Source organism: Amblyomma mixtum, chromosome 6 (genome assembly GCF_055824585.1).
Source record: "Amblyomma mixtum isolate Tamu chromosome 6, ASM5582458v1, whole genome shotgun sequence".
Taxonomy (NCBI): Eukaryota; Metazoa; Arthropoda; class Arachnida; order Ixodida; family Ixodidae; genus Amblyomma; species Amblyomma mixtum.
In genome coordinates, this window is record NC_143017.1 from 75,941,665 (window position 1) to 76,085,843 (window position 144,179).

General features: G+C 47.0%; 3 protein-coding genes across 11 annotated transcripts in view; 2 read left to right on the forward strand and 1 right to left on the reverse strand.

The window, feature by feature from the left end:
- The first annotated feature begins 25,253 nt into the window (after positions 1-25,253).
- On the forward strand, positions 25,254-97,412 carry LOC149339419 (serine protease 30-like). Of its 2 annotated transcripts, none has more exons than XM_089550474.1 (8): positions 25,254-25,361; positions 91,326-91,474; positions 92,249-92,533; positions 93,179-93,258; positions 93,365-93,450; positions 94,177-94,463; positions 95,384-95,541; positions 97,172-97,412. In XM_089550474.1, exons 2-8 carry the CDS (start codon positions 91,375-91,377, stop codon positions 97,325-97,327), a joined length of 1,152 nt encoding a protein of 383 aa, XP_089406600.1. In that variant the 5' UTR covers positions 25,254-25,361; positions 91,326-91,374; the 3' UTR covers positions 97,328-97,412. The 2 variants fall into 2 exon arrangements, with proteins under 2 accessions (XP_089406600.1, XP_089406599.1); XM_089550473.1 differs by lacking the exon at positions 25,254-25,361 and adding an exon at positions 68,621-68,748.
- A 14,193-nt stretch (positions 97,413-111,605) lies between these two features.
- On the forward strand, positions 111,606-123,521 carry Nacalpha (nascent polypeptide associated complex protein alpha subunit). The gene is made up of 7 exons (XM_089548213.1): positions 111,606-111,686; positions 112,165-112,252; positions 112,724-112,803; positions 114,042-114,266; positions 118,419-118,556; positions 121,652-121,774; positions 123,313-123,521. The coding sequence occupies exons 2-7, from the start codon at positions 112,180-112,182 to the stop codon at positions 123,325-123,327; spliced, it is 654 nt and encodes a 217-aa protein (XP_089404339.1). The 5' UTR covers positions 111,606-111,686; positions 112,165-112,179; the 3' UTR covers positions 123,328-123,521.
- Positions 123,522-127,936: 4,415 nt separating this feature from the next.
- The window catches only part of da (transcription factor daughterless), a 146,132-nt gene continuing 129,889 nt past the window's right edge, over positions 127,937-144,179 (reverse strand). For 6 of the 8 annotated variants that reach the window (XM_089548206.1, XM_089548211.1, XM_089548210.1 and 3 more), the window contains 9 exons: positions 144,047-144,179; positions 143,440-143,524; positions 141,043-141,202; positions 140,855-140,917; positions 140,298-140,378; positions 139,779-139,924; positions 138,288-138,445; positions 135,338-135,410; positions 127,937-133,798 (listed from right to left, as the gene is read on the reverse strand). The exon at positions 144,047-144,179 is cut by the window's right edge. In XM_089548206.1, coding sequence (XP_089404332.1) covers positions 135,357-135,410; positions 138,288-138,445; positions 139,779-139,924; positions 140,298-140,378; positions 140,855-140,917; positions 141,043-141,202; positions 143,440-143,524; positions 144,047-144,179 — 880 coding nt within the window. In that variant the 3' untranslated portion in view covers positions 127,937-133,798; positions 135,338-135,356. The remainder of the gene's footprint in view (positions 133,799-135,337; positions 135,411-138,287; positions 138,446-139,778; positions 139,925-140,297; positions 140,379-140,854; positions 140,918-141,042; positions 141,203-143,439; positions 143,525-144,046) is intronic. The other 2 variants (XM_089548209.1, XM_089548208.1) reach the window with 1 other exon arrangement.

Genomic DNA, 144,179 nt, shown 5'->3' on the forward strand with positions numbered 1-144,179 from the left:
GAGGTCGTCATCGTCCTTCAACCTGTTTGGCTAGGTTAGGGCCAAGTAGGCCGGAGTAGAGAGCAGGCAGTGTGCGCAGTCGGCCGCAATTTGCAACGCACAGCAGAACGAAAGTGTGTTCTACTGAGGACAAAACAAGCGGGTAGATCAAATTACGTCTTGTCCATACGAAAACACTGCACTTCCGTGACAACGAGGTTCTCGAACGTTATGCAGCAGGCTCATTGACTCCGAGAACGGTGGCCTAGTACTGTACACCTAGTCGCTGCACGGATTGTGAAAGGGACCAACCTTGCACGGGGATTACAAACTTTCGAGCACGGAAACTTTGCTTTTATATGACCCTAATGCGTAACGCAAGCGGAAAATCCTTTAGGTAGGTTGCGGGCCCGGTGGGTACCGAAAATTCAATGTGATAATTATGCTCATACAGAAAGCTGCGGTCGTGAAAGATGCCGCAGGAAACTGTTAAGAGTATCTAAATCGGTTCCCTGAACGATAATATAGCCCCGCCGCGGTGGCTCAGTGGTTATGGCGCTCGGCTGCTGGCCCGAATGACGCGGGTTCGATCCCGGCCGCGGCGGCTGAATTTCGGTGGAGGCGAAATTCTAGAGGCCCGTGTACTGTGCGATATCAGTGCACGTTAAAGAACCCCAGGTGGTCGATATTTCCGGAGCCCTTCACTACGGCGTCCCTCATAGCCTGAGTAGCTTTGGGATATTACATTCCCATAAACCTTAAACTAAACTAATCGATAATATAGCGTAATGATGGGAGGCGGGGAGGGGGAATAGTCCTCGTCACACCTCTCCTACATTCATCAGTGCAATGCAGATTGTTTTTTACTCAGTTCATGAAGAGAACGATTCACTTCTGCAGCCGGAGTGCTATTGGAAGGTTGTGAGTACTCACTGTGCTCCTCTGAAGTCACTATTCAATAAATGTGTAACAACGGGGGCGCTCTAAGCAGCCTTCCAATTCCTTCCAAGATTTGCCTTAATCAGATTTCTGCTTCGGAAGCCGAATAGCTATGAAGCTTCTCGAGCTTTAAATACCATTACATTCCTTTAATGTTTGATGTAAGTACGCATTCTGCTGTGCTCGTACTTAATCAAACATACGCCATAAGATTCTGTTGCATGTTTCTGTGTAGGCACAGAAGCCCGTAACAGAGAGCACGGAGAGAATTTATAGAGTAATTGTTGGCGCTACGGCTACAAAATTATTTGTTTGCATTGATGAAAACACCCAGATTTGAGAAATGAATCTGGATAAATTTTGTCCATCCGAATCTTTGCTCGGGTCTGACGAGATAATAGCGTCTTGGGAGGTGTCAATCCAAGGTTCCACACAGATTTTTTTTCTTCTTGAAAACTTGGGAGTAGCACACAGTAACAGAAAACAGGCTGGATAAAAGTGGTGATGGCGCAACAAGTTAAACGCACCAGTTCGACCAATTCTGACTGGCACGATGAGGTTGGAATTCTCTTAGATACATCAGTAGTTCTAATCTTTGGAATCATTGTCGCACTGAGTCGCGTTCCTTTTGCGCTTCAGAATATCTGTACATAGACTCTCTGGAATACATGTTTTGTGCGTCAACGTTAGCATGCATCGCTATCAGCACCACATGTATCGGACTACACTTCGGCATCATAAGCCCGTATAGTCCACGAACACGAGCTCAGTCATCTGTGCTTCCCCACTTCAACCTCAACGAAATCTTCAGGGTGCATAAAGGCGATTTTCATGTAACTGGCGGGGGAGAAACAGAATTTCTTTTTTCTTTGACTACCTTGCGAGACCTAATCCATGACGCGATGCGCGCAATGGGCATGCATTCTATAGCCACGCAAACAAGGCGCATGAGCTACAGTTGCTCGTAGGGCCGTTAGGCTGCGCTTATAGCAAGCCCAGTCAACGCTCCCGCGTTCCCGCTAAGCGTCACTGCGATAGCACAAATGCTATGCCTGCACTCTGCCATTTGCTCCCGTACGTGTCACTCACAGTTGGTACCTAATAAGCTACGCTAACCATTTCTGAACAGAACAACTTATTGTTCTGGCTGAACCCGGAACGTCGTTCTAAAGCAACACCCCTCCATCTCCTCCCATCTTTATTTAATTTTCTTTCATGCTTTGCCAGTTAAATTGGGACGTGCCCACAAGCCCACCGAAAAAAACAATGAAGGTTCAGACGCACTGAATGCGTGAATTCACCGCATTAGGTACGATGATCAGCGGTTTGGGAGACGACATAATGAATGATGATACGGGTATCAATCACTCCTTGCACTGCTCGCATGCATGCGCACGCTCGCACTCACGCATTAATTGTTTCGCCTCCCTCCCCCTACTCCGACAGCGAAGCACAAAAGCGAAGACTTTTAAAAGAGGTTGACAGGAAGCCGCCCGGTACCTCCCATGCGTCGACCATCGTCCCCGGCTGCGGTCACTGACACCCGGCCGCCTTCATGGCGAGTCGCACGCGCGGGACGACAATTTGATTGACGCGCCTGACGGAAATGTGCCTACCCCTTCGTACACGCGCGCATGACCGGTGAAGAGTGGAGCGTGACAGCGCTCCTTATAATGAGCTCGGCGATCGGCGCGCTTCTTCTTCCCGAGAGATGGCCGCACTCTCGGCACCTTCTTGCTGACCCAGATCCCTTCGGCCACCTCGCATCACCTCGGCCACGGTCCGCTGTCGGCGGGCGCGTCTCGCCGGCCTTGCCGGCGGGGGTCAAAGCCAATTAGAAGGCCGTTTTTAGAAAACGAGGGGGAGCGGGGCTCGCTCAGACTTGAGATTTTTTTCCTTGGTTGCTGGATCGCTGGAAGACAATGTCTGTAATAAGGTTGGGCCTGGCTGTTTAAAGCTGAGTGGCGCTGCGAAGGATGTGAGTCAGGCGAGAATGGGTTTTGCCTCGCGCTTTGTGCGGCGCTGGTACACACTCTCGAGCATGCGCAATCGGGTTTTGGTGGCGGAACGTTGGTTTGTAGAGCGTGTCGTTTATATACCATTTGGTAGCCCGTCTTTGCGTAGGGAGCGTTTGCATTTCACGGCATTTCCTAGTTGGCTTTGGTCGTTATTTAACAATACAGTGTTTTCAGCAGTGGACAACCTTGAGGTGGCCAAAGCGCCCTTTTCTTATTTTGGTCTTCGCCTGGAGCTACGGATCAATTAGCACAGTGCGTGAGCCCCTATGAGGGAAGCGCTAGCTTAAGGTTTCCAAATAAAAATAAAACAAAAAAGCACATGAAGCAGCTGCTTGGTTCGCCCGCCGGCTCTACAAAATAGCTCATGTGTGACCGAAGAATTTGTGTCAGATCATACTTTGGTTTGTTCCATACGACTGGAGGAGGCCCGCGTACTCGTTTGGCCGGACACGCGGGAATTCCAAAAGGCGCTTTTTGAGTGCCTGCATGAAGAGAGAGGCTCTAAAACCCCTTGAGGAAAACGCACGTGTCACGAATTGTTTGGAATTCCCCGCAGCATGGACCTCCCTTGAACACGGATGCACTCGCATCCGCCTTCAGCTTGCGTATTAAATAAAGGGCTGAACTCGATTTTGGTGGTGTGCGAAAAATATACCCCCTGAGATCGAAAGTAGAAGGGTATCTGCATGCACAAATGGGTCAGTCCCTTCATTTTTGGAAGAGCATCCGGTTTCCAACTACTCGTTACTTTTATGACGCACGACAAAGTATACAGCGACCAGACGTTTCCTTCAGCGATAACACGGTTATCTATTGCGGTGACTTTTAAAGGATGACCTTGCTTTCGTGTAGAAGGGCAGACATTTCCGAACAATGAGCACGTGCCTGCGAATGTTTTCAAACAACTGAAATACAGGTTTAAATGCAGGTACTTCGAGCGGACACATTAATTCGCTACGACCTCAAAGGATGCCTCAAAAGTTCACACATTCACGTGAACGCATGCGCACAGACAAAGGCCTTATCCCTCGGTTGGCCTCAGCGCAAGAGTAGAGCGGCCTTTACAGCGTAGTAACACTGCATTTCACATCGACGAGTGCAGGGAAGCAGAGCAGTGCACCCTGGCAAGTAGTAACGGCTCACCGAGGCACGAAGATAACAAATGCGAAAGAAGTCGCCGAGTTCGTCAGCCGCCCGAAGGGCCCCAAGAAAGGGTTCATTGCCACGCGGCCAAAGGTGATGGGACTTTGACGTCTTGACGTTCGCGCGCCAATCAGTCAAGACGCGCCCTCGGCGTACGAGGCCTCTGCGCCCGCCACCGATGCAAGACGGAGTGGCCGATCCAGTAGTTCGGGGCGGGTTGTTCGGATGAGTTAAAAATAACGGCCCGCAGTGGAGACGGGCGACCCAGATGGCATGCAAAACGGAAGCCGTGCCGAAGACATCCCGGAAAACGGAGCGCCCGCATCGACGGTTGAGGGTCGTTTGTCGTACGCCGCACGAGGCCGTGCCTGGGTGCGACGACGCGCCGCCAAAGAGCACCCGCGGAGAAGGAAGGTGGCTGCACCCGCAGCGTGCGTATCGCACAGCCTCACGAACGGTATACAGGGTGTACCACATCTAGCGGGAACATTTGAGCGCGTGGTTCGGCGCCTCGGGCAACTGGAGCAAGTTTACATTATCTGAACCCTGTCACACTTTATGATTACGCTGTCTATGCGAAGCGCAGAACCAGGCAGCTTTTGAATGAAGGGGGTGAACAGAGAATGTCTACACAGAGAATGTCTATGGCTGCCTGGCAGAGCTAGCGTGTCTGTCAGTTGGCCTCTGCTGTATGCCTCCCTACGCTCAGTGACCGTGGACTACCATCTAATTAATATTAATTTAAATGATGTCTTGTTTAAAGCAGTTACCACAGTCCTAAAACAACTTCGTTTCTTTTTTAAACTATGAAACGAAATCGGCTTGTAACAAAGTAGTGGCGGCCAGAAATATTCTCTGTGGTTGGAACAAAGCTATCCACGAGCGCTACAAGTGACCTGTGTGTCCAGATAGTAACATCGCGTGTGGCTATCTTTCAAGGCTTTTAAATCGCACGTGTCAGTGCAAGGAGTATGATAAAAAAGGCTGAAATATGAGAAGGATAGTCTTGGGACCGGATTATCGAACGCTCTCAATCTGAAGACATTTTCAAAACTGAGGGCGTTCAGTAATTCGGCACCGCAGGTATGTCACACGGACATTATAGTTTTTGCAACAGTGTGCCTACTGGCGTAGGGTATTATCTACAAATATAGATACACACTGGACTGGACTCGTTGAGCACGACTTTTTTGTGGCGCAAGAGCACCTGTGGCCAATGAGCGCCCTGACACAAGGTGTTTTCGTCTACTCAAGATGGGGTCAATGAACAGTTTCCCAAGCATTTCACCGTATAGAAGCGAGCACCGGAACAGGGGAAAGCTTGTATTCATTGTATTACCGGTGGGTGCCCGGCGGCACTGGGGATCGAACCCCGAACCTCCCGCATGCGAGGCGGATGCTCAAACCACGAAGTCACCGCTGCGGTCGGACATTGTAGTTGTCCCTAAAACCTTGCTGCCCCAAAATGAAGCAGACGTTAACGTTACGCCTCTAGTTTATACCAAAATTAGTAGAGAAAAAAGTACAGCAGAGAGAGAGAGAGATAGGGAGGGAGGGGGGGGGGGGGGGGGTCGCTGCTCATTTGTGTTGACATACCGTTCACGTCCCTGACACTCCGAGTGATTCTAAAGGTTGTGGAATGATTATGCAGTCTACACTGACAGCTATTTGAGGCTTCTCAATTGATTCTTCGGCGGCTATACTTGCAAGCTATACTAGATTAATAGATTCATAATTATCGATTTACATTCACCGCATGACTAGTGATCCCAGCGTCACATGCGAAATCTTAGAAACAGTTTCTACTGTCACTCTCCGTAATTTTTTTTGTTTGTTTTTTGAGGAGGAGCCTGGCAATCTTTAGAGGGACGTTCTTGCTGGCTACTTGGTTCATATTTCCAGAAAGGTTAGAACTGCACAAAAGACGAGGACATAGGCAACGAGACAACTTGCCGCCCGAGTTGTTTTGTGTGTTCATCGTTGCCTATGTACAAGCAATGACTTCCCTTCGCAGAAATATACTGCCACCTGTGGATAGACCTTTGGTCACGGCTGTAGAATTACAAAGAAGGTGTATATAATCTTCTAATAACCATCAACATAAACAAAACCTCTCCAGTTGATGAACGTCATGCTGATTTCAGCACCGATACAATGAGTAGGGTATGCAATATCTTTCATTTCTATTCATGAACTAGTAGTGCCTCTTTTCTTCCTTAGAATCGTGTGGAAGTTGCATTTAAAAGTGGAATTGCAGCGTACATCCCTCATTATCACCCAGTCTCGCTTGTAAGTACTTGCTCTAAACTATAAGCGTACAGTGTCTAAACGCTTCCAGCCTTATCTTTGCAAATAACTAGCTTTTCGGAAATGAATATCTACAACTTTTCAATACACGATCTCTTAGTACACGACCTCTCTGCAACACGTACAAAGAAATTCTGGACAAAGGCATTTTTCTAATTAACGGCAAGTTGTTCATGGACGCAAATTTCGCATATGGTACTTAGCACGTAAAGCTTTGGCTCTTGCCTTCCTGCGGTCCTCGTGATGTATTGGATACAACGGGGCAGTCTATGTAGATGTCGCCGAGTATAAGGACAAGGACGCATTTGTAATTGGGGTGGTGGACGGGCGGGGATGCTTGATCGCCTCTGGATCAATTAAAACCCGCTCCCCAGAAACTGCAGAGGAAGCGGCGATAGCACTAGCTATAACAAGTAGTAATGCTGACCTGATCTTCAGCGATTCAAAAACAGCCATCCGAAATTTGTCGAGGGGCCGAATATCTGTCACAGCGGCGCGACTGCTGAATCGGGCCACGGGGCGAGGGACTACGGGGGCGGAAATTGTCTGGGTACCTGCACACTCTGGGAACCCTGGGAACGAGACAGCTCACATGAATGCTCGAGGTTTCGTCAGCCGAGTAGGTGAGCCGGACCTCCCGGGAAGGTCCACGAGAGATGGGCTGGTATCCTTTCATGACATTACTAACCATTTCAGACTTGAGCGGAGGATTTACCCACCCCCGGACAAGCAATTGGTGAAGGCGCAGGAATGCGTCTGGCGACGATTGCAGACTAGATGTTTCTTCAACCCATACGTGTTGAGCAAAATCTACCCGCACATTCTGCCGGAGTGCAAATGGTGTCAGGAAATGGCAACCTATGACCTCATGCAGCATAGCATCGCCACCGGCGGATATTATGCGTGATCCTTCCCTCGAGCAGTGGGAGGCCGTGTTGGCCAGCTCAGACCCGGTCGTCCAGACCAGGGCCGTAGAGTGGGCCACCCAGGTCGCCGTCAGCCGTGGGTTGATGGCCATCTAACATGGAATCGTCCACACATGCTCTCTGACGAAAATAAAGTTCTTCCATCCATCCATCGCATATCGTAACATCGCACCATAACAATCAATACATCTGCACATCCCTTCTTCGTAAGCTTGTAGTTTTCTACTATTTATTTTCAAAAACGGACCTCCATTGGTCTCTTACGGCAGTCTTAACTACTCGGAACGGGCGCAGGACAAGCTTTAAAAGCAATATTTAAAAGGAAGACAGCATCTTCCGATATTTCGCAGCTGCCTAATTAAAAGTAGTGTCCGAGAAAGCTCGACTTGAATTGCCTGATACGGCCAAATTTATATGCAGCCTATCGACCAAAACTAAGAGTCTGAAGTTACGCAAGAGAACGAAGGGATCATAAAGTGGCTTTTCTTTATTTTCAGTGTTATGAGCAGTACACGCAATTACAGGAAAAGTGAATCTGTACGATTTCACGCGAAGCTACTGCAGTAAAGCAAGGCAGTGTTTTGGTTCTTCTTTTATTTATTTTTTTTATCAGTGATCTCCCCAGTGACCCAGGCAGTCTAGCAAAAAATTTTGCTGATGTTTGCGCAACGTACCACGATATCAAAACATGTAGGGACCAGGAAAAGCTTCTAATCGGGTGCTGCGATTGGAAGACGGTCTTAAACGCGGCTCAAAACTAGTTATAGTTTTTAAAGATAAAACGTTTTTCGAATGTCCATGCCGTATTGCAATTTATAAACTTCAAAAGGCACAACTTCAAAGGAGATAACAGTTAATACTTTTTAGCAGCTTATCAATGATTCCAAGCCGGCAAGGCACTCAGACGAAATTTTTATTTTGCAAACACAGAGATAAACTGACACGATTGCAAATCTCTAATTGGACAAGTTACGAAACACGCCTATCTAGACTGGGATCGGTGCACAACTAACTACTCTAACGTGAAAAAGGTGCGGTCACTTGACCCACTATTTATAAATACTACTGGTGTAATTCTTCTAAACTCTGAGCCTCCTTAGATCCATGTACTACATATAAGCCCCCAAGAAAGCGGGAAGGGATAAACTTTCGTTACCTAATTGTATGCAATCAGTATAATATAAGAAAATCCGATTAACTTGAAATTGGCTCCGGCAAAATATCTCGGCATGGAAATGGTACATTCGCTCGAGCTCATTTTGTGAGTACTGATTTTTCTAATTGATTGATTTTTTTTTCTAGGGAGATTACTCAACGGATTATTTTTCTACGCTGCTTCACAGCTCATGTCGCTTAAAGTGTTTATAAGCAGCATTAATGAAGCTTTGTTTTTCAAAGATACTACGCGTTTGTTGCTTTAATTTTTGCTACGTATTCATGGCTGTGCTTCCGATGTACGACTATTTTTCCACTTATTTAAATAACGATTCATAGCGTTATTGCTGTTGCTTTCTTATTTATAAAAGAAATTTGCGTGAGATCATGTATTATTTTGGGTGTTTGCATTCCCATGTACTTCTTGTGTAAAACCTCCTGCGAAGGCGCTGCAAAGGGACGGCAATAGTAATAAAATGAGAAAAATAAAAAAACTGTACAGTGGCATAGGTCCATCACCTGCTTGCCTCATGGTCATTAATTAATGCTGGTCTAGGTCCGGGCAGAACTGCTTCAGTTAATCAAGTAATTGTTAGAAAACTCACACTTTTGCTCACGAATGTGAGTAAAGATGTGACAAGAGCACACAAAGTAAAAATGCACTCAAGCTATCAACATGCAATAACGGCACATCAAAACCACGGAATTTCTCGAAACTAAATTAAAACTTGGGATCCAGTACTTCGGTAGTATAAGAGCCATTGCAAAATGGTTGTAATTAAGCTGCAGGACCAGGCTAAAACTTTGAACTGGTTTCGAAGAAGCGCCCATATTGTAAGATGGCGTATCGATTATCAGGAATTGATTAACTCTACACATTGTACTTTATACATCAAGAGAAACCAACTTGATCGTACTCCCGGAGTTTAATCGATGCTGAAATAGTGAAGGCTCCTGATTTGCTTTGTGTGATTTTGACACGCGCTGAGATGATACCAGCAAAACCTGAGTTAAAAGGTTCAATCCCGGCAGCGGTGACAGCATTTCCATGGAGGCGAAATGCGAAACCACTGGTGTGCTTAGGTTTGGATGCATGGAAAAGAATTTCAGGTGGTCGCAATTAGCCCATCCCGGCCCAGTATATAAGGCATCCCTCATGGCCTACATTGCACCTGTGACATGTGAAAACCCATGTCACCCAGCACGGGAAAACCCGTACTGTGTGAAAACCCAGTACGGGGCAGTATGCTGAACACTTCTTTCAGCTAAACAGCAACTTTCTTGGTCTACGCATTGGTCATCATGCATGACTGATCAGTCCTGATGCGCTGTAGAATAGGATAGCGCTCTGATATAAACGAAGTTCGTGAATACGATCCCTGCTGCACTAACAACAATTGATATTGTGAAAAAGGCCCATGTCATACTAACAACTGGTTGATTTTGTGAACAAGACCCCTGCTATACTAGCAACTTATTGATTTTGCGAATAACGCCTCTGCTATACTAACAACTAGTTAATTTTGTGAACAAGGTGTCTGCTATACTAACAACTTAATGATTTCTGGGAATAGGACCTGTGCTATACTAACGACAACTGGCTGATTTTGAAAGCAAGGCCCCTGCTACACTAACATCAATTGACTGATTTTGCGAATAAGGCCTATGCTGCACTAACGAGTAACTGATTTGAATGGAAATGTGGAAATGACGTTATTGGAAGCTAAGGGTAGTATCCCGATAAATTGCGACCTTGATCTGTCTGGCGCGAACGAACTGGGCTAAGGAGCATTTGGTAAGTTGTTTGACGTTTTTTAGGTGTTATTTTGCTTTTGTATTTTTATGACAAGAGGGAGACCCCGGACGAACAGGTAGGTGCATATGCGAGCATATGCGAAACAGAGTATGCGGATAATCAGTGAAGGGTGCTGCAACCTGAGTATCAGTCCCCGAAAACAAAGGCACCGAAACGACTTAGTGCTAAGTTCCATTTATTTGTTAGAATCTTGTATTAAAGCTGATAAATTTTGCAAGACAGCACAGGCATTTTTCGGGCGATAAGACCCGGTTTATTGCGGATCTGGGTTACGTATGTCTGTCCATCACGGGCTTCGGATTCCCGGTGTCTCGCTTTTTTTTCTGGCCTCCTCAGTGCATAGTTGCCAGACCATTTGCCTGTGGCTCCTGCCGCGTCATGAGCCGTCAGAGGTACGATAACACGTCAAGCAGCCTACATACAGTGAAACTCAGTACGATCCGGTCAATATCCGTTCTCTTCGGACAGGCAGTCTTTGAAGGAGACGACAGAGAGAGAAAAAAAAAAACTCTGACCCTAGTAAAGAGGTTGACACGCTGACAGATGCAACGAGTTCGCTGGTCCACTTTTCCGGCGCGGAAGAACCGTGTTGTATGCAGAACGCTGCCGCTCTCCTGGCCCCAACTTGAAAAGGGACAGAAAAAAAGATTGCTTTCCGGAAGCACTCGAGTGAACCATGGTACTAGCTAGCTGTCTTCAGACCTGTACGCGTTGTATGATCTGTCCATATGACTTGAAAAGAGAAGAAAGGCTCCGGCTCAGAAATACAAAGCAAAGCAAAGCTACCGTGCTAAGATATCGGGAACACGAGGATCAACGAAAGACGGCTGAACTCTGACGTCGCCTTGAGCAGACAGGCAAACGAAATGCGTACTGCGATTCCGACGCAGTCATAAAATGCACAGTTTAAAGGAACAGAGCAGGAAGTCGAAGTCAGCCCGGAGTATTCTGCTGTAACTTTGTCTCATGTCCAGTAGTGTTGGTTTGGGACGACGGTCCCAAGATGGCGAGTTTGGTTCTGACTGCCCACTTTCAAGAACTGCGTGAGGAGTTTTCATGTGCAGTACATTGCAACTTGACAACACACTAGTGAGACATCCAGGATCTCACCTCTACAACCGCATATCACTCAAAGATGAAGAAAACCGCTGAAAATTTTCGCCCCTCTCACCACGAAGCGACCACGTGGCTCGGGAAACGTAAAGTTACTTGATCAGCTTTCATCGCGATAGCGTTAGGAGGTGATGTCGCTGAAAATCCGGCGTTGTCATCGGCGTCGTCAGTGTCGTTGACCGTGAGCGAAAAATCCCCCAAAAATACCCTAATAAGCAACCTGGGAGGCAGGTGGGCCACCATGGTCATGTGACCTCATCGCAACCTGGCCACCGGATATACTAATACGGTGGTGCCGGGAACATATACTCCGGAGAGATTCTGTAATGTATCTATCCCAGCAAAGACCTGAATAGCAAGGCAGGAAAAAAAACATAAAAACACAGGCACACCAAATTCCAATATGTGTTCGAAATGCGATAGCATTCGAAGCTGTTGGTGCCTTTGTCGGCAGTGACTGGTGGTGCTTGCGAAACCCAGCTCCTCCCGTCCATCACCTGCGACCTGCCACAGCTGGCAAGTGGAGGCTTCATACAGACGAACCTAGTTTTATGACGTCACTTCCTCGCTGATGACCTCACTTCCGACCAGGCTATGGGCATTGACCGGTCTGGTGACGTCACGTTTTTCCAGCCAATGTGATTTCTCCGCTCTAGTGGCGTCAGTGATGAAGACACTGCTCGCCAGCCAATCAGGATTCCTATGGGCAACGCTGGACGGTCGCCACATTGTTCCGGTGACGCTTCTATACGCTATCGCATACTATCACGTGTAAGTGCTCCCTCTGTCCAAGCAAAAAAAAAAAAAGTTTCGAAACATGCTGCACTAACAGATTAAGAAGGGAAGGGCGTGCGAGCAGACATTCAAGTCGAAACCTACATAAGCAAGTCGGGTCACGAAGGATTAACGCAATAATAACAGGGGGGCGAAATGCCGCGCGCAACGACACCGCAACCCAACCGAACTAACCAAGGTGGGGCGATTCGCTGCCAGCCCCGACCCGTTTCGCAAGCGCTCGGTGTAATGTACACAGGCGGGCATGAGAGGCTGCGACGGTCGTCGCGTGAGAGGCTCTCCCCCCCCTTCGCGCGCCGCGTCCATGTGTCGGAGTCCGCGGCCCCTCGCTAGTTTGAGCGCGCACTTCCGGAGTAGCGAAATCGAGGTAGCGGCTACGGCAGCGCCGGTGGCACGAGCAATCGGTGCCCCGGTCCGCTGCCCCCCATCACACTGAGTGGCGCCGCTGGCGTAGCCACTCAGTGCGTTCATATACGAGCGAGGGGCTTCGCTCTTGGCTCGTTCTCTATGTAGTACACCGCGCGAATTCTCCGTTACGACCGCTGCTGCTGCTACCTGACCGTCGTCGTGACACACATGAAGCTCCGCCGCCGAGAGACAGACAAGGCTGCCTCGGATGCGTGCCCGATGGTCACGACTCCCCCAGAGCGCGCGCCGGGCTCGTTTCCGTCGTCACCGGCCGACAAATTTTTCTTACCGCTGTAGACCTGCTTTTTTTCTCTTTCGTGTTCTTTCTTGCGTTCCCTCGTTCCTGTGCCTGACTTAAATTTCCGCGTCCCAAAAACCGGCCCTTCGACGTAATGACGTCCCACGCGGTGGCTTATTGGTTCGAGCAACGACACACTATATACACACAGCGCTTCTACTGCGTCCGCATATCCGTGACTCTGTGCTGTCCTGTCACCAGCGGAAGCTCTGAGGGCTCCGAAGATATGAGTGTATGAAAGCCAAGCCGGATAAAACGGAGGGGAGGGGGGGCTTGGGGGAGGATGCCCTGACTGGAGGACGTCTGTCATTTCCCCTGCAGACGGTAGGCGCATACGCGGAAGTGTAGTTCTTCCTGGCCCCTTTGTTTTACCGGCGTCGTGAGAACAAAAAGGCAAATTTGTGTCTCCTTCTTCGTTGCTTTGCATTTCCTTCCCGCTGTTCTTAATTGCGCCCCTTCTTACCCGCCCAGTAGGAGGCGCTGTTTACAGGGATGGTGACGTCACGCTTGCAGGCGGCCACGGCTTGGGTGGAGCTGAGGAACAAAAGGATAGCCATAGAGATGAATCTGTGCTATCCTTAACAATAGCTGGTGAAGTGAGCGTTTCTTTAACCGCTCAGTGTTTTTAGAACATCCTCGCTGCAACGTTTAAGGGTTCAACTGTGCCAAATGGAGCTACAAAAATATTTCTTTCTTTCCTTGGGAGTCACGGTTCCGTGCAACCGTTTCCTCCTCCATGTGTTGCCGCGGAAGACGAATTCTCTAGTTTTTGCCACCTACTTATAGTTGAGCTAGCGTCTCTGTTACAAAACAGGGAAACATGACGAACCGTGCAAAATTTCTAAGCCCGCATACTCCGTTCTGGGGGCCACATAACACAACGACAACCAAACGAAGAACCAATCAGGCATACGATGGTATGGACGCCGGGACACGCGCGATTAACAGGGAACCAAGAGGCGGACAGGATAGCTCGAGGGTACACTTATTACCGAGCATCCAAAGTAGCCGACCTCGAGGGGAACGAACCTGTACCCCAAGATTATTCGGCGACACTAAACTATTACAAGGGCTGCAGAAAGCGGTATCCATCACCACACAACTCCCTTAGCAGTGAAGACTCTGTCGCGTGGAGGCAGCTACAAACGGGCTCGTACCCGAACCTACACGTACTCAACAAAATGTATCCCACACATACACTGGCAAATGCCCTTGGTGCCAAGAACCACCCACGCTGTACCACATAACGTGGGCATGCCAGAGGATAAGCGTGGTACCAGTTATAACAAACTCGAGTGCGGAGCAATGGGAGGGAGTGCTCTCCAGCGATCGCCGAGTCGACCAAGAAGTTCTGATTCGGCGAGCACAACTGGCAGCAGCTTCCAGCGGAGCCCTGGACTAAGGGCAGCCGACCTTTGTACAAGCAGATGGACGAGGCCATCTGACAGCCGCAGAAGAAAAGCAAACCTAGAGCTAAATAAAGTTGTTCATTCATTCATTCATTCTAAGCACAATTTCACAGTCTCGTCAAACTACGGCGAACATTATCCGGAAACCACAGCGAAGGTGACGCCGCAAATGAAAACTGAACTCGAATCTTCAAGAAACAGCCTGAAATTATCCGTCCGAATGGTACCCGGAACAAAAAAACGCTTTCTCATTCCAGCGTCCCAAGCGTACATCGAACGAACGGTGCAACAAATACAGCAGCTGCGTTTCCCGATGCCTGAGACCATTCGGCCATTGCCGTAGCTGTTTTTTTTTTCACCTGCACGGTATATTTAATGCGAGAGCATTATATGCCGCTGTCGCGTCAGCAAAAGGTGTCTGCAATTTTGACCGCACGATTACGCCTTTCTCTGAAGATAAATGTGTGAAAGTGTGATTGGGACAGATAGTGGGCGATAAAATGTTGCTAAGGGAAAAATATGGTTGATGAGGTGCAATTAGTTAATTAATTAAAAGCGAAAAAACATGAAAGAAATACACTTAGACCTCAAAATAGCCGTGGACGTCGATATAGTACATAGACGTCAGAAAAGCTACGGACGTCGATATAGTATGTGGACGTTTTGCTTTCGCATTGCTCCGGTGCGGGTCGCCAGCCGCAGAGATCTCAAAGTTTTACACGTGTTTATATGTAGCAAGGGGCTATGTACGGGGTCGGTCAAAAGCTCCAAGGCCACAGGGTCTACTTTTGAGCAGCATAATCAGGCAGTTACGAAGCCTGCGAAGCTCCAAATATCTGTATAGGGTAATAAAAGTAATGTTCTAACCTCTGACACCCTTGATAGCTCTATCGGCATCTTAAGGGTGAGGATATACAGAAATAAAACAGACCCTGTGGCCTGGGAACTTTTGACCACCCCTGTACACGTTATTTACAGAGCAGCCAGGTAATGGCTACGCTGCACTAGCTTAAAAAAAAAACATACACAACTAACATAACTAATAGGCTGGCGACAAGGACAGGCAACACAACAACAATAGAAAGCCACAAATTCCTACAATGCATTCCATGCATACAGGTCTACACTGGAGGACAAGGTGACAAGGTTGACCGCATTTTTTTTTTTCCGAGTTGTGCTCAACTCCGCGCTATAATGACCGTTCGGCAGAAAACAAACAAGTTCTTAGAGGCCTGCTGATGGCTGTCACGTAGGCATTACGTGCGCCGTAAAACGTTCACTCCCAATTATGGCACCTTACCGGCTTAGCTTTCTAAGGTTTCCCACTTTATTCAACCTCCAATAGACTTCGTTCACAATAATACGCGACCAGGAAATGCACCAAATGGCTGAAGTTTCTTGAGCCGCCGGAAATACGTCCGTATTGCGCGCAGCGCTAACGACTACCTCAGCGTCCAAACAAGAAACGTATATAGCTACACTTATACGATAGGCACGTGTATACTCCTGCCGGCAGGAGAAGAACATAGAACCGGCTCAATACTCGGCACACGAGAGTCCGAAACGACTCGCCTTTCGAGCTGACAACAAAAGCTCTGCTTTTTCCAGTACAGACATGCCATTCGCCGCCCCTTCTTTTGTATAGCGCCGTGGGAGGTGAGCTGTAGAGAACCGTTCGGTGAGGCGCAGACAACGCTTACTGCCGAACGTATAGAGACAAGTGTGCGCACAGTGCTGAGCTTTACGGAGCCTTTCAGCGGAGAGGCGCTATTTTTACCGACTCAGTTTACGCAACGTTGGTCCATTCTGGGACGAACGGTTCGGAGCCCGCGATCGCTGCCGTGAAGGCGTGAAAAGGGCACGCGGATTGTGAACTCGTTACGGGTTCGGCAACAAAGAGATCACCGTTGACAGCCAGACGGCCGCGCTCGCCTGCAACTGCCCGAGGACCACTTCGTAGAAAAAAGCAAACAAAAATTTTAGGGCGTCTTGTAGTTTCTTCTTTTTCTACTGCTACAAGAGTACACAATTATAATAAAGCCAGCGTGAACATGTAGTACATAGACTGTTTATTAACCGTACACCGTGCAGGTTTAGCATTTGCGCTTTCGACTCCTATGCGCATGATGGCTCGTAAAAAAAAAATAACGACGTTTCAAATCCATTTTAGCCCAGACGTCGAGATTGGACCTACCGCCGGTTTTTCTGCTGCATTGCGTTCGGAACACACAAATTCTCAAAATTCTCGAAAGAAAGCTGCTCAGGATATAATTACTGATGGAAATACAATATGATTGCTCTCTCAAGCGAGATATAAGAGTTCTATTTCGTTTTTGTAGCACACCGCCGGAAACAGGAAAATTTGCACTTCTTTCAAAACTTCTCTTCACGCTTTTCTACCTCTGAAAGTTAAACAACTATTAAAGATCGGCTAACTACAAGTTACAGCATCTGAAGCGGCCCAGATCACTACTCAGGCTTACAATATGGGTTGAATTCCTACGCTGCTTATACGATAAATTAGGAAATACCTTGCATACAAAACAACAGCCCAACGCAAAGTGATTTTCTGGGGCAATTTCGCCCTCGAAAAAATTGCTTTAACGGCTTTTCGAGGTCGATTGCACCACATTCCCAAATTTCAGGTTTTCCTGTGCTGCTAGCACTACCTTAGGTTCTAATCTTGGTGGTCAAAGGAGTACAGACACCAAAGTTTTGGTTGCGCCTTTTTTTCTTTAGAATGGTGCACAAAGTGGTAGTACGCTTGGGTCACACCGTAGATTTCGCCTATGCGCTGTAAATAATTTGGGCTTAAAGTTCCTCTCACTCACTTTTTCGGTTTTGGTTTTATTATCCGAACATGCACTATGTCATCAGACATGCCGCCAGATTTGACTTGATGTCACCTCATGCACAAAAAGTGAGACATAATCGCTGCTTGGTCGTTTAACTCTAACGCCAGCCCAGCCCAACAGCCGGAATGACAAATAACTGAAAAGCAGCGATTTAAATTGTAGTTCTTTTTAATATCTCAAACGACCTGAAGTCTACCTGACGTCACAGAAATTGTTAAGTCGATGAAAGTTAAACCATAACATTAATAGAGAAGAAATCCAAAATTCAATTGTAATTTGTCCAGCTGGTGCAGGCGATTTCCACGTGGCTATTTATGTTTATGTATGTGTTGAGCTTCATTATAAAGAACACACAATCAAAATTTGGTATCTGTGCCTATTTAAATCTCACGGCGGCCAAAAGTTGAACTTCACGCGACCTCCTCCGCCTCCGTTAAAGAACCCCAGGTGGTCGAAATTTCCGGAGCCCTTCACTACGGCGTCTCTCATAGCCTTAGTCGCTTTGGGACGTTAAACCCCATAAACTAAAACCAAACCATCCTCCCCCTCCCCCCCCCCCCCTTTTTTTTTTAATTGACAGTGAGTTGATCACTTTCTCTGCCTCTCAACCAACTCAATAATCCTTTTTCACGAGGAGTTTCAACTGCTGTTCAGTTGAACTGCACTCAAACATGCCAACTCACGCTGAAGTGAACGGTAGGCAGCTGCAGTTACACCGCAAGTCCCGTGAAACATGTTTCACCACCAGAATCACATGATCAGGCCCCGCGCTGGTGATTTCTAAAGTAAAAATGTTTTTTTATATATATATTTGTAACTTAAAACTTTTGAATCCATACTTCATCGCACTGAACTAGTTTTCACGCAACTGTTGTGCTCTGAGTGCGCAACTGAACACCAGGCCAAGACAATCCTGCAGAGTCACGTCTGGATTCATTGCTTAGCCGTTGTTTTCACTGCGCCTTCTGCGGCGAAGTCGCTAACTTATATCACTTGGTATGCCACAGAAATCCAGACATCGTGAGAATCAATGACTCAAGTCTAGGAGGCGGCGCTGTCCAGCTCACAACCAGAAGACCAGCTTTGTCCGGTGAACCGGGCAAGGGCGGTGGAAAAAGCCATGGCCCCCTGGAATGAGGGCGCACTCAACTAACTTCGATTTATACTGTTCATTAAATGTTTTTCACGCGCACGCGCTACTGCCGCGTCGCATTATGGCCGCCGCAGTGGCACAGTGGTTACGGTGCTCGGCTGCTGACCCGAAAGACGCGTGTTCGATCACGGCCGCGGCGGTCGAATTTCGATGGAGGCGAAATGCTGGAGGCCCGTGTGCTGTGCAACCCCAGGTGGACTAGGCGGGACAACAACCTTTCGCGTCGTTTGAGAACATGTGGCAGTTGAAAACGCCGCCGACTCGATCGATGCGGAGGATTCGCTGACGGCCATCTTGTTGAGCGGTTTCAATGCGTCCCCCGACCACAGTCGAACTTAACTGCTGTTGAATTCAACGGCAGTTAGGACACCATTAACTGCTGCCGTTCAGTTCAACTGAGAACGCCTCTTGCCACAGTGCTACAAGAAAGATTTCACTTGTTACTGCCGCTCCCAGTTAGCAAAGTTCCGCGTTACATGCTTATATGCTTTTCAAAAAAGAGCTCTTCGAATTGTCGCGCAAAACATTCAGCATACTCATCCGGATGAATGATTTGCCGTTCTTGGTATACTAAATGTATATGACCTAGTAACTTATAATACCGCTTCCTTAATTTATCAGATAATTCACAACACACTCAATTTAACTACAGTATGTCTTCGTCACTCACTACGCACGAACACGTCGACTACAAGACATCGGCTCTTGCTTCCTACAATACATACAAATTATGGTCGACAAACGTTGCAATTTACGGGTCCTTATCTGTGGAATAGTCTTGAATATAACGTTCAAATTTCACCTACACTTCATGCCTTTCAGAAACAATTAAAACATTTTCTGCTAAAATCAACGTAGTCTACATTCTTTAGTGCTGTGGTTTGTGTTTTTCTTTTCTAATTATAACATGTTTATTTGATATTGTCACTAGTATCCAGTGCCTACTGCTGTAACATGCTTATTGTCATATAGTTGCGTTATTTGTTGCTGTCGTCTACGTCATATGTAATAGCTTATAGTGGTCGGGACCCTTAAACAAATTTTGTTGGGTCCCTGAAATTGTCTGTTTGTATTTCATGTTTTATGCTAAATAAATACTTTCTTCAAATACTTTCTTCTTTCAAAGGGAGAACGCACTTCTTGCGACCGCGTGAGCCAGGAGGGCATTGGAGTTGGTTGCAGTGGAGAGAGAGACAGAGATAACTTATTTTTCAGCGCAAGTCCAGTGGACGTGTCCGTGACAGCTTACTCTCAGGTGGCTACGTACACAGCAGTATAGACTACTAACTCGCAAGATTTTTTTTTTTTTCTGTGAGTGTTCGACACCTGTCAATGGTCTTTATATTTCAGTCATATTTCGTACTTTTCACGTTCGGTAGCGAACGCTGAAAAGAAGGTATATCTCAAAACAGTGATCTCGGACGCTCGTCTTTCGATATACGCAAGCAAACATATTCTTTCATCTGTAACATTACTTGAATGCGTTTATTAGGGCCGTTTGTATCATAGAACAAAAAGTACGTTATCCCCTGATCCCTCCAGTGTGCATCTGACAAATCATGGTGTTTCGGCGCTACAACTTGCAACTACTGTGACATTTTTCACGAAAATTTTGTACGTGTCTGCAGAAATAGCCATCGGTGTTTTGCACCGCAAATATAACTAATTGGCTTTCTTGAGCTCAGCATAGATGATTTGGACAAGAAAACCGATCGCCAAATGCAAATTAAGTGCGCTAGTAGTTCGGCTTTAACTTCGGCTCCGGTGACATAACAGGATTTAATTCACGCCGCTTCGACTGGAGGACCAGCCTTTCTCAAGGGTACTACAGCATTCGAAACACACAGCTTTTAAAGCACGCGCGAGGTGCATGAATAGCGTAAAGCACCAGTGCAAACGATGGGGGGGGGGGATGAAAAAGACGAGGAAAAAGAGAATTGGTGACAACTTGAAAAAGCGATCCCGTAACGTGGATGCAGGTGTTCGGAAGGAGCGAATGACAGAAAATAACAAATAAAAAGGTGGGAAGGAAAATTCCGTTGCTCACCACCTCATGGCTTTCTTAGAAAGACAGGGAAGTGACCCTCGAGATGTCGCTCATTACCGCATATTGGTTACAAGCGTGAAGCGCTTGACCCCTGCGCACCGGGGAGGCAACATTTCAAGAGAAACTAGTAGGGATGGAGGTGAGCAGGAATGCTAACGAGAAACCTCAGAAAAAAAAGAAGAAAAAAACTGCTGCGGGCAATGGGAATGGAAAAGAACTCCGGGGAATGGCCACTATAAGTGCTAGGGCACTAAAAAGAAATCTCTGAACACAAATGGCTAGAGGCGCCTGAAAGGAGTTACTTCAATTTCCTTGCTCCCTCAATTTGTTTCGTTCCTTGGCTCCTTCAGAATCAGAATCAGAATATATTTATTTAACATCATGGCGATGTTGGGTGCACCGGCAAAAAGCCAGTGGCAAGGCTTGACGAGGCCGGCTCACCCTACAGAAGCTTGGCAGTGATACACTTGTTCACGTTAACAAAAGAAACGAAAGAAACAATACGAGGGCACTTTCAGAGAAAAAAAAAACGTACAAACACACAAGACATATAACAGTTGTTGACATTATTTAGCTATACATTTATAAGGATTTCTTATTTAATAAATGTGGGAGAGTGAAGTTCAGCATTTGATACCCGTAATTTGTGCGGGTCTTAGGTACAAACCAATTCAAAACTGTTCGAGTAGAGTATTTAGACTCTTTGTATTTCAGTCCAGACAGCTGTAACATAAAGCAATTGTTTTTAACAACACTTGTTTCATACCGTCTTAAGAGCAACGTTTCATACAACTGGGGAAGGGGGGTGATGCCGAGTTCCTGAAATATCGGGCCATTATGCTCTAGTCGCGAAGCATTCACAATGCTACGAACAGCTTTTTTTTGAAGAAGGTGCAAACGATTAATGTTGGTAAAAGACGTAGTGCCCCAGACCAAAAAGCAATAGTTAAGAACAGAAGAAAAAAGTGCGTTATACAGCATTTGCTTAATGCGCTTCGGCATAAAGTACCTTAGTCGACATAAAATACCGACAACCTTGGACTGTTTGTTTATTACCATTTCGACATGATCATTCCATAATAAGTTCTCATGAAAAATCACACCTAAACTTTTGATGACTGGAACAATCTGGATGAGTGACGATAAGATTCGCAATAAGATTCGCTTCAAGGAAATAAGCCTCGGACTTCATATTGTCAACATATTTTCGACGTTGTTTTCCGCTTATACTGGCAAGTAAGACGGCAACTTACCGCTGTCATCGAACAAGTCGAGCCCAATTACATTTTGTGAGTGCGTGCGATGAGCGCCAGGCTCAGTTGTGGTGACGAATGGTCGCGGCAACGACTGATATCGGCCCCGATGAGAGAAGGTCGGCAGTGAAGAAGCGCGGGGAATGCTGCACGTTGGAAGCAATTTCAGCATGGAGCAAAACTGTACCTCGCGTAATTGTACACGTAAGCGCATCATGCTTAATACTACGCTCAAACATTGAACTATAGCCCCGATTTTCTATTTATCTTTTTTTCTTTAGCTAATTGAAAAGATGTTATGCTCCGGTGTCCTCCTTTCGGTTCGCAATTCTCTAGTCGACTGACGTTAGCGCTGCCAGATAGTGGTAAACGAACAGACAAAAAGTAAATTATTTGGAATACGACACATGCTCAAGTGCATGTAATAAAAGTTAGGCTTAGCTTCCGTTCAACCCCGGACGCTAGGTTATTACGACAGTTCCAGTCGTTCTTCAGAGTGCAGCGATGGCGTTGCGGCTACCATTGATGGCCGGCTGAGACGACAAGCGGACTCCTACAACCTCTGGAGTTCTCGGTGTGGAAGACATTACGTTCTCGAAAACCGCACTGCCAGAATAAATGGACCGAAATAAGTGACCACCCCTCAGGTTTCGGCGGATGTGCACGGGGGAAGGGACAGAGAACGCACTCCACGTACGTGCGACCCGAGAAAGAAATTGCACGACCGAGAGGATGAAATTACGGCGGGACATACGCACAACAACGATAACGTTAACGCCACCAACGACAACAACAACAAAAAACGAGGCAGAGCCGTCGAACGGCGCAGTGTATACGCGCGCTGGACGCGCCACGGTTTTCCCGCGTTTGCTCGTAGCGCAGTGCACGAGAACCAGTCATTTTCAGGCGTAATACTTTTCGCTCGACGACCAGCCTCGCTTCTGGTGCGAGGCAATTTTTTCGCCGTCGCACCCTGTGGTTTTGCGCAGATCCATAGCCCGCGACAGCGATAACCCTCTTTGCTTGTCCCTTTGCAGTGCCATTTTTTAAATATTTTTTTTGTATGTTTATATTTTCAAGTGGCACAACGCAGGGAGACGGTGTCGGTTTCACGCAGCCCCGCTCATGAAGGTCGCCGAGATGTCTATCTTCCTCCCATGAGGACTACCTGCCTGTGGTGCTTCGTTGTCCAAACCTAGCGGGTGTGAGCGTGTGTTGGGTGTTTGTGCTTCCATACAAGCCGCTTTGTTCCGCGAGTCCCTCAGCCAGCGGTGCAGAACGACTGATAAATCAACGAGCTGCTCCCACGAGAGGGCAGCAGGGAGGCGGGCAGCACGCGGAGACACCGTTTGCAGGCTCTTCTGCGCTTACCACTGTGTACCGTGTATGTGAGGTGCTGAGTGGCGTGAACAGATCTCAACTCTTTTCCGCCATAAAATCTACTTCCAAGGGTAGACACGGAGAGTGCTCGATAACAACACATTCGGCAGATGCCAAGTAAGCATATATACACCTCATTGTTAGCGCTTCCGCTTATTTTAGACATAGCGCAGAACCACGTGGTACACCTTTGAATAACGATCGAATATCGCTCACTACGAAACATCCACGCCGAATGATGTGTTATATACCGGACGGTGAGCGAAGATGTCAACAGCTGACTAATATGTACACAATGGAGGGGGGCACAAGAACAAAGTTCTTCCGGACTGCCTGGAGAGACGCCTTCCGCAGAATCGTTAGCACGTGAAGCAACTTCGCCATCCCAGGTGATGCACGGAACTGCCGTGGTGGAGGAGCTATAGCGAGTTTTTTCGCAAGCGCGTGGATCGCGCAGAATGCGTGCCGTTCCGTGGTCTGCACATCGAGGAACACGGATGGACGAAGGTGGCGAAGGCTTCGCCCGGGCCAAGGCTGGGCCGCTCGGTTATGTGGACGACGGCACAGCCGCTGACTGCAGCCGCGCCACTCGGCATCTCGACGCTCGCGCGGGCGCGTGGGCGCCGTACCGTGTCGGCCGACTCGGCGACGACGAGGGATTTGGTGCAACGCTCGAAACTTCACTGTCGTTTCGCTGTATTTGCTACGCCCGCGCGCGCTACTCCTTTTTATTGTTGTTTTCATGGCTTGTTTTTCTTAAATTTTGGCGCGCTAGTACAGGATCCCGGTTATCAATGTTTTCTTTTTGTGTGTGATTTCCTGGTTCTCTTTGTTTTGCGGTGGAAGCAGCAGAGTTGTTTCAGAACAAGCGTTAAGAGAGGGAATGGCGGCCATACCGCACGCAGCTATATTTACACCGTGATAATGTTGACGGTGCATACACATGCCCGTCGTTTTGTGGACAGCGCCTGGTCTTTGTTCGGCACGATGCTCCGCGCTGAAAATTACCCCAAGGTAAAACCGCTTTGGTCGACTTTCCCTGCGGGTGCATTGCCCTGCTGCCAGGGGGCGGCAATTTTGCGCCCTCGGTTTATTCAGCGCCGATTGGAAAAGAACGTATTAAGTTACGCGACACTCGTGCCAAATGCTGAGCGATTATCTCACCCGCCAGGATGGTTCGGACAAAACCGAAGAGGCCCATCTTGGGTGCTCATAACTAATCTCCGGTCGTAAAAGGTCGCACTTAAGAGCCGTCAATACAGGACTGGTCAGGAGAGGTGGAGGCCGGGGCCATTTTCGCGTCGCCGCGGGTGCGAACGTGTGCGGCCTTCCTTCCGCAGCGGCGGCCGTTGGGAGACGTCGCCGCGGGGTCCGTCGTCGACAAATCGGAGGAAGAAGGTCCTGGTACGACCCAACCCGAACTGCCCTCCGTTCACGCAACGCGGGGTCACTAACGAAGAAAAACAAAAGGAGAACAGCAAGAGCAAAAAAGAGGTGACCAGTGAAGGAATGCGTTCTCGGCCGCTGGCAACCGCAGCAGGAAGACAATCGGGCGCCGTGGGACGAACCGATGCGGCGGCCGCGCCGTGGCCCGGTCGCTGCCGCCGCCGGCAAGTCGGCGAGAGTTGATCGGCGACGGATCAGCGAGAGAGAAATGCACAGACCCCGGCTGGGGCGGCGCGCGGACCTTTCTTGAGCAGCGGCGGTGGTCGGGCGGGCGGGCGACCAGAGGCGGCGTCTGGATGGCTGGATGCAGCAGCAGCACTCGCTCTCGCTCTCGCCCCCTTGGGCTGTAGGTTGCTCTGTCCTGGTTTCCAGGCGCTCCGCTGCTCTGCTCCCGCCGCCGCCGTAGTCTCGCGAGTCGTCGTCGGCTCCATTCCAGCGAGCGCTCAGCGGCGCTCAGCCGTGCGGGACTCGTTTGCACCCAGAGCAAGCGCCCCCGCCGAGGCGGCAGCGCGGAGCGAAGAGGACGACCCCGGACCGACCGACGAGGACCACGCTTCAAGGACGTCTCCCTCGGGTCCCCCCCTCCTTCGGACTCGTCGTCGATCGCCGTCCGCTGACAGTGAGTGAAGCCTGGTAGGGAAGTCGTCCACCGCCACCTGCTGCTGCTGCATCTGCGAGGATTCCTGTCCGGTCTTCCGTGGCTTTTCGTTTCATCGCGTGTGTTGGTTGTGGACCGATCGGAGAGAAAGCAAGAGAGGTGTCGTTCCCTCGTCGTCGACGGTCGCTTGCGAAGCGCTGCGCGTTGTTGATGCCGGCGCCGGGGAGGACGCCTTTCTTCCGAGCCCTTTCGCCGCTGACCGGCTCGGAGTTGTGTCCGCGTGTGGGACCGGAGTACTTTGCGAGATCTGGATAACTGTCACGGTGAGTCTGAGCGGCGCGCCACTCTTTATGCGCGTCTGCGGGGTCGGAAAGACACGGCGATACTTCGGTTCGCCTCTGCTTCTTGCGAGGGCTCATAGTTGTTTCGAGTGCAGATAACGCATGATCGGTCAAAGCTACAACAACGTAAAATGAAAATTCTTTCTGAATAGAGCAGGAAGCAGAAATGCGCCTCGTATCGGGATGGTGCACGGAAACACCCAATGTTAGAAGCGACCGTGTCAGATTCCCCGCAGCAAATGTCCGTTGATTCTGTCCTGTATTCAAGAGCACCGAGCTCAAAAGCCCCTGCCACGATAACCGTGTGCCCCGGCGCGCCATATTCTGAGCGAGTTGTCAAAGAGGGTTGTGATGCCCCGGTCGCCTGCACAAAATACGCATCTATCGCTTATAAACACTTTGGGACACCAAACTATCAGCTAATTTAGTACTGCCTCTTGTCGTTTTAAATACTTTCAGTCTCGCCTCGAGCTCTCAATGGTTGTTCACTTCGACGTTCTCGGTGGCATTTTAATAATTTTTTTCTTTCCAATAGGGTTTCTGTGGTAGCGGCAAAAACGATGATAAAGCGGTTTTATTTTTAGAAGTGCGTTTTGCCAGACAGGCGTTCAGCACGCGAGTTTACCGGAACGCGCCTTGTTTTCCATCCTATCCTGTTTCCTATATACAGTTTATATCTTTTGATTGCGAGTTCCTCAGGTGTTGAGACGGGGAAAGTTCTCGTGAAGGGCTGAATGATTGTCGGTATAACATGCTACCAACGGGAGGGAGGTTTTAGGCCGGTGTTTCTGGTACGGTGCTTTTTGCTCGCGAAAATCATGGCATGGGGAAATGCAAGTGGGGCTTTTGCGACGGGAAGATGCCATCACTTCACCAAAGTCTTAGCTTTGAAAAATGGTCTTGTTTTGTGTTTCTAAACATCCGCATACTTTTGCGCACTTCTATGACCCATTCATTCTTGCCTAATCACAAACACGCCGTGCTTTCTACGCTTTCAAATGTATTCGTTTGCTCTTGTCACGTGATAGACATGGATGATAAGCCTTACAGCACCGTTTCTTCCATTGTTCTCTGTTTCACTTGAGCTCGAAGCTTTTAACCTAAACGCGATCAGCACTGAATAGTTAAAAGGTGCCCTAATCCTTTCCTCAACGGTGGCAATAACATTATGCTGGACGAAAAGAAAGAACTAAGCGCTTAAACAACGCCCTTTTAGCAACGAAAGTTAATTTTTCTTCTATATAGTGCCTTTGCCTTAAGTGCCTTAATTGTGCGTTATAAAGATAATTTATAGATAATTATGCAGTTAATAGAAACAAGCGCTGTTAATCTTTTAAATAACCATTTTTTTTTCTATTCTCTACTATTTTGGAGAGCATTATCTGTTTTCTGAACTGCTCAAATATATACCGCATACGCGAGCCTCGGGCACGGCGCTTGGTGCAGCGCTTGACGCTGAAGACGTGGATGTTCTAACCTGTATCTTTTTCATTGATAGCAAAGAGGAAGTAAACGCTAATTTTATCTGTGTTCTAATCATACGGCTGGGCACCTCCATAGAAGTGTTCCGCTAAAGAGTAAAATTATAGTTCTAGCCAGATTTTCATTTTCTTTAGCACTCACTTTCTCTGTCATTTTCTTTTCGCCTGCCGCCATATGGTTTTGCGAGTCAAACCCCCTTGACATGATGCATCTGGGCCCTTCATGGCTTGATATTTCAAGCTGTGACAGCTTACTGCGAGACGCAGCTTTGTTACTGTATACAATAGTACACATCTTAACGGCTGGTAACAAGGTGCATTTAATGCCGATAATCGTGCACAGTGATAGGGGTTACGTCTGCGAAAAGAGATGAGCAGAACTCACCGCCAAGTTAGCAGTATCTGAAAGCACAAAAAGCGAAAGAAGGCCAAAAACAAAAAGCTTCAAGTGAGGAAATGTTTCAGGAGCGGCCAATAAGTAAAGCAAGGAAATAAGAATACGCAGACCAGGAAAGGTCGCGACGAGGATATCACTTTCTTACCGAAAAGCAATCTCAGTGTGCGAAAATAAACAGTGCTTGAATGGCACGGCATGCTCTCATGTGGGAATATGAGGATTAGATACGACACTGCTAATTGTTGAGCAGGAAGCATTTAAGAAGCCTTGTGTACGTACATCAGCACATCTTAACGAGCAAAAGGGAATTCTTACATCCCCTTCTCAACACTTCGACATCACCATCATTGGCAACCTATATTGTAAACGAAATGGCCGATAAAAGCTGCTCTCGAGGGTGAGGCAGGACTAATTGCGCGTGTTCGTCAAGGATGCTCATTTCGAAGACGCGGGCAAGATGAAAGGACGGGGCTTGAATCCTAATGACGGGACACAGCCTGAATCACTGAACGGCAATCCGAAACTACAAACATAAACAAAAAGCAAAGCTTATCCGGTTTATTTCGTCTCGTCGACCCCTTCCCGTGCATTACAAATCCTTCTAATGACATTCCACTTCTTGAGCAGGCGCTTTTCCTTTGGTTCGCGAAATATTCGATATTCCGCGATTAAAAACACTTCCCTTCCCGCGCTACGCGTCGGTAACATTCCGCGCGTTCTCGGTCGTCGCGGCTCCAAGCAACTGGCGAGGCAAAAGTTCAAGAGAGCAGGTCTCTGTCGGCAGGAGAACCAGCTCACGGAGTCGTTGACATTGGGGCTATCCGATGCGAGCAGCTGTAGGCGTCGCGCGACGCGTTGTGCAAGCGTATACAAAGGCGCGACGGAGAATGCTCCGAAGGCCATTGCGCGTTGCGGGGAACGTGTCAAGTTGAAGGACCGCGGAGACTGCGGCAAGCACCGTCCTTGGCCCATAGCGACTGCCCGCGGTTAAACGGTCTTTCGCAGCCCGCCCTTCGATTCCTGCTGGCTGCACGAAGGTTGCCTGGGTGTCTTGCGTCGGAAAATCCGCCTTTGTAGGAGGCGCTTTTGCGTCTAGAGTGTGGCCTTTGAATGCACTTCTAAGCGCTGACTTAACCCGTTCACTCACACTGTCTCCAATGCTCAATTTTATGGGCGTCCGGAAGGGGGGGAAAGGGGGGGCGGTTGCCCTCCCCTGGAATTACGGATATTATTTATTACCTAGTAGAAAACAACTACAAACCTACCGCCTCCCCCATCCCCGGACATCGGGTGCCACCCCCCCCCCCCCCCCCCCCCCCCCCCGAAAAAAGTTCTGCGGACGCCCTTGCTCAATTTGTTTGGTTTCGGTTCCGGTTAAAGCTGGGCCGTAACGCACCGCGAATGAGTGCTGCTTTCATTTACAATCTTTTGCGATGAACCGAGCCAGGCCATTGGATTTCAGGCATTCGAAATGAACGCGGAAAACCGTTTCAAGAATGAAGCAATCCTGTTTAGGGGTAGCTCTGGTAGTCACACGATGAGTGGTGTATGTTTCCGCTTGTTTTGCAGGTATGTCTGCGTTAAAAAGGCCTGAAACATGCTTATTTTTAATACACCGGCTTCTTGTGACATGATTGGTCAGAACAAATGTTAAGGAGATCATGAAAGCAGCTTTGAGTTCAGCGTTACATATGAGAATGCAATAGTAATTTGTGAATGAAGGAGTAAGAAAAATTCCAAAGACCCTTATCATGTGAGCCTGGATTGGTAAAATACATTTTGAGGGTGTGAAGCATGGAAATTTCCGTCAGAAATCTGCATATTTACGAGACAATAGCGCAAACATCGAGTTCACATGGCGAATGGCCACAACTTTCCCGCACTACAGGGGATCACAGCTCGCACTAAGGAATCTTCTTGACAATGTGTTTAATGCTCTAACAATGCAAGAAATAACGTTGTGAGAATGACTATGTAAACGGCAAGAAATAGCAACGCGAACAGTGTGATGAAAGAGAGTTCTTTGTGGTTTCCACTGGTGTTATTTTTTTCTTTTTCAAAGCAGTGCATGAAAAATAGAGCAAAAATCACAAAGAAAACTTGAGAAACCACACTATTCTTTAAGAAATGCAGTATATAGGAGTAATGTTACTTTCTTTAAATACGAAATTTGGAGCCGCGCATTTTCTGTTTCAGAAACCAAAGAAATTCAAAACCGAGGTGCGGTGAGATGAGGGAAGCAAAGAAATAAACAGTCAGAAAATCAAACTCAGAAAAGAAACGAAAGCTCATAGGGCGTAAAGTTCTCCCACAAGTTACGTGTTCTGCATGAGCAGCTTTCATGTGCCCAATTTAAATTTTCCTCGCATTCACAAACTATTAGCAACAGGGTCGATCGATGGTGCCATTACAGTTAACCTCGTGACTCGTATATACTCAGTCTCTCGAACGAGCCTGAGACTCAATTAAATGGGGAGTATCCTAAATTAAGCCGAGAGTTGCAAAAGAAAAAAAAATCTTATATGCAATATATCGAAAATAAAACCAACTTCCAATGGTCACCTGAGCAATTGTGGGTTCTATGTTTTAGTTCGCACTAATCTTGACTGATAGTTAAGTTTGCTTAACTTTAGGCCATTGATAAAAAATTTCGATTGCATAGTCAAAGAGGGCCGCAAGAAATTTACAAACTTCGATAACCTTATAAATTTGAGCTTTTCTTTAGAGCTTTTTTTTCTTTTCAAGGTTTGACGGCCGGGCGCAGAATCACACAAGCGAACATTTTGGTTTCTCGCCCATGCCGATAGTAAATACGTACAACTGCACGGACTTATATTCACCATTGGCTAGCGGCGGAGCGCGCTGCTAAGCTCGGAATCTTGAAAATGCACTCTTGCAATGGACATTTAAATTTATCTTGTTGTGTTCAGAGAGAGAAAAACACTTTCGCAGTCAAGCTATTTGCGAAAATAACTTCTCGTTGCAGTTTCTTCCTAGTGTAGTGGAAAGATTCTGCGTAAGTGCGGTGATTTCCATTTATGTTTTATTCTGCAAAATGAAACACATTATTTGTTGTAAATTGGAAGTTACAGCTAACAAATTAGGTTATCATTAAATAAATGTTTATCCTGCCTGACATGCAAACCCACAAACAATGCCACTTCAGTTTCATTCCGGTAACAGGCGCCACTTCTTTTCTTTTTTTTTTTGTTACTTCACCTTTGGTTCACATAACGTTGAGAGAGCCTTTAAACTTGTCAGTTTCGCGTTCAACTTTCTGCTTTACAGTTTGCTCAAGTTAAGTTGCTTTCGTTGCGGAGCACAATTCTTCAGTGCTATAGAAGACACGCCTTCTTCATCGGAGATACGCGCTCCCACCACTTTCCGCTGGTCTGGTGAGGATGGAATCACTGCTCATTACGGTCATTCACACTGTACGTATCTCATCTCGAAATACCACCGTGTCTAGCGGCTCAACCGGTACGGCGCAGCAGCAACATCAATACCGACACCACACACTTCTATACCCGTTTGCGGGACGTCTACTTATTTCAATCTCCGTGTTAGGGCACATCGCACTTCGCGGGGGACCGGTACAGCTATCCTCGATCGGCTGCAGGCGCATTCATTCCATCTATTTTTTTTTTTCTACCTTCGAGAACAGGATCGAACCTCATCGTCCCCTTGACGGTGAGCGAGCCGTTTATATCTCAACCCGCTCCTCGCCTCCCGCATCTCACGCGCAAAGTGAATACGCAGAATCAGCGCGTATACGCGAATACGGACTAGCGGGGAGACAACAGCAAGTAAAAAATAAAAGGTCAGATAGCGGCAAGCAAAACGAATCGCAAGCAACGTTCTCGGAGCGGGTATAACGGAGCTGGGAGCCGAACGTTGCTTTTAGTGGACTCTGTGCTTGTGCCGTGCGGCGGTCCACTTTATCCGCCAGTGCTGCTGAATCCTGGCGGGAAGAAGGAGTCGTCGCTGAAGTGTGTTTCTTTCTTTGCGTTGCTGTTTTTGTTTGCGCTCCGCGGTTCTCTTGCCGGACGAGTTTTAGCGGAATCGGAATGCCGTTGCCGCCGCGGCGCCGGCCGCAACGCGCTATGCACGCTCGTGGCGAGGATTGTCTCGCACGCGTGCATGGCGGCGCGAGCGCCATGTGGGTCAGTATCCCGGCGCGCTTGTGTGGGTCAGTATACCGATCCGCTCGCTCCTTCTCCTGGTCGGAGCCGGCCTGTCCGGCGGGTCAACGCGTGGCGACGGGAATTTGCCTAGCGCCCCAGCGCTGCCGCTTAGCATACGCGGGCTGGTCAGCCGCCCGTCTGGAGGGGTTGTTTCAGCGAAGTTCAGAGGTGATATCCCTGTGCTCAGGTTAGTTAGGGGGTAGAAGAAAGTTTGTCTGGTCACGCGTTAATAGAAGCTAATAAGTGATGTCAAAGACCAAATCTAGACGGGACGGTAATCAGTGCATCTAGACTTGATAAGTGACGAGTCGACGACATTCAATCGTCAGATTTGGTTGTCAGACATTTTTAATGTTCAGGAAAGTTTAAAACATTATTATGAAATTTATTGCTGACCGCGCTGTTATTGTAGCTGTTCCCTTTCTTTTTAACTGTGCTTGTGAATATTGGCCAGTCAGATACCTCGAGCGCAGCCGTTCATATGAAATCATTGCAAACAAAAAAAAAGCAAATACTACAGAAAAGGGTCTACTATAATAGCCGCTATGATTCGCAGCTCATGAAACCGTGAGTTAAACCTTGCAAAGCTGTTGGTCAACCCTATTCTCTGGGAGAAACACTGCAAGAACGTTTTATCCGGACGCATAAGCTGTGCGTGCGTTACGAGGTTGTCTGCACAGTTACCAGAGTAATGCAAAACTTCATTAAAAGCCCAACTCTACGAGCACACCCCCTCCCCGTCCCCTTGACGAGTCCTGTATGAGAAGTGGGAGAACTACACCTTCCTTTTTATGCAGCTACACGTACACCTAAGCTACCGCCATCAGTGCAGTCTCCGGTTCGGCCCGACTCTCACCATCACGACCCCCATTACTTGGTGGTAGTTTCCACCTAGTGAAGCGGACGTGGTTCCCTTTGCGCCTATCACAACGCGATAAGGTCTCTATTTCTCCTGGTAATATGGGTCGCTCAAGCAGAACGTGAGAAACACTTCGGCTCTCGGTACCATAGGAGAGCTAAGGAATAGTAACATGGTACAGGTGGGGCGCACGCTAAACACACGTCGCTATTCTATTCATAGAAAGGTACATATAGTATATCACAGCATGCAGTCATTGTAACTGTAGAGGAAATGTGTATTATATCATACAGTGGTGGTGGTGGTGAAAACTTTTATTTCGTGAAAAAGAGTTTGGGAGCCACAGATGGCCCCGCTACATGGTCGGCGTACGGCATTATAATAATAAATATTCCGCTAGCTCTCTCTGGAAAGTCAGTTGTAGCCATAGATTGCATCGACAGCTCCCGTGCATTGATTTTGCAAAGCTAGCCAATCCTCCACTCTTGAGGGTAGTTTCTGCTCTTTACGGAACAGTGAAGCAAAAATGAAAGCGCTTTCCCTAAAGGCAGTTTTTGAAATCAGCAGCTGCAAGTACTCTCAGGAGTTCCACGCCTGTAACCAGAGCTAAATCATCGTCTGCTATTTATTAATTAGAAAGCATGAGAATTGTCGTCACACTAAAACCCCGCTGATGTCCGAGGCGAAATTCGCTGATTGGTTGAGAGGGATCACGTGAACTCGTGACGTCATGACAACCTGCCCACCGGGTTGTGAAAAACCTAGCTCCTAGACAGCAACCCAGATAGAGAATCGAAAGCAAAGATCAGAAAAAAAAATTGCATAAGCAAATGTCGACATCGTCACAGCATAGCGCATACGTGCTACTGCAGCTAGCAGCCAAAATATGGTGGTACCGGCAATTGCAAAGAAACTGACACAAACACACACAGAAGTTGGAACAGAAGCTGCGAGAAATTTGAAATCCAATGTTATCGCATTCAACTCTAAAGGCAGCCTAAGCATCCTTATAGTCATAGAGTTTCTTACTATTACCTAGAGGGAAATCTGGCGACCCCTCTATGGGAGTTTGCATGGAGACCCCTCGAGGCCACTTCAGCCACCATGGGCGCTCAAAGCATCATGGGGCGGTGAGCTACCGACTGCAGAACTACAACTTTTGGCCAAAAAATAATAGAAAAATAAAGCTGTTAGATAACTACGAATGTCCTAACATTCAATATCTTGTCTAATGATTGCAACAAACGAGCAGAAAAGCATTTAAGTGCAAAGTTTGCCCAAAATAAGAGATGACTAGCTTTCCTATTGGCCAAGTGATCAACACTAAAAAAACTACTGCAGTAGCATGCCAGGCCTATAACCAGGCAGACCTCTCCATTATCCATTAAAGTCTCTTTCCTCCTCCCTTCCTAAAAAAACTAATATTGCGTAATTAACAGGCGCACTTTAAAAAGTAAATATGTTTTCAAAAAAATGTTGTTGTTTAAATACCTCAAGAGGTTTTTTAATGGCATTTCGGAAGAGTAAAACCTTTTATTGGCGCCGTGTGTCGTCGCGTTTTCACTACTATGGCTTTTGCACACTGCGTTCGCGCGAAAGTCGTCTGCGCACACACGGACAGCGTTTTTGGAATGAAACATCTTAGTAATGACACTCCGTGTTCCTGAAAAACTATGACTGTTCCGCAACAAGTAGCTCACCGCCCCATGATGCTTTGAGCGTCCATGGTGGCTGAAGTGCAGCGCCGCCAGCTTTCCCTCTAGGTAATAGTAAGAAACTCTATGCTTATAGTCTCTTTTTTTTTTTACAGCACTAGCTGTTATTGCGAAGGTTTCCGGGAAACGCATTCTAGTCGTATAATTGAGCAGCAGAAAGTGAACATGCTTCCCTATGCTGACAGTATTGCGCATCCCTGTCCATGACCGCGTTTGTATCCGCTATGCACCCTGGCCAATCCCCCGCCGTGGGTATGTGCCATTAAGCCTGAGGACATCATCATCATCTACTTGTTTTTGCATTGAGCATATGTGGAATGTGCGGTTCCTCCCTTCAGTAAGGGCTTGCTCAGAAAAAAAAAAAAGAGCAGCATCGTCGTCGTCTATATGTTTCTTCAACGTCCTAGTTCGCTTTCTGCTGCTCAGTTACACGATCATGAACCAACTAGCTCACCAATCCACCTTATTAGCATTGTAGTCGTCACCAAAAAGCGTCCAAGCAGCCCAGCGTGACCGCGGGGAGAATGGAGTGAGGGGTGAGGAACACAGGCGAAAGGGAATGGATGTGGAAGGAACCCTGCACGGACTGCATCTTTCAATGCGTAATCGTCTCATTCAAGCGAGCCCTGATTTTCCGATTACGAGCCGTATAATCGCCCCTCATTTTTTTGCCTCGGCTGCAGGTATGACCTTTTTTTCCGCAATATGTACGGTATATCTTATTCCAGGGGATATTTATGAGCACCTTTTTGGGGAGTTGTTAGGGACGGAAGGTGTGGCGGCTTCATTCGCACAATGCTTTAAAAAAAAACTGTTTCGCTGAAAAAACAAAAGCCGGCTATTGTATATTTCTCAAAGAAAACATCTCGCTCAAGGAGGGAAACGATGGGAAATGCGTTGCCTTCTTAAATCTGCCCCTACATTAGTGTTTTTTTTTTTCGAAATGAGTCAAGTCCACCTGGAAAGGAAATGAAAAAATCTTGAAATTTTCTTGTCTGCATAAACCTCAGTGCTGTCTAAACTGCGGTATGATATGCATTACATGTTGAAGTATGGAGAGTTGAGCTAGTTGGTGCAAGGCAGGACTGAACAGCGCACACAGGACGAGGACAGAGAGAAGAAGCGACAAGACACGAGCGCTGACTATCAACTGAATGGTTTATTGGAGTAACATGCATATGTACAAAATAACAATCCGACAACCAAGTGCGCATGGTTCGCAGAGAGGATCACGGTCATCAGGCAGCTTTGTCCAGATTTGCTACTTCGCGGGGATGAATGATGACCGAAGAGGTGCTTACGCACGTATCAGAATTCTTGTGAATGAGGTAGGCTTCTTTTAATTCTCTAGTTAATTTTTCTCTGTGCTTGTAAAAAGCTGAAGCATTATTGAACAAAGGCATGCAAGGAGAGTGTAAAGGAGGCTTGTGGCTGCATTCCTTATGGTGTAGCGCTAGGTTCGAGGAGGACACTTCTCCTAAGGAGTTTTCGTGTTCACGTAGCCTAATGTTGAGACACCTTCCTTTTTCACCGATATAATTCTTGCCACATGTGAATGGAACTCTGTACGCAACCCCTTTTGCGCACGGAAGAAAAGGTACTTCACGTTTTACCTGGCATTGTCCATTGTCTGCCCGGCTTTTCTTGCCATCTATTTTTCTGTTTATGTAGCGCAAATGCTGCCTAGCTTAATGGGCGCAGAAAACATAACTTCTACTCCATAGCTATGTCCAACTTGTCGTAGGCGATGCGACATACCAATGACATACGGTATGACCGCAGTATTTTTCTTTTCCTTCTAACGGGTTGTTTCAGAAACCTGTCGTTTGGTAGAAGCCTTAACTTTCTTCAGGACCTTACTGCACGCGAGCAAGATCACCTCGTCAGGGAAGCCTGCTGACCTCAGTTTTTGCACCTGCTCATTAAAGCTACTCATAATGGCATGCTCGCAGGATTTGAAGATTGTCGAACCTATGCATGAAACGTCTATGCCATACTTAACTAACTTGGAATGGCGGGATTTGGAACTGGCCGGATTTGAAAATTAACTAGAGAATTAAAAGAAGCCTACCTCATTCACAAGAATTCTGATACGTGCGTAAGCACCCCGTCGGCCATCATTCATCCCCGCGGAGTAGCATATCTGGACAAAGCTGCCTGATGACAGTGATCTTATCTGCGAAACATGCGCACTTGGTTGTCAGATTGTTATTTTGTACATATACCTGTTACTCCAATAAACCATTCAGTTGATAGTCAGCGCTCGTGTCTTGTCGCTTCTTCTATGTGTCCTCGTCCTGTGTTGGCTGCTCAATCCTGCATTACATGTTCGTTAGAGGCACTCTATACCACCACGTAATAGAAATATGCAAATAATTTTGTCAATGCAATAATTTTGTCAATATGAGCATGGCTCTTCTCGATGTGATATTCTTGATTTGAACCAGCTTCGTTTTGAACGATTTATTCCACAGTATTAATTCAACTATTTTTGTGAATATGATTATTAACAATGTATATGCGCTCAATTCAGAAGTTAAACAATTATAACATTCAATTTTGTGCAATAAGAGGCACTGCTGTGCTTCAGCAACACAAGCAAGTAAGCTTGAATAGCAGGCTTGTGTCACAAGCGCTGACGTAACAGCATTCCTTTCTTGCGTTCACACTTCGGAGGCGGAAAAGTGAACTAGCTCGACTGTATGTGAGCTACAAAATATTCTATTATGCGAAGCATATTACTAGAGCTACACTACAGCCCGTCGAGCGCGGCGGTGGAGCTACCATTGACCTTTAGCGTGACCACGTGACAACATGAAGTCACAGCAGAGGAGAGATGGTCTGCCGGCTCGCGCGGTCGGCCGCGGCGGTGGAGGCTCCACATCAGAGGCGCGGCGGCTGACCACGTGACAACATGACGTCACAGCAGAGGAGAGATGGGCTGCCGGCTCGCGCGGTCGGCTGCGGCTGTGGAGGCTCCACATCAGAGGCGCTGCAGCTGACCACGTGACGCTACAGAAGCGGTATAAAGCTGAGCTTGCCTGGCACTTACGAGGCGGCCAGGTGTTGGGATGCCGCCTAGAAGCAGGGCTTATTTGAACGAGAAGCGAAAGCTTCAGCGTGCCACAGAGACCGATGAAGAGCGGGATGAACGTCAACCAAGGAAAGCCATGTATTACCAAGCCTAGCCATCAATATGCTTCGCATCTGACTAGGCTTAACCTTTTAGAGCGCAGCTCTTTGGCGTCCGTTCCTGGGTTTCGCGTCGTCGTCGGCGTTGTCGTCGGCCTCGTAACCAGCTCCGCCCCCCTTTCATCCCCCCAGCGCTAGCAGCGACCGACTGATACCGCTGGATGCCGCTGACGCCGCTAGAGAGTCAAGATAACGTGACTGCATAGAACACCGTCGCCGCCATGCAGAAAGAGGAGGAAAGGGTTCCCCCCCCCCCCCCCCCCCCTGTTCTTGTGTGGCGGATAGGGTGCTCTTCAGTTGCCGACGCGCCGGTTATTTCACGTAGGCCCCGGCACGTCGACGAATACGTGACCACCTTCCCACGGCTAGACCTGGTTCTTAGCGCTGCGGAAGCGAGGGTATCATATTGTTTGTGTCGGCATCGGCGGCGTTGTCCCTGAAACCAACTCCGCAGCTGGGGTTGACTCACTATCGAAAAGGTGAAACAGCTTATTTGCTGCGCTCAAATTTCGCATTAGGAAGTAACGTAATCGTCGGTAATTTTTTCACTGAGGAATCCTGTATTCTTGATCAGTAGCGAAATAGTAGACGCAGAGAGGACACAAAACAACAGGACAACCGCTAGTCAATTCGTTTCCTGTCTGCGTCGGCCATTTCACTAGTAATTGATTTAGGAAGCCAGTGCCAACTAGCCGAATTTAACGAATGTACCAGGGGCGCATCCTTGCTTCCTCGGTGGCGGCCCTAATGATCCTTTTGTTTTCATCGTCTTATGGTTTCAGATATTTAGCTGATCTCTTCATATCACACGTAGTCGATCGCAAAATAGCGCTGGCGAATGAAGCAATAAAACCGCGCTTGAAACACTCCAAGTTAGAGGCTCAGACAAAAGCTCTCACGACTGGATATGTCTCGGGTTGATCCGTGCATCAGCAGGATCTGGATCATTTTTATTTGCATTTAGATCTGCGCGCCGGATTTCTAGATGTCGTAAGCATTAAAGATGTAAGGATTTGCTAGCCTTTATAGTGCAATTTGACATAGTTTCGGTTTCTGGATTTGTCTCATTTCGGGAAAAAACTCCTCACATCTTCTCGCTATTTTATTTTTCGCGGCGTGCGAACGTTGTCGGTAACCCTTCCGCGAAGCAGATATACTGAATGAAAACTTATTTCCTGCTCGGGTGCATTGAGTAATAGGGACATTTAGCGAAGCGTTTACTGCCAGCTCTCCTGCTTACCGTCTACTTCTAGCCGCTGATACGCATGCAAAGGTTGTCCCAGAACTCCAGGTGAAGGCCAGCTGTGGGTCAACCTGCCGTGTCGAGGTCATCTGCGCATGCGCACTGATGGCTGGCGGTACGCGATAACGCTAGACAGTACATCGTATACACGCTGTGCTAGATACTCATATAGCCTATTAGTCATGTCGGTCGCGCCTGCAGCGCCAGTTCGTTGCTTCGATTAGATATGTTTGATTGTTGACACACTGGGGCCAATAAGCCAGAGTTTGATTGTTTCTACTAAGTGAAATGTAGTGATAAAACCATGAAACCGTGGCGCTTAAATTATGAACAGACTGACAAAAACCCCTTAACTGTTTTACTTTGCACGCTAATGCACCAACGTCAGTAACTTAAGAGCATAAATTGGCTAACGCTGCAGAGATTAAGAAAATTGTTATTGTTGTAAATTTGCAAACTGCGGCTTGCTACAGTTAATACAGCAGAATGAGCAAATTCCAGATATGTGGCAACAACCATTTTACTTATCCGAGCAACTTCGATCCGTGAACAATGGACTCGAACAGCGGAACTTAAGTGATAACCAAAGTGCTAGCGAACATAATTCTCATTTTACCCAACTACGCAAATCGTCCGTCATTTTTTTTTTAAGCACCACTTCACGAAGCTGCCGGCAAACACCGAGTTCATGTGAAGCCTTACCTTGAGGGTGGCCTTGGCCAAACCGTAAATAATTAAAATAAATATTGCCGCGAATGGGATTCTAGCCCGTGGCGGTGCGAACATATCAGTTTTGCTGTTCACTGCACGAAAGCACTATTCTATCACCGCAGCCGATCGCGCCTAACGCACTCTCGCGCTGTGCATTGCACATCGTCACAGTCTTCAACTAATACCAGAGATACACACTCTCGCGTTGTGAACTGCAACTAACCATCAACTGTACTGCACCATCAGATAATACTACTATCGAACTAATATCTTGGCCAGAGGTGCCGACGACCCAGCAAACCAAAAGCACGAGCCAACGAGGCTAAACACATGCTTCCGCAAGTCTACTCGGTTTAACTACGTTAAAACCCTACCACTTTTTTTCTTTTCGCGATGGAGGCACTAACTAGCCCACCACATCAAGGCACTACTGAGTGAAAGCAGCATCTTTCGCGTGTAAAACGATATATAGTTGGCTGATGCAAACGTCAGATTGTCTTGTGGTACGGTATGCCTCGTCTGACCTCCTCTACTGAATTGTTTTTGTATGCGGTGAAAACGAATTTCGTATCATTAAATATAGGTGCCCACGGACTTTCACGACAGCGTGTCGCGAGATGTGTAGTTGGCGAACCTTTCCACGCCATAATAATGTTCCCGTATGCATCTTCCCGCCTGGCAATAGTACACTTTCCCGCACAACAAAGTAAGTGCGCACACCACACTTACACTGCAATGCATATATATATTTTTGCACATGCACGATTGCGGAGTATAAAAATAAGGATGTATGTGCTTTCTTCGATTCAATAAACTACTAGTTGCGAGTCGCTTTTCCTGTCGTAGTCTCTTTTCCTCTGTCTTTGTTTTAAAGGACGAGGTGAAAAAAAAAACTATAGCAGAGCCAAACAAATGTTACTTATGTTTACTGCAGTTTCGCAAGAATCACAGCAAAAAAAAAAGTGGTCGTATCCGAATAAATTTAAATTGCCGGGCCTCTAGTACCATGCTTACTTGCAATCCCATCGAAATGGATAAGAATGGTTTGGTTGGTTTATGGGGTTTAACTTCCCAAAGCGACTAAGGCTATGAGAGACGCCGTAGTGGAGGGCTCCGGAAATTTCGACCACCTGGGGTTCTTTAACGTGCACTGACATCGCACAGTACACGGGCCTCTAGAATTTCTCCTCCAAAGAAGTTCCAGCCGCCGCGGCCGGGATCGAACCCGCGTCTTTCGGGTCAGCAGCCGAGCGCCATAACCGCTGAGCCACCGCGGCGGCAAATGGATAAGAATAATCCATGGGTGCTTGCATACCCCGTACGCTGTGCAAATTGCAGTTACACAGCCCCTCCCTCACTAGACCTGCTTGTTTGAGCGACGTGACGGAATCAGTGAAGAAATCCCTACGCACGTGGTTTTCTGTAGCAGCTGCTAGAATACGGGCTACCGACCCTGCCAGAGATAACGTTGATTAGATGCAGGTACATGGACAGTTATTCATTACCACTAAGCGCACCTACGTGTTCGTGATCATAGACTTCATCATTTCCACTGCGATGATGAACATTTTCCTTCAGCTGGACATGCAGCACGCGCTATAGTGTAAAACTGTTTGTGACTCGACCTCGATAAACTACCGGAGAACGTACAGCCTTTGTCAAAAATTTATAGCCCAGGAGGTTTGTTTCCGGCCGCGCAATATAGCTTGTTATGCATCCCCAGCGTTCCAACCCTCGTTAAGGCAAGGGGAACTCTGGTACTCACCCCTCTGAAGGTTAGGACCTCAACGGATGCTCCAAGGGCCCCACTTCACGGCTTAAAAGGGAACCCCTTGGATTCCAAACTTTTCACAAAGGCTGTATGTACTAAGACGTAGTAAACGCGGTGTTTCCTTCCCCTCTCTGCCGTCAGCCATACGCGTCAAGCACCCTGGTAAAAGTTTGGCAAAGCAGACAGCGCGAAACGCAATACGCATCACCAAAGGGGGCGCTGGCACAAGTTTTAACACGACAGCATTAGAGCTGGCGTTTGGAGAAAAAGCCGTGCGCGTTGTCACACTAATTCAGGATTGGTAAGTCGTGACGTCACACCACAGTGAACCAATGATAGCTAGGTATGACGTCAGACACGGAGAGCCGAAGTGTTGGCGGGGTGCCAGCTGCGCAGCAGTCAGAGCGTGTGGAAGGTGTCCAGTCCTCTGTGCTTGTCGCGTATAGTCATGTAACAGGATGCATAACGTGGCTGTGCGGGTAGACGAGTGGCGAAGGAGCGCTTCTCAAAGAGGAAGAGACTCCAAGACTGATGTGTACGTTGCCGTAATGGAACTTGTGGAGCTGCGAAGGAGAGCAGAGTGACTTCTAATACTAATACTCTCGCGTTCGGCTTCCTAAGGGTTAGTTAGGAGTTTGCAGTTTCATTGTGTTCTGGCTTTTGTTTGCGCTTCATTTGTTTTTCGCGATGTCTGTTTCAGAAATTGAAATACCAATCGCCTAAGTAAATCTATGCAAAATATATATGCAGAACAAGAAAGTAGCTCAACTTCTGTACGCTGTTCCGTTCAGCGATGTCGCTCTCGGGTTGGGGTTATTGAACTCCCGCTTAGGCACGCCCTTTTGATCCTTACAGCTGAGGGAAGCGTAAAGTACGGTTTAGCAGGCATTACGGACGTCAACGTTGCACAAGCCCGTAAACGCTGCTCACTCGGGTCACACGGTGCTTGCCAGCATGACAGGACTCGCTCGGGTCCCCGCACGGCGCTCACCCGCACCCACCGCCCCAGGCGCGATTACGCAGAACAAAATCACTTCCTCGTTCCGAAACGCGCGGGCTCTCTGCCCTCCCTACACATCGGGGGAACGCGAGCGGCCCCGTACGAAAGCGGCGTTCGTTCCTGGAAATAGGTGAAGCGCTCCACCACGTCCGAATTCTCCGCCCTTCGAAGCCGTTTTCACCGAAACCGGGCGATATTTTACCTCGTGTTACCCCGAATCTCGTCTTCAAGGGGCGGAGCCGATTTCATTCGGTTCTTCTCTCTCTTTGTGCGTGTGCGTGCGTGCGTGTGTGCGTGTGCGTGTGTGTGTGTGTGTGCGTGTGTGTGTGTGTGTGTGTGTGTGTGTGTGTGTGTGTGTGTGTGTGTGTGTGTGTGTGTTTGGTTTGGTTTGGTTTGGTTTATGGGGTTTAACGTCCCAAAGCAACTAAGGCTATGAGAGACGCCGTAGTGGAGGGCTCCGGAAATTTCGACCACCTGGGGTTCTTTAACGTGCACTGACATCGCACAGTACACGGGCCTCTAGAATTTCTCCTCCAAAGAAATTCTAGCCGCCGCGGCCGGGATCGAACCCGCGTCTTTTGGGTCAGCAGCCGAGCACCATAACCGCTGAGCCACCGCGGCGGCTGTGTGTGTGTGTGTGTGTGTGTGTGTGTGTGTGTGTGTGTGTGTGTGTGTGTGTGTGTGTGTGTGTGTGTGTGTGTGTGTGTGTGTGTGTGTGTGTGTGTGTGTGTGTGTGTGTGTGTGTGTGTGTGTGTGTGTGTGTGTGTGTGTGTGTGTGTGTGTGTGTGTGTGTGTGTGTGTGTGTGTGTGTGTGTGTGTGTGTGTCGGAGGAACATTGTCTAGCAGGTTGATCTCTTTTGTTCGTGTACACTTAAATATCACTATGGATGACTGACTGCGCCGTTTTGCTGGCATATTTTTTTGTTTTTATACATTCCTTTCAGAGCCTGTACTGCCTTCTTCACGACGCAGGTCCGCGTGCGTGCACCCCTCTGTACTACTACGCGCGTGCAGCTCTGCAGCCAGGCCACGCGGTTCATACGGGGCTTTCCTAGGAACGGCGCGGCGGTGCCGACGACCCCCGTTCAACCCGCGCAAGCTGTTGCTCGCGTGTTTCCCTCTCGTTATACTCGACGGCAACCGCGACGCGACAAGCGGCTGGAGGAAAAGAGGGCCCCGCGTTGACGCGGCGTCGGCGGCGGCGACGTCACGCCGAGCTGACGCTGCTCCGCCGAGGACGATGCCTCCTCCCGCTCCGAGACGGATGCGGCACGCGAGACGGCTGACTCGCAAGCGCTTTTCTCCGGGAGCGATGCGTCGATTGTTCGCCGTCAGATACGGAGTTGAAAGATGGGGGAGGGTGCGGAGGGGTATTTACACGGAAGACGGACTCGGAGAGGGTGCTGCGAGGAGTGAGTGGAATGCGATTCGTACGCCGCTTCCTTCTGGCGTGCTGAGGTGACGCTATGGGTGTATGGACTTTCACTGAGGTCGTCGCCACTGTTGTGCTGGTGAATCACGTGTATGGCAGTGACCTATCTCCGTATTCGATGAGCTCGTCTCGAACAGTGCATTCGATGCTTAAGGCGTTCCTCACAAGTGGCATATAGAAAAAGAAATAGAATTCCGTATTGTAAAAGAATATGCATACCTTTGAATGGGTCAGCAAAAAATCTCTGCCTCTCCCGTAACCGAGAGTAGAGTAAGCATGAAATGTTTACGGGCCTAATGTCATCTCGGTGGACACCCGAACCGCACCGTACAGGAAGGGAGGAACGCCACCACCCGTTCAGCGCGATGCCTTGCCATTTGGTTTTTTGAGGAAAGGAAATGGCGCAGTAATTCTCTGCCATCTCGGTGGACACCCGAACCGCACCGTAAAGGAAGGGAGGAACGCCACCACCCGTTCGGCGCGATGCCTTGCCCTTTGAACGCAGCGCTTCTCCCCCGGGCCCCTGTGCGCCTGCGCGGCTTTGCTTCGATGCGCGAAGCCCCTAAGAGATCACGTGTGACAACGAAGTGTATCGTGGCATTTATGTGCTTTTTGCACGCGTTATGAGAAATCGGAAATTATAATTCCGTGCATTATCAAACGCACAGCGACTGATATCTTGATAAACATTGAGAAGGCACTGGCAGCAGTTATTTTTTGTGACTCCTTTGGAGACCAACCGGCGCTTGCATGCCGGTCGCGTAGGAGGGCTTACAGAGTCTCGTTAAGTCTCGTACGGTGCCCGGATGACTGGAATTCAGTGCCCGGATGATGGCTCTCGGTCTCGGCGTGACGTCACCACACTGCCGACAACGGGGGCTAAAAGCATTTCATGCTTAATAGGATTATGGCACATTTGACTTGGTTCCGTAGGTTTAATGTCTCAAATCGACTGAGGCTGTGAGGAACGCCGTAGTAGAGGGCTCCGGATTACTTAGGCCCGCTGAGGTTCTCTACCGTGCATGCACTAGCCTTTCATCACACAGTACACGAAAGCTGCGGGTTCGGTCTCGCCCGCGGCGGTCGCATTTCGATGGCGGCGATATGCTAGAGTCCCGCTTACTGAGTCAGCGCACGTTAAAGAACACCAGGCGATCGGAATTATCCGGAGCCCTCAACTGCGGTGTCCCCATAGCCTGATTTTCTTTGGGACGTTAAAGCTATAAAACCAAGCCAAATGTGCCATAACCCTATTTGCTGGTCCCATTCAAATCTATACACATTTCCAATATGGTAAAAAAGAAAGGGCAGTGGTGCCCGATTGTTTACTTGACACGTGGCCAAGCATAAGGACACACTTTGCTATGTGGTCGAGCAGAATAGCTGAAAATGCAGTTGCCGCAATTCCTCGAGCGCGAAAAAGAGGTTCAGCGTTTGTCACTTCTTTCTCGGGGCCGTGGGAATCCCGCGCGGAACCGCTTTGAGAAGTTTCCGGTGGGATCCGCGCGCGCGAATTCCAGCTGGGGAAGTCACGCCGCAGGGATGCGCGGAGCTACGTGCATAGATAAGCAGCGAATGTTGAATGCTTAGTTCGTCCAGTGTTACAGTACCCTCTTCACCATTTTCAGTTCGGCCTCGGAAATAGTGCACTGCAGGCAGTCACAGTGGAAATGAAGTGGCATAAAGCAGCAGTGCACGTCCGTGTAGGCTATACCCACGATCGATGCGAATGCCTTCACTAGAGTGGTATACGCCTTTCTTCAATTTTAATTTCACGGACTGACACACTCGACTGAATTCGCTTATTTCTGTTACCCGAAACTGCAAACGGGCATCACAAAGCTGCCATTTTAGGCGTTCAGAGTGTAAAAGCAACTAAGTGGGATATTGAACTGGCGCCGAAAAGAAACGAGAACAAGTGCTCAACACGTTAACTATAGCGTATGTGTTACTGCACTGCGTCTGAGTATTTGTTTGTTTTGCGCATGTAACATTAACTTTGAATCGCTAACATGCATGTTTAGTGGAGAAGTGAAGAAGGTAGCCAAGATGGAGCATGGTTGCTCGTTTGCCTCTTCCACCAAGTAATGAACAAAACGTCAGATAATTTAAAAGTGAAAGCTCAAGTTAGAAGTATTATGTAAAACTGTTGACCTGCGAAGGAAACTATTCCAGAGTTCAAGCAAAAACTTCAACGTAGTCCTTTACGTCGCCAACATGCTGTACTAGCATGACTTGTGTGGCGTTATACAACTTAATAACGTCAAATTAATGCATTCCGACAAAGTCGCCCCGTCTATTTTGTTGTGCAGTGAAACATCGCTTGAACGAATGTCACTTGAACAAACTTTCAGAAGGACGAACGTTTGCGAAATCCTTCGCCGAAAAGCAGTTGCATCCAATGAAAATAAGTTTGAGTTTAACTAACTTCGCCATGCTACAACTTTAAGGTCAGGGAACGTTTCGGAAAGCACTGAACTATTCTTTCAAGTAAGAATGCATCAAAGTTACTGCCGGCGTTGCAACTTCGAAAGTGTGTCACTTGCTAAACTTCTCAGCGCTGTACTGCCTTTCGAAGCTGAGGAATGCTTTATTTTACCTGCTTTACGGTGGTACGTTTACTCATTTTTCTTGCAGCCTGAACAGCAGCCGTACATACAGGGTGTTTCACCTAAGACTTTCTGCAATTTTAAAAAATAAGCTATTTGAATTAGATGCACGCTTTTTCTCCCATAGCATTGTCAGTGGTGTAGTACATCATAATGCAGCTAAGATGTGCTAACTAGCAGGCTTGTTAAACAATATTTAATAGTTAACTTTTAAACTATTACCGTTGGGCTCCTTAATTATTGAGAGGCATGTAGCCCACCGTAAGTAATGTCCATATCCGTTTTTAGAATTTCGAAAACGCGATTATCCTCGGCGCTGTGGCCCAACAAATTTCCCCTACATCGCGCCAAAATACATGCGGTTTGAGAAGCTTGCAGTCAAAGCAACCTCTCCAGTGAACCTAACTCGTCGAGATAGCCAAAATTTGTACTGTATACTGTATACTGGCTTGCCTTAGCCGTAGTCATATGCTCGCAAGAGGTTCAGAAAGCCAGGCACTAATATCATACCAAACAATTGCGCACAAGAGCATTCTTGAGAGGGAAGCCTTTTATAAATGCGATTTTTTCACATAATTTAAGATTTCACTATAACAATCAATAGAACCGCAGATACCCGATGACAGCCTTGAATTTTTTTTTGTTTTCTATTAATGTTTTTTCTACCGCCAAAAGCGTTCCCCATCGGCTTTCTATGGCAGTCTGAACTGTTCAATGCGATCGATGGAAGCATTTTAAAAGAAATGTTTTGCTACATATCCGATGAATGGACCATCAGCTTCAATATTTTCATAACGGTATCTTAATATTTTCTAATTTTCAAAGTTTTTGTCCCAGAATGTTGCACATGGTCTATAGAAGTTAAACGCCTTAGGCACTCATCTGGGATTTGTACTAGAGAAGGTACGAAAAGCACAAAAGAACTCGCATAGTTTACGACGGTGATAACACGCCATCAAGTGTACTAGCGTACACATTGCGTGTGTGGAGTTTTAAGTATTTAAAAGTACAATTAAGTACAAAGCTTTAAGTACAATCAATCTCACAATCAATCTAATTCCATTCAGCGAACTTTCAGTTGAGTAATAGTCCGTTCAAGTTTTCACTGTATCTTGCCGGGCTGGATTTGATAATTCCTGAATTCATGTGGCGTGTTTACTGCGTCAAGACAAAACAGAAAGTTCGCGCCACTCCCCAGAGCATGTCGTCTGTCTCATAGCGGATTTGGAGGGTGATGTTTCACAGGGTGTGTTTCCCTACACGAGCGCGAACGACTGCTACTCTAGAACTGCAGATTTTTTCAGAAGGCTAGGCTCCACGGAGCCTTTAGTCGCAGAATAATGACACCCCTCCTCCACTTTCGTACTTTCATCCCTCTAGCCTTTATTTCTTTCGCGGCCATGAAAGAGTCTAAGTGGGACGGCGAACCCACCGTGCGCTGACCTTGATAGACTCAAAGTGAAAAGTAAAATTTCCTTTTCGTCTCTCAAACCTCAGTTCCCTTTTGAGCACAGTCGCCCTCACTACAAACTGTATACTCTTGGAGGCAGCGCGCGTCATGTCCGGATTAGATGTTTGCTTGTCATCGCCTCCCATCTTTTCTCGGCGCTCTCGAGCGGACAACAACGGAGACGAGGAAAAACACACTGAGCATTCAGCGCGGGCGTTTTGTGTAGCGCTGCCCCCTGGGCTTGATCACGAGAGCGGACCATTAGCGGGGCCTCCGCGAACAGGGCGGCGATGATGGCGAGGCCTGAACAAAATGCGAACGATGTTTAGAGAGAAAAAAAAATGTGTGGGCGGTACTTGCCTCTGCAGAGTGGGCGGATGAGCCGAAAAAGGAGCTGCGCATGTAGAACACGCACGTGTGTGTAGCGACCGAAGAGAGTGCGCGTGTGGGCTGTGTGCGGTGAACCTGGTGTGGCTGAAATACGTGCACAGGATTCACGGTTTTGTTTAAGAATTCAAAGAACAATGTTACCGACACCTGCTCTACACTTTACATGGAAGAGAGTGTTTCACTAGCTCATACAGATCTCACATTCATTCGCTGCTGGACGCTGCAGGAAAAAAAAAAAAACTTACAAGGAGATTTCAGTGTGCGAAGCATATTGGCTCGTTTTGAATGAGCTGAGTCGCGTGAGAATGTCGTTCAGAAGACAGCCGCGCGATAAATCGCATAAATCTAACCCAGGCATCAGGTACGACATTCTCTACGGGCTATACTGGCCGACGTCGAGAACGTTCTAGCTGCTTCATCAAAAATGGTTCCAAGTCACAGAATGTAAAAGCAGCAACAACGCATCGCTCTGAAAAGCGCCGCTTCGAATGCTCTTCACAGTTAAAAACGGGAACATTCCCGTGCCTAAACATCCTAAGTAAAATCTACCCCACACAGCACAAGAGCGAGTGCCCGTGGTGTGGAGACAAACCAACATTATACCATACCACATGGGCATGCCAGAAAATAGACAAGCTACCCATAATAGAAAACCCGAGTGCGGAACAGTGGGAGAGGATGCTATCCAGCGACCTCCTGAAAGTCCAACAAGGACTAGTAAGGCGTGCACGCAGGGCAGCTACCCTCAGCGGAGCCCTGGACTAGGGGAACCGACCCTGATGATAAGATGGAAGACTCCATCTGAAGCCGCAAAAAATAATATTGTAAAATAGAGCAAATAAACGTTTTCCACCACCACCACCACCAAATACTCACCCAAACTTTCTAAAATTATCTAATATAATTCTCCAAGAATTAAACAATCGAATGATTGTTCAGCAAAAGTCTCCTCCCTTCATTTGGTACATACTGTCAGTCATCGACTCGCAGAAGGTTCTTGAAGGGCTGTCTGGAGCTGCACAGCACGCAAGAAACTCTTTACAGCATTTGATTAACGGTTTCCTTGGTCCTTCACAGCTGTTTGAGCAGCATCAGATGACTACATTGATAAGAGGACTACTCTGATAACGTAGTAAAAGGGAGTGCTCGAAATAAAAGATTAATTTCCCAACCTACGAGCTTCCGCCCACCCGCCCTCCACATTCAACTTACCGCGGCCGCCAGCCGCCAATGCGCACGTGCAGACGACTCCATCTGCGCATGCGCACTAGCTGCCACGGTAAGCGACACACAGTATACGCTATGCGAAAGCTATCATTTAAATTGCACATTTTATTTTACACTTTCAATATTATTGGTTTCTATTTTACATTGTCTTACAGTCACAGTTTATTAGTTTTACTTCACATTAGTTATATTATCTTGCAGTTATATTATTATTGTTTTTTTGCATTAGTTCTATTATCTTACAGTTACAGTTTTGTTTTATATCAGTTTACAGTGGTGTTACGAAGTGTTCTGTTTTCCGCAGTGGAGTCCTACGGAATCCTTCGCTTTATGTACGTGTACCCGTATAGCACACGGGCGTTTTCGCACCCATTCTCCAACCTGGGCGCAGTCTTCGAGGCCGGGTTACTAGCCCGTGCACCTGCCCAACGCAGTCGCGTAACGCCTTAGCCACTGCGCTACCTCGAAGAGTGATTACCTGTGGTGTAAGGGAGCCTTATATGCCTGTAAGGTGCGGCGATAAGCTCCTTTACGCCAGTTGGCGGGCATGGCAGGCAGGCGTGGCACTATGTAGCGGGGGCGGGGGGGAAGGGGGGGGGGGGAAGGGCGTAAACTTGGGGGCCTTCCTAATCACATTCTTGAAGAAGAAAATTGGAGGAGCCCTTATGATTGACCTTATGGACCTTAAGATGCCTTATGATTGGCCCACTCGTGGTCACGTGGTGTTGATGACGGCGCGACCCTCTCAACTGAATTCGCAGATCGCGGGGAGTCCTCATACCACTACAGGTGCAATGGCGCAGCGGTTAAACGACAGTTGGCTGCTTCAAACACTGCGAGACCCAGGTTGTTGTTCCCTAGCTCCCGTAAAGGAGGCAGCTCCACGGTGGGCAAGTGTCAACTGCACTGAACTCGGCAAAAGTGGCCAGTTCGCTCACAGACCGGAGGTAACGTTGCCACCTTCCACGGGGGTATAGGTTCTGATGACGTCACCGGGTCACGTGACCTCTCTCGACTGATCAGGTAATATCGTGACAGATGATCCTAGCCGCCATCTTTTGTAAGACGACAACCTAAATGCCATCGCCCTTGATACGTGCCCCTCCCGAAGCCTGCATACGCTATACAAGACGCAGTGTAGCAACGCTATCTGCTAAACGGTACATGCGCCGAGTGAGGACACGTCTTGTAATACTCCCCAATTAGCATGCGGGGCCGCTATTTACCGGCCAGCAACAACGTATGTAGCTATAGATATAACCATACGTTGTTCGTCCTGCAATGATACCGCGAGCTCTGGACCATGCTCGCATCCTTTTAGCACAGAGTCGCGCCAGTGGAAAGCGCTCACTGTGAGGCGGCCGTGCCTCAGAGGCTATGAAAAGATCCAGGTCACTCATTAATTGGCTGCGAGCGGCGGATCCAGTGACGATGTGAGTCAAGTTGTGTATGCGGTCAGCCGACCGCTAAGTCTGCGCTGCCCGCACAATGCGGGCCGCTCCCCTTTCTTCGCCGCGCTCTTTTCTGGGGAAAGAAAGCGCCCTCGGACCTTCAACGCGCCTGTCTGAGTTCCGTGTTGGCGAAGACGACAACCACATTCGCTTTCGCGTCTTGCCCTATATTTTTACATTATCGCTCGCCCGGTTAGCCCCACTTTTTCCTCTTTGGTCACGATGCTTTACTTTGTCCGGGTGGAACTCAAAAGCACTAGAGGAATCCAGAAGCCTTACGTGGACGGTGGATGTAACCCGCGATCATTCTGAAACTAAGCGCCTTCGCTGAGCTTTTAACGAAACGTTAAAATCTTAGTTAATTAAAAGACTAGCGCATAAAACTAGGACATAGACAGAGATAGAGTGATGTTCAGCGCTCGTCCTGTCTCCTTCTCTGTCTTTGTCCTAGTTTTATGCGCTAGTCTTTTAATTAACTATGACAAACCAACTAGCCCAGCTTTCCGCCTTGATTGTTAAAATCTTACCGGGCAGAAACAGCTGTTCAACAGCGCTTTGTGACCACTTTAGGGATATGAAGTGCCTACTTTAACTAAATAAAGGGGTTACTTATAGTAGGGCATTAAGCCACTCATTCAGTAACCTCTGAGCCTCAAAAATATCAAATAAAGAGAGTGAGCAGGCCCTTTATTATCGTGCCGTAAATTATTCCGCTCAACGGCCGCATCCAGCCGCATTTTTGTGCAGAAGTATAGAAAACCTATTTGATGAAGCCTAGAGCACCTATACGGAAATTTTTGTTTGCGTCTTCAAATATCTTTTTATCGCGAACAGCAATGGGATGAGACAGATCCGAAGGATTTTATATAGGCAAATGTCAAGTGACTTAATAATCGTATGCCGGTTTTCGTTCTCTATATTCATCTTCATATCTGACTTTTGTCCTTAGTCGTCCTTTATGCAATTTTGTTTAGGCTTTCAACGGCTTAATTTTTTTATGCTGATGAGTGCTGTGCTTCATAACGGTCCCCGTGTGACTGTCTGCTTTCCTCATCTTGTTGCGTGCCTCATCGTGGTACTTTGTCATTGTTCGCCCGTTCTGCTGTGTTTCTGATGCAAGTCAGCAGTGTCACGAAGTTTTTTCCTAGCATATCTACTATCGATCATAGGCGCACGACGGAGCGAGTGCCCAAGACGTCACGATTTCTCGTGTCCGACCTATCTCAATCGGAATAATGCCAAGCAGTGACGAGACCGCAAATGAACAGCCCGGCGTTTCTGACCGAGCACGCGTGGCAGAGTTGGGGTCAGCTGTGCGGGTCGCACTTTGGGCCATATATCTCCTCTATGCGCGCACACGTAGGTCAGAGAGGCGCACCGACCTCCGTTAACCCGTCTCGCAAGTTCCGTACATCGTTCGGAAAGCAAGCCAGAATCGCTGACGGCTTTGAAGAAATAGCACCTTGGACTGCAGTATATAACTGAACAACCCCACCTGAAACGAGCTCTCTTTCTTTGAGTCGTGCGTTTCTCTCGAGGAGGAGACTTGAGGTGCTAATACATTTTTTTTTGTACTTGTTTTGCGTGCTCAGATTTTCCCGTGTTGTTCTAGCCCCGAGTGAATAAACATCAGAACACGGCACAACAAAAAGAGCAGACCAGGAGGATGAAGAGTGGTTTTCGGGTTAACCCCCTAACAACTCACGCGCATTAACCCTTGCCAAATGTGTCGCCGCGGTGGCTCAGTGGTTATGACGCTCGGCTGCTGACCCGAAAGACGCGGGTTCGATCCCGGCCGCGGCGGTTTAATTTCTTTGGAGGAGAAATTCTGGAGGCCCGTGTGCTGTGCGATGTCAGTGCACGTTAAAGAACCCCAGGTGGTCGAAATTTCCGGAGCCCTCCACTACGGCGTCTCTCATAGCCTGAGTCCCTTTGGGACGTTAAACACCATAAACCAACCAAGCCTTGCCAAATGTATACTAGAACCGATTTCCTTCTCCGCAACAACTCTCTCCGGCTTCCTCGCACTGCACGAAAGTTCGTGCTGATGTAGGTCTCTTGTGCAGTGTGCATACTGGGGCGCCCTTCATCGGTGCACTCACCAGGCCCGCTTGCAGGCTCGGACTACTTCCCCGCCCTCTGGAAACCCCCAGTGTGGCCCTCTCCCGCCGCGGATTCTTCGTTAGTAGGACGCCGAAGTGGGCCAATTTCTCGAGCGCGCCCAATACCCAGCTCTGTGTGCGCCGCTCGCCAAAGCTCACGGGGGTCGCGGCGTAGGGGCGAGTCACGGGGGAAACGCCGACACGCACCCCCATCAGATAGCGACAGCCGGCGCATGTCTGCGCTCGCACCAAACGCCAGTCTGGCGGCGTATAGAGAGGGAAACCGGCCGCACAACAGAGTGAGAGGGACAGGGGGCCGCACTACAGGTAGAGTAGAACGGACCTGCGTCTCTCTCGCTGGAGTCAGCTACACGCATTAGGCGTTCCGTTTATTGTTGTCGTTTTTCCGCGCCCCTGTTGCGAGGGTGAAATCGAGATGCTGGCTACGGGACGTCCGAAAACGGTGTGACCGTGCTTTGGGGAGAAACTACATTTAAGCAAAAAATTCAGGGGGCACTTTGGCTGTCTAAAGTGCGTAGAGGCGAAAGCGTTTTCCGCACCACTTTGCCTATGTGACACTGGGGACGTCACCACTGCACGAAGCCACACATAATGACAAATCACTAATCAATGGCTAATTACTGGTTAATCACTAATTACTGATTAACTACTAATTAATGACGCTTAAGTTTCGCCTTTAAGAGTGGAACGCGACAGTGTCTTGCAACGCTGCCAGGGAATCCACAGAACGCCATCGTCCGTTCGGCTCTACGCCTTGCTCGGCGGTAAATTGGTTTTTGAGGGAAGGAAATGTATCTGTCTCGCATATCTCGGTGGACACCTGAACCTCGCCGTAACGGGAAGGGAGGAAGATGGGAGTGAACGAAGATGGCGTATTAGTTAGACGCGCCTTTGTTCATTCCACACCATCGAGCTGGCATGGCGGAGTGGTTAGCGTGCTCGTCTCGCACTCCGGAGACCCTGGTTCGATTCTCCAACTCGACCAATTTCCTACTCAGTTTCATTTATTTATCTGGTCCTACTAGAAAGGTTAATTAGGCTAATTGGTTAATTAACTAAACTCAGTCCCACTTACTTGGAGCATCACTGTACCATCCTTTTAATTGGTCGCATGGTTATTAGCCAAAGTACAATTGGCCCCGTTTGAAATTCGCGCGCAGTGACGTCACGACCATTTCGACCAATCTGAAACGCGGACACATTTGCCCCACCTTCCTCCCTTCCTCACGGCGCGGTTCAGGTGTCCGCCGAGATATGTGAGACAGATGCTGCGCCATTTCCTTTGCTCAAAAACCAATTTACCATTTATTTTATTTGCGATCACGTCTTGGTCACGACAGTATGAGGCATTAAAGGCTTTCGCCTTAATGAACAAAGAAAAAAAAATTGCAGCACATTTCTGTTTGTTCAAAATGTGAAGTGCTGACAACGGCAGTACTATTGTACGAGGGGGTACCCAAAAGAAACCGGACTTATTTTTGTTTGAACTTATTTGTTCACATTTTAAGCCCAGACCTTCAATCTCCTTCAAAGTATTCCCCACTTGCAATGATACGCTAGTCAAATCTTTCATTCCATTTTTCAAAACATTGTTTAAATTCATCTTTTGTGATGCTTGACAGTGCCTCCGTCGTTTTTTTCTTCACCTCAGCAACATCAGCGAAACGCTTTCCATTCACCTATTTTTTCATTCTAGGAAACAAAGAAAGTAGGACGGGGCAAGGTCGGGAGAGTATAAGGGTTGAGAAATAGGGGTCATGCCATTTTTGGTCCAAAATTGTCGTAGAGACAGGGCTGTCTGAGCAGGGGCATTGCCATGATGGAAAAACCAGTCACCCGACCGCCACAAATCAGGCCGCTTCCACCACACACTGTTGTCCAATCTTTCCAAAACATCCTAGTAGAAAGCTTCGTTAACTGTCTGACCCTGCGGAGCAAATTCTCAATGGACGACTCCTCCCACGCCGAAAAAACAAATCAGCATTGTTTTGAGGTTTGGTTTCACCTGACGAGCTTTCTTGAGGCGAGGTGAATTTGAAGTTTTCCATTGGCATGATTGTTGCTTTGATTCATGATTCGATTCAGGAACACTTGAGTTGTCCCCATAGCATCGTCCTTGTACGTCTTTCTTAATATTTCAAGAGTTTCCTTTCAACTTTCTCCGAGCAAAAATCAGAATTTCACCGGCGCACGCTGTTCACGAAAATCAGCCATTGCAAAAACGACATTCACACAAAACAGTCGTCACTCTAAAACTCTGCCTAAACTAGTCTGACCTCCTTCAACGACGGCACTCGGTTTACTGACTCTGGAATGTTCGTTCTATGCGCTCCTAGTGGCAAAACGCGGTACCACAGAAGCTTTGCCGACCAAAAAATTTAGTCCGGTTTCTTTTGGGTACCCCCTCGTATTTGGTACGCATGGCGCCGCGACTAAACATACACACCCAATTTGACACTGTCTCTATGAGGATGTTTATTTACACACATGCATTCGGACAGACGTGTTTCATGACCGCCAGATTAGGCAGGTAATCACGGAATGGCATTGCGGCACAAGGGGAGGACAATGATAATCTGGAGAGAACCACTATAAATGGTCACAAGTTGATTACTTGATGTTCTGCAACGCTGATTGGCTGCAGAGAAATCACTTTTCTGAAGCCAGAAGGTAGTCGCATCACACAATGACGTCACCAAGCAATACCAGTTAGTGGCAACAACGACGACGTTGCGAACTCTGAAAAAGCCTCCTAATACATCGCTCGATCGTATTAGGAAACAAGAAGGGAGAGGAAGCAGTTCCGACATTCACCGCCGTATGAAGTACATGACACTCTCACCTCAGTAGGCGGCTTCTTTATCTCACTCCAGTCTACGATTTCTCTTGAGCAGTTGCGCATGCGCAGTGAAGCCTGGAAAACAGTCGTTTACATTCACAAAAATCATTCAGCGCCCAATACGAAGGTCCGTGTACAGAATATACACCCTGCAAAAAATCGCAACATGCAGGGACGTCATGCATGACGTCACTGCATGCTGGCTAATCAAAGTGGCGCAGTGTTTCGCCCACACCAAGGCTACAGAACCGGGAAACGTGCCTTTAACAGGTGTCGCGGTAAATAGTCATTGCGTTTGAAGCTTGCTGTAATGTTCATTAGCGCCCATTATTTTGTTCTAAAGAGAAGTTGGAAATGATTTGGGTGGATATTTCTTTCTAAAAGCCGTGACTCTAGCATTGAAAGGGAAATGTCATTTTATTTTGAAGGACATAGAACTGTTTCATATACCACAAAGAGTGATCCCATTATAAGTCCGACAAACCGAAAAGAAAGCACCTTGATTGATTTGAGACTGATATGGCAGTAGCGCTACAGAGAGAAGTACACAAGAAAGACTGACGCTATTGCCATTTCAGTATCAAATAATGTACCATCTAGCCCAAATTGACGTTCTTAATTCTTCTACTCCATGATTGAGATGTATTGCAAAGTTTTCAGTTGGGTAGAATCATGACCCCTAATATTTGCTGGTGTCCAGGCGTATAGAAGCGTATCATTTGACCCACGTGTCTTTAGGGGAATTGTCATTCGTAGTCTATGCGGAAAACAGGCGTGGTGGTCATCTGTGGACGGGCTCACAACCACGTTGTTCGTGCGTAAAGTATGGTTCCTGTGGGACATCATGCACTTTATAGTTCTGCAGGAAACCTGCACGGTATACAATATAACCCCAGGAGCGTTCACTACTTAATGACATCACTCCTGAACAAGAGACGTGCGCTTTGACAGTCGGGTCTAAGCCGGTCGATCACGATCTGCGCTTATTTTCATGCAACGAGTTGTAATGCGTTTTTTTTTTGCTTATTTTGTTGACAACGTGAGTGCTCAACAGTTCAAGTGTTGTTACTAGCGCTTGTGTGGTCTGTACATTCATATTGAGTGTTTTTTTAGTCAAAGCATGGAAATGTCTTAGAGTTTTAATTAGCCAGCAGTGAACATGGAATCAGGAATGCATCAGGCATTATGCACAATTAAATCGCTGCAAGAAAATAACATTTAATCAACAGAAGCCAGAATGTACTCAGTTGCTGCCGCAGCTAATCACATGCAGGGCGGCGTACCAATAATTTAATGGCTTCACAGTACGGCGCTCGAAAGGTTGTCAATAAAACATTATCACGCAGAAAGGGTTCAAACGCAAAGGAAACACAAGATGGAAGCTGGCTATCTTATCGCTACATAACGAAAGTTGAACAACGGAGCTTTCCACTGAGGCTTAGGGTCACCGCAATGCACACCCCTTCGTGAACCGTGTGCTCGTGCCCATTCTGAACCAGTCTCCCCGCCGACGTCGGCATGGAATATGAACCGCAGGTCAGAGCTGAATCACATTAGGTCACCGGCAACAATTGCGTAACGCGGTCAATAGACCACGAGTGGTTGGGGGGACACCTCAGGGCCAAAACAAACAACGAATAAACACTTCCGGTCCACCCCGATACACAGCACGCACTCGTTTCCGGCCATTCAGTACATGCACGCACGCGAAAGCGTTCAGTCCAGATCTGTGCTGCGCGCAGTGCCCGGGGAGAGATTCGAAAATCGCGCGTCCAATCCCTCGATACTGGGGAAAGGCCCAGAGGAAGTGCACGGATGTCGGGCGAACATGGAGGAGGGCGGAGGGGGGGGGGGGGGGGGGGGGGGCGTTGCGCTGTCACTGAAAATGACGAATGGACGAACGTGCGATTCGCACACTGAAGCAGACGACGTCTCGTAAATAATGCACCGACCGGCCTCAGAGAGCCGTGCCCACCGAACGGCCTCAGAGAGCTGTGTCAAACCAACCGTGCGCCGTGCAGAATGACCCCCGCAATCACCACGGCGTGGTCGCTCGCCCGCCGCTCGCGTTTTACGGGCGTCGAGGCACGCGATGTCGGAAGACCGAGAAATGTCCCGCTGCTGGTTCGGGGAAGAAGACTCCGCCTCCGTTGGCGGAAGAGCACCCGACACGCGGAACTGAATTCGGATAAGTACATACTGCGGACAGCACGGAAGGAATGCAGGAGTTATGTCGCGCCTATACAGCTGAGTCGTCTGGCGTTGGACGTTTATTAGCGCTGATATACGACGAACTCGATGCGGAGTTAGCCGTTGGAGGGTATCCATTAAAGGTAGTGACGCAAACAGCCTGACGGCTTGAGGAAGATACCGCGGGAGAAGTGGCTTGTTTGTGGTTGCGTGGTGGCCTGCTAGTGACCTTTCATGCCACTGTTTACGTCCTTTGAGGTGGTGTTTTTACGAGCAGATATACAGGCAGGGTCCTGAAAATAAACAGAAAGATAGCCCATGCCCACATCAGCAGCAATATCTGTAGTGTGTGCATCTTCTTTGCATCTTGCGTCTGGTTGAGTTTTACCTGAGAAACCTTTCGGCTGTAGAGTCGTTTGAGGCGTATAACGGCGATTTGTTATGGGGGATTTTTAAAGTGTCTGTGTCTCACATCATGTAGACAGTGTGACCTTAGCTAGTAGATCAAATGTGCATTTTCACTGGGATGCATACTTCTACTTAATACAATCTTGCAGTGAATGAGGCAACTACGAACAAATTGTTCAAACGTTAATGAACGTAAGATGTTATGGGTAACATAGCAAAACTGTCCCCACTCTTGCTACACCAATCAGACATGTTCTCTGCGTGGAGCGGTGTTGTACTCAGAAAAAAAAGAACTTTGCCCTTACTAAACAGCTAATTAAACTGTTTCCACCTTTTCCCGACAAGTCTATTATTGTGTGATTGCGTGCGTTGCCGCGTGCATGCGCGTGCGCGCGCGCGCGCGTGTGTGTGCGTGTGTGTGCGTGCGTGTGCGTGCGTGCGTGCGTGTGCGTGTGTGTGTGTGTGTGTGTGTGTGTGTGTGTGTGTGTGTGTGTGTGTGTGTGTGTGTGTGTGTGTGTGTGTGTGTGTGTGTGTGTGTGTGTGTGTGCGTGTGCGTGTGCGTGCGTGCGTGCGTGCACGCGTGTGTGTATGGGCGGGGGGGGGGGGGGGGTGCGGTAGCGTTGCCTGCGAGGCTTGGGACTCATTGGCTGTCACTCACCTAGTCACTGAGAAACAACTTTACCCTTATGGGCTAGACATTTCAGCGGCTAAAATACTTATTATACGCTTACAGGGTGCTAGAACATTCCAGCATGAACTCCGGCCGCTGTAATTGCGACCCGGAAACGTAAAGTAGTATTCCGTCTGCGAAAGGTCTTTGGCAACGCGTTTCGTCTTCGGCAGTTTTAAGTGACCTGAGAGTTTCAGCACATAGTTTCAGCACATAGTAGAGTTGCAGCGCTCTCATATCTGGTGCCATAATTTCACACACGATGCGCGTACATCTTCGATACCCTCGTTACAAGTGACATGAAGTTGATCGCACGAAATAACGTTGCACTCTACGTGCGAATTGGTTGTGTTCTGGCACACTGCTGCTAGTTTCGTCACAAGTGACAAATCATTTGTCATACGGCGCGAACTGCAGCCACAATCTGCTTGTTAATGACCGTAGACTGGAGCCGCGGAACTAGCATGTACCTTTTCATCGTTTCATCTACAAATACGGGTTGCTCCACAGGAAACCGCTCAGAAAACTGAAACATAACAAATTACGACTTTTAAGAGAAAAATTAAGGACGGAACCTTGTCCCCTATACGCACTGTATTTCACGCCATTGTTACTCGCCTTTTCGACTTATTACCATACTTTCTTCATTATGGTCAAGGTCTGCGCTAAAGCGCGAACTGCGCTACGGCCGTCCGCTTGTCCACAGACCGTAGAAAGCTCCACGTAAGTTGCTTCTGTCCCGTGGACAGCGAGTACGAAGGACGAAAGATAATACACTCTGGGGAAATTGCGATACCAGCCAGCTTTCTTCGCAAGCATTCGCGACGCTTGGCATTGCGTCACGGTGAAGCCGAGGTGATGCAAACGGCGACCCCGCCGCGGTCGGTGAGCATTTCGGCCGGAAACTCAGATTCACTGGAAAACTGGCGAAGGCAGTGCGTGCTCGGAGCCGTGCGTGTGCCGAGGCCATAGCGTGTCAACCGGCACACACACACGCACACAGAGCCACGCGAAGTCGCGCTCGGTGCATTACACACGCGCGGCGGACGCATGATCGCGCGGATCCCTCCTCCGCTGAAGCTCACACGAGGCGGCGGAGGTCGTCTACATAATCCGCGCGAACGCGCGCATCGTCCCTTCCCTGTCGTCGCGGAAGCGAGGCCCTCCGCCGCCATACTCACCCACTGTTCTACTGTCGCTATTTTCAATCGTGCCGGCAACTCTGCCGGCAGAGGCCGAGGAGTTGCGTGGCTTCCGCGTTCTCGATCCGAAATGTACAAAAGAAGAAACGCACCTTCCCAGGCGGAACGGAGTGAGCTTTTCGTTGCTTTTCTTTACCTCCTCACGTTTTTTTTTTTTTCACGCTGCCGTCTTTCTAACTTTTTGTTGCTTCTTCTCTCAGTAGGTTTCCGCTGAAGAGACCTCGTCGTTGCTGTCTCTTGCTTTTTATTTTTGTTTGTTTTTTTTTCCTTAGAGAACGCAATCTTTGGGAAGAAAAAGAACCAGTGCGTCGTTGCCCGAAATCTTTGGCGCACGCGTAGCCGGGAGCGCAGTGTATACCTGGCCGACGAGAGCAAGGCTCGAGCAGGAAAACAAGGCGAGGCTCCACCCCCCCCCCCCCCCCCCGCTTCACCCGGCAGAGAGAAACCGGGCGTACTTGCAAGGCCGCGAGCGGCAACTGGCACATTACCATCGGGGCCTGGCGCTATAGGAAAAGAAAAGAACACCACGAATAGAAGTAGCGAGGCTGGCTGGACGGCGCTGTGAGAAGCACGTACAATCAGGGGGGGGGGGGGGGGGGGGGTATGCGCGAGGAGACTGGGTTGACTCGGTCGGCATCGCTTGTTACGAGTGCCTTGAAACCTTAGTAGTAGCAGGTAAAACGTGTTATGCGCTCTACTTAACTGTCTTAATTAAAAAACTACGTGATTACGGTTCTTCACTCGCATGGCTGCGTTAGATTATCGCATTCTCACCATGATGTCTTTCTTTTCGTGCTCCAGTGATTTCCGGCAACACCGGCAACTGAATGTCATAGGAATGAATCAGTGCTTATATTGCGAAGTTTAGAAGTTGTAATGAACGCATAAATGTAAAATGCTTCCTTTCCTTTCCCTTGTTGTTATGTTAGGTATTTGCTACATCTGTTTTTCATTTTTTCGGCGTCTATTGTGTGGTTTTATCGCAAAGCTCGCGCCAAGCGTCGGGCCATTTTCATCTTATTTTATTTTCTGCTAATGTCCTTTTAAGGACAAGGTCTGGCTATCCGCACAGCAAGACACACAAACCGAAATTAGGGCAAGTTTTTATCTGCTATCCAGCTGACAGCGCAGCCACTACTGCACAGATGAAAGCTTTCGACAGCCCTGTGTTACTAGTAGCACGCCGTCTAATGTGCGTAGGTATTGTCTTCAGCCCCACGCTTGAGGGTCGAGAGCTCGTCACGCATAGAGTCCATTTCGATCGCAATAAAAAAAAATGGGGGGGGGGGGGGGGGAGACTTAAGGAGATCTCCGTAATAAATTCACTTTTTTCTTTTCTTGGCTCGTATACACGGCAGTTCCCCGTGCATTTTTTTTATCGGCGTTCAGCGTCCAACGAATAGCCCCCCGCGCACATACCGCCCGTGTAGGTCAACAGAATGTGCGTTTCTTTTTCTGGACTGCGTGACCTATTGCATCGAACTCTATCGGGCAGAGGCAAGACTGTACTGTCGGCTGACCCGAAAGGCCGCTTTGTGCAGGAGTAGGTCGCCATCTCAGATGGAGATGAGCCTTTGTACGACAGCAGTTTCTGTCCATGCCGCGCAGGTAACATGCTGCTTAGTGTCGTTGCCACCTAATGTCATGGCCGCCTAATGATTTGCGTAGTGTCGTGGACATCTAATGATTCGACGAAGAGACAATGAAAGCTATAAGCATTTTGCAGTTCTGACTGGGTAAAATGAATCGCATCTCAGTTCGACTACAAGATTAAAGGGAACATGTCCTCACCTCTGGCATCATTTGCGCAACGTATACTGCAAAGTATAGTTGATAACATCAACTAAAGCACCAACCGCGATAAAAACTGCGTTATTGGCTTCTGAAGCGAGTCGTCATAAGCGTGGAGTCGCAAGTCAGTTCCCGAGATGTCCTGAGAGTTTTCACCGTTCGTGCTCCATACTTTGTTCCTAATGCCGCATCTGCTATTGCGTGTCATAAGCGCAAGGCCGACACTGAGCGTGCAGTCGGCAGCAAATGTTTATGGGACGCTTGTGCTTGGGAACAAATCTATTGTAGCTCCGCCTTACAGCCCAACTAGCCGGCTGGTATTGGTGCCAGCAGATGGTATGCTGCATACATGTCCTCTCGTAGCTGTTGCCATTTCTGGCGGTAAAACTGCATGGATGCGTCGAATGAATGATGAAACTTTTATTTAGAACAGCCAGGAACGGTGGGTGGTCTCCTATTCCAAGAAGCCACTGGACTCCACCATCGCCAAGTCCCTCGCCACCAACCCTCGTTGGTGCATCATAGGTCAGGGTTGCTGAGCGGGCACTCCCACTGCTCATGCGTCGGGTTCTTGATTGTGCCTATTCTTGGATTGTGTTGGCCGACCCTACCATGTGGTAAAGGTCAGCCTTTCCATTTAAAAAATTGGCATTCTAAAAATAACTTTCTTTTTCCGTGCACCCACATCCCGTAAACTTTCGCTGCCGACTGCACCCGATGTTATAAGTTTAAGAAGATGAGTGTGGCGAAGAAATTTATTTGCATTGCAACCAGCGTGTACTACTGGGAGATTTAAGGGTACACATTACGCACACTCAAAATTAGGCTTCGTGTGTACATACATATACCAGGTGTTTCATCTAAGAATGTTAGCAGTTTCTAAAAATAGGCTTTTTAATTAGAAGAAGAGCGCTTTCTGCGGCATAACTTTGTGCGCGGTAGTACGCATCAGATTGCAGTTAATGATGATGATGAATTTTATATAGCGCAAGGGCATCTGTGGCCAAAGAGCGCCTTGGCACAAGGTATTTTTCTTCTACCCAAGATGGGGTCAAGGACCCATTTCCCAAGCATTTCGCCCTGAATTAGCTGAGCACCAGACCAGGGGGAAGCTTGTACTCATTGTATCACCGGTAGGTACCCGGTGGCACTGGGGTTCGAACCCCGCACCTCCCGCATGTGAGGCGGATGCTCAAACCACTAGGGCCACCCGTGCGGTAGATTGCAGCTAAAACAGTTTGACTATAATATAGCAGGCTGTTTAACTGGTATAAAATAGTTGGCTTTTTATTTATTACAGTTAGGCTCCTCATTTATTCACAGGTCTGAAGACCACTTAAGTAATGTCCATATCGGCTTTTAGATTTTCAAAACAAATTCCAATCTTATCTCCGCTGCAGCACATAGAATTCTGGAGCCGCAAACGGGCCAAAAACCTCAAATAATTTTGCTAGTGCAAAGTTAAAAGTTTTTAACAATGCACAGAAAGTTACAGAAGTCGGTATACACACAAATAATGCAAGTAGTGGTAGGTCGCGCCTCGTTAATACGACCCCGTTTAATATGAACGACTCGAATCATGGACAATTTTTCTGGGGACCAAACTTTTCCAACGTATTTACGCATCGTTAATACGGAAACTCGCTGTCTGGACAATGGACAAAGGGAAAATGCACAGTGCCCATTAGGGCCATTGTATTTTTGCCTCATTAATATGAACGGTAATGTGTTGTTACGGACGGCTCGATTTGTGGAAAGTTTTGCTCTGGGACCAAAGTGTCCACATTAATGAGGAACGACAGTTTACGTGCAAAAAGGTACTACAGAACTGCCAAGAACACATTTTTTAAATCATATCAGAAGGCTATAGTTTTTTTTTTCATAATTATGCAGATAATTGTGCAGAATTAACGACAAAACTTTTCAGGACTGAAGGTGCGTGAAGAAGTACACAAAAAACGGTCCCGAAGATAGTAAGAAAACATACAGGCACCTCAGCCTTTAAATAGAGAATGAAGATGAACAGGAATCTTGGCGCGCTCTTCCGCGCTCCGAACCTGATGCATTTATTTACTCGGGGAGTATATATTACCTTATAGAAGAGAGGTGAAAAGATCACCATCACTTATGACGTATTACACAGGAAAGAACAGTACACCGTGCTCAATTTCACCAAGCAAGCATCTCAGATCCAATTAAGCGCCTTTGAGCCTGCAGAGTCCTCGGCAGTGATTCTATCTTCCTATGAAATTAAGGGTGCGCGCTTGGCTGCAATGTGCCAGCCTTATCTGCAACCGACCCGTAATCGAGCCAGAAAAAGAATCGGGCTCGGAGGCTTCATTGCCCTTCGCCACCCAAGGACTCGGAAAATTTGTTTCCTTCTTGGTGCTCCCCCGCTATGCTGCCCCGCTACGGATCGCAATCCGAAAAAGGAAAAGTGCCGCTCGTGTCGAACGGTGTTTCTCTGCACTTATAGAAACACCGCGACGCCTTCAGCTTACCGGCCGCAGTGAATGGTTGTGTGCTCGGGGAATCCAGCTGCTGGGCATCGCACCTTCCGGTTAATTCGATCCCTTATTGCACGCTGGGCCGCACGGCGATAAGGACGAAGTTTTAAAACCTATACGAGCGAAACTCTCAAAGCTTGGAACTCGTTGGAGATACAAAGGCAGAAAGGCGGCGAGGAAAATTTCGGCCGTAGATTTACCGGGCAGCTCTTGGCATACACATTTTGCCCTGAAGACCATACTCTTATTTATTGTTAGACAGACATATACTCACATAGAAGGCCGCCGCGGAGGCTCAGTGGTTGTGGTGCTCGGCTGCTGACAAAAGACGCGGGGTCGATCCCGGCCGCGGCGGTCGAATTTCGATGGAGGCGAAATTCTAGAGGCCCGTGTACGAGGCCCGTGTCCCTCATGGCCTGAGTAGAGATGTAAAATTTCAAGAAATTTTGAATGGCATGAAAAAAAAACCGTTTTTTTTTTCAAGGTTTTTTTCATGAAAAATTGGAAATTTTGCAAAACGTGACAAAAACAGATTTATTTGCAACAGCGCAACGATCAATAATAATGCTCCGAAGTTCAGTCGCATATGCAGTTATAGATGTCATATTGTGAAACGAGCTTCTTGTTCTATTGCACCGAAAAGATAAATAATGATTTGCACTTCAGGCAAATATGGAGATATAAATATCATATTTGTGGAACGAACTTCTTGTTCTATTGCACTGAGAATGGGAACATGAAAACTGATCTATAAGTCACTCTATAAGTCACTCCACGTTTCTCCACATAAGTCACTCCACATTTTGTTAGATGGCAGTGCGAGTCCATCACGCTTGATCTCGTTTAGTATTACCAGAGTTTCAAGTGTTATTGTGTAGCCGTCCTACCCAGTCTCTGTCGCCAAGAAGTTGGGCGTATTTGGCTAAAACCGCTTAGTGCACAGCAGCATATGTTATTCATGCCGTGTGTGTAGCGCTGTAGAATTTGCAGTCATTTTGTTTTACTTCAGCCATGAGTTCAAGTACTTTTTTAAGTCATGTCCGGGTCTTATATGTGACCTGGCCTTCAACCCGCTTGCTCGCAGCCCGAACATTTTAAAAGCACTACCTGGCACTGGCGATGACAACTGCTCTCCAATCATTCAACGATGCATGCTATATTGGTTTTCAAAGCAAAAACAAAAACCCAAACTGAAAGCAAGCAATCCTAAAACCTTGAAATTGCATTGTGAAATTTTCGATGTTTTTTTCCATTTTTTCTCGTCTGAAAAAAAAAAAACGAAAAAAAAAAACGTTTTTTTTTCTTCAAAATTTCAGTGTTTTTTTCAGGCCTTCACATCTCTAGGCCTGAGCCGCTTCGAGACGTTAAACCCGCATAAACCATAAACCATTTACTCACATAGGAACTACGATGAATTGATAGTAGTTTGACTCTCTCACACCTTGCACGTGGTGACCTGAAGCAAGGAAACCGCATACCCCAAACGTGAATTAGGCCATCTCGTAGTTGTCAGCTCCAGTATTGAGTAATGATACTGCACGTCGTCTCAAAGGCGAAAGGAAAAACTGTCAGTGGTCGTTCCGTATGACAAACATGGGGGCACATCACGTGCTGCGTGGTGCGTGTCATTAGCTTCAGGGAATGCTCTCAGCGCGTTAGCATAGTGCCTAAAATAATACTGTATATTCTAGGCACTATAGCGTGAGCATGAGCTAGGTTCTTGGCCTCGACGGCTGCTTTCCAGCGAAGCCGAAATTTCAAAAACGCCCTTGTAAGGAAATTAAAGCGCAAGATAAAGTATTTTCGACGATCCACATTAATCCGGAGCTTAGAGGGAAGCTCACCCGTTTTGTGAGAATTCGAACACATTGAGAAACACGAATGAATAAAGCTAGCCTTCAAAATGATGACGTAATCACCTATTGAAGCTACGACGGCTCCTCACATCGTCAGAGAGAGCGGAGAAGCTCGATGATAACGTCATCGACTGGGAGACTTCAGAATCCCGCTGCCTTCGCCCACACCTATACCGTGCGCCGTCGGATGCCGCCAAAGAACGCGTCAAGAGCTTTACCTTCGGTGGCTTTGGTTTGCTTCCTTCAGCCAGCGTTCTGCTTTGAAAATGTACCGCCGCCTTTAATGATGTCATCATGCGACCGTTTACTCGGTGCTGTGCGCTGCGAAGAAACCTTGACGGCGTCGCGGCATTTTTTCGACGATTACGCCATCATTTCAAATGCTAACGCAAAGGGACTTTGCATTTTTTACTTGCAAGCTTGACACATTCGATTCCTTTAATCTCGTCGCACCTCTGCAGTAAGTATCCCTTTTACGCTCAAAGTCTACATCGACAGGTATCGCGGCTGTATCTCTGATTCAACGCACGATGTCGCTTTTCGTTGGTCTCATAGAGAGGGAAAACTGCCGGCGCTGCACTTCGTCCAGCGAGGGCATGCCGGGAAGACGAGGCTTTGTATTTGGCTTTGCTGTTGTTGGGCATAAAACGTGGATCCAGCCGTGACAGTACGACTCTTCTCGAGACAAGCATCGAAGAAATGCTGTGAAAGCTTCCATGCCAGCCTAACATGGAATTTTCACTTACATGAAATTTATTGCAGAAGGGAAAAATGTAGAATTAAAATGATTTAACCTGCGCACAAAGGGTAGCATAACAGCGCGGCTACCGATTTCCAGGCAGAGTCCCCATTTTCAATGCAATACTAGCAAAGCTAAGTACGAAACCTCATCTTGCTGGCATGGCCTTGAATGAAGCGCTCTATAAGAAACATGCCATAGACGGTGGCGCCTCTCTTCCCTCCAGGCAATTTCGAGAAACTCAATGGCCGGTCTGCCCTCCGTTATCCTCGGCCAATGTGATGCAATTATATATATTTTTTTCATTCTGTTACGTACCTATCATCTGTGCGCTCACTGGCCTATCTGGGCGGTAGGCCAATCTCGCTTAATTTGTGTATTCGAAGTACCATCGCTTGCGTGCAGCGAACTCGTTGTGCAAATGAGTTTCATGTTCACTGCTGCCGTTTCGAGCCTCGTTCCACTGATTTAGCTATTCTTAATTTTCAAAGTTTACCACGCTACATAATTCCCGTGCACCTGAGGAGGAAGGGATTGAGGTCGTGACGCTCAAGGTTTGAATAAAGGAATCGATTTTCTTCTTAATGCGCGAGCAACGGGATGGGCCGTGCGATTACTGCGATCATATGGTTCCATGCATGCAATATTCTCGTGCCTTTTGTCTTCCTGTTAACCACTATACCAACTTTAACTTGTTTCAGAAAGGAAGACATAGTATATCTTTGTTCATTTCTTCTTTCTTTAATTGTTTTATGAGCAAAACTTCCGGCTCAGCCTTTCAGTCTTTTGTCCCGCAAGAGCTCTTTGAACTTTCAACTCTGCGACTTCCGCAACAGTGAACGCGTGTCATCTTTCCATTATCGCCAACGCCGCATCACACAGCATTCGTGACGTTCTAAACTGATTGAGGGGGAGGCACGCGCACGCAAAAATGGCCACGCGTGATCTATATGGCAAAAGACATGCCGGCACACTTCCTCGTGCGTCTTCATAAACGACGCATTCTCATCGAGCGCAAAGCCATTGTTATTTCATTAACACCGGCACTGCTTCGACCTCCCCTCCCTCTCCTCCTCTCTTATTTTCTTTGTCTCCCGACGTACCGTGCTATAAGTCTTTGTGAAAATGGTGGTATTCGTAGACACTAACGTCTCTTCCCCTATAAGACGCTATCGAGCAGAAAGCTCGTTTTCACGTGGGCCCCCATCGTTCGCCCGATGGAGGCGTCCCTCTCTCTCTCTTCGAGGACAACGTAATGCACGTAACACGAGCGCTCGTCCCAGAAAGGACGTTCGACGAGAGTTCCTCGGGACAAGGAGATAGAACAAAGTTGCCGGGAGGAGACATCGGAGGGGGCCCGCGACCGGAGGCCCCTCGGGAAACTCCGAAAGCTATTTTACGGGTCAGCGGCGCGGCGAGGCGGACAAAAGAGAAGCGATAGGCCGCTCAGCGAACTCCGGGGCTGTGAGACGATTAATAAACTAAAAAAGAAGCAAGGCATTGGAGAGAAGGGGAAAGGGAGAGAGAGAGAGACGAAACCGAAGGAAGCACCGGCAGCCGAGAGCTAGTTTTTTTTCAGAGGCCCCGAGGAAAGTGAAAGGAAAAGTAGGACGACTCTTCAACTCGGCGGAAGAAAGGAAAGAGAACCAGAATTCCGTTAAAAAAGTAAATAAAAGGAAAACAGAAGTAGCCCCCCTAAGCCCGATAAAGCAGCAGCGGAGTGCTGGACCAGCGAAAGCTTTCGCTTGTTCAGCTTTCGCTTACTCATGACAACGTGTCCGTCGCTTTCTTCTTTGCCGGATTACGATAAGCGATGAGATGCGCAGTGCGCCTCGAAGTTGCGTTCGTGAGAGCTCGGTGGCTGCTCAGCATGCAGGTCGCGCCTTGATCACACCAGGGTGCACGCGCAACGCACGGTGTTGCATACGTAACGTGAGTATGGCATGCGACTTGTGAATGCAATCATGCGCGTGCGTGAGTGCGTGGCATGAGTAATCGGGTATTACTGCTGCGTAAATTTTGTGAGTGAAGTTGCTTGTAAAAGCAGGAAGTAACAGGCCCATCTGTTGCGAGACACCTCTCAGCTCGTGGCTGGTTGCAGCGCGCCACTTATAAAAATGGTCTACAGACAGCCTAGACATTTTGTAGACTTTATTGCCTTCCTATAGACTTTATTACCTTCCTATAGTCTATGAACTGTCTATAGACAAAAGTCTACTGGAAGTCTATGGCCATAAATCTATAGATTGTCTATAGACTGTTTATAGAATTTTCATTGACTGTAGACTATTTAGGATTTGTCTATAGAGAGTCTATAGACTTTGTCTATGGACATTCTATAGGCTGTGTAAAGAAATGTTTGTAAGGGCGTGCGTCCGCTAGTAAGAGTAACGCTGGTTGAACTGCATTCCTGGGCTGCCTGACATCGCTGTGTTTGTTTGTGTGTACAGGCGAGGAGGCTTGTGTAGAGCGCAAAGTGGTGGGGTGCGGGACAAATAACGTGAATTCTTACCACAGCGGTCGTGCTTTTGTCGTTATATGCGACAGCCCTTGAGCGCAAGGATTACTTGTAAAAACTATTGCTTGCTTTAACATCTTGCGACTTCGGTCCAGGCTTGTCCAGTCTTGCCCAGGCTTGTGCAGGCTTCGACCGCTGTTGACAAGCCTGCTGACGTCTGTACAAGTTTGCAGTCGGCGAAAGTAGCCTAAACTGTTGTGCAGCGCGTTCTGGCGGTATGATGAGGGAAAAAAATATTCAGAATGAATTTAGACAACAGTTGATAGGTTTTAAGTAAGGTTCACATTCACTGGACTGTGTTTGCCTACTTGGCTGCATGTAACGAAAATGTTAACTTCAGAACTTGGATGCTACGGCTACAGCCCAGCTCTCACCTTGCTTGCTGCCCAGAGCTCAGGTGGAGTGTTTCATGCAGCATTGACGGTGACTCTACTGTCTTGTCGGGCCATGATAGGGACTTCCAGTGCATCGGTTACTCGTTTATTTGGCGAAGCACTTAAAACGAAACCTTAGCGCAGGTTAATGCACGCACCGAAATGAGTTTACTGCTGAGAATACCATGAGAACGTATACTAATAATGAGAATAGCCGGGAGTGGTGGCAGGTCACACCCCTAGCAGAGATGAATTCGATGAAATTACACAATAACGATAGCATTGAGCCCGGTCCGTCGTTAATAATATTCTCTCTCTGCTTTCTTTCCTCCTTTTTTTCTGGTTTCGTTATAATTTTGTTTTAAAGACCCCTCAGAGTACCTACGTATCGGGTACCCCCTTCTCGTAGATCCCCCGACCGAAGAGAAGAGTGTGTTTCCCGGTTGTTATACGCTCTCTTCCTGAAAAAAGAAAAAATAAAAATCCTTGATAAGTCGCATTTTTTGTGTACGTCGCACCAGACACAACCACACTGTAGAGTTGGCGCAATGAAGCTGCGCAAAGTCCGCACAGGTGTACAGCAGAGCCCCATTATTTCTGCCATTTTCGCCCTGATATCAAAAAACCCATAACTTTCGTATGCTTCACGCATTATCCGAATCGTAGTGTTGAAAGCGACGTATCACCAATTTCATGGTTAGTGCAAAGCTGTAAACATCCCTAAGCACAGTCGCGGCGGAGGTCAGCATAGGGGCAGGCACGTCTGTCCAACGCGCATGTACAGAAAGGGCCTCCAACTGCGTGGTCATCTCGGGCAGCTAGTGCCTGTGTCTGAAATAAAAAAAATACAAGTTGCATACAGTCAGCACCGTGTATATACTGCACCGACGAAAGTTTTAAAAACAGCCAGCATATATGCACTTGCTCGAAAGTGACGAGGAGAAACGAGGTTCATATACACAGCATGTAAGTGCTCAACTTCCAAATCCCTGAGTGGCAAACTTCGTTTATCCTCGTCTTATTCGCGCGAGTACGAAGGCATTCAAGTTGTAAGGCCTTGTTTTTCTTCTTTTTTTTTTCCGGACTAGAAGTAGGTTCTATAGTGCGGTTTGTTTCGAAAGATACGATAGCTGATTGCCCTTCGGTTTCTCCACTTGCATGGTACAATACCTATTAAAATTCAGTAGCGTGGCTTTTTGGGCTTGTTGGTACATAGTTCCAATACACTGTAGCGTATTGTGTCCTCTTGTTTCTTGTGTCCTCGTCTTTTGCGGCGCTACAGTGTATTGGATCGATTAAAATTCACCGACGCTTGGAAGAGACGCCCGGCGCGTGGGTAACGGACGTGAAAGATGTGCGCTCTTGGGTGCGATTTTCTAATGAAGGCCGAACTCTGGAAAAAAAAATTAATTTCCCGCATTTTGTGGCTTTCATGAGTAATACTTTTTGGGGAGCTAGTTGGTGCATGCTTCCAGAAAAGGGTTGTAGCGCCGAAACAGACAACACACAGAAAGCTAGACGGGACAGGCGCAACTTCCAACTGATTTATTCACCGCGAATGCGGTGTGCACATGCCCCCTTGGAGGCGCTGACGTCTGCTGTGTACGGCCAGTCGGCGGTCCCCCACAGCTGCTTATCTCTCCCACTTGAGATATTATGGCGCGTGACCCGCTGTTTCGCGCCCGATCCTTCTTCGGGTTGGCTCTCAGACAAAGTTCGGCCTTCTTTGAGCTCTCGCTCCTACGAACGCACGTTCATCACTTTCGTAACACACTCCAGTAGCGATGAATGTCAGCTGAACAACAGATTAGCACACGAAGTTTTTCGTGCAAAAACGTTGACATTTTGCGGTATCTAAAAACACTTCCGATACAAAACAGGGTCGTGTGATTTCCTCAAACCGAGCGGTGCTCTCATTTTGTTAGCCCCAGCCTACCAAGCGGCCACATCTTTTAAAACCGAGCGCACGATGGCACCTACTTTCATTTCGAAAAAGAAAAGAAGCAGACGTTACAATTTGAATGCACCTCGTACGGTGTATACATACGGAGAGAATGAGGTACCCCACGGGGCACTGAATCGCCCCTGAAGTTGTCCCCTCCCACATTAAAAACAAACAAGAAAGCAGACATGAGAGGAAGCCCGCCCCAGAAGACGCCCGAGCTGTCCAAACACTGCGCTACTTTCCAAGTCAGGTTTCGGAGGGTCCCTTGCGCGAGAAGGGGCCGTTCCAGAAACAGGGTCACGCCGATGTCTGCCGGACAACATGCCAAGCGCGCGAACCATGCCGAGGCGGTTGATAAACTCCGCCCGTACGCACCCGCGAAAGCAATCTACATAAGCGAAGTTCCCCGCTTCCCTGCGCGGACCAGACGGCGCTCATTCGCCCAGTAGACAGCGGGTGGGACCTTGGCACTTGACTTTCTTCGATGGCCACCGTGCAAGGCTTCCAGCCTTGAGGCCAAAGAAAAAATAACAAAGATAAACGATAGCTGCGCGGTCGACTTCGAGGCAGCCTCACCCGTGCCCCGTACTGTGTACGATCCGCGCATATGCGCGCTGACCGTCCGCGGCAACTATTTTAAAACCACTCCGCGGCTGTCTGTCCATCACCGAAAGCGGCCGAGAGATACATACAGGCAGCGACGAAACAAGCCTCGCGGGCCTCGGCTGACTCGGCCTTTGTAGGACAGCGAGACGGGCATCTTTTTTTCTTGTTATTTGCCCTTCTCTGCCTATATTTCTGCGACGGGAAACAAGCAAAAAGAAAATGCGAAAAATCATCCGCGTTCTGACTTTCTTCCCATTTCGTTTTCAGGCACGCTTATCCGACGTGCGCTGACAACGTCGTATTCGTTTTTATATACCCAAGGTAGGGCAGGACTAAACGAGCGTGGCGGCGAGAAACTAAAGGAGATCAGTGTGGCTTTCCTTACATGGGCTGCGACCACGCGGAGAAGTTAAAAATAATCTACTCAAGACGCGCAGACGCGTTTGTGGGTGACCGCGGATAGCTACGTCATATTTTTCTTTTTCGCCTTTCTCTTTCTTACCTCATGACAACTTGCGCATTTTATAAATTTTATGAACCGGAGAGAGCGTCTCTTGATATAGCAGTGCAATCCACTCTAAACTCTCTATATTATGTATGTATATCGTGTCCTTCGGACAAAACGAACAATCGTCGAAGCAGTAACTATTTTCACAGTGTTACCAGTTAGATATGTTTTAAGTCAACCATTGCTGCAACGTAATTTTCGCATAGTTTCGTAGTTCTTATGGTGCCTTACTCAGAAAAAAAAATAAGTATTTCCCCCGTTCCAAGCAAAAAAAATAAAATAAAGAAAAGTAGTGCTGTTCGAGCTGGTTACAGGAGTCTGACCACTCAATATGAAGCACAGTACATGTCTGGACCGTATACCTATTAGGTCAAAGCCAGGCAACAGCGTACGAAGGGTACAGTCACAGTGCATACGCAAACGGCTAGTCGCGGGCTGCCGTTTGTCCGCTATTGTTCGGCTGTCACGGATATATCTAGGAAGTTCACTTTTCGGCTTTTTTTTTTTTTGAAAATCCGGGGATATTTTTTCGCTGTTTATTTCAGAACGCAGCTTACGTTCTGAAATAAGCACTAAATTATTTTCTACAGTTGAAGGACCATTTTTCTTTCGGTAATGAAATGTGATATTCCTGTGCATTCGAAAGTTACTTAGAGTACACCCTGACCATTTTGCCAGCATGAGCAGTCGATTCACCCATATTTAACGCACAAATTGTCGTATATACATCTGTGCTTGTAGAAGGAAATGATGATCGAACCGACAGAAAAAAACACTAAATAAGTACAGTCTAGCCCGTTTATAACGAAGCCACTTATAGCGAAATAGCGGTTATAACGAAGGGATTTCAATTTCCCATTCCCATTTTTGCATTTTCAATACATTTTGGGTCCGGTTTTAACGAAGTACATAAGAGCGCGTCAGCGGATATAACGAAGAGATTTAATACCAACCGAAAAATAATCTGCCAATCAACACATTTTTGCGTCCTTGAGGCGATTTTTTCCGCAAAATTAAGAGCAAATTTAGGCTGACGGCGTCACGGCGTAGAGCGGTAGAGCACGCCGCGCAGGGGAAAAACGTAAAAAGAACAGAGACGATTTTTTTTTTCGATGACGTCGCCGAGAGCGGCCGTCTTGGCCAATCGCGGTTCTCTATTTCTCCCAGGTATGCCGGTATGCCGATGTTTGCCGATGTTTGCATAGGTATGCCGATGTTTGCATTTTTTTTTCGTAGTCCGCATATTATGAAATAGCGGATATAGCGAAGTGATTTCCGATTCCCGCCGACTTCGTTATAACCGGGCTAGACTGTATACTTAAATGTTCGGTTGAGCGAGACGGCGGGGACATCATGTGTTCTGCATGCTGACCGCAGCGATAGAAGTGCCGCAGCAGATTGCGGTGGGTTCAATGTAGCTATTCCTCAAAAGGCTGCTGGATCAATACCTCCCCCCCCCCCCCCCCCTCCCCTTTCTTTTCCCACTTTACTTTCACTCATAGGCCAGGTGTTATTCGCGAGGCGCTCGGAGCGTATGTCGAAGGCAGAAGACAATTCCCGAACCTCACAGTGAACAGGATAACGGTTATGGCAATGCGCGCTGAGCATAGATGAGGACCATAAGGTCTCATGAATGCATTAGGCCCATCTCTTGCTCCATGCATTCATTGTTCATTATACGCTGCGCTTCGTCTGCGCGGTACGTTGCACGTTTTTTCTCGGGCATTCGAAGATGCGAATATAAGAGCTTTAAATTCGGCTTCGTTGGTGGTGTTAAAGTTATTTACTGACGGGAACGTTGTGGTTGAATTTGGGCAAGGTACAGGGTCAATCAAACTTAGAGGGAACACGGCTCCGCGTGGCCACGTACCTGCTGAGTGCCATTGAATCTAACCCGTTCATGAATCAATGCAGAGTGACGCACGAGAAGAGGGGCCTCACCGTGGTGCTTCGTGTCATCTGCCCCTTTGCACGAGTTTGCTGCCGGCTTGGTCGCAATGGTGCTCCGCGTGTGCGCAGCCACGCGGAGCCGTGTTCCCTCTAAGTGTGATTGACCCTGTACAACGAACACTCGCCTTTGAATTCTTTACCGGATCCTTCGTCTGAAGGATTGCAGAGGTGGACGCTATTGCAGTTATGTCGTTTTCACACTCGATGCGTTGCTTTGACCAGTGGTCGGAAGTGTCGTACGCTTCGCCAAGAGAAGCCAGCATTGAGAGGTCACAATTTTGGCTTGGAATAAAGCGAAACAGACCTCGCGGTATGCACAAACCGTTACCAGTTCCCTGCAAAAGTGGTTACTTATAACTTACCGGTGTTGCAGCCGTTTCCTCAGACCGCTCACCAGAGAATGCTTTCTTTCTTGCGTCATGCACGGGCGTTCCACCTGCTCAAGGCAGGAGTACATTATGCGGTGTATCCATGTGTACGGCCTATAAGGACACTAAAGGTGACACTTGTAGCCTTCAGTGCGTTCACTCATAACGCACTGATAAGAGCATTTACCTCTTTCTTTGCCGTTCTCCATCACACTAATCTCGCACCTGTTTAGAGCATACCGTACCCACTCATCTAAGGGCAACGCTCGTGCATGGACCGCTCCCCCAACTTGAGAGCTGATAATTTGGGAAGCCATCCGCAAACAACAATTGCGTTTCATTGTGATTAAATTTCCTTACAGGGTGCACTGCCATGAAAGCTGCCACGTGACATATGGTTACTGCTATCATTTTTTGTGATCTTCCAACATGCACTGCTGTGCAACTTTGTGCCATTTAAAAGAGAATTAAGAAGCACATGGCAACGGCCAACCCCAAAGAGACGCCAACAGCATGGCTAAGAGGAACATTACTTCCTCAAAGTTCTTTTAGCGCACAAAAAGACGACACGTGAAGACAAGAAAGAAAGGACAGAGCGCTGTCCTGCCTTTGTTGTCTTCACGTGTCGTCTTTTTGTGCGCTAAAAGAACTTTGAGAATGCAATGAACCAACTAGCCCCACAACACATTTTACTAGCATTAATTTTGTTTGCTCGCAGAATTTAATCGAAACGTCCTCAGACATTGTTGCCTCGGACATTGTTCTTAAAAGTTTTAAGGTTACATAAATATCGAATGCAATAGGTGGAACCGAATATGATTTCATTTTTGAAGATGACGGTTAAGAGCCAGGCCTGAACAACGCCGACAGCGATAGCGACGAAGAAAATTGAAAGCAATACGGTCCAGGAACAGTGCCGGGCTGCATGTAGCAGGAAAGTATTTTTACTCTGAAATATGCGGAAAATTAAACTGAAAATGCCGCTGTCGTGTTAAGGCTTAAGCCCTTCCAAAATCATAAAATAAAAGAGATGCGGGCTTAAGCCCAGTGTATGCGATACGTCATCATCTGCGCTTGAATATGTTCCTCTGTAAACTAAAGTTGTCAACGGTTTATGTTCCATTGCAGTGCGCTTCGGTGTAAGCACAACCAGAGTCCTTCAATACTTTTACTGGTCATAAAGCTTCGCCGCCATGCTAAGGCAGATCTTAGTACGCTGCCACAGGCGACCGCACCGCGACGCTAGGTGTCGTGTGAGGGCACCGAGCAAACGGCAAAGAGCATATTCGCATCTAGTTTTTGCCGTTAATTCTGCATGTTGTGGCTATTATGTTGTATGTGAGCGCCTTGAAGGATGCCGAACGCCTGCTGTTTACATGGCTGTCATTCCGGCTACGAAGAAAAGCAGGAAAAAAGTTTTTTTATTGCGCAGGGACACCAAACGGCGAGAAATGTTGAAGCAGGCCATACCGCGGCAGGAAACTGGGTGTTTTTGCACTTTCGATTTCCCGCATGCTCGTTTCTGTGATAAAACACATCGACGTTAGTCATAATCATTCGTGTCGATAAGTGGTTTGTCTAGTGTGCTGCTGTCACGACGCAGTGTGAGATACTGATGCTCAAGCAGGACGCGCGACGCCCGGGGTTATTGACTTGCCTTCCGACGTACAGTCTTTGTCAAAAGTAACCAGGCTGCATGGTTTGCTTCTAGCTTCTGTAGTGGAGCCCTTGTGACTTTCCTACAGATCAAAAGTTGTCGGAAAGCAAGAATACCCCCCGTCCTTACCTTTAACGACCATTTCAGCTTCAGGGAAGCTGTAAGGGCTCCACTGTACGAGCTAGAAGCAAACCACGCAGCCTGGTTACTTTTGACAAAGACTGTACTTGTCGAACTCGGAATCGAGACCTCGACACATGGAAAACGTCGCCAAGCGCTATCAGTTGGCCACGAGTATACGTAGATACTGCGCCGATCTTGTGCATGAACCTCTCCGATAGCAGCAGCTGTTGCAAATGGTGTTGCGATAAAGGTATGCATAGCGGGGCTGCGTACTACATTCCTAAACGGAAGCATGGACGGAAACGCATTTTGTGACAGGGCGCATGGCTGCACTTCATGAAAAAGACCGACCATTAGTGAACGCGTGACCCGTACGAGCAGCGCACAATCCCGCGTCCATCGTCAGTAAGAATTAAATCAACAGAGTTGATAATAAAGCTCCAGCTTCATGACGAAAATGGGTTCTTGTTATGAACTCACCAGGCATCATTTTATTGCCTCTTTAACTCTTTGACACGCCATGGTTTGTTTGCATCGAGAAGAAACTTTTTTCGCCTAAATACTGTAGTCAGGCATTAGAACGACAATTTGCTTGTTTTCCAGCGCAAAAAAATTGCAGTTGATTTTTTGCAACCATGTGCAAAATTTTGTACAGAATGCCATAGCCGATGAAAATAGCAACATTGAAAAGCCGCGACTTATCAGATAAACCACTGAAAGAATGCTAAAATAATTTATATTTCTAATGCTAGCATTGATCTTCAGAGGGCGGGAAAAAAAATGACGTTACTACCGATGGCAAAATATGTTCGCACAAAAATGGAGGACACCTAGCTACATCGTTCACTGTTTCGCGAAATATTATCTACTGCATTCGCTATATGGAATAAAAAAAAACTAGTTCATTTGCTACGTGAAAGATGTGGCATTCACCCAAACTAATAAATCACTGCTAGGTGCACCTTATTCTGAGAAGCTACGAGTTCGCTTTATGCACTACAGTTTACATGGTGTGTCGGATTCGGAAACACGAAACGAGCGGTATGGGGAAGCGGGGGGCGGGGAGGGGGGGGGGGGGGGCGGGGAAGGGGGGGGGGGGGGGTGTTCACAAACGTAATGCAGTGAAGTGCCCGACGTGAGCGTCATCATCAAGGAAAAAGGATGCGGTGCTGTACCCCTATATTCACATCATGCCAGGGTAAAGAAAGGCCGTATGGGCCCTAATTTTTTGTTTTATAACTTTCATATACGTCCGACCGTTTACTCTGCTTACTCCTGTGCACTGAAATTAAACCTGAGTGAAATGGGATTTGACAGGTACGCGGCTTCGTTTTGTTGCTCGCATATACAGGGTGTTCCACCCAAGAGTTTAGACAATTTTTAAAGATAAGGTTTTTGAGTTAGAAGAGAGATTTTTTCGGCATAGCATTGTCAGTGGTGTAGTACATCGGTAAACAGCTAAGGAATGCTAACTAGCAGTCTGATTTACTAATATTGAATAGTTAACTTTTTAACTATTACTGTTAGGCTCCTTAATTATTGTGAGGCCTGTAGCCCATCGTAAGTAATATCCATATCACATTTTAGAATTTCGAAAACGCGGCTACCGTCGGCGCTGTGGCCCAACAAATTCTGACTACATCGCGCTTTCGAGAAGTTTGCAGGCAAATAAAACCTCTCCAGTGCACATGACTCGTCGAAATAGCTGAAATTTGTTGGTCCACAGCGCCTAAGGTAACTGCGTTTTCGAAATTCTAAAAACTGATATGGCTATTACTTACCGTGGGCTACACGCCTCTCAATAACTGAGGAGCCTAACAGTAATGGTTAGAAAGTTAACTATCCAATATTAGATAAACATCCTGCTAGTCAGCACGTCTAAGCTGTATTCTGATGTGTTTCATCGCTGACAATGCTATGGCGAAAAAAGCGCTCTTCTAAATCCAAAAGCCAGTTTTTAAAAATTGTGTAAAGCATTAGACGAAACACCCCGTGTACTCGGAGAAAATGAACCTGTAGAGAAATTCCTTGGAGCGAATAGTTAATTACACTTACACACGTGACCACCTACGTGACCAAACTAAACAAAGAAAGCCGCTGCATATCCGGTTAGCTGGAAACTTGGTCTTGAAGTGCTCGCGAAATAGCACATGAAGGCACAATCGACCACGCGATGGACAGAGCGCTAAGTGTCGTCGTAAAAGCTTGCGATACTCAAGACTGGGCTCGCACCTATCAATGAGATTCAACCAAACACATCCCTTCGCGTTTATGAGTGGTGACCGCTGCGCTTCCGTGGCGCATACACTGTAAAAGGAAAGGAGTAAAGAAGTCGTAAGTTGTCCTCTAGTGAACTGATTTTTATAAAGGAGTACGCTATATGACCAGCTTACTCAGTTCTCACTCCCATATAGTGTTTAGAGAGCAGAGTTACGTCAGACTTTGGCGTACCGGTCACGTGCATAGTCTTTCGCTGGACCGCCAAGGCTGGGACGAAATTTTCGCCCGCAGCTTTTTGACAGCAACCTCCCTCATCTACTATTTTTCCAGAACGCTTATTCTTTCCACTTCGCAAAAGAACGCGCAGGTGAAGAGCGGCAATAGAGCTGTCGGACCCGGTATTTCAGCGCGACCCCTGCCGCTTCGAGTTAAACTCGTATGCATGATAGTTTTGTGGGGAAGTATTGAAAATGTGCGGCTAAAGAAAACTTAAGGGAGCATCTTTCTACGGAGCCGCTATATCGCACAGCAGAAATAACATCCGTTTGTTGTCGCCAAACTTTTCTCTCCAAGTTTTGGGTTTGTCTCCAAGTCGCGTTAAAATGCGTGCTCCACACAAATTCCCTGCACTCGGGAGACACTGTCAACAGTCACAACGGGTGAGCTTCGTGGCCAGTAAAAGCATTGAAGGACTCTGGTACAAACAACCATGTGTATTGGTATAATTGGTGCCCCACTGTGGTGAGGCACCATTAATGTCCCGGTACTTCTTCGTTGTACCACATGAGAAAGCGAGCCCACTTCAACAGACGATAAAGACTGCCGCGAAGTCCTCTGTACCTCAGCGTGTATCTATAAGAACCAGGCTGCATGCCTACTCCTTGTTAGTAAGCATTGAACCATGCCACTTTTCACTTCTCCTGTTTTCCCTCTCCTTTCATTCTGTCAACAAGGAGCGAGGCGTGCTCATCGGCCGACCTCTGCACCAATCGTTTTACACCGACACCTATTATGTGCGCGTTCCCTGGGTTTCGCGCCGTAGTAGTGCGTAACCGGAAATTGGTTGCCATGGGAACCACTCGGAGAAACCATTGGAATGCTTAATCACGTGGGTGGCAACCCTGCGAGGGGTAGGTTATGGCGAGATCACATGAGACTGATATGAATGCGTAACCCTCCCACTGGCTCGTAACCGTGTGAGGAGGAGAGTATGGCGAGCAGGACAGGCCGCTTCAATGCCCCTGAGGCGTATTGTGTCATGAGCAGTAAATCTGCCTACTTTGCGGCTCATATTAACGTAAGCGCTTGTGCCCACGCACGCATGCACTGTTCCAGCTAAGTACGTGCTCAGACACACCCACACGAACGTTGAAACAAGAAGTCAAGCGCGTCACATGGCATTACCCACAGCCGGCGCCCTTTCGCCCAGCGATCCGCGAAAGCAGCTCCGAAACGAGTGAAACTTCCCCGACGCCCGGTCGCGACCGGCGCGCGATGCTGCCACGGCTGGTCAGCACTCAGGCGCCTCACGCCCCAGTGGGTCCGCCTTCCCATCGTCCTCTTCGATATATGGGGTGCACCCCGTGGGGCGTCCGCGAAAGGAAGCCCAGTGGAACGCCTTCGCGCGACGATTCGGGCCCGCGCCTTCAACACCGTGCGGTTCAGGTCGCAAACGCCCCTTCGCGGCACGCTAGACTTTTTTTGCGCGCTTTCTTTTTTTCTTCGCTGCTGGCAGCGCGGCATTGCTATAGAAAACGCGCGCACACCGCCCAGCGTAGTACGTAGTACGCGCTTCACTGCTCCCTCAGTTTCGGCCGAGCGGACGAGTGGCGCGCCGGGAAGGGAGATGCCCATACTATATCTGTTCGGAGGAGCACAATTCGAGCCGCGCGAGCGGGAAGCTTTCCTTATTGCGCTTGCGGTCGGCCGCGTCGCGCACGATGAGCTATCCTCGGCTGCGTGTGGACGGCTGTAGAGCGCGAGGCCGTTTCTAAGTGAATAACGCCGCATGCACTTCGGATTGGACGCCACCGCCGATTCTTGCATGCCGGATTCGCGGAGGAAGATGCGGCGGAGAGAAATCTCGGGCGCTTTGCATTTGCGCCAGGCTTGCCAGTTTTTGAGCGCAGCTGGCGGATGAAGGTCGACTGGCGAGGGAAACATTCCGAGGGGCTTCTGGGCGCAAAAACTAACAAAAGCTCGCACATTTGTCACCCACTCCCGCCCGTGGCGAAAAAGCGCAGCAGTAGCTATAGAAATACTGTAAAGATGATAACCGTAGGCTTAACCTGCCCTGAATAAAAAGGTTTATATTTATGTTACCTGGGTCGCGCAAGACTCACCGGTGGCAGCACCAGCCATCGCAGGGCAGTGGCGCATCGCTTAACTGCTGCACCACTGCGCCATGAGTAGCATGAGGACTGCCTTGGGATCTATGAATGCAAAGGAGGGAATGACCAATTCCGCATATATAGCCCTTACCTTTTTAACGTTATCGCGTCATACCCTTAGGGTAGAACTTAGGTGTCCCCTCCAATTTTTATGGACTGAGGTTGCTTGTCGAAATCAAAAAGGTAAAATTACTTCATCGACTTTTCCTTTGCCTGATCCTCTCGATATATAAATTTCTGCGGTTGATATGAGGAACCTTTCCGAGATTTTTCTTTCGAGTTTGTCCTTCGCGCGGCCAACAATATATCAATTATTTCGAACCAAGGCGTGCATTTGTACTTTAAACGATACAACTATAAGTGTATGGGGTTGATGACCCTCTGGCCGCTATTATAATGTCAACTAATGTTGAAACACCTTCATAACTGCCCAACAGAGTACCGTTCATGCCGCCGGTATGTTCCTGCGCGGAGCTCTTAGGCTGGCAGAGTTGCCCGCAAGAGAAGACAAAGGATTGCCCTCCTCGAGTTGATGTTTGTTTCCCAACTGCTAGCGCGCTTTTATCAAACAAGAAATGCTGAAACAAGAAACTCTAAATCTAGGAAATGACACAACGAAAACCGATTGGCGTCACCACAGGTGGTCATTTTAATAGATTTGGTTTTAGCGTCTGTAGAGGACGGATAACCAGATGTAAATTGCGCAGGTAGACCACGGACACAAGAACTGGACAAACCACGAGGACGCGTGCAAACTTTCAACTGAGGTTTTTAATTTCTTGCTTCACAGGGATCTTAGGGATTGATTCGCTGAACCAATTGAATAGGCCACGTTCAAAATTATTCGAAACAAATCGAATATGCCCCCATGGTCATGAATGACGCGAAGTTCGAATAAAGCACGCCGTAGCTTTCTTTGATGACTGTTTCAAAAGCAGGGTCCACTCCCACGCCGCACTGTTTGCTGCCGTGATCGGTCTGCGCGAGATAAAGGGTTAAGCTCTGCGACGCAGTTCATTCATGTGACTGCGTTCATAAGGCCAATACATGGCCTCCAAGATAGGAGGACGCAGCAGTGCTCAGGCAAGTTCAACAAACCGTGCTTTGATGCCCGATCTCAGAGGAGCTCATACGTAGCTATCACCTCTCTCATCTACTCAGACATAGCGCTGTATTTTATTCGCTGTCGTCAACTAGAGCCAATGACATCTTTTCCGACACGTACGACATTGTTTTGTATGCTCTGTGTGTTGTCCGGTCTCTACGCGCGCTTATATCATATATCAGTACCAGCTTGCCCAAGTCGCATCCTTAACGTATAACCTTACTCTCACAGACTTAATATACTAACCTCTATAGTGTCGTGTAACCCTAGTGGAGATTAGTGTTGCGTCTTTCGACAACTACAGCTAAACAGCTCCATAAGTACATAAGTTATAGCTCATTAACGCTGTTCCACCGCTAGCCCTTCGCTGTTCAGCACGATTACTCGTTTCGTGCGAATATTCATACAAAAAGCGAATATTCATACAAATTCGTATTTGATTCAGTACTTTCACTAGTCGATTCGTGTTCGATACGGCTTTTAGTAACACTGTTGTTCGATTCGGCTTTCATCTCCACTCACCGAATTTTATTCAGTAGTAAAGCTAAAGTATTCGTATTAGATTTGGTTTTCAGAATGTAGTATTCGCTCACCCCTTTATCACAGCAGGTCATGGGAGTTTCATTAAACCTCAACTGAAAGTTTACGATCATCTTTGTCGTTTATGCTCTTGTGTCGTCGTTCCAACCGACCAATCATCGTCTAACGGTCAGTTAGGTTTCGGTTCCCCTAAACGCCATTCCACGCTCTGTAGGACTTAGGTCATTGAGATGCAGTTCGCATTTCCCTAGCAGGGGTTTTATTGTCGAGATCAGAAACGGAATCCCAAGTTGTAACGGTGTGATGCGAGAGAGAGAAAAAAAAAATTATTATGCGTCCCAGATCCCGGTCGCTGATTCAAGTGTGTTGCATTGAGGCTGTAGCATAAGCGCGCCTGCAGCGCCCGGCCAGCATCCGTTTCGATTACTGATAGACCACACGGCTCGCCTCTTCCCGTCCTGCAATGCACTCTCATTCACTCTCACCGTCATTACCAATCAAAGTTTGCACGTTGAATCAGAGTGGCGTGAAAAATATTTCAGCTTTAACTCAAAATTTTTCCCCAGTAAATGGGCATTAAACTTATTTCCAAGAAAAATAAAAAGGGGGGTGGGGATTGCCACGCCACCTTTTGACACGCCACCTTCCACCGCTGGCAGACGGTAGCCGCTCTCCGGGATCTTCCCGTGGCAGCCGTCTTCCGGTTGTCCATTCCTCCTCTCTCGCCGTGGCAGGTGGCGATTCGCTCTCCTGCTACCTGCCATCACGCCACCTGTCATGTCAGGTGGCGTGTTACGCCGATGACGACACTCACTACGACGCGGAACGCATGAGAGGGCGCCTAAAAGCTGCGCTCTAAAAAAGGTCTTTTTGCGGCCTTTGGGGCAAAGATGCAGTCGTGATATTTCCACAGCTGCACCCCTTCCTTTTTCCGTATATTCTACTCCATACAAAAATGCGAGTACCTGGCGTTCTTGGGAGTCACAATAAATCATCCTTCCTTCCCCATCTCTCTTATCAAGGAGGCTATTATTCAGCGCCAGGCAGTTGCGAAGTCTGCTACTCAATTATTTCGAGCATCGTTCGGCCGCCCATAGAACGTTTCCGTCTATGTGATGAGAGCATGCGCAGAGACATTTTCTTTTCCAGTCTCTCTTCTTCTTTCTTTTTTCTTTTTCTTCCAAGCCCCTCGGGGAGGCATTCCTATGGCTTGCAGGAAGGTGTCTATATATGAAAGACACGTTGCGCTGGCACCGGCACCTTCCAGGGGCGATGCAAGTGCCTCAGCAACGGGATACTTCTGGCGACCAAAGCAGAAACGCATAGTGGGCGAAACACAAAGCAACAAAAAAAGCTGGAAGCCGCTGACCCTGTTCTCGCAATTAGATGCGCCGTTTCCTCGCGCACATTGACTCCTCTTTAATGTTTGTTTTTGGCTCCGACACACGTGTTACTGCGAGCGCATGCGTGCGTATAATACAGACGCATGACTGCAAACGCTTAGGGAAGGCTAAAAGTAGCCCCCGTTTCCCGCATCTGCATCCGAACACCTGCGATCGCGCGCGTTCGAATCGTGAGTGTCCGCGTTGTGCCGCGGTCATTTCGCCACTGAGATAATCTGGGAGAAACCTCTGGGTCGCCCGGGCCTTTCTTTTGCGCAACATCGCAAAGCAGCTTTCCAAATACGTGTTTTCTTCGCCGGCATTCACGGTGAGCGTCGATTTGAGGTCACCGTGAGCGCACGTTCGCAGCACTCGGTTTATTGGTCACGTGACCCGAAGCCCGCCTTACGTAGAAATGGGTCTTTGAATTGGAAAACCTTAACACGCGGCGCTGGCCTCGAAATTCATGACGCGAGGCTCTTGCCGAAAGAGCGTTTCATTGCGAGCTGTGTTCTTTTTTTTCCCATTTTGTTATGTACAGAACAAACTCAGGCACGCCCCAGTGCTCCCTGAATGAATCCTTGTCGGCATTCGAAAAGTACATAAGCAGCCACCGAATCACCCTGACAGGCATCAGTCAACCTGTCGGCGCACAAACTATATACTCTCCTCGTTCGTGCTACACGAGAGACGAGTGCCGTTAGAGCCCCAGGGCAGCCTTTCGACGTGTGTGCCCTTAGTTGTAAAGAGCTATTTTTAACTATCGCCCGCCTGTTCAGCAGCTAAATTCATCCGTCTGATGCGTGTAGAGGTGGCCCTGATTCCAGCACAAGCCACTAGTGACAATGCGAAACAACACAGAAAACAATGCGAAACAACACAAAAAAGACAGATAGCGACGCAATCGAGTGCAGATTGCGTCATGAAGTTGAAGGTCGACGCTTTTGGTGCGCGCGCATGCGTGTGTGCGTGCGTGTGTGTGCCTGTGTGTGTGTGCGTGTGTGTGTGCGTGCGTGTGTGTGTGCGTGCGTGCGTGCGTGCGTGCGTGCGTGCGTGCGTGCGTGCGTGCGTGCTCCCCAGGTGCTTGATATAGTGGATACTGTCGAAGCTTTACGACAATGATTGTTTTGACCCTGGTATACGCGTTAGCTCAGTTATGCAGTTGAGCAAAGTAATATTGTCTCTGCTCAGCTTCCTTTCGCCTTTTTTTTTTCACTACGGAAAAGCACTGAATGCTGCATATGCTCTTCGATGACAAACAAATGAAATCCTACCAGCTTTTTTTTTTTTTTTTTGGGGGGGGGGTGTTCATGCTGCGCAGCCTTGGCAATCAGTCCTTTCTTTTTGCTTGAATATTTAGACGCAAGTGTTGTGCCCTTTTAGATTCCTCTTTTCGACCTATTCCTGCCCCTCTCCTTGTGTTTGCTTTCCGCTTCAGCTCAGCTGCTTGCCGAACTAAACTTGAAACAGTACCACTGCACTGCACCACTACTAGTACTTCAGTAATAACAACACTTAACTAGCGCACATGCCTAGTCTGGCGAAATATCGAGACAATAAACATGCTGAGCGAAAACCATCGAGGAACGTCATCACATTTGAACGAACATTCTCACATGCTTTTTGCGAAGTTGCGCGGGACGTGCCACAAAACTGAGTCAATCTCTCTACTAAGGATGCCGTTTTCTTTCTTTCTTTCTTTCTTTCTTTCTTTCTTTCTTTCTTTCTTTCTTTCTTTCTTTCTTTCTTTCTTTCTTTCTTTCTTTCTTTCTTTCTTTCTTTCCTTCTTCCTTTCTTTCTTTCTTTCTTGCTTTCTCTCTTTCTTTCTTTTATATTGTTTTTGCATGGATTTATGCGTGATTCACCAGCTTCAACTTGCTGTGGTGTGTTGGTAAAAACTTCGCAAATTATTATTACATACGTGCAGCACTTACAGAGCACCAAACCACTGCCGAAAATTATTAACGCATTCATTTATGCGCAAAATACACCGATATACAACATACCCTCCTGGGACCCGGCTGAAGAAAATATATCTGGCATATTGAACGAAGAAACGCAGGCGCGGCACCAAGCAAGGTAAACAAAAGATCTTTTTGAGGCACTTTCAGAACTTGTGCTGCCATCTAGTGAGCGTCGTCAAAGCCGCATCACTGCTCTTTTTCAGGAGCGCTCAGAAAGGTGGGAGTAAGTGCGCCACGTTTTATGCTGGTGATAAAAAGAAATCAAACAGATTAACATGCGCTCCCATATGCGGTAAAGCTCTTTGAGGCTCTTATTAACGCTGTTAACAGTGCACCCAACACACATACCCATATGATGGAGCGAAGAGGTGACTTTATTCCTCATCTGTGCTTCGGAAATTTCCCATTTTGCAGCACGCAACTAAAACTTCGACATGAAAGCAAAAGATATATCAATAATGTTATGGGACCATAGTTGTCATATCCTAAGCGTTTGAACAAAATCGGAGACGCAGCACCACTCCGGCACCGAAGAGGATACTATATTCCATACATGACACGCGGCATGCTGTGAGTGTCGTGCGTTACTGTTCGGAACAGTTTAACGCGATTAGAAAGTGATCGTATAAATCTAACCGGGCCTCACGCGAGTGCGTCACGCGCGCAGTATTAATTACATACAGTTATCCAAGGCTCGGAATTTTGACGCGATTCTTGAAAAGAACGGATGAGCGCCTTAAAAACCATCGACCTTCCCCCAACGTGAGCTCACGAAAATCGCGGCTGTGGAACGTTAAGTGGAGCAACGCAATTGAGTGGTCCCTTGCGCCTTTCTTTTCAGTGGCACTGGCAAATAACCCCTTCGCAACACAGGCATGGCGCTGTTATTGCGGACCCATGTTCCAATAACCGGAAGTGACCAGAATGAGAGCGTCGACGCAGCAATCAGCGCGTGTGCCTCGCGTGGCGCTTCGTCGAAGCCGCCGCCGAGGCCCTTTTGTTACCCCCTGTTGACCGCGCGTATACTTGGGAAATCCCCGCGAGCTCCCATTTCGCGGTGTAAGCGGAAGCGGACTTCCGAATGGATAGAGCAGCGCCCCATTCGTGCTCCCTGTGCGAACGTATAAAAATAGCGCGCCCACGTAACTGGGCTCTAAGTGCGAGCAGACCGAGTGATTGCCCTTATTTCTTTTTCTCTTGCTCTTCTTCCTGTACCCCGGAGAAAGACATACACTCTCCCATTATTCGGCGGTAACCAAGCTCGGTTTCAACCGCTCACCGAACCTACCACTTGGGCAAATGCATTTATAGGCCGTAATGGCGAGGGATAACTACGAAGGCTCTCATGGTCGACCTCCCTGGGACAATAAACGTGCAGGCGTTCGAGGCGAATAAAATTCCATCCCAGCATCGCCGCGGCTCAACCCACGAGCGAAACACGCATTCCTCAGAATCCACAGGAAATGCAACGGGCGTAGCTTAAACTGTGCTGCATGCAACTACGGAGACCAGAGGTGTAGACGGAAGCCACACGTGTCCCTCTAAAGAGCGCGCTGCACGGCGTGTGTGGCGCAGCGGGGATAGCTTTCGATGATCGCAAAGAGCTCAACCGTGTCCGCCTGCCTATTAGGGTCAGCACCAGCGGATACCGTTGCTCACGTGTCCGGCTACGCCTCTTTCAAACAGCCCCTGCTCAAGCGACGGAAATTGCGGCGTTCGAGTGGTAATGGATAGGCTACCTTAATTTGTTCTGCTTTGTAATACCTAAAGAGGGGAGATGCAATTGTACGCATCTCCTGTGGAGCCCTCTAAGTTTTTAAGCGTAAAAAAAGACGGAGACAGATTATCGTTGGCAGAACAGAACAGTGCGTTACATGTATGCTGACAGGCTGAGTTCATTTCGTAGTACTCATATTCTATACTGTTGTATATGTGCACCGGTCGATATAATGTGTTCCACTGGGGCTCCGACAAGAACAGAAAAAATAGACGACAATAAAGGGACACGATCGCAGAACTGTGTGACAGGGTGTCACCGGACGATGAAAAGTCGCGGATGCAAAGCCGTCGATTGACCAGTAATTTTTTATTTTTTTTTTCACCGAACATGATTCCAATGCAAAATTTCAGACTAGGAAACGCAGTCGCCGAATCGACGGACAGTTCACGCATTATTCTGCAGCACCTGCATTATACCGTCTGACCCAAAGAGTCGTGCTTAAAATTTCACCAGGAAAACAAAAAGCTGATAAAAGTTTCCGTCCGAAGGGCCAAAGTGCAACTAAGTGGTAGGGGGAGTTCCATCGCCCTGAAGCATAGCGTTTCCCCTCTGCGATGCGAGGCCTTATCTCACGACCCTGGCTAGAGAACCAGAGATGATCAGAGTGGCGCCTTCACTGCCACCGCGAGACAAACCAGTGGCCAAGTCAAGTCGCCATTTGAGCACGCGCAGAACAGCATAGACCATACATATAATTATCCATTGAGGTCTATACTGTGAACAACTTTCGCGATTTTAGCGAATAAGCTTGAATTGGTGTGAAATCTGGCCCGCAAACAATAAGCACTGTCACACGAATGAAATTAGTGTATTGAAGTGCATCAGCCATCACGTCTTTCTTATGTAGTACATCACTCCGAATGCGAAGAATAGCTCATGCGGTGGTACTTATGTTATGGGGGTGCTGTTTCTTTTACTATATCATGTTTAAAATAACGGTAGAAATAAAGAATTTTTAACTACCGGACGATATATACCGAGAGCCTGGTACAATGACCAGTGGAGTTGAACCTGTTTTTCATCCATGCGCGCGACAATAAGCCACGGTGCGTGCATATAAAACTCATTGCACTGGATCGCAAATCCATGCTCACACCAATTACATTCTTCCCTTTCTTCATGCACGAATGAATCAAAACCAGCGAACGAAACTGGCCGTCATCATATTTGCGGCGTTCGTAATTCTCAGCCCATATGGCTCCAAGAGTCAGTTCTATGTTAAGACGAATTAAGATGCCACGCGAATAGAATGGGAATGGTGATTGATAAAGTATGCGTGGAGACTGTAACCGCTCCGAGAGGGAGATTATGAAAGGGGAGAAAATGCGAACATTGAAGCGACGCCTGAGACGGAGACGTAGTCTATGTTTGCAGAAGCCGCGCACGTCTAATTGTAATTGTGTAATTGTAATTGCATTGCTAATTGTAATTCGCTCTTTATGAATATTCTTGTCTCTGTTTTCTGTATGTCATATGATTTTTATATGTGTACTTCCATTTTGTCACAGATGCCCCTCCTGCCTGTACCGTGTATATGTATGATCTACAGTATCTGCAAACAAATAAATATATAAATGTATAAATAAATAAATACGTCGTGGTAGTCCCGCGAAATGACTCCGAAAATGCAGCTTGGACTGAAATAGCGAAAAAGCCCGCCGCGGTAACTCAGTGGTTACGGCGCTCGGCTGCTGACCCGAAAGACGCGGGTTCGATCCCGGCCGCGGCGGCTGAATTTCGATGAAGGCGAAATTCTAGAGGCCCATGTGCTGTGCGATGTCAGTGCACGTTAAAGAACCCCAGGTGGTCGAAATTTCCGGAGCCCTCCACTACGGCGTCCCTCATAACCTGAGTTGCTTCGGGACGTTAAACCCCAATAAACCAAACCAAACCAAATAGCGAAAACTTGAACTTGCAAGGAAAAGCAGCGACTCAAACTAATGGGGAAAGTGAAAGTGAGTCGAAAGGAAAGTGAGTCGAGGGAAAGTGAGTCGAGCTTCGTTAGTTAAGATATGCATAGATAAGGTAGCAGTGTGTACTTTTGTCGGTAATTCGGACCGCAGTAACACCGCATGGTTGCCGATGACCCAAAAGCGCTAGATTTTTTTATTTATTTATTTATTTATTTGGAACATACTATAGCCTCTTTCTAGGCTGTTGCAGGAATGGGTACATGTTTGTTTTCGTTTTTTTTTAGGTACGTCACAAAAAAATTCACAAAGAAGGTTCACACAACTGAAATAACATTGTAAAAGGGATAATCATGGGAGACAGTTTCGAAATGAAAGACGCAGTATTAAACACAAAATAAAGCACAGTGTGAGAAAATATTTCTTCGAAAAAGTACAAGCAATGCCTTACTAAAAAGTTCAAATAAATAATTATGACAGATGACAAAGAATACTACTCAGAGATTCAGAGCTAACAACATTTGCAGGTAACATATTCCATTCCCTAATCGCTTGCGGAAAAAATGAATAACGAAAGGTGTCAGTATTGAATTTATACTCTGTTTAATGCTGTGAGTGTTTCGTTCTGGTATTGCGTTTTGGTGAAGGAACTAAGTAGAGTTAAGAATCTATTTTAAGAGCACCGTTTAAGAGGAGAAACACGAATTTAAGGCGCGAGGTTCGGGCGCGGTTACTAATAGTGGAGAGACTTGCCTTGTTTAAGAGTTCAGTTGGAGAGTCATTACGTTTATATTTGTTAAATATAAACACACTAGTGGATGCCTCCACAGTACTTGTGGATGCCTCCTCTTTCTGCTCCTCGTCGATTTGCGCGCAGTTACTTGAGCTTTATGAAAATCACATTCCCTAAAGAAATGTTCGCATGGCTTTGACACGACCAAGCGGAAGTGGCTAAAGCCCTGTAGGCCTTAATTTAATCATTTCGTCTGCATCGAAGCACTACTAAATTCACAGTAACCCTTCGTGCGTGTGTGCGTGCGTGAAATTCACGTATTCAGATTTTTCGCTTTGCGAAATAACTTCGCGTCTTACTTTGTAGTCGCGCAGTTCGCTGCTGTGAAGTACCGTTGACGCCGCTCTCTCTCTTGTCTCTCTCTCCTCTGTTGCAGACGGGCAGACGGCGGCGGTGCCGTGCTGCCTGGGGGGCGCGGGGGCGCCATGCGGCGGTGGCGGCCGCAGTCTTGGTGGACACTCCTGCTGACCGCCTGCTGCTGCCTGCACCTGGCCGACCCGCAGATACACCTATACGTGCCCGCACGTGAGTGAACTTGCATGCATCTGTGCTTGCACGAGAGCTTGCATGAAAGCAGCAAAGAACTTAGGGGAACCTTCATTGTTGCTACTTTGGTGTTCCTGTCATTTTTTGTGCGTTTCGGGGCTGCTTCTGAGACACTTGTCAGCACCCAGCCAGTCCACTTCTATCATGCAGCGGAATCAACAGATGAGATTGGACTGGTTGGGTGGTGATGCACCACATTAGTGTTTTCTCGAGACTACATATCTTTATCCATGCACTAAGTTTATCTATACCTAACTCTTGAATCCGGCGGGCCGACTGTCATCTATCCACCGTGGGCTCCTTGTGATGACGTCAGAATATCACGTGGGCTCTCTCGACCAATCGTCAATTTTATCCCCGCCCCCCACGCTCGGCAAGTTGCTCATAGTCCGATGGGCAGGTTGTGAGACGTTACAAGGTCACAGGGCCTCTCAATCCGATGGGCTGATTACTACCTGCCACGGTGGGTGGGTTTAGATGTCGTAGTCACAATGTCACTTTACCTCTCTAGACCAGTCAAAAAATTCCTTGACAGACACCGGCATTTTTAGCATTCTAACGATATCGCGTTAAACGTATGTCAGGAAAGCTGCGTTGTTCATTAGAAGACGGGGAATCCAGATCATTAGCAAAAAGGGTTGTGTCCAAGAGTTTTACGAATGTGGCGAGGCGCTGAGTCCGTATCGGCCCTCGCTCATATCGTGGTGCTTTGTTGCCCCGAGTGACTCTCTCCTGTGCTTGCCGTGCGCACAGACCCGGAGGAGCCGGCCGACGGCTACTCGAGCCGCCAGGGCCAGTGCTCGTCGTACGGCCGCGACGACCGGTGCACCTTCGTGCTGCTCTGCCTGCTGTCGGGCGGCAGCGCGTCGGGCCGCTGCGGCAACAGCCTGCTCTACACGTGCTGCGTGCGGCCCAGCACGCGCTCCTCGCTGCCCGCCGACCACCACGCGCTGCAGGCGCTGCAGCCGCACGCGCGAAGCCCGGCAGCTGCGCGCACCGCCACGCAGCGAAAGTACTACCACGTGGAAGACGACGAGGGTGAGGGCTGAATGCGTTTTGTGGCTTTGTATTAAGCCTTGCAGCGCCAGCAAGAATGGTGCACAGTTTGTCACCTTAATGATCTTTGCTCTGTTTCTTTTTTATATCCATAGCTAAGCCTGTACCTAACGTATACAAAAAACTTGAGAACTGTACAGGAATGATCACCCTCATGCCTAGTCACAAATACACAACCCCATATCACCTGCGGCTCAGTGGTGTTGGCACACGTTTGTGTGTTCCACTACTTCGAACGAAATCTTGGCATGCATCCAAGTGACGGGGACACGAAAGAACAGCACACGACAAAAAAGAATGCCTCAAAACAGCGCACAAAAAACAGCACGGCAACACAACAGCGCAGGGGAAAAACGGCACAGCGACAGTTCAAATTACTCAAGTATTCCTCGGTGTCTGAAAGCAAGCTGAATTTCGTGCTCACTGGAACTTGGCAAGCGTTCACTTACCCACGGAAACATTTATATTATCCCTGGAACCCGTCCAATAGGTTTTAAGCTATAGCAACTTGAAGTGTGTGAACTGTTGGTACTTTTTCCGCACTTGGTCTCAGCGCCGCGCTTTGAGAGAGTTACTTTGCTCTGCATTACTTACGCCCACTGTCCCGTTTTCACTTGGTTCGAATAGTCTGCGGGAGGTCAACGAACAAGCCACAGAGGAGGATAATCGGTGGTGAGGACGCCCAGTACGGAGAGTTCCCATGGCAGGTAAGGATTATACAAGACTCATTTTCTCTTTTTCTTTTAGAGCTTAGAAGAAGCCTCGTACCCTTCCATTTCCTTCTGACACGCGTGTGCAATATGTCCTGTGCAGGCCCATATCAAGATCTCCCGTCAGCAGTGCGGTGGAGCCCTCGTCAACCACTACTACGTTGTCACGGCGGCACACTGCGTGCACCAGTGAGTACGCGCTATGCTATAGTCAAGGTGCAAGTACACCAGAAAAGCTCATTGAAGGAACAATTAACCAGAGCGCACCCCGTCACCAGAACAGGTATCGGCCACCCAGGCGTAGTAATTAGCCACCTACTTCCATATGAATCGCCAATGAGAAGGCCCCAGCCTCGAAGTGGTTGTAGGAAGGAATGATGATGATAATAATCAGCGTATCGTGAAATCACTAAAATGTTTCATAAATGAGACATTTGTTGACTTGTTGCGCCGGATATGTGTGTCATTGTTCAATGAAACGTGGAGGCTAACGAAAAGGGTTCAACTTAAGTTAAGGACAAGGCAGCGAGCTATGGAAAGACAAATGATAGGGGTAACGTTAAAAGACCGCAAGCAGGCAGAGTGATTCAGGGAACAGACGCGAGTTAATAACAACCGCTGGTCCTTAAGGGTAGCGGAGTGGATTCCAACAGAACGCAAACGTAGCATGAGGCGACAGAAAGTTAGGTGGGCTGATGAGATAAAGAAGTTTGCGGGTATACGGTGGCCGCAGCTGGCAAAGGACAGTATTAATTGGAGACACATGGGAGAGGCTTTGCCCTGCAGTGAGCGTAGGCAGGCTGATGGTGAAAGGTTTCGTACTGGAATATTTCCTTTTAGAGGACCTTTGTCGCCGTGGAGAGGAGCCTTTTTGTGCAGAGCATATCTATCCAACCTTGGTGGTCTCGTTCGCAGCACTCCCCTTCGGCGCATCTCGGTGATCCTGGGCGCGTACGACATCCAGGACCAGCGGTACCAGCTGTCGCGGGCGCAGGCGTACAGCGTGCTGGAGAAGAAGATCCATCCGAGCTTCGCCTTCTCGGCCTCGCAGCCGGACCGCTTCGACGTGGCGCTGCTGCGGCTGGACCGGCACGTGCGCTACCAGGAGAACATCCTGCCCATCTGCCTGCCCCCGAGGGGGTGGACCTTCGAAGGGTGGCGCGCCACCGTCACCGGATGGGGAAAGACCGACTCCACGCTCAGTAGGCCACCTCCATATCCCCCCACCCACACTGCGTGACCTTGAAAAACAAATTGAAAGGGCGCAATCTTGAGATGTTCCTGATGTTGCTTATCCTGTGTCTAACCGCACACCTTGGCTGATGTGCTCTGGGTAAACGGCCATTTTGGTGCGAAATAGAAAAGGAGGAGGAGGGCTAGTAGAAAAAAAGGCAAGCAAAGGAAAAGAACTCAGAAGCGAAGGCAAGATCAAGACACAAAGAAGAAAGAGGAAGGAGGTTTATCCTTTGAAAGAATGGAATTGAGTAATTCCTATTGAAAAATATGTATAGGTTTGAATGGGTTCAGGATAATAGGAATAAGGAACGTTTGGTTTGGTTAATAGGATTAACATCCCAAAGCGACTCAGGAACTGAGGGACACCTTAGCGGATAATTTCGACCAGCTTTGTTTCTTTAAGGTGCACTGACATCGCACTTTACATAGGCCTCTAGCATTTCAATGGAGGCGAAACGCTAGAGGCCCGTGTACTGTGCAACGTCAGGGCGTGTCAAATAACCCCACGTAATCGAAATTACCCGCAGCCCTCCACTACGGCGTCTTCCACAGCCTGAGTACATTACGTCGTATTGCGACCGGAAGTTCAGTCTACTACATGTATATAGAGTGAACCTCGCGTCACTGGCTTGTTTTTCTGCTATACTAACCCCTACTGCCGTGCTGCCCTCTAGCAATAACGTTAGTTGAAATCATCTCGAAACAAACCTCAACAAACAAGATCAAATTGAGCTAGAAATTATCTTCGGGAAGGATGCCACACATTGCAATTTTATTCGCGAGATGGCGCTGTGCAAACAATGCCGTGCAGTCGTAGCACCTCTCGCCAAGCGCGCGGTGCAGAGCCGTTCTCAATCCCGTGCATGACTCCTGGTCTGTCTCGCAGGTAACCGCTACGGCACGCGGGTCCTGCAGAAAGTGGAGGTGCCCATCATCACGCGCAGCGAGTGCGAGCACTGGCACCACATCCGCGGCATCCGCATCAAGATCCACCAGGAGATGATGTGCGCCGGCTACAAGGAGGGACGCCGGGACGCGTGTGTGGTAAGCAGTGCGCGGCACGCTAACTTCGTATACCTCTGTCTCCTGGCAATTTTGAAACTGCTTCCTCGTTCCTTCTTTCCTTCTTTCTTTCTTTCCTTTTTTCTTTCCTTCTTTCTTCTTTCCTTCTTCTTTCCTTCCTTCTTTCCTTCTTCCTTCCTTTCCTTCTTTCTTTCTTCCTTTCTTTCTTTTTCTCCCTCCTTTCTCTTTCTTGCTTTCTTTCATCGCCTTTCTTCCTACTTCTTACTTTCTTTCCTGAATCACTAAATCATAAACGAAGCTGGAACAAGGTGACTGACCTAACCGCCTTCAGTTTCCTATACTGTGAACGATATGTAGCACTGACAGTGATGGAAAACGTAACTGAATCAATATAGCGCGTCACCAAGATTTGCCCGGAAACTACGCAAGAGTAGGAGCTCTAGGATGTGCGCGGGAGGAAATCATAGGCACTGTGACGACGGCACATACCAGGGTATATTGAAGGAGTGAATACGAAAGGTAAAGCCAGATTTGTCGTCGATAGAGACAGCTCTGCCGCATAGCTTTGCCATAACTGATCCGCCTTTCAAACAAGAAGCTAGAATAACTTCAGGCAAGGAGTGGATAGTCTATCTTATCCAATGTATCCGGTTTGTGTGGCTCTGTTGTGCACGATGAGTTTCGTGGAACGTTCTTCTATAAACTAACTGAAACAAAAGCAGTGTTTGCAATCTAATATGTTTTCCAAATTTCTTCACTCTGTGATGCCTTTTTTTTCCCCAAAACAGTTCTGTTGTTTCGAGTAAAAATTGCCCGCCTGTTTGTCATTTCACATGTGCGGCTCTTCATGTTTTGTTAGTTATTGTGCTGGTGCCAGAACGTACTTGTTTGAGTAACACTGCTACACCCAGCATTATTTTTCGTTAGTGTTTATTGTTGTTTTGCATTGTCACACCTTTTACTGTACTGCCCCTCCTCCTAGGGCCAGTTTTTTGGCCTGCAGTATAAATAAATAAATAAAACAACGCACATAAAGCAGCGACTATTCGCTTTTCAATGTTTGTTTGCCAACAGCTCCACTCCTGGCTTGCTAGAGGGAAATATTGTCAGTTTGAAGCAAAAAAGCAGCACCCAAGTACGGAAGATGAAAGATCTTTAATGAAATATTAAATCTTAAGGGTAAAATATTGCTATGACATGCTCACATTTCGGATATAGGTGGATGAACGAAGTTGGTAAGGTGTCACTTTTGGCCACACCGCTGGCCGGTTTTCAGCTGCCATTTGGGGCAGGGCTGTCTGAGTAGCTTGAGAACTTGAGGATTAGAGCACAAAGAGTTCTCAGCCGTCATCTAAGTGTTCAATTTCCACCCGTGTGTGGTGCGTGGTACAGACTTTCCTCTCTTAATTTGTTTTTCTCCCCCCCCCCCCCCCCTCCCAAACCGGTCGGCTGTGGTATCCCTTTTGTTACGCAGAAATGGCCTGTTTTCTATCTTTTTGTTGTGTTAGCACGTTCTTTAATAACGGCAATGGAAGGTGGTACAGAAACATTCATTGTGCTAATCGCATTGTGCCCTATCCACTCCTAATACATGCGCACACACCGAGAAGAAAAAAGAACGAGAGTAAACATTCCCATCTCCTCCTTCCAGGGTGATTCCGGAGGACCTATGATGCTGAACTTGAACGGTCGATGGACGCTCGTCGGAATCACGTCTGCGGGTTTCGGGTGCGCGCAGTCCTTCCAGCCCGGCATCTACCACCAAGTGTCCATGTCCGTCGACTGGGTCATCGCGAACATGCAGTGATTCAGCGAGAGGAAAACGAAAAACAAAAGACGAAAGTGGTGTGACCGTGCGTGCGCGAGGTGTGCGGCGTAGTCTCACGTTCCATTCCAGGTGCTCCTCGTCAAGAGGCAGTCAAGGAAGAGCAGCACGACCACAAGGCCCGGTGACCTAGTTTTGGACGGCGACAAACACGCGTAGTGCTGCCATCGCTTTCTCGAGGGGAAAGTGCACTCGCCGCGGACGCGTTTCAGCTACAGACGCTTCTGTTTGATTTAGCGGCAGTTCGAATACTGTTAAAAGGTGGATAGATTGAAAAGAAAAAGAAATGAAAGCCGTGGTTAGGAAGATCCGTGCGCGATAATTACCAGGAGCAAACCTTTTCCGTTCGTCATGTAAATAGCTTCGAACCTACCTGAGATTCACTGCGCATATATACACCTCGTCTCTGCAGAAGTACGACTGGAGATTTCTCAAAGTCAATTATCTTGATTACAACATGCAGTCCATGAGTTAATAGCCGTGCGCATGCTTCCTGAATTCAGCTGTTTAGGATGCAATGCCGTTGCGTCACTGAGCGATTTATAGCGCAAGGTGATGTCGAGATCAAGATCGCAGGAAATTATATGCAATTGTCTTTCCGTGGCACAGTGACAAGCTTCTTGTATACACCTGGGGCGTTTAAAAAGCGGTCAAGGCCTGCATCCAGTGAGCTTTGTTCGAGCCAAACACATAAAGAACAGTGAAGAAAACTGACACTGACGGGGCGACAAAAGCAGGAGTTTTCACAGTCACGCATAATAAACAAGCAGTTCTTTGGTGATCCTTCTTCCCAATAGAGTAAATCTGCGTACTTGCGTTGCTACTGTAGGACTGCCACATTTTCTGCAAGTGCTGATGAGGCTGCAGTGCTTCTCAGCCGAGCTTCTTATTGTTTGACCCCGTAATGCCGATGAAGCAGCTAAGCAAACCGCTACCTCGCACAAATTCTTTCGATCAGTACTTTGCGAACAGGTATCCGAATCACAAAGTTATGTCCAGTGTAGATAGTTACTTTTAGCTGGTGCAGTTCTGCGCTTCTAGCTTGTTCGCTGAACATATTCTTCATGCCATGGGGTTATGTCGCCCAATCAGGCGATTGATCGACGTGTTTCCGCCGCCTTAATGCGTCATCAAAGGTCTTTGACGAAGTGCACCGGATTCCAGCTGGTCTTGCTGGTCTTCAAGGATCGAACTTATGCAAAAGGCCGGTGCACCCCCAAGTGCCTGGACCGTTTCAGGGTAGCCCAACGAAGGCATTCTGTATACAGCTATACTACGTATTCTTCCAGGCGATCGCTCAGGTGTTTGCCTCTAGTTTGCGCACTTCAAATGGTTTTATGCCCCTAGTGTCAGCGGAAAGTCGCCACGAATTGAGTGCTGTACCGACGGAAACCTATAGGGAATTAGAAGCGCCAGAAAAAACCTCCATGTTCGTACCAAACAGTGGGAAGAGCAGAAAACTGCGCGTCAGTTTCGCTAGAAAACATGCTTCCTTGCAGACACGAGGCGAAACTGCATAATCCTCAGATTTCTTCACATAGATATTGCAGTGACAAAGAAAACACATATCATCCTTATATCTAAACGGGAAGCGTGCGTTCATTTTTTCTACGGCGTCGTAGACAATCTGACAGAAAAGAGCCCCCAGTGACAGTTTTGGCAGCAGCAAGTCTGTAAAAAGAGTCGCTTTTATGCCGTCCAAAAACGACAACGAGTAGACCTGACCAAAAAGGTAATATCAGGCGCCAATCAACACGTCGTTGCATAAATGCCTTTCAAGCGAAGGTAATTTGTGCACATACGAACACCACGCTGCCGGCTCCTATCGAACCGTTTGTTCACTGATGTCTCTCGCAGTGTATAGGAGGTGAACTACCCTTTTAAATGGCGAAATCAGTGTTCGTCGTCTTCACTCGCAAAACTTTGGCCAAGCGAGCAGAACTCATTGAAGTTGGTACGAAAGTTCATAAAGTGAAAGAACCAGTTCTCCCAACAACCTATATGGACGTTGTTGGCGGCCAACAACCTGTAGAGAATGTCATGCGGGTGCATTTATACTTGAACAGTTAGTGGGGAGAAAAAAATAATCTGATTTGCGATGAAGACGAGGGGAAGGCTCGTCGAAAGACTGCTCGATGGGACTGGTGTTATCACGAAGGAAGTGGGCGATTAATAAACTTTCCTGTAGCACTCTTCAGCGGCGCATCCATGTTGCAGGGATCGTGGGGGATTCAGAATGTCAGCAAGCGCGGCGGCAACACGACGACGTCGAAGACAACGCTGTGAACATGAACGCTGAGTGAACTGTGTTCCCGGAAACTGGCGACAAAGAGTGGGTGGTGCGCGGAAAGGGTGAATGAAACTCACGTTATCGAACCAACGAAAACGTGCCAATTCCATCCCTCGGTGCGAGGGACTGAAGCACGCCGCTTGCCTCGTTTTTGCCCAGGCGTTCCAGCCTGTGAACTGACGTGTTGTTACAGCGACTCATTAAATGTTAGGCATTTCCAACACCACTGGCTTAGAGTCTTCTCTGTTTTCTTTTCTTTTGTGTTCTTTTAGGTGTCTACGAGTATACTATCCATGATACTATCTATATATTTATACCAAGGGTGTTTCTGCAAACACCCTTCGAGGTGTTGAGATCTAGTGCGTTCATGAGCACCTACAGCGGTATTGCTAGCCTTGGGGCGAAGGCTTTATCTATGGCTTTATGTCTTTAAGAGGGTGAAGTTCTTTAGCGCGTAAGCGTGCACAAGTGTACTCGCACAAGAAGTGTAGCAGCTTTTATGCAGACTGGCATGCAGTAGGGCTGCGCGAATAGTACCTTTTCCAAACCGAATCGAATACGAATAGTCTAGTTTCGGTTCCGAATAGAATGCGAATAGTGTAGCCAAAAACCAAATCAAATACAAATCGAGCAGTTAAAGAGACGAATCGAATACGAATCGAATACTCGCATGATTACTTGCCACTTGCGCGAATATTCACAAAAAACTAATAATAATGAGCAACAGAGATGCTCTACAGGCGGAGCTATAACTCTATAGCTGTCGAAAGACGCAACAGTAATCTCCGCTAGGGGACACGCAACAAGAAGTCAGTATGTAAACTGTGACCGTCATGTAATACGCATAGTTACTTTCTGCTGATGGCGATGACGGTCAACACACTGTCCTCGAATGTCAGTTTATGAGAGCTAGGGACGAGAGTTATTAGCCATGGCCTCCGATATCGATCATGAAGGAAGTTTGCTGAAGCTGTCTGAGCCATTATAGGAAGTCATATGTATAAGCATCATGAACGCTGCCGCACGAATCTACCATGTTGCGGCGCTGAACGCACAGATCAATTTTGGTGACTCTGCACTCTAGACATGAAATGAGTGAAAAGGGAATAAGCTTTCCTCTAGCGCACTCTCTTTCATAAAGGGGCAACTGCACCACTTTCTTGAGAATTTCGGGATATGCATGGATTCAAATCTATATTGGCTGTAGGCAAAGCATGCCAAGTGTTTCTGCACTAGCGTTTAAAAAAGTGACGTAATCAACTATTGAATTTTGCGCTTCTCCTCAATGCACTGGAGGACGCTCGATGCTCAATGCATGAGTGTTTCTGCACTAGCGTGCAGAAACACTTGGCATGCTTTACCTACAGCCAATATAGATTTGAATCCATGAATATCGCGAAATTCTCAAAAAAAGTGCTGCAGTTGCCCTTTAAGGAGAGGGTATGTTGCCCAAACCACCGGCTAGATACGGAATACTTACGGTTGACAACGGAAACAAATTCCCTCTTCAAAACATTAGAAGTTCTGGCTGTTACGAAGATTTTAACCGAGGTTTCAATCTCCTCTGTTTGAGAACCTGAATACCCCCGGTGCCGCATTTAAAATACTCCTCCCGTTGCTAACTCCATCAAGTATTGCTTCGCAGTGTAAATAAACCTCTGTCGCCAAGAGTAAGCATTCCGTGTATTGAGTGATCGAAATGTACTCCGTAACTTGGCCGGCATAATCTTCCATAAAAGGGAGTGCTGGAGAGGAGAGTTACTCCCTGTTTTACTCCCATATAGGTGTATTCGTGCTTCGAGCGATAAGACCAACGGCGGCAGGCTGCTGTGCTAAGCCGGAGTGGGCCCTCTTTTTGAAACGACCGTCGAAGAAAACAACGGCGTGAACTATCCGAACATCGTGCCTATAACTCGAAAACTATTCGGAAGCTTGAGATCGTATTCGGCTCGTTTCGAATAATTTTGAACGTTCACTAATTGGTTAATAAGCATTCACAAGGAGGCTTCGAGACTGACAGCAACACCCGATACCGCACTGGTCAGGTGAGACGAATGCAGTTAATACGAAATAGTGCAGTTAATATGAAAAGTGCGGGAACATGTGCACTTAAGTTATACAATTTTGTTTTGCACAAACGAGCCGTTAGCCTCCGCCTAATTTTTAAGAAAGTCGGTAATCGCATGCTATTTGTTACAGATGACAATCAAATGTCCTCATCCATGCAGCTGTCAACAGTCAAAAGACGGGAGATGCATTTCGGCAGCTGAAACTAAATGCTTTGGCTGCAACGATTATAGGCGGGTACAACTCATGGGCGAAGCGGCTAAGGGCAATCAAAATTGCTTTCATAACGTCACGGTCAATACCATCTTCCACTGTGCTTGCGAATTACTTCCAAAAGGGCAACCAGCGTTCGCCGCGTTCGCCCGTCACCGTTGACTGCAAGGGTGTGTGCTCACAGCCCGACGCTTATGCGCCAAGAGACACGAGACAAGCCACGAGACACATGAGAGCTCGTGTGTCTCTTCTTTCTTTGTGTCGTCGTCCTAGGGCGTGCTGTACGCTTCAACCATGAGGAACCAACAAGCCCTAACTGCCAAGTTAGTACACATAAGAGCCGTTCACCGTTAACCTAAGACAAAAAGCCTTTTTTTCTGAACTTGACGCGTTTTGCGCAGGGTTCCACGCTTAGAAAGAACGACAGCCCTGCCACTTCGTTTACCTGGTCACTGCTTGGCGTCATTGAGTGAGAGGCTTCGACAGTTTACATCAGCGACGTTTTCCCTGTTAACCATGCAGGGTTTTAAAACGGCGTGCCCTACAGAGCGGTCGCCATCGGCGGTGACGGCGTCGTGAGCTCAAAAGCGGGTGTCTCACTTGCCATCTAGGTCACGCGACTTTGCGACGTCATCACAATCTGCCAAGTATGGCAGGTGGCAACTTGCACACCGGATTGTTATCAAACTGCCCATCGTTTCAGGCAGCGGTAAATTAATGACTGATCTCGAGAGGTTGTTCAGAAAAGCAACTCAGGTGTCACAAACCCCATCGATGGCTGTAGGGTGCCTCGATGCCCGCGAGCCGCTGGCCACCGAGACACCCTACACCCAGCTCAGGAATGATCAGGTGGATAATATCAATTTCTTAAGGGACTCGAGGTTGCATTCCCGCCTATAATCTTTAAGTTTTCAGTGCGCGCCCTCTGTCCCTGTGACATAGTGGTCGCTGGACACATAGAAAACTAATTTCCTTGCTGCTCTTTTTCCTTTTTTCCCCTTTGTTCCCCTCCCCAAGTGTAGGGTAGCCAACTGGGCATCGCCTGGTTAACCTCCCTGCCTTTCCGTCCTTTTCTCTCTCTCTCTCTCTCTCTCCTCTCTCTCTCTAGTGGGTTCTCAATGTTCCGAACTAACTTCATTATCCCTTCACATCGCAGAGTTGGGATGAACCAAAGTTTCCCGCAGGTGTAAGGCGCGAATACAATCCGTTCAGTACACGAGTAATTCACCTTACAGAGAGCGCTAACTTCACTGCTTCATCCGGCAGTGAACTGTAGGCTCGTGATTCTGCCAATGCTAATAATAATGTGTACTGCTGGTTCGTATTTTGAAGCGAAAAATTACGTTTGAAGGTTGACAAACAAGAAAAAAAAAATACCGGGAGCACTTAAGAAACTTACGTGCCAGTAATGCGAAAGCATTGCATTTCTATTCCAATTCAGTTTTAATTATACTTCCGTTCTATTTCAATTTTATTCTGATTTATTCCAATTCTATAACAATTTTTTTTCTATTCCTTTGCAGTTGGTGAAGTTGTAAGTATGAGTATTGACTGTACGAGTTACTGGCTAACATTTGGTATTTTAACGCCTCGTCGGCGTCGACATTGTGAGCGAAGTATAATGATCATGACTCTGGCAGGTAGTGCCCACAGAGCAACCTAGGAGGCAGATGGGCCACCTAGGTCATGTGACCTTGCGGTGTCATTACAACCTGCTCACCGTGGCAGCTAGGTGGAAGTTAATGATAGGTCACTCAGGAAGGGCAACTGGGCCGCACAAGGCCCACCACTGGGAGCACCTTCTATCGCAGGGCAGTGGCCCATCGCCTAACCGGTGCACCACCGAGCCAGGAGGGGTATGAGGACTCTCAGGGATCTATGAATGTAAAGTAGAGAATGACCTTCTTCACGTATGGGCATTATTCCATTACGCTATCGCATCAGGTGTCCCCTCCAATCTTTCCCGCCTTTGATGATGTAACACCGTTTCGACCGATCGCGAGTTTTATAACGCCGCCAATTTTTTGGGGCGACGCCGGGTTTTCGTGTCAATGAGTCATCTAATGATTTAGCTTTAATAATAATCTACGAAGCATCTAATGATTTAGCTTTAATAATAATCTACGAAGCGCACGCTGAATCAATTTTGGTACTAGCAATGTTATACTGAAACGCTGGGTGCAAAATGGCAAAATGAAGCCGCAAGTGAACAGCGTGGACCACAAGAAAAAGAAAACTTGGCCGAGGGATATCAAAGGTCAGGGGCTGAATGAAGATTCCTGAAAGAAACATTTTCTTTGCAGTGAACGTAACCGGGATGATGATAGGGTTCATGAACACAACGCTATCTTTTTGACCAATGCTGCGCTGAATGAAAAAAATCCATGGCCCGTGGAAGAAATGTGCCTAATTATCTAACATTGATTGACCAACGTTGCAATCATCGACTTTAATACATATGCTTACGATGCTGAGCTGTTGGTAACAATCTTCTGTAGCGACCCCTTTTCGTGAATTTCTCGTAAGACCTCGAGTATAACCACAAGCAGCGAAAGTGGTGCCGACAGCCGCCGAAAACACTGCCGCCTCACATATATACGTCTCATCGACGTTGATGCGTCTCATACCTCAGCGTGTCTCAGCGCCGCCTCGAGTGCGGCGGATTTATGGCTAACTTCGACTTTGTGGGCACACCACTGCGGGAATTGCAAGACATGTGTGCAGTTGAATCTTGTCAATTGGGAATCGCTTAATTCGAATCCCCGGTTTATTCGAGCCTTTCGATTTCTTTTATAAAGAGTGGACACTACGTGAAAGTTTCGTCCCGGAAACACGTCACGGCCTATAGATTCCACTAGACTGTTGCTGTCTGCACATGTGAGCGTTCTCCCATTGACGGTGCACCACGGGTGACCATGGTACCAGAATATAGGGAAAACACTAAGAGAACTTAAGTCTCCCAACGTGGTGCGAATGCGTAAGCATTAAATGCTACTGTTTCGCTTCTATTGCCTGGTTTCGTGATCCTCACATGTTAACCGTTAAGCGTAGACGCGGCCTAGTGGTTTGGGCGTCCGCTTCGGCTGCGAGAGGTGGCTGGTTGGAAACCCACCGTCAGGCATGTTCTTTTCTTGTCGTTTATTCTGGTTCTGCGGACACATTGTGCTCAAGATACGCATGAGGCAAGTAATGCTTACGCATGAATAAGGTCTTTTTTTCTGTTTCTTCCTATTCTCGTAGTGGACACAGCAAGCGCGCCACTCGCAAGCTTCCTACGCTTTTTCTGCAGCCTCAAGCGGCACACGTGCAGCCCTCGAGATTCATTGCGAGCGACGCGAGAGCGCCGTGTCCGTTGCGTAATCTGCGTGCACTCATGCGGAGCCATGGAGCCATCCTTCGGCGCGGCGCGGAACCCACTGTAACTAACGAAGGCTGCGGAAGTTAGTAGCATGACATAGCATTAGATCCGTCGCTACGAGAACTTTAATCAGAATGGGCAAGTGGGCGAAGTACATCCGGAACTCCAAAAGGAATGAAAAAAAGAGCCGGAATTCAAGGGCAATGTGTTTTTCTCATTGTTGTGAACGTGCTGTAAGACTGAAGATAAAATCGACACAGATTACCATCTAATGGCATATATCCTTGATTTATTCTGAGCTCATGCATATCGTAGAATGTAGCTTCAAGAAGGCGCATGCTAGATGCTTTGAGGTGACGCTCTCAGTGAGAACCTTTCTCTTAAAGCATAAAATTGAAATGTGAGGCTGCGTAAGTATACAGTAAGGTATTTTCACTGTCGATGTGCCTAATCTGCGCGCGAACGTTTAAAAGATGAAATATTCCTAAACTAGAGCTGCGATTGCGTTATATAGCGCCACCGTTCTTTTCCGCGTGCAGACTGGCTGTCGTCACCCGCCCCAGGTGATATGCCCTACTGCCGCGCCTGCAAAGTGGAACTGCGGCCCCATCTTTAGGACCTGGTTAGCGCACCTGGTTAGCCGCACTGGTTAGCGCGCATGACGGGTGCGAAACGTAACAACGGAAATAACACGCCGTGCGCACCACTGATCTCCACCAGGTGGCTGGATGCCGCATTCCCGCTTTCCGAGACGAGCGCCAGTGAAGCCACCGGAAGTTGGACGGCTTGTCCCGGAAGTCGGGTGTCTGCTGTGTATTTCAATGCAAAAAGTCGCGTATTTCGCCCTTTCGTTCTCAGTTTTTTGCGTTGTTCTCGTGTAATGTCTGCTGTTATATGAAAGGAACAAGCAAGCTGAACGCGAGAAATGTGAGCATTGTGTGCAGAACCTTGTAATTTCAGAGAAACCGAAGAAACCCAGCCAGCTCGACCCAACAAAAAGCGGAGCATCTTCGGCCACCCGTCACTTGGCAGCAGCGGCAGCAAGCCGTGAACACCATTTGAAAAACTGCTTTTTTGCAGGTTAGTAGCCCTATGTTTCCATAATATCCATTTTAATAGTATTTCTGCTGCTGCTGCTGCTGCCATTTGCTGACATTTGTTGACATTTGTTGACATTTGTTGACATTTGTTGACATTTGCTATGCTTTTTGCATTACTGAGATCCATTTTGCGAGTACTTCTGTACACTTCAAGCAATGTCTGATTCCTGTATCGCGTGTGATGTGGTCATCTCTGAGGATGAGCCATTTGTGGAATGTTCCAAATGCGAGAGCAACTATCACTTTGGAAAATGTGCTGGTCTTACTGAAAAGACCTTCAAATCGAAGTATGAGGCCACAAAGAAAGCGTGGCAGTGCCCATCATGCAGAAGTACACGAAGTAGCAACACAGGTAGTAAAGAGAGTAGTGGCTCTGAAACAGATATCAAACTTGCGCTTTTCTCAGTTAACCAAAAGTTAGAACGGCTGATGCCCCTGGCAGAAAAAATTGAAAGCATGGAGGAGTCTCTTAGCTTCATATCTTCGAAGTTTGATGAATTTGAGCAAAAGGTCGGCCATCAAGAGGCTGATATCATGAACCTAAAAAAGAGGATATCGGAGCTTGAGAAAAAGGATGACTTAAATCAGGCAGCAAAAGCTCAGTTTGAAAAGGAGATACACGATCTTGAATTCCGAAGCAGGCAGCTGAACTTGGAACTGCATGGCATACAAGAAGTGCAGGATGAGGATCTAACAGTCATATTGAATAACGTGGCTGATAAACTTCGAGTGCCTCGCTTGATGGAATCGGAGATAGCAACTGTTCATCGACTTCCCGCTAAACGTGATAAGACGCCAGGCATCATTGTGCGTTTTGCGAAGCAAGCTACAAGAGAAAACTGGTTGAAGAATAAGAAGAACCTAAAAGATAGCGACCCGCCCATTTTCATGCAAGAAAATTTAACACGCCGAAATAGAGAACTGCTTCAGGCAACTAAAGTCTGTGCCAAAGAAAAAGGCTATAAGTTCACTTGGTATGTCAATGGAAAGGTTTTCGTTAGGCGAAGTGAGGGAATGAGTGCCATTCATGTGAAGGGAAAGAGCGATTTGGATCGGCTATAGCACTCAGCATGGTATCTTTCGAGTTTCTTCTTGAAACATAATCGACATGCAGCAGATGTATTATCTACCGAGTGACGAACCGCACTGCTTCGTGTGTTGCGCTGACAACGCTTAACGCTATTCACCTGAACGCACGCTCTGTAAAAAACAAGATATTGTGTTTAGAGGAGTTCTTTGGCGAATTTTCATTTGCTTTTTCTTTGATCATGCTCAGTGAGACTTGGAGCACAGATGATTCCGACGTTTTCAGGATGGCCAATTACAAAACTTATTACTTGAACCGCTCCGGCCTCCGGGGGGGTGGAGTGGCTTTACTGGTGTCAGATGACATTGAATGCGACAAGTTGGACTCGTACAGTCTTATTACTGAAGATTTTGAAGTGCTATCAGCCTGTACTGGCAGGTTCGTGTTTTCGGTTTGCTATCGTCCACCGAAGGGAAATATGGTTAGGTTTTTGGAATTTTACGACTGTTTTCTTTCGTTTATAACAGATAACAAATACACTCTAATAGCTGGAGGTGATTTTAATATCGATATGTTGAAGGATAACTCCTCTACTAGAGACTTTAACGCAGTCTTGGCCTCGAACGGATTTATTAATCTTATTAACGATCCAACAAGGGTAACACATGAAAGTGAGTCACTTCTTGATCTGCTGATTACGAACACTTCCCAACCTATAGTTGAGTCGGGCGTAATATCATGTGCGATCAGTGACCACCTTCCAGTGTTTGCATGCATAAATAAGACTAGACTGGTAAAGTACCGACAGGAGAAAGCGAAGTACCAAAGTATAACCAATGCTACCCTCAATTCATTTCACAGCTCACTGGAACAAGTTGAGTGGGATAGTATTGACGTTACCAAATGAGGCTTACGATGAGTTCCTCCGAGTATTTAAACAGCTCTACCATTCCTCTTTCCCGCTAAAAGTGCGTGCAATAAAGCGTAAAACTCGCAAACCTTGGATATCTTCTGAGTTGCGCCAAGAAATTAAAACGAAAGACAAACTGTACAAAATATTTTTGAACACACGTTCAACAGATGACCTAAGCATTTTTAAGAAATGCAGAAATAGATTAACAAAAAAGCTACGTCTCGCTCGTGCGGAATACTTCGCGACATTCCTTGAAATTAAAAATGGTCGCCACGATCTGTTGTGGTCAAGGTTGAATTTCTTACTGAGGCGTGAGCAACCACAGGCTGCCCCGCGGGCTTTAAAGCTTGATAATAAAGATGTATCCGGCAAAGAGTTGGCAGATGCCTTCAACAACTTTTTTACCACCCTTGCCCTTAACACCCCGTCAAGTGATTTCAACACCTATTTTAGCTCTTACAATAGGGACACAATATTTCTGAACCCAGTTACGACAGAGGAGGTTATATCAGTCGTACAAAGCCTAAATGACAGCCATAGCTGTGACATTGACGGCATTCAAGTGAGGCCTGTCAAGCATGTCATAAGAGTTATTGCCCCTGTTCTCGCAGATATATTTAACTTATGCTTTACTACGGGCACATTTCCTAAAAAAATGCAAATAGCCAAAGTAACGGTTTTGTATAAGAAAGGAGACCGCAATGATTTAGGAAATTATAGACCAGTATCGATACTCCCAATCTTCTCGAAAGCTTTTGAAAAAGTTCTGTATACACGGTTGTCTGATTTTATTGATAAACATGACCTTTTGTCACCTAATCAATTTGGGTTTTGTAAAAATAAATCTGCCGAGTTAGCACTACTCGAACAAAAGGAATATATACTAACACAGTTTGAAAATAAGGCCTTTGTTATTGGTGTCTTCGTGGACTTCTCGAAGGCATTCGATTTAGTAAACCACAGTGTACTCCTGAAAAACTTGGAGCGTTGTGGTATTCGTGGACTGGCTCAAATGATCCTGAAATCATATCTTTCGCATAGAAAACAGGCTGTAAGCATAGACAATGTGACATCTGAACTAAAACTTGTTACTTCTGGCGTTCCCCAGGGTAGTATATTGGGACCATTACTTTTTAATATGTACCTAAATGATATTTCCAACATTAACTCCGCCGCTAAATTTATTATCTACGCTGACGACACTAGCATCTTTTTTACTGGAAATGATCTTGATCTCCTTGTTCGGGAATGCAATGACACCTTGAGTGAATTACAAAAGTGGTCCGAATCCAGATACAAACGTATAAATGAGAAGAAAACAAAAGCTGTCATATTTCGTCCCAAAAACAAAGTACTTCCTTCCCCCATCGAGATTAAACTAAACTCGCGACGTATAGACATAGTTGAACAATTTAAATGCCTTGGAGTAGTTTTTTCTTCCAGCATGTCTTGGGAACACCACACGGACCATATTGTCACGAAACTGGCTCAAATAACCGGAGTCATAAGTCGGCTCAGATACGTCATTCCAAAAACAGTAAAGTTACTCCTCTATAATTCACTTTTCTACTCCTATTTAAACTACTGCCATCTATTGTGGGGCACAGCTACGGTTAGCTGTCTTCAGCGTATCTACATTTTTCAGAAAAAGTTTCTTCGTCATGTTTACAATGTCCTCTGGGACTCGCCAAGCAAAGATCTCTTTCTACAAAGTGGTGTGCTAAAAATACACAACTTGTATAAATATCGCTTGAGTGTCCGGTTTAAACTCGAAACACGTAGAAATGTAAACCACATACGTAAACTTGCTGAACTACATACCCGAGATGCAAGCTACACAACAAGGTATGCGGAGACATGGATAGTCCCGACCCCACGGTTAAACTCGGGTAGAGAACGCCTGCGGTTCACTCTTCCGTCCCTGCTAAACGCGTATATATATAATAATTTTGACCTTTTCAGTTCGTCAAACAGGTCTTTGCGTGCTTTGTATGCTAGCATGTAGGATTTTTTGTCTTGTGCTTTTTTTTTTCTTCTTTCTCTTTTTTTTCTTTGCTGCCATTACCTGTGTCTACCCAATGTGAATATTGTGTCAATATTGTATAATGTTCTTTCGTTTTCTCTTGTACCTGCTCATTATTGTATACTTGTTATCACGCTTTGCAACTGCCTTTTGTATTAAAAGCCTTGCTGTCAAGCTGCTGCCAAGCGAAAGGGGGCTGCGGCTTAGTCAAGCTGTCTCTCAGCTTTTTCTGCGCCTCCGCTGTCTGTATCTTTACAAGGCAGAAATAAAGAATTTGAATTTGAAAACAGGCATGCAGGTTTCACCCTGCCGCGGCAAAGAAGTACGCGCATTAAACACTATGTTCTTGCCTGGTTCTTGTCTTCCGAGCGTAAAGGAGAAGTAGTGGAATGACGATGAGGCTAGGTCACCTTAAAACCAAATTTTCGTGCAGCAAAGAAAAGGCACAGCGCGAGAGGAACGACTGACAAGAAAGGCGAATGGTGCAGTGCGCGTGAGAAGCGCTGTTAGATGTCAACTGCACCAAGCACCACGAATTAAAGACCATTCAGGCTTAACTTGCTACAATACGAAACAGTACATGACACGCTCCGTCGAAAAAGCAGTACCATACCTTTTGGAGGCGCTAATGTGAACCAACCGAACACCGTCGACACCTCACAAGATAGTAGCCTAGCCCACGCTCCGGTTCGGTCTAAATATAATTCGATAAAATGGTCGCTGCAAAGCACGCTGCAAAGTAATTAAGCTGCCTGCTGAATGGTTCAACCTATTCTTTCTTATATTTATCCCCCATTGATAGCATAACTTGGGCTTGAGCGTGGAAACAAGCATCGCAGTAAAGAGCAGAGTTGGCGAAGCTAGGCAAACGAGACGACACCGAGCTGAGTAGACGAGGCTCCGTACTTGCTGCGTGTAGCGACGTCCTGTCGTCTGCTAGTGTCGTCCCATTGCGATGCAATGGACCCTTATTTTTGAAACGTCCTTTCCGAAGACTTCGCTGGTCTCCTCACTCAGTTAGCGGCGCAAGAGGTAGGCATTGTCATGGAAAAAGACGAGAACGGTGAAAAAACGAAATGCTAAGTGGGAAAACAAAACTGGAACTGAAAAGTGCTGAGAAATCTAATATGTAAATATTTCTGTCGAAAACTAATTCAATAAGCTTAAAAAATGTCGTCACAAAAACTAATATTTTTGGCTACGTTTTGGCTACGCAACAATTTCGCTTTTGGCTACGTTTGGGCTACTACGGAGGTTAATTTGGCCATCTGAGGTCGGAGCCATCTGGCAACCCTGACAGCGCGTTATTTTTGTGCGCGAGCTGCTTTAATCGGTATCGGCCGTAGGCAAGTAAGTTTTATCCGTTTTCATCGTTGATGAGGCGAAATGTTATACGTGACCTGATTAGCCTTCGACTGTTTTGGTCGCTTTGCCCTTACATGGAGGGTATAGTTTTTTAGTGACTTTTCACTAGCCACCGTGTTTGCATAGCACATCCTAGGCATCGCCGGCCACTGGTAGCACCTTTCACTTTGGTGTCATAGAACAAAGAATATCGTTGTCATGACCCGTGCTAATACACTGTATAACTATTTCATCCTGCACTGCCTCACATGAGTGCTTTAACAGACTTTTAGAGGAATCTTTTTGGCGCTACGAATTACCGTTCCCGGACGTTTTGACTACCACGCTACCGGCGTGAATGCCGCCCAGAATTTCTGTGACGTCGTTGGTGCATTGTACTGAACTTATTTTCATACGTGTAAACATATTAAGTGTTTTTTGCAGCGTATATTTACTCTTAACTGTACCGGATTTCTTCGCGCAGCTTTAAAGAAAAACCATGCCTGAGCTCAGCACCCAGGATTCTTCGAAGCGGGAGCCTAAAGTTGAGGACAAAGTGACCGTAGAAGATGGTGAGTGCATTCGATCTAGTGGGTGTGTCAGAGTGAACGATCATAGCCCTTTTCCCAGGAGTTCTGCGACCGTTTTTTGCCTCTGGTTGCCAAGATATTCTGTTTATGACTCATTCAGCGTTGTGGTATTCCATTTTATTCGATCCCAATGGTGCCTCTAGCTACGGACTTGCATGTGTTGAAGAGGAATGAGGGATACGTCGGCGTCTGACTAAATCTTACGTTCAAACGAGTCAAGCTGTAGCCGTATTGCTTTCACCTGGATTGTGCGAACTTTGAGCGCATTGTGTACTCCGGACTGAAAGACCGTCCAGGTCGCTCATGTAATCATTGCATAACTCTAGCTGTACTTTTGATGACCGTGCTAGTCGTAACGTGGTTGCTTCTGCAATATTTATGTTCAGTGTTAACTAGAAGGTACTTGTAGTCTTTTTTTTTTTCACTTTCATTCATGAGCAACTTGCATTTCAGCCAGCGACACAGACTCCGGCAGTGATGACACAGCGCCAGAACTTGATGATGATCTTGGAAAGGCCACCGGGCAAAGCCAGGTGAGGGAAACGGATTGCTGTTTTGACCAGAAGTTAACACACTGCAGTATTGTGCATGTAGCAGTAATTGTGGCAGGCATTCCTTTGCTGTCAGTGTTTCTTTGTGGTTCCTCGGGACGAACTTATGCAGCTTAAGTAAGCCATTTTTTGATAGGGTGCAATTTAGGTGACTAGTCCTGTGTTAACATTTGGATTGGTGTCTGTTCATTTTGTTATCTTGCATCCTTTTTACTTTGTTTAGACTCTTTCGTGTGCTAGACTCACAAAGTTGTCAGGTAGATGGGTTGCAACGGCATAATTTGGGTGCTTGTTTGCCTTGTGCCAATCTTTGTCATCATCGTTATTAACGAGGCAGGCTTTTCCATGTGCATTGCTTGTTTGAAGCTAGTGGTATGAAATGTCACTGTGTGTTGTACTCTGTATTCACATTGGCGGTGAGGGATTTAAGCAGATATAAGCATTGAACACTTTCTCTTGACTGTTCACCAGCCAGACAGGAACTCCATCACTTTGGAGGAAACAGCATGAAGGCCATTTGCTCGTGCAAAGGTTAAATAGGCATAAACGCTTAACGGGGCTTTCAACCTTGGTGTGCAAAACTGAATTCATGGCATAATGAAACTTGTGTCTCTTCCGATTCTTTTTGATGTCTCTGGGAAAAAAGAGCTAGTCCAACCTTCACGAGGAAAGCTTATATCTGTACTACTGCTGGAAGAGGTCAATCGTGTTGTCAGAGTTATGTCTATTAGGGATTCCAAGATCACTGTTAAAAGTGGGCGGTGGTGTTGTCCAGCTTTGAGATTGGCGTCCAAAACAAAAGTACTGATGTAATTGGGGTTTGTTTGCAGAAACAACCCATGGCTCCGATGCCTTTAAGAGCTGCACTTTGTGATATCTCGAATGCAATGCCTCTTTGTCATTAGGACAGGCTAATCATAATCAAGTGAGTATCGGTATAGACTGTCTTCAATTAATCTTTAGTGGTCTCTTTAAGCATTGTGCTAGCTAATGCTCAAGTTATGTGAAGGATTTGAAGCTTCAGCATTGACATATGGCTGATAATTCCTAAAAAATTTTGCCTGTTGCTTTGTGTTACCTGTGCCTTTGGCTTGAGCATTCATGGCCGTATCTGCTACCTAGAGTCTCTGTATCGAAATGGATGTGAACTCTTTATATGTATACTTCCTTCTCTTTGGATGCTGTGCCTTACATTTGTAGCCTGTTGCTCTTTCTGGCAGATTGCACAGGCTGCCGGCATCACTGAGGAGCTGGTTAGCAAGGCCAAGCAGAGCAGGAGTGAGAAGAAGGCGCGCAAGCTGATGTCCAAGCTTGGCCTGAAGCAGGTGCAGGGCGTCTGCCGGGTGACAATCCGGAAGTCCAAGAACATCCTCTTCGTCATCACCAAACCAGACGTGTACAAGAGCCCTGCATCGGACACCTACATCGTCTTTGGCGAGGCCAAGGTACGCTTTGTAGTGGTGCTGCTGGCTTGTGTATTGCACTGCTTATTAATGCAAAAATGTGAAAAAATGAGTCTTCATGCTTGGGATAGTTTCGTAGAAACTTGTCAAAGCCAGCCGTGTAAGTTTTGGTACTTCATCTTCAGGTTTGATTTTAGTGTGAAGTCATTAGACCAGTCCCATGACTGTTCCATTTTTCCATGCAGGAACCATTTTTTTTTAAAGAATTATTTCTTTTCGTTGTTTTCATTTGAAATAATTTGACATCTTATGTTGTGCAGTGGGGCTAGCTTTTTGGGCAAACCTCGTTTTAACACTGAAAGAAGAGTGTAATTCATTAAGCGCAGTATTGGCAGCCATAATACCGCCAATATAATTGCACATATATTTCTCAGTTTCGTGGTTGGAGGTTGTAGTACTTCATTTTATTTGGCTGCTAATATATTGAGAAGGCTCTTTCATAACTTTTGTTAAGCAAAGCAGTCACAGTGTAAAAAGAATGTGCTATGTGAGAGAACAAGCAATACCTGCTATACCTGGACGTGCCTTTGGGAGAACTCCAAGAATTCGGTTAATTCATTGACAGCATAAATATCTCTTGACCTGAGAAGTGCCTTACTCAGTGACAGCTTTTCTTTGCAATGAAAAAAAAGCTAAGGGGCGATGTATCCATGACTGTCTCTCTGCCAACTGGACTGGACTGGCCTGCATGGTGCCAAGTTTGTCAGATTTCGGTCTCGATTTCATTTTGCAGTCAAAGGTGAATGCTTGTTACAGCCAATTGTTTGAACAAGAGCTATTTCCAGTAATGATGATGCGAGGTTTATTGTCACTTGTGCTGATCAGTTATATATAAACTGGGATGTTGAAATGCCATCCGTTTGCCGCCGCGGTGGCTCAGTGGTTATGGTGCTCGGCTGCTGACCCGAAAGACGCGGGTTCGATCCCGGCCGCAGCGGTTGAATTTCTTTGGAGGAGAAATTGTAGAGGTCCGTGTACTCTGCGATGTCAGTGCACGTAAAAGAACCCCAGGGGGTCGAAATTTCCGGAGCCCTTCACTACGGCGTCTCTCATAGCCTTAGTCGCTTTGGGACGTTAAACCCCAAAAACCAAACCAAACCAAATGCCATCCGTTCACATGCACAGCTCTCATTCAGCCGACCAAATGACAAGACTTATCAGATAAGGCAACCTGAACAGCGAGTGCTCCGTGAAGACAAAATGACTGCAAAGTGAGATACTGTGTGGCCACCGCGAAAGGATAAAACTTGGAGACAGCCATCCAATGTCCCAATTTCGTGTGTTAGTGTTTTGGGCTAACAGATTACAACATATTAACTCTTGACCCCCATCAGTTCGCAAATCTGGATAATTCCAACTGTTGGCTCAGACGCTCCCTAATCTGGACACTGTAGGTCTCGCACCGGATAATTCGAACGGGCTTCCCGAAGTGAGGCTGCCTCTGGGTATCTTGGGAAGAGATTGTTTAAGTAGCTCTACACAAAACCTTCCCTGCTGCAGAGTTTCTCGTGCACATCTTCCGTGTGTGCGACTGCAGGCATGAGGATGAATGGATGGCCCTGCCTTCGCACTAGCCTACAGTGACGGCGGCTCAACCAGCCAGTGTCGGTCTGCCAACCTACCCAGCTGAGCAGTTTCAAATGCTGATCGGCATGTTGCCGGTGTTTTTTTTCCCCCCTCCCCCGCAGGAAAGAAATGCAAAATAAGAAAGCACTCGCTCATTAAAGGGGCCCAGAAACACAATCTTAGTTGGCTGTTTTGCCTGTTGGTCGCATACAGTTAGTTGTAATGGTGTTATTATCGTCGGTAATACCGCGTATATTACGTTTTTTAATATTTTAATGTCCTCCTGAAAACAAATTCATGGCTCTGATGGTGTCGCCACACAGTGGCGGGATTTTAGCAGCGGATATGACATCACCTGGTGCGAGCTTGATGATCAAACAGTAAATATACTGCAAATTGTGTGAATAGAGACACATTTCGTCACCTGTCTGCGTTTTATATTAGATCAACAAAAACAACTTGTTTGTCTTAGATAAAAGCCCAGCAAAGCAAGTAAAATAAAAAATACACCACCAGGGGCGCTCTGGCATCGAAACGATGCTGCCGGTCTCAAGTTACAGTTACAGAACAAGTTACAGAGAGCAGGCAACCATGGAGTGCAAACTTCGCGATGTGCTCTGGCAGGCTGTTTTGATTGGTTGCGCCAGGTGCCGTCATCGGGAGAGCGAAATAGGAGTGGGAAGCCCCGCCAAAATCGAGTTGAGGGCAGCGTTTTGGTTGCTTGTATTTTGAAATTTCTTCACTGAATAACTCCCGTTCCTGTGCATCGATTCCTGTAATTCTTTTTAAGTCAGCATCTGTGTGACATAAAGAACCCACCTGAAGTATAGCCGGTATCCCCCCAAGCAGTGTTTCGCAGCCCCTTTAAAGCTGAAACTGCATCACCTTATCCTGTCTGGTGACTGTTGCTTATAACCCCTGCTTTGGACTCCGCTAACAGTGCTCAGTGGTCTCGCATCACCCATCTTATGCTCATGCCGTTTTAGGAAAATGTTTTTTGACAGCTCGGGGCGGAGACCAGGTGCCTTTTTCTTTGCCATTGCCAAGCCTCTCGGAAGTCCTGCTTTGCACTTGCCAGAAAAATTTTGTGTATCCAGAGAAACTATCTTTGTCAGGAATCAAACATTGAAAATTGCAGTTGCAGAAGAAATATAAGTGTTAGATACATTATTTTTGAAGAAAAAAAAGCTAGTAACTGCAGGAGGTGACTGTACTCCGGAATACTGTATAAGAAGAGAGACCATGTTTTCGCTCTGTATCTTTTGCTTTGCAAAGGAAAGTTGTCGAGTATAGAGTAATGCCAGCAGTGCACACAATGAGCAGGCTCTGCTATGTGCACTCAGGTCATAGTAAAAGTCTACCTTTGGTTCGCCTCCTAATGGCTTGATCCACTTCACTTTTGCTGCTCTGCATGCACTTCATTGTGTTTGGTGTGAGATTAGAGCTCAATCCTGTAAGCTGGTTACAGGCTTCCTTGTATTCAGCGACAAGATGGTTGTACTTGCACTGGCCACTACTTCGTTGTCAAAGTTGTTTTAGAGTCGCTGGCTCACCCAGAGGCATGACAGGCTAATCGTGTGAAGGTCTTGACAGGTCCTCGAACCATGTGTGAAACTGCTGCGACCTGGAGATTAGCAGCAGTGTTGCCATGGCGATGTTATTGTTTTGTACAGGGAAAAAATAAGGAAATCGCAAAAGCTGTCTTCAGTGCCCAGTGCCGTCCATAACTGTTTTGTTGGCTCAGAATAGGCATTTTTGTCTGTAAACGCCTCTGAGCATTTAAATGCTTCAGTCTAGGATTTGCCTGCCATTGGCCAGTTTCATGTGAATACTGCCACTGGTGCTAAAGGTCCGTATTTACCCAATTTTAGTGTGCGTCTGGAACTACGAAGAGCAGTTCTCCACAGAGTTCACATTCAGTAGGTTTACGTATGGCATTTTCTTCTAAACATGGGTTGTAGTTGCGTCTTCTGTATAGCTATAGGCCCCTTTATTTTAAAGCCACATATTGTGTTATTCACCTGCAGACCATCTGCAGTATATATAGTGTTAAGCAGTGTGTAACTCAACTGATTGAAGGCAGTGGTTCATCCACATTTTTGGGATAGCCAGGTGCCCTGTATTGTAGTAGTCTGCATTGACCTTTCACTCACAAAAAACTGAGGACAGAAAGCAGAGAAGCACGGTGAAAGGAATAAGGAAGCTTCAAATATGTCGCACTCCGGGAATGACTCAACACTCAACTCCGAGACACGTGCCTACCTTCCATCCCGCCAGTTCACTTCCGTGCTGTCCTGTCCTGCATCTAGTTCTCTCCTGTGTTCATCCTTTTGAACTACAGGGTACATCAGCACCCTCTCATGGCAGTGGCCGTAACTAGGCCTGTTGTTGTATCTGGCTTCACTGCTGCACACTCTTTAACAGACATTTTCGAAGCAGTCTCCTGTGCTGTTTGCGGTTTGCTGGTCTCTGGTTTGCTGATGTTAATGGAGGGGCGGGCTTTTGCTCAACTCTGTCTGTTATTTGAATAACTGGGTACGCGTCATTATTTGCCTTTTCCCTGTGCAGATTGAGGACCTCAGTCAGCAGGCTCAGATGGCTGCTGCCGAGAAGTTCAAGGCTCCAGACGCAGGCGCAGCGATGGGTGAACCAGCACAGGCTGCAGTGTCTCAACCCATTGAGGAGGAGTCCGAGGAAGAGGAGGAGGTTTGTCACAAAATCCTATTATTGTACTCATTATTTTTCATGGTCACGTTGACTGCTTAGGACTTTATTGGCTTTGTAGTGTGTGCTGCACACCTTATATTCCTGACTCAGCATTGAGCTGACTCACAAATTGAGGCATCTAGAATCTGTTCTTGCCATAGCTGAATGAAATGTTATTACGGTGGCGCAGTGGCATTTCATTCCTGTTTACCTCACTGCAGGAAGTTGTGCAGGAAACCAGGATTTTGATCATGTGCTAGCTGTGCAGCGCAGTAATAGTTTAGGGTGCCAAGAAGGCGCATAAGTATGGTAGCTTGCTTGAGTTTTTGGTGGTGACAGTGTATTGCTTGAGTACAGTTCAGCCTCGATTAAACGAAGGGGGGTAAAATCTGCAGTTTACTTCGTAATATACAAACTTCAATCTCCTTGCATATAAGAATCCACAAAAAAACTCGCTGCAGATAACTCGTGTGAAAAACGGTTACTTGTGATTAAAGTGGTCCTTTGGTTGTGTCCTTCGCCGTCAACAACGCCATTACTTGCATCTTGCTTATATGGAGAGCTCACGAGCCGCTGCAGCACGTCATGGGTGACGGGGACTACATATCCATCTTGAGTTTCGGTTTTGCTGTCATCGTCATCCTCTTGTAAGTGCCCAGAGCACACCGCCGACACGACTCGTTTTGTTTTTGCCACTGCTGCGGCCTCGTGGCCATAGGGGGTGGCCTCACGGCGGCTCATGCCGTCTGCACCCCCACTACTCCTTTCTTTCTCCATGTTGGTAAGAGCGAGAGGGTCCTCCAATCACTCAAGAACCAATGAATATGAAATCAGGCCTACCCCTCATGTTTTCCTCCATAAGTGAGAGTTTGTCTTTTTGCACACACATGCAACGTTTGAGTGGGAAGAGAGGTTTTCAGGTGGGAGCACGCAATGGGCTTCACAGCTGATTGGTGTGGCAACGGCTCTGACATTTTGAGTCCTTTTACCAAGCTTTGGGAACTTGTAAACGTGATGAATGCGGCCTGCCGCTCTTGATAATCAGCAGCGCCGCCCTGTTCGGCACTGATTTTGGGCAAGATAGAGCTGCGGACTGCCCTGGCAGGCTGTCGAGGCTATGCAGATGCTCGTGCCAGCCTCGCCCGTACTATCCCAGATAGTACGGTCGGCGGTGTGCTCACCGCTATGATCGTCATCGTATTTGCATCTGCCTACGTGCTCTATACGTAAAAGCTGGGCGGCACCCATATTATGTAGACGCTCCAATGTGCGCCTCGGCTCGCGCTCCGCTCGGCCACTCACACTCGTGATACAATTTTTCCTTAAGTTCGTTTCTAGCCTACAGTGAAATTTCATTACACTGAAAGCGTGGCAAAATATGCTCATGTGTTTTTCTTCGATGTTCTGTGAACGTGAAGTTGTGAAACCATAATACTTCGTCACATTGAGGATTTCATTACACAAAAATTCGTTACATCGAGGTTTAACTGTATTGTCACTTTTGCTCTTAAATTACCGTATTTACCCAATTCCAACGCGCACCTTTTTTCGGGGAAAATACGTCTCAAAATCGCATGCGCGTTGGATTCGGATGCAAACCGAAACTGCCCCATAGCTGCCCATCGTCATCGCCATTATACGATGTGGGAGCTCACTAACTGCTGGAAACATGGGAGCACGTTTGCTCGTCGTTTTCTGCGTCGCAGGAGCCGTTTTCAACCGGTGTGGCGCTTGTCATTGGTCGCGTGCTCAGCGACCACGGACCGCGTTTACGACGACGGTATCCCGTGCACTGCCGCGGGCGGACGCCTCATCACTGCCGTTGCACGATCAAGATACGCGGATCGAAGAATATGTTGATGAAACAACGGTTGTCGGAAACGCGTCATTTCGGCGGTGAAGTTCCAAAAACGATGAGACTCCTTTCTGTTTTGCGGCCCACTCTCTGACAGAGATTACATCGTCCGCAGGCGGGGCACGCCGCGCCGCTGACGAGGTCGTGCATCATGCCGATCTCACAGATAACAGCGCTCCCGCGCCCGTTTTTACAGTCGAAGATCTTTATCTTTCGCTCAGACGCACTGACGAAGTCATGGATGCTCCGCAAGAAGCATCGCCGTTGCCGCAGTTACGCCTAGCAGCAGACGAACCTCCCGTAACCGGAGCTCTCCGCTTGCGCTTGGGGCGTCTTCCTTTATACTGATGCTTTGTCAGGAAATTGCGTGAGCGAAAATCTCGTTTCTCAGTCACATCCATAGCGGAGATAGGAGAAAAACCCGGGCAGAAGCGTTGGTTCACGTCTCGGTGGCGGCAGAACGAAGAAAGAGCGTCTGCGCCCGACCGTGCGGTGGAATGCTCGTAGCCAATGGAACGGCTCCGATCGTACCACGTGATTTGAAGGGCCAGTCGCGACGCTCGACTCGGGCGGGAAACGATCTTTTTTTTCGTATTTTGATCAAGAATGCGCCGCTGCCGAAGTGGCTTCTCGTAGACGATGGGTAGGCCTACTTCCCCGCGAATATTCAAGAGCGGGCGACGCCGTAGAGCGAAATGCCGCGTTCCCGAAATTCGGTCAAATTCGCACTTTCGAGCCACCGCGAGTGCTTTAATAGTATTTTTTACTAACTTCCCATTGATTATCGGCTTCGATTTTTTTACACATAAAAGAAGAGGCTTGGGGGAATACAAAACGCAAGAAAATACAAAATCGACTTTATCGAAAAAAATCGCGGTTTTTTCACCCGCATCTCCCCTTAAAATATAAAAACGGTTGCAAATTATTTTCATTCGTGGAAGTCACATGCACGTTAGAAGCGGGGCTTGTAGTTTTTTTTTTTTTTCATTACCAATATCGGGCGCGCGTTAGAATCGGGGCTTGAAATTTTTTTTTTTTTTGGTGCCGTAAATTGGGTGCGCGTTGGAATCGGGGGCGCGTTGGAATTGGGTAAATACGGTAAGCGTTAGAGCAAGTGGTAGATGTAACAATGGTTGTTGCAATTAGTATATATCATTGCTGACACATAATATGCATTTTTTTTTTGCATCAGAGAGCGACTGTGAGTGTTGAATGGCTGTAATTTTTTTTTCTTTTCCAGGTGGATGAGGCAGGCGTGGAGAGCAAGGACATAGAACTGGTCATGTCACAAGCCAATGTCTCGCGAGTGAAAGCAGTCAGGGCACTCAAGAATAACAACAATGACATTGTCAATGCAATCATGGTGAGTGGGTTACGTTTGATATCAAGCTTTTTTTACTTTTTTTGCACGGAATGAGAGCAGTAAGACTACAAGATGACATGTGACAGGACAGGATATTCTGTGATAGTGCATTCTGGATTGGAGTGATTTCTTGAAAAAGTATCACCGTTACATTTTTATGGAAGCCATTGCAAAGTTTAGCAGTTGAATCTCATTGTAATCAAATAATCTGCATTGAAATGCATAGTTTTTGTGCAAGTGTTCTGCAGGAAAAAAATAACTCCTTTCAAGCTACACATCCACATGCATTTGTCTAATACTTCGTTTTAAGGGGGCACACTGGTCTTTGAGACCAAAAAATGACCAAAAAATCAGTTTTCAAAAAATGACATTTGTGGAATCTACAGCTATTATTCAACTGTACCAGTTTTTTCCCTCAGGAAATCAACATTTTGACCATAATATTAAATTCAGATCATCGTGTGGGCTGAATTTATGCAACAGCAGACAATTTAATCCCATGAAAACTTTGGACATCTGCCTGTCTTAGTATGTCGATATCTCAACATCTAGGACAGACAGAGATGCCTTATTACTTGCTAAGAGAAGCTGAAGGCACAGTGTGTGCAATAATCAAAGCAGGTTTGTTCAATCGTACTTCAAAAGTTTATAATTTCGCAAAGTTTATTGATGCATGACAATCACACCTTGAATATTGATATTCCAAATGCTGTAAAATTACTAAAGAGGGTAAAATATAAAAATGGTTTTGATTATTGCACTCTGTACTCACCATACTGTGTAGACATGGATTGAAAATGATTTTTTATTGAGCAGTTTTTTTTTGGACCGAGGTAGTAATGAATGACTAATTAAAATTAATTATCTTGGGAGCCGACTAATTTGTGAGAAAGATAATTTCATAGTTGAAATCAGTATAAAAAACTGAGCAAGCTGGTACAGTTTCATCAAAATTGGACTAAAAATAAGGAAAATTGGTCTAAGACCAGTGTTCCCCCTTAATGGAGTGCCTTCAGCTGTAACGTTTTTTTCTCTTATCCAAAAATAATGCCACTTGGTATTTCATGTTTGCCTTGGAAAGGTTATGAATCTGACAGAGGGCCTTTATTTTCAGCAAGACCAGTTAATTTTATTGTGAATATAGTCATTCGAGAGATTTAGCACTCTTGTGCTGCAAATGCACTAACTACAACCGTACTGTAAACGTGGCTACGCAGGCACTGAAACGGTAGCAATGGCGAAGCATTACTGTGTTGGCTGTACGGCCCTGCTAAAACATCGTAAAGTGCTGGACCAGCATTTGCTCATGCCCTACGTTAAAAGTTTGGCCTGTGTATTGTGCCTTTGGGGTCAAGGTCATCTTAGGATGTAGTAAACTTCAGCAATTTGTTAATGCTTTTTGATGTAAACTCTTAGAGGCAACGTACATGTCTGAATGTCATAACAGTGCTTACATAAATGGTTACATTCGTGCACAGGCTGTGGCATAGCAAGGTAATTAGTTTTGATGTCTGGTTCATATTCTTTTTTCTTTACAGGAACTGACGATGTAGCAGCGTTGAAATTGAGCAGCCTGAGCAGCCGTGCATGGAAATTTTTTTTTTTCACATGCCTTATGTAAAGATGTATAAAGATAAAGAGCAAGAGGATTGGTCTTCTTCATCTCTGCCGAAAAAGTGCGATTGATTGGCAGAGCCTTGTCCCCATTTACAGTGTTGTGAGAAGTTGCAGTAAATTGTAAAACCAATGTCGTGGTCTTCTGAAGTTTATTGTGGTTTTTTGTTATGGCAGCTTTCCCACCTCCTCAAATATGGCTGGTGGCAGCCAGCCAGCCCGTGACTGATGCAGAATGATTTTTAGAAAGGCTACTGCAAAGCAGTTTTCAACTGTGTTTAATGGGTGGTATTAAAGGTTCTTAAAAATTGGTGCAGTGTCCAAAGTAGACGATGGCACCATGTTTTCATTATAAATGCCGCAGGTATTTAGCTAGTTTTTTGGTTCATTAGTGATTTATCCCAATGCTGGAGACTGCGATCACTTAGTGCAATAGCAGTTGCTCCCAGCAAAAGTGATGCAGTGATGAACTGAAAACTATGGGCCCAGGCTAAAAAGTCTGTAATTACAGTTTGTGTGTTGTAGAATGCAAGCGCCAAATGTCCCAGGCTAAAAAGTCTGTAATTGCAGTTTGTGTGTTGTAGAATGCAAGTGCCAAATGTCCCAGGCTAAAAAGTCTGTAATTGCAGTTTGTGTGTTGTAGAATGCAAGCGCCAAATGTTCAGACTTAGGTTGGTGCTTCGAGGAAGATATGTAAAACGCTTGTCTTCTAGCAATGACTCAAAGAACTTAGCGATTTGAAGGAAGTACTGCTTTTCATTGAAAGCGTAAACTGATAAATGCACTTTTAAAATGGAAAAAAAAAATTCGCAGAGACTTCTCATGGTGGTGAAACTTCTAATACACGTAGTGCATTTAAGGGGGGAGTCTGGTCTTGAAAAGAAAATTTTATTAATGGAGTCAGTTAAGAAATCTTCAGGGAATATGTATTTTTGTGTGCCGATTCTAAATATATCATTTAATTTCATGTAAAACAATTCCTGGAGCACTTAAGTAATTTTTATGCATGTATTTTGGGAAGAGCTATGAAAAAAAATTTATTGCACGAAACTTGCTGAAATGTATGCCATTGGGTTCTCTTGACACAAAGGAATGCAATAAAGGTAAAATTATCATCCTGGCTATTATAGAACATAAGTTATGGGGTACTGAAGCTGCCACTTCAGAAACGAATACACATTTTTCTTATTTCAGAAGTGAGCACGTCAAAACCCTATAACTTAAGGCTTAACCGTTAAACCTGAATGGCATTTTGTTTTTCTCAGGTTACCAGTCTGGACCAACTTTACACTAAGACTGCATCCCCTAAAGTGCGTTTAGTTGGCCATGCAAAGAAAAGTTCAGTGCATGAGGGTTTAACATCCCGAAGCAACTCTGGCTATAAAGGACACCATAGTGAAGGGCTCCGGAAATTTGTCACCTGGGGTTCTTTTAACGTGCACCAACATCAAACAGTACATGGGCCTCTTGAATTTAGCCTCCATATAAATTCAACCGCCACGGCCGGGATCGAACCTGCGTCTTTCGGGTCAGCAGCCGAGCACCATAACCACTGAGTGACCGTGGCGGCTGTACAGAAAAAACTAGATTCCCAAAGTTATTAGGACGTAGGTGCTGCAGATGGTGGCCAGTGTTTGGTAGCTTTTGGTAGCCTCTAGCAGAATTTTACCACACAAGGTGTTGTAAGTGGGAGAAAATCTAAAAAACTTGTTTAGCAGCAATTCCTATAGCTGCTGAATTTTGTTGAACCATACAATGTAAGCAAGGCCCCATCTGAAAGGGCAGTCCAATATTTTTTGTGAAGCCAACTAACCATGTCAGAACTGCGACCTGGATTGCAAAACCGAGCCACGCAAAAACCCTGCTGTGTAGTTTGTTTCATTCCTGTGTGCCTTTCTTTTGTACGGTTCCATTATATGTTCCAACCACCAATAGCCCGCCTTTCCCTGTTGCATATCCTGAACTGTGGCCTTGACTGGTACCTGAAGTGGCGAAGCGGTTATTTACTGCTTCTCTAGCACTATGTTCAAAGCCATAAAAGCAGCTTGATGAGTTATGCTTGTCAGTACATGTAGAGCTATGCAATACCTGCACTGGAACATCTTATGGAGAGCAGTGCGACAGCATGCAAAGACTCAGATTTTTGTGTCTCATAGCTGTCGGAGGACACGACTCTGTGTATTCGAAGTTGCAAGCATCTTTTCTGCTTAAGGAACTGTATGCACCGACAGGGGTATTTCGAATACTTACTACCAGAGCAGACTGAACAATAGCAGTGGTGTTCACCTGAGCCGCTCGGGTTCTCCCGAGGCAGTCCTATTTTCTGTGCATTGGCAGGCTGAATGGTATAGCACCGACCAGCAACCACAATGCAAGTGCCTGTCAGTGCAAGCACTCACGACTTGATTTGGCTGCTTTCTCACCTTTAGAGGCACATTTGGGGCACAGAATGCCAGTTGTACGCACTGTCTGGTCATTGGATTTGTTCAGCTATGTACTTTTACACGGATGCAACTAACTCCAGAAGACTAGGGCTGCTATAACAACCCTTCGGATGCTAATTGTCCAATGACCTCTTCCAATGGTTAATTATGCGATTTCTGCTAGGTCTTTCAAGGTCTCGATGATATTTCCGATTCCTGTCACACAAGTCATGTAAAAGTGGGGAAAACGTGGGCACTTCGAGGCACTATGTTTGTGAACAAAAACACTCGCTTAGTGTAATCCCATCAGAGCTCAAAAAGAGAGATTTTCAGTATTCATTTTGCATCCCCGGCTTTGTGTTACCACAAGTTTCAAGCATCTGCACATTTTAACTTCATCTTGATGCTTTTGATGTTCAGGTCCTATTTTGTTTTTTGTTTTTGGTCGATGCAGTGCCTCGAGGTCATTAGCAATCCTGAAGATAATTTCATTCCAGTTTTGTACTTCCTGCCCTTGTCACTGATGGAAGCGAGACAATGCCGCCCACATTCCCTTTTCGTTAAAGTCAAGCCACTGCCTGCAATTCAATGCCAGCCGGGTCAACATGCTCCGGCAAATCAAGCTCCCTCCAACTGCCCCCTTCTTATATGCTCTCCCATTCACTAGCCTTCATGCCTGCTCTGCACATGGAGCGAGAGGGAAAGAGCACCTGAAGACTAGCAATGTACCATAAGAAACTTTTCCCCATTTCTTTGCAAGGTGGCACTTCATGCATTCACCAGCCATGCCAGCAGTCTGCACCACGACACTAACCAACACTAATTCATTAGTAGTGCCAATGAGTAGAAGTGAGCAGCTGGCATTGAAACTGAGGCAGTTTTGCCCAGTCAAAGAGGGGGGGGGGGGGGGGGGGTGAGTAGGAAATGCAGAAATTGATTAGAATTTTGATGATGATAACATTGCAAGGCGCAAGAGCATCTCTGGCCAAAAATCGCCATGGAACAAGGTTGTTTCTCCGACTCAAGGTGGGGTCAAAGACCTATTTCCCAAGCAACTTGCCAGGCAGGGGAAAGCTTATACCCACTGTATCACCGGTGGGCACCCGGCGGCACTGGGGATCGAACCCCGCACCTACCACATACGAGGCAAATGCTCAAATGACTAGGCCACCGCAGTGGTTTGAATAGAATTACACTGCGCCAACTCTCAAATGCACCTATGTCAAAATGCAAGTGCATCCTCACAAAGTTGTTTTGTCAGGTTACTGCTTTAAAAAAAATGTTCCTCCAAGCTGTTTGCTTGAATTTCTCTAGCGAATAGCGAAAAATGTAAACTCTTGCCAAACTGACCTGACAAAGCCATCCAGACCTAAAGTAGGAACTGCACGCAGGCAACGCCTACTTGCTTTTGTTCTTTTGGGTAGTGACGGTTAGTCTTGAAAACTTTTTTATTTTTCGACATAACTTATTGAAACTTAGCACGCAGGTGTATCATAGAATGCTGATTTCAAATATGCATTTAGATTTAAAATATATCACCTGGAAGAAAATTTATCGCAAAAGAACATTCGAATTAGGTAATTTCTTACGGGCCTTTATAGTAATTTATCAGTTAAAGAATTTTTTAAGAATAAGCAGACAATTGCAAAGGCCCAAAGCACATCCTAAAGCTTTTTTTCTTTAAACATGATATATGAGCAATTAGGCCATGTGTGGGCTAATTACTGCCACGTCATTTTTGTTTCCAACTTTGTTGTTTATTTATGATCAACAAAATTAGTTTGTAGACATTCTGTTAGCTTTAGGATGTGCTTTGGACCTTTGCAAATGTCTGCTTCTTCTTTAAAAATGTTTATTTAACTGATAAATTACTAAAAAGACCCATAAGAAATGACCTAATTAGGATATTTTATTTTGCCATATATTTCCTTCCAGCTGAGATATTTGAAATCTAAATGCATATTCGAAATCAGCATTCAATGATACACCCAGGTGCTATGTTTCACAAAGATATGTTAAAAAATAGAAGAAAAAGTTTTCAAGACCCTCCCTTAAATTGAAGACAGACACTTGAAAACCGGAGTGTGCACATAATGCACAAGCAGAATGAATGGAGTCTCCACGCTTTTACGAAAAATGGCACTTTTTTTCTTTATCTTCTTTGACTTGAAAGTGTCGGCAAAGGACAACTCAAGTGTATGTGCAAATGGTCAGCCTGAGAACTCAGGTGGAAAAACAAACAAGGGTATACATCTGACACTGAGGGGAAAGAACACAACAAAAGAAATGCATTCAGGGCATGCGTGTATATGGACAATGTGGTACATAACAGCCACACAACTTAATAAAAACTGACAGCGAGACAAGATTCTTTAAAATAAAAGCGGGCAAAAGAAGCAAGAAAATACTGTGTACAACAATAAAATGGTAACAAAAGGCAAAATAGCGACAAGTTCTTCGGAGTTAACAAAACACAAAGATGACAAGGTGAAGGGGGGGGGGGGGGGGGGGAGGAAAAAATATATTGCGGACAACAGCACAGGTTACTTCGTGACATACGCGCATGATTCGATGTCGCTTAGTTAAATTACACAATTCCAAATACCAAACAGAACACGGAGCTCCTATTTAAAACAATGGCATCAAGTGACAAAACAGTTGTTTTTCTTCAGAACGTTGCTGCTGAGATGCTGCACATGCCCCAATTACAATAAAAATAGACGCTTCATGATGTGTTCACACACACACGTGCACTAGTCAAGTTGCCAGGAAGCAAAAAGAAAAAAAGTGCTGATTTAAGAAGGAGTGGGCTGCCTTAAATAACAGCATGTTAGCAGTGACATGATCAGAAGCGGCTCCATTAAAACAGTAGCAACTGCAGCCTATTCCATTTATCAGTGATCCTTATCAATAGCAATAAAAATGCTGATAAAAACATTTAAAAACCATTAAATGACCAGCAACAATGGTTTGTCCCCTAAGAAATCCGACAACAGCAGCATAACACAAAAACGAAAAGCTGTTGCGGCACGGGTTCATGCATTAGCTGAAGAACAAAAGAAATAAACCTGGCAGCTAAAGTTGACAGTGTCACGGCAAAGCAATAACTAAGCATGGCTACAGAGCCGCACCCTCAACTGGACAGCAAGATAGCACAAGCAGAAGAGTTAAGTACTTGAATACCGAACTTAGCGATGCATTTTCACTCCTCTACACAGCCTCAGAAGCCACATGAGAAGCACGTAGTACAGAGCACTGTCAAAACATAATCCGCAAAGAAGTGCTCCCGTTTTCTTTGGCATTGTAACACCGCTACAAAACTGCTGCATGTGGTGACATAAAGAAGCAAGACTGCTCCAGTCCCGCAGTTTCAATTTCATTCAGCAGGTTCTCAATGCTGCCTCTGAAATATCACACTTCGTCAAGGTCCAGCAAGGTTTGGTTTGTGGGGTTTAACATCCCAAAGCGACTCAGGCTATGAGAGAAGCCGTAGTGAAGGGCTCCGGAAATTTCTCCTCCAAAGAAATTCAGCCGCCGCGGCCGGGATCGAACCCGTATCTTTCGGGTCAGCAGCCGAGCACAACAACCACTGAGCCACCGCGGCGGCCCAAGGTCAGCAAGATTCAGATCGTTAACGAGGCAGCCCTCTATGGGGCTCCAGGCAACGGAAGCCACGCTTTTCCTGCGACAACCTACTCGGACAACCTTGCTCGGGGGTTTTCATACTCACGGTTATCGTGAAACCTCGTTATAGCGAACAGGTAAAAAATCTTAATATATAGTTTGATGTGGCCGAAGTTCGTAATACAAAATTCGCCGAAATCAAGGGTGCCGGATTGTTAAGGCAAGCTTACAACCCCCTCCGTGCTGTCGATGGATACCAGAGGCGCGAACGGTGCTGACTGCAGGACTGCAACCCTACATGTCGCTACTGGGAGATAAAAGTGCAAACCTTGGCGCTAACGCTTGCAGCACCAGTCACAAGTGTAGTTCGGTGAAGCCTGCTGCTATCCATCATCATCATCATCAGCCTGACTACGCCCACTGCAGGGCAAACGCCTCTCCCATGTCTCTCCAAGTAACCCTGTCCTTCGCCAGCTGCGGCCACCATATTCCCGCAACTTTCTTAATCTCATCCGCCCACCTAATTTTCTGCCGCCCCCTGCTACGTTTGCCTTCTCCTGGAATCCACTCCGTTACCCTTAAGGACCATCGGTTATCTTGCCTTCGCATAACATGCCCTGCCCAAGCCCACTTCTTCCTCTTGATTTCAACTAGGATATCATTAACGCGCGTTTGTTCTCTCAACCACTCCGCCCGCTTCCGATCTATCCGAACGGGCACAACTTGGTACTGGCGAGTTCAACATAGCCAGTAATTCATATCTGTGTTCGTTATATCGAGGTTTCACTCATTTTTTTGTTTTCTGGGAATCATTCAGTGGAATTTCAAATTCACAGCTTGTATTCTTAATCCTAAAACTTCCACTCTTGCCTAATGTGCCCCAAAACAACAGCCTTGACACAAATCACATAGTGTTGTCAACCTGTCACATCTCATGGCAGCAGCACTGAAAACCTACTTGACAAAATGAACCTTATTTTTACAGTGAGCACAATTCGGGACGAGTGCGATACCCAAATAACTGCTCATAATCATCTTGCAGCTGCTCCGCATTGTCAATAAAACCCTGTGTAATGTTCAACTTGCTTTTTGGCCACTTCACTGTGCATAAGGGCTTCCAACTGCGATCCACAAGAAGTGCTTAACACCACGAAGGAAAAGCCCCTTCGATGTAAAGTTTTTTTTACCTTCGTCACAAGATGTAAATGCTTAAAAACAAAGCACAGTATAGTGTAAATGCATCCTTCATGATCACCTGCTGTACATACTGGTAAGCTACCGCTGAATGGTAGGAACACAAGAGCACAATTCAAAAATGGTCACCACCATAAAACCAAAATAAGACACTTGAGTTTCTGTGTGCGATGTACAGCTCAAGATAAAAACAAGATGCGGTCACAGACCGCCACAGTGCATCAATAGTGTGTCAGAAATGTCTGCACCGTTGTGCATGCATCAATGGAGTCCTGTTACATGGGAAGCCACAATCATCAAGGCTGCGAGGATGGCAGCAAATGGCCAGTGAATTACTTCATGTAGTTGCCAGACATACTGAAAAAACTGCTAAGTTCAGTCGAGCCAAGACAGTCACCTACCCACACAGGTATGGTTATGTGATCTCGTGACAACGAAACGGATCCCTATCAAGAAGTGACTGCACTTCAATTTCTATTTTCCATAAATTATGTGCCACGACAGATTACACAGCTGAACGCCCAACCTTCAGCACCTGCATTATCAGAGCAAGAATCCAAAACCCATGCAGCGATGCAATCAGAGCACAAATAGAAGTGTGCTAAGTGTACTAAAGTTGCTTGTGTGAGAGTCTCTTAAGCAAAGCTACAAAGCCTTTATGCTTGCAATAATAATAAAAAAAATCCAGCAAAACTACCGCTACGCGACTCCCCACTAAAGACAGAACAACAAGACGGATGGCTATGGAACAAGCACGAGCGCTGCTCATCGCGTAATCGCCCACTTTGTCATCTTCTAGTCCGTGACACTGTTTTTAGCCTTTTGTTCTCCCTAATGAATATTCAGAAACATTTAAAAAAAAGTTTTGTCACACTTCGAGACCAATATAAGGAACGTTTCACATTTTTAGGACCACCACAACGGTACCTTACCTCTAAGCAATGGAAAGTGAGATGTAAAAAAAGATTACAGCCACTTGCATAGGTAATCAAATGTGAAGAGGTACGCTAGCACTGCTTACCCCTGCTATACTTTTATAAGGGCCGCAAAGTGCAGAGGCATTCTACGAGGCCGCTCCGCCTTCTCATTGGCTGACTTGCGATGCAGCCTTGCTACCATCTCCTTCGCGCCTCAAACTAGTGGAGAGACAGAGAGAGCAGAGGCAGCTTGCGCGAAGCAAATAAGACAGTCTTATTCCCAGTCTAATCTTACTTGCAGTGTTAAACCTCTCGTGGTTTCGAGAAAAGGAAAGGCGCATAGCTAGTTCACTTTGTCAGTGGACACACCAAGCCCACCACGAATGCCGACTAAAAGCTTTGTGATCCCAGCCGTGCCGGCCAAATTTCGTTGGAGGCGAAATTCTAGAGGCCCGTGTACTGTGCGATGTAAGTGGCCATTAAAAGAACCCCAGATGGTTGAAATTTCTGAAGCCCTTCACTATGGCGCCCAGCCCGAGACCCTTTAGGATGTTAAACCCCGTAAAGCAAACCAAACCTAAAAGCTTGGTAATTCAGCGTTTTAGTCGGTGTTCATGGTGTGCTTGAGGTGCCCACCGACAAAGTTAACCATTATGCGCCTTTCAAGGAAAGCATTACCAAAATAATTCTGTGGCACTGACAAATAGTCAGGGAGTCACTTTTGCACACCTAAGTACTGCACTGGCTCAGATGTTCTCGAACTCTGTGATATTTGTTGGGCCCTAGAGTGAAGCATGCAGGTTTGCTTATACGAAACTTTGTCATCCATGAAGTGCAGCCTTTGTGACAACCATGCCTTCCCATGTAAGAGGCGAATAAAGTGTACTGAACTCGAAACAAAGACAGCAGTGCAGCATCCAGTCTCAAATTGCAGCTGCGATAAATGCAAGGAAACATAGGGAAGGGGGCAGAGAGGAATAACAGGAGGAGGTAAAGTGAAGAACATAAGAGTGACGATGAACACTGGCTTTAGCTAAATGCTAAACAGAAAGTGTCGCCTCTTTCTGTCATCGTTGCCTGTCTCTCAAGCTTTGCGCCAAACACTAAGCCAACACCCAAAAAAGCCTCCCGTCAAAAGTTTATACAGTAATAGAAATGACAATGAAGAAAAAACAGAGATGATTCTATACATTTTTTTTTCTTGGTGTTTGTGTGTATATATATATGTATAATATATATATATATATATATAATCTTTATGTATATAACCTTGCTCACTGTTACATTCATAAAGACGCAAGCTCACAAAAACAAACACTCAAAAAATGAAGAGCACTCGCACCACACATCTTTTTTTCTTCACACAGAAAGGAGGAGAAAGATTTAAAAAACAATGAAAAAAAGGCAAGGAGAAGAGACAAGCAAATAGCTGAGTGATCAATTTCTCCAAAAGAAATAAATACGGAAGAGGAAAAAACAAAAATGCACCAAAATCCTTGCATGAAGTCTGCCTGCAGCTGCTCACAGTGAACGCATCGCAGCAGCAGGCAAGAAGCAGGGAAAAAAAAATGCGACGGAGGTGCGTCGACGAGCTTCCTTCCGCTACGAGGGCGCGATATCAGGGGTGCTTTGTTGAGCCGTGTCTCGGCAGGCGGGAAGAAGTACAGCACTGCCCATCCGTTCTGCTCACTTTAAATACATGTCCTGCCTGCCCGCCGAACTCCACTACAGTAGCACAGGTGGAAGAAAAAGAAAAAAAAAAGCGCGCCTTCTTGCTGAATACGTGGGCTCTCCTCCATCTTCCTCCGCAAACACACTGAAGAAATGCACTGATCTGCGATGAGAAATGCACTATGGTATGTGTACAAGTCGCAAATGCCGTCCTGCCCGCTTGGCCAGCCGACAACAAGCAGGGCCTATAGAGTTCATGTGTGATAACCACAACTCCCGCTCGTGTTCTTTCCTTGGGGCGTGGGCAGGAAGCACGATGAACCATGACAGAGAGAGAGAGCGAGCGAAGGAGCTCATTAAAAAAAATAAAAAATAATAAAGTGTAAACGCAGAAGACACAAAAGGTCGAGAGACGGTGCTGATCAGGAGAGAAGAACAGGTGGCTGCTTCTGCTGCTGTAGATTAAAACGCGTTTTTTTTTTTCTCCTTTGCTCGTTCATCTACTTGGAAGCTGGAAGAAGTCTCCTTGAAGAAGAATGAAGAACCCTCGTCTTGCCTTGGCAAACAGGTTATGTGGAACCCTGGAGAATAAGAAAAAAAGAAAGGTGATCACCACATTGAGGCTTACCCTCGCAAAATTTTCATTAAAAATTTACAGGATTCAGTGCTCATGGAGCCATAATCACATCCCAAGAGAATAATGCATTAGGAAGGTCAGCGGGCATCTTTGATTTTTGGGTCTCAAGACTGTCCACAAACAGGCTGCCACTCCAACAGGAAACACTGTCACGATCATGTGACCTTAAAGGGACACTGAGGAGAAATTGAAGTTGGCTTGTGTCGACAGAATACCAGCTCCTGATTACAAAAACGCCACTCATACTGACAACAAAGCTCTTGTAACGTAGAAAAGAGCAAGAACCAAAATACAGGTATCGCCGCCACAGGCCAAACTCGCAAGTACAAGCTTCATGACGTCATAGGACAAAACAGTGTTGCTAGAACCAATGCTTCTAGTAACGCTGGGACACGAGAAGCCACAAATCACTGAGGCGCAGCCAATGCATGCGCAAACCTCCTTGACGTCGCCAGATGGCGCCACGTACCCAGCAGCTACGCGCGCGCCTGCAGCATCGGGACCAATCAGCGCCTGCTCACCGGCGTTAGGCGGGCTCCCGGTATTCCGCTAACGGTAACAAGGTACACGGTATGCTAAAGGTGTCTATGTGCGAGAACTTCGTTGACGACTTCGAGAACGGGATCCATCCTAACGCTGGCAAAGCGCCTGTGCAAATGTAAACGAAGCGACGGTAGCGACGGCCGCAATGGCCGATATATACGCCTTCAACGTGCGGCCGGCGGTAGCTTTCTTTTCGGCTGCTGTTAGGCTGCTCTGCTGGCCGTTAGAAATCACAGAGTCTGCGTTACGTCATGTGTATGTCATGTTTCACGTCACTTAGTCCTGTGTCGTCATAAGAGAATTCTAAGTTTGAATCAGAGCGGTGGGAAAAACTTTTCAACTTCGAATCCAAATTTCTTAGAAATAAATGTGTCTTTCGCCGCCGACCAAGTGGCAACAAAGCCATGAAATGCCGAACTATCGGATTTTGCTATAAAAAAAATATTAGAGCTTTCCTCACTGTCCCTTTAAGATGCCCCTTGTCGATGTTTTGCAGATAGCTAGACCACTTTGTAAAGTGATCGCGCTTTGTTGTCTCTCTCAGGCACAGATGCGGCCGTGGTATACGACCAATGATGCCACATCCTTGCAGCATCCACGGAGCTGAGGTGAAAGCCAACAAGTAAAATTGAAATGTCTATTATAAGCGAGGTTCTATGTCAAAATTCAGATAATCTCTCCTTTATTACTGACTGTCTACTAAACCTGATGTCTTACAAACTCAACATAACTTTACCATGGTCTAGGTTCCATTAGAGTTTGAATCACCAAGTTTCAACTGCACTCATCTCGAAACTCTGTTCATACTAAAAATTTCATAAGACTTCAGTGACGCTTCACTGTACCCTCATTCTGTGTGTTTCGGACTTCAGCTGACATCCTGTTCGATCTCTCTGTTGATAGAGAATGCAAAGAGTGCCTCAACACGTCTGGTACTCACCTGTGTAACACTGAGAACTTCACATTTCTGAGTTGCTCGTCTCACCATCCATAGGCTGGGAATAGTCAGTCCACTAGAAAGGAAAAGAAACATAAAATGTCAGAATACAATCACATTTGCATTGGTAAGATTGTTTTTAACCTCGTTTTCGGCACATGGCAGCATAAGCTGCTTAGGAGCCATAGGAGCCATCTGCAATGACTATTTGCTGGACCTGCTGCTATAGATGACTACAATCAGATTTGAGATCGGAGTTGACCCGACATCTAAGACCTGTCAAATGAATGTGTATCTGATTAGGTAAAAACTTCAGTTGTGTGAATATTGGAATGTTTCGAATATTGAAGTGAATGATGCAGTATTCTATCCGGGCCTCGAAGCAAATAGCGAATATCCAAAACCTAGAATATTTTAAAACCCTTTTGAAGTTTTAGACCCCTGAAAAATATGCTGCTAATTTTTAAAGAAATAAACCTTCAAATCCAATTAGCAATCAATTATCCACACTACGGGGATCACCCACCTTCCCTGCTTAAGGGGGGACACTGGTCGTGAAAAAAAAATTATTATTAATGAAGTCACAGTTACGAAATCTTCAGGGAATATGTATTTTTGTGTGCTGATTCTAAATATGTCATTTAATTTCATGTAAAGCAATTCCCTGAGCACTTATGCACTTTTTATGCTAGTACAGTAGAACCCCGCTGTTACGTTCCTCACTGCTGCGTTTTCCCGGCTGTTACGTCGTTTTCTTCGGGTCCCGGCATAGCTTCCATAGGATCCAATGTATTGGGAACCCCGCTGTTACGTCGTAGCCGAGGAAACGATCCCGCATGATACGTCGCAGCCGGGCTCCCCGAACCCAACCGGGCAATGCGCGCCAACCGCCATTTTAATTTTTGACGAGTCTTGGCCAGGCTTGGCTACGGAACTGGCTGCAAGAAGCCGCACGCGAGTTGGAGAGGCCGCCACTAGATGGCTATCTGCCTCGCACGCCGAACGCCGCGATCTTTATCGTGGGAGGTGGTGAGGAGGAGGCGTGCGGCTGCGGTCGCTTATCAGCACTTTTCTTTCACTCTTTCTTTTTATCTTTTAACTCTCCTCTATCTGCAAGTGACAGCGGTGGTGGCTCCGCTGGAGCCAGTCGGCAGGGCCCGTGCAATTTCCTTTTCATCCTTCTCAGTCGCAACAACATCTTTATTGTGCTTTGATGGCGTGATAGCGTTGAGTAAGCGGAAGGGGCTTTCCCTTGAGGAAAAGCTGGACGTACTAAAAGCAGTCGACAGGCAGCCAGGGCGGCTTACGCGGAGCAGCGCGGCGAGCAGCCTACGAACATTTCAGTGCTTGACACTGTGCACAACGTCGCTTCAGCGTGGACTGCAGTGAGCGCGTGAACTGCACAGCACTGCTGCGTGCGTGCGGTGTGACCGCACCCCAAAGCGACGCTGACAGCAATGCGGCCTTTGCTATTGAGAAACGCGTTGTTCTTTCCAGCGAGCGAAAGAAACTGCAATCCACCATTCTCGATTTTTTAAAGTCCTAGGGTCAATTTGCGGAAATTAATTGTTTCAAGTCAAAGCTGCACTGTTTTCATTAATTTTCGGTGCTTTCCTCACTGTTGCGTTTTCCCGGCTGTTACGTTTTTTTTCCCGGTCCGGTGAAAAACGTATGAACGGGGTTCTACTGTATTTTGCGGAGAATTTTAAAGAAAATTTGCTGCAGGAAACTCACTGAAATGTATGCCATTGGGTTCTCTTGACACCAAGGAATGCAATAAGGGTGAAATTGTCTTCCTGCCTATCATAAAACTTAAGTTATAGAGTTTTGAAGTTGTCGCTTCAGAAATGAGAAGGAAAGTGTGTACTCCTGTTTCTGAAGTGGCAGCTTCAGTACCCTATTACTCAAGTTATATGAGAGCCAGGATGATAATTTTACCCTTATTGTATTCCTTGGTGTCAAAAGAACCCAATGGCACACATTTCAGAGAGTTTCCCGCAGCAAGGTTAGCCATGACAATCGGTTGACGCTATTGGCCGTAAGCCCCGCTTTGAGGGGCATTAACCACTTTGTTCTCCAGTTGCATCAGACTACAGTAGGATACCTGCCTTTGGTGCGACCACAGGCAAAGTGTGAGCTTCGCTGTATTTTGCTCCTTCAAGCCCATTTGTTTCTTGCTTGAACAGCGAGGCAGTTCTTATCAGGGAACTAACTCACAGCCCCAAAAAAAAAAATTCTTTGGAGGCACTTAGATATCTTTTAAGTGCAGGAAGGCGAAAGTCATTTGCGACTCATTGCACTATTTGAATTTGCCGCGCTTGCATCCATGTCACGACAGAGAAGAAGAGCGTGGCAAGAGGAAGTGGTGACGTTACGCTGTGCGTCGGCAGTTGTTGCCTGGCGGCAGATCAAACTGCTTCAACGTCCTTTCGTCTGATGTGACGTCAGCATCCAGTTTTGCTCATTTCTAAACAATTTTTACCCAAATTATAGATCTTTTGGTGATCTTAAGTACTAATTACACTTAATTACACATTTTTCAACCTAACACAAATCCAGCATTTTCCCGCCCAATCTGTGATAATTTTTCACTGTGCTGCGACGACTTCCGGTGGATGTGGCGCCTCACCGTTCCCGTTGCTATATCGACGTCCGCGCTATATTGACGCATTTCACTGTTTCCTTTTTTTTTTTTTTTTTCTCGCTATAATTGGCTATAATTAATCAACTATTCACACTACAGTCATCAAACTTGGCGTCGGGGTTACATTTTGTCCCCGCTATCTGTTGCTACCATTCGTTTTCTCCTATCAGCCGTGCTCGCCGATGAGTCAGCCCAGGTGCTGGATGTACCGCCGGATGGACGGACAGGAGAATGAGCCACTAAAGGCTTTCGCATTAAAAGGGGACGTCGTGATCTGTTATTAGGAGAGAGAGGGAGAGGAGTACTTACTAGGGTACTTACAGGCAGAGAGGCCAGCCTCTGGTGTGCCAGCGCGTCGAGAGCAGGTCCCGGGTGGGCCAGGCCGTGTGCCCCCAGCTTGGCCCCCTCGTCACTCTTCTCCTCCTCGCGCCGCTTCAGGCAGGCAGTCTTGGGGTTCAGGTTGCGCTCTGCACCCACACACACGCACCCCCCACGTTTACCCTGCACTCTCCCTTCTGCCACCTGGCTGCCGAGCAAAGTGGCAGAAACGCACTCTGGAGAATGGCAAAACAGAGCTACGCAGTAAGGAGTAGCCAAAAGTTAGTTGCCACGTGACTTGCAAGGAACATACTGCAAGACATTAGCCCAGGGGTTCCGCAGGCTGCTTTTATGGGCTCCGCGAGCACCCACTCTGGCCTGCCCCACATTTCTGGTACACTCCTGGTGGGCGTGTGTGAACCAGACACAGTACCCGGGCCCACTTGCCCGAAGCAAATAAGACAGTCTAGTTCCTAGTCTAACCTTATTCTCGATCTAAACCCTCTCTTGGTTTTGCGCAAAGGAAAGGCACACACCTGGTTCACTTTGTCGGTGGACGCCTCAAGCGCACCACAAATGCCTTCTAAGAGCACTTTGGCCAGGGAATTTCACGAATTTGTACCATACTGAAGTTCATACAAGCCATGACCATGTCACTGAGATTCTACTGAATCGAGGTAATAGTGTAACACAAATGCATCAAAGCAACCAGCTAGTACGTAACAATTGGTAGCTTACAAACTTTAGTCATAAGATGTTTAGATGAAGACACAAGCAGCACACACAAAACTAACATACAGAAGAATCTCAATGATCTATCATGGTTATGAACTTGTGGAATTCCCTGGCCAGGTAATTATGTACAATGTGCAGAATTTCTAATGTTCCAAACACTCCTGTGCCACTATGGATGACATGAACGTACGAGCCGCAACTGCACCAACGAGCACAAGGCGCTGTCTGCACATCATCACAATCGCCAGTGGCACAAAACGCATCACAAGCAGAGTGGTAGCGCGGGCACAAATAAACTCCCATCAGCCACAAACAGATCTAAGTGAATGCACAAGGATTTTGTTCATTTTGGATGATAAGAATATTCCTAGTGATACGAACTCCACACCAAAATTATCAGTGCACTAATCACCATCACCCCACTCTCGCTCTTTTATCATGTATGTAGAGTCATTTCTTTAGGACAAGATATCCCAGTTAGAACTTGCCAAACGAAGAAGCCCCCCTGAGATGTTTTTTACAACTTTTCAGCCCAAGAGACTGCAACCAAACCCTGCTACCAGCTACAGGTGATGGTGCTTCATAGATATGAAGAAGATTTGAGAAACTTATCAATAATGCAGAGCATAATAATATGCAAGACTCAAATCCCGGAAAAATCAACATGCGAGTTTCCGAACTTAGGGGCCTCTGGGAGTTTCTGGGTGCCAGCAGTGCGGCCATGCACAGACACAGCAAGCGACATACCCCTGACTTGCTGCTCCAAACTTGTGATGACCTCCACTGCCTGGTGAAGGATGTTCAGCTTGGTCTGGGCCTTGTCAGTCTTCAGGTGCATCATGCACATTCGGCCCAGCTCCTTGAACGCCTCGTTTATGTCCCGCACACGTATCCTGCGCGCACATCCCAGAACGGCTACGCTCACACCCACAGACCATTCCTGTTCCAGTCAACAGCAGCAACCATGCTGAAAAAACTGGTCTGTTCATTCAGAAATGCTCTGAATGCTATAATTAGCGGAGCTAATTAAACAACTAAATCGTGCAAAACAAACAGGCCCGTAACACACTTTCCTCGCAGACTAGCTTGCACAGTGGTCAGTCCAAATTTTCCCGCCTAGAGAAGCTAAAACTATTTTAAACCCAGAGCCAATCACTGTCACACAGTCAGAGTTGAAAGAAAATGAGGACAGTCACGAGAGCAGAGATCACCACACCACAGAGTGCATAAAAACATTTCCACATCCGGAAGCACTGAAGCGTCTACCTTTCTCGTGCATTGTTCGCCTGTCTCCTCTCCTTTTCTCGCTCTGCCTTGATTTCCGGGGGCTCATCCTCATCTCCAGACCTGCAATAAAATCACACGTGCCATTGGAAATTTGAGGCATGGCATCCATTGCTGTGCATCATACCGATAAGAATTTCTGGGCACACATCCACACACGACTACAAAGGAATACTGCACGACAGTTTTCGCGAACTTGAACAGGAATGAAAGGTGGCACTGCTACTGTAAATTTCTCTCCATCCATGGGCTAAACGGAAGCAACAGAGATGCTGCACAAGAGGTCTATGCTCCTAGTTGATGCTGTTAAGATTACACAAAAGACAATAGCATCCGATTCTTGAACTTGGTAAAAATTGCGTTCTGTGGGCCTTTGTGGCTATGTTGATGCTTGTTCAAAACACCCGTGTGGTGACGCTAATTCAGAGATACAATTCAGCCACATTTCAGTGACTCAATACTATCCACAAGTGCTGGTAAGGGATTATTGGAGGAACCACAAAGCGTGTTCTGTTCTCCTTCAACCATGAGACACCTACCCAGTAAATGCATCACCTTGGCCGCTGTTGCTGTTGTTGCCGGATGCTACTTGCCAGCGGCTCCTGCAATTCAACAAAAGAAAAAGCGTTGTGTAGAGAGTTGTACCGGACATAGGCAGCTACGGCAATCATGCTCCGCACACTATAGGGCACGATGTCTATGCCGTGTTAAAAAGGCGCTGTCTTACCGTGACCGCTTGCTGGCCTTTCCCCCGGAGGAAGACGTGGCAGTTGGGGTGTTCAGGCTGGCGCCCAGGGGACCCGGGGAGTTCGGGGGGCTGATCTTGCTGTGCTCCAGTTTCTCTGGTTCTTTGCACTTCTCCACTTTGATGCCCGGGCTATTGTCCACTGCTCACACAAGTGGCAGAAAAAAAAAAAGGCATTTTTGAGTTTGTCAACACACGTATACACAGTTGCCATCCAATTTTTCGGACTTGGCAGGACCCATAAAAAGGACCGAATAATCGAACAGCCTGAAAAATCCACATACCAAAAAAAAAAAAATAAATAATTTTATTGCGAAAAACCGGCCTCCAAAATTACGAATGTCGCTGTTTTCCACATTCTGTTTGCAAGCAATAATACTAAATTGTATCTCAGCCAGCATCTGCTTTCATCACATCCGTACCACCTCACATCACCAATACAGTAGCCGACCGATATTTCGGACTCCAATAATTCGGACTAGCGCGATATTTCGGACTTCGCTGAGGAACCGTCACGCACCTCATAGGAACGTGTACATTTTCACGACCGATATTTCGGACCTTGCGGAGTCTAAATGTTCGAATTTTCGGACTAAAATAGACGCCAACAATATTGCAGTGATCGTTTTTCAACCGAAAATTTGTTATTTCGGCCTAATGTAGACGCGAGCGGGCATCGCTGTCACTACCAAACCGTTCGCGGTTTGCCGCCACCGCGAAAGGCGCCATCTTGGATTTAAACGGAATCGGCTCGGCGGGCGCAGTCGGACTGGCTTGGATATGTTTGGCAATTTGTTCTCTATCGTCGAGATATGAGATGCTCTCCATTGCCATCGAGATGGCCTAAAAAGGGCGCTCGATTGCATTGAAAACGGTACAACGGGACAGCAAACGCGGTAGACGGGGGCGAGGGTGGGACTGCAGTCGGAGGCGCTCGCTCCCGCTCGCGTCTTCCCGTGGGCTACCCATGGGTTACCTCGCGGTCTTCGCGAACGTTATTGCCCCATGCAAAGCGACTGTTCTTGCTTCGTGCAGCGAGTGCATTCATTCGCAGCATGACCGCGGCCGCGTCGCACTATCTGGTATCATGATGCGATAGGATGCGGGCATGAAGAAAGCACGGCTATGACTCAGATAGAGTGTAATATTATCGCTTGTAGGCGGAACATGGGAAGCGGCGATTTTCTCGATTTTGAAAGCCGGTTTTACGCAAAAAAGTTTTTTTTTTTAAGTTCACGCACCGTGGGGTGCGTCGTCCAAGCCGCGGCGGACGCTGCAGCTGTCCCGCTGTACCGTTATCAATGCGATCGCGCGCCCTTTGCGCCGCACTATCTTGGTTTTGGTTTATTGGGGTTTAACGTCCCAAAGCAACTCTATCTATGAGGGACGCCGTAGTGGTAGTGAAGGTCTCCGGAAATTTGCGCCCCACTATCTGGTATCGTGATGAGATAGGCTGCCGACATGAAGAAAGCACGGTTATGACTCAGATAGAGTATAATATTATCGCTTGTAGGCGGAACATGGGGAGCGGCGATTTTTGCGATTTTGAAAGCCGGTTTTTCGCTGAAAAGTTGTTTTTTTTTTATGTTCACGGATTTTTCGGACTGTTCGATTATTCGGACCATTTTTCGGGTCCCGCCGAGTCCGAAAAATCGGTCGGCGACTGTATACCAGACTGTGTGATGTGACTGCGGATCATGCTCCAAATGCACCGCAATGCACGTGCCGCTCTACACACACCATGTGATGTGAGAGCGCAGCCTGTTTCACAGGCCACCAACGGTCGCAAAGACCGCACTTTAAAGTGAGTGCCTCCGACTGCACCCCCATCCCTTCATCCCCCCATCTTCCCCCCACCAAGATCAGCATGGTCTGAACTGGTCGCTGTTCCCGGCATCAACATGATCGGAGTGTCTTGGCTCGTGTACTCTTCTTTGTAGGACACCGTGATGGCAACAAAGAGAGTGTCACTAACTCAAGTGCCAACACTGGGGAACAAATATCCCAGTCTACCAAAGCTAGTTCACCTGACTGACTCTGTTTATATCCAAGATGGCAGCCCTCGTGGCAGCCATGGTGGAAGCAAGGATAGGCTGTTACATTACATTTTTTGAGGCCGGATGAGAGAGCTCTCCTCGCCATTTCGCCAATGTGTCAGTGCACTTGCACACAGAGCAATCTTGCGTTCCACCGATTACGCAGACGATGATGCTGCGCCATAGGCCAAAGACTCCCCGTAGTCCTTGTGAAAACAAGCGACCTCTGGAACACTTTTGGTCATGCGCTCGGATAGCGAGGGCCTCTCCTAAGGTTTCCTTCCAAAATGACCATTGGCCATAAACAATGCAGAGATGCACCGAGTTGGATCTAAGCACCCACCATAATGTGCTGGGTTTTGGCTGTTTGATGTTGCCAGCGATGTCCTGCTCCGCATGGAACTGTCGGAGAGGGCAGGTGGGCTAGCCTGTAATAGCACAAGCAAGCAGACACAAACTCGTGATATCTCTTAAGCAATATACCATGTCCACCGTGAGACAAAAAAACCTCTGGCACTGATCTTCCATTGACTCTGTCCTAAGCCAGCTGCGGCCGCCCTATTACCACAAACTTCTTGGTCCTATCTGCCCACCACTCTCTCTGCTGTTCTCTGCTACATTTGTTCTCTACTGGATTCCACTCCCATTACTGTGAGGAACCATCTGTTATCAGTTCTCTGCATTACATGCCCTGCCCATGTTCATTTCCTTTTTCAATTCTAGCTAGGATACCACCAGCTTTTGTTCCCCAACCAACTATTACAAACAAGCCTTTACATTAGTCTCCAAGTTTCTGCCTAACAGTTGAGCCCTGGCAAGATACAACTATAAGGTACAGTCACAATAAAAAGAAATGCGAACAGTGGAGCGCGTGGACGTCGCGCTGTCTGCATTTCTTTTCATCGCTCCAGCACACACTGTGAGAAGGAGGAGCAGGAGCGGGCACTCACCCCGTGTGCATCTAGGGCAGGCATGCCTGGAGAGAAGGGGTGGCCGGCCGTTAAGGAAGCCAGCAGCCCGTTGGAGTGGGCGGCCCCGGGCGTGAGCCCCAACGCGGGCCCCAGGTTGGGGCCCAGGGAGGCA

Excerpts from the sequence above, each read along its gene's own strand:
- Nacalpha (XM_089548213.1), top strand. The coding sequence starts at position 112,180 with ATGCCTGAGCTCAGCACCCAGGATTCTTCGAAGCGGGAGCCTAAAGTT. Across the intron at positions 112,804-114,041 it reads AGGCCACCGGGCAAAGCCAG|ATTGCACAGGCTGCCGGCAT; the intron begins GTGAGGGAAACG and ends TCTTTCTGGCAG. Across the intron at positions 118,557-121,651 it reads AGTCCGAGGAAGAGGAGGAG|GTGGATGAGGCAGGCGTGGA; the intron begins GTTTGTCACAAA and ends TTTCTTTTCCAG.
- LOC149339419 (XM_089550474.1), top strand. The coding sequence starts at position 91,375 with ATGCGGCGGTGGCGGCCGCAGTCTTGGTGGACACTCCTGCTGACCGCC. Across the intron at positions 92,534-93,178 it reads CCACGTGGAAGACGACGAGG|TCTGCGGGAGGTCAACGAAC; the intron begins GTGAGGGCTGAA and ends TGGTTCGAATAG. Across the intron at positions 95,542-97,171 it reads GACGCCGGGACGCGTGTGTG|GGTGATTCCGGAGGACCTAT; the intron begins GTAAGCAGTGCG and ends TCCTCCTTCCAG.